This window comes from Ranitomeya imitator, chromosome 7 (genome assembly GCF_032444005.1).
Source record: "Ranitomeya imitator isolate aRanImi1 chromosome 7, aRanImi1.pri, whole genome shotgun sequence".
Taxonomy (NCBI): Eukaryota; Metazoa; Chordata; class Amphibia; order Anura; family Dendrobatidae; genus Ranitomeya; species Ranitomeya imitator.
In genome coordinates, this window is record NC_091288.1 from 45,934,325 (window position 1) to 46,078,503 (window position 144,179).

The 144,179-nt window shown below is 43.2% G+C and overlaps 1 protein-coding gene across 3 annotated transcripts; it reads right to left on the minus strand.

Moving 5' to 3' along the window:
- Positions 1 to 12,480: 12,480 nt before the first annotated feature.
- On the minus strand, positions 12,481 to 109,526 carry ATF2 (activating transcription factor 2). 3 transcript variants are annotated; one of them, XM_069733183.1, is made up of 12 exons: positions 109,299 to 109,526; positions 100,416 to 100,486; positions 98,519 to 98,615; positions 96,845 to 96,963; positions 95,391 to 95,519; positions 90,904 to 91,079; positions 89,263 to 89,377; positions 77,636 to 77,722; positions 63,767 to 63,916; positions 59,409 to 59,618; positions 36,250 to 36,355; positions 12,481 to 19,657 (listed from the first exon to the last, which is right to left on the minus strand). In XM_069733183.1, the coding sequence occupies exons 2-12, from the start codon at positions 100,461 to 100,463 to the stop codon at positions 19,431 to 19,433; spliced, it is 1,464 nt and encodes a 487-aa protein (XP_069589284.1). In that variant the 5' UTR covers positions 100,464 to 100,486; positions 109,299 to 109,526; the 3' UTR covers positions 12,481 to 19,430. The 3 variants fall into 3 exon arrangements, with proteins under 3 accessions (XP_069589284.1, XP_069589285.1, XP_069589286.1); XM_069733184.1 differs by having other exon boundaries at positions 109,174 to 109,330; XM_069733185.1 differs by having other exon boundaries at positions 19,310 to 19,654; positions 109,299 to 109,410.
- Between the last annotated feature and the right edge of the window lie 34,653 nt (positions 109,527 to 144,179).

A 144,179-nucleotide genomic window follows, 5' to 3' on the forward strand; every position in this document is an offset into this window, starting at 1 on the left:
GGCCCTGGACGCATATTTCCATGGATTTTATTTCTGATCTCCCTGTTTCTCAAAAGATGTCGGTCATTTGGGTGGTTTGTGATCACTTCTCTAAGATGGTCCATTTGGTACCCTTATCTAAACTGCCTTCCTCCTCTGATTTGGTGCCATTGTTTTTCCAGCATGTGGTTCGTTTGCATGGCATACCAGAGAACATTGTCTCGGACAGAGGTTCCCAGTTTGTTTCGAGGTTTTGGCGGTCCTTTTGCGCTAAGATGGGCATTGATTTGTCTTTTTCTTCGGCTTTCCATCCTCAGACTAATGGCCAAACCGAACAAACTAATCAGACTTTGGAGACATATCTGAGATGCTTTGTTTCTGCTGATCAGGATGATTGGGTGTCTTTCTTGCCTTTGGCTGAGTTCGCCCTTAATAATCGGGCCAGCTCGGCTACTTTAGTTTCTCCTTTTTTCTGTAATTCTGGTTTCCATCCTCGCTTCTCTTCAGGGCAGGTTGAGCCTTCGGACTGTCCTGGTGTGGATGCGGTGGTGGACAGGTTGCAGCAGATTTGGACTCAAGTGGTGGACAATTTGACATTGTCCCAGGAGAAGGCTCAACGTTTCACTAACCGCCGGCGTTGTGTTGGTCCCCGACTTCGTGTTGGGGATTTGGTTTGGTTGTCATCTCGTCACGTTCCTATGAAGGTTTCCTCTCCTAAGTTTAAGCCTTGTTTCATTGGACTATATAAGATTTCTGAAGTTCTTAATCCTGTGTCATTTCGTTTGGATCTTCCAGCTTCTTTTGCCATCCATAATGTGTTCCATAGGTCGTTGTTGCGGAGATACGTGGCGCCTATGGTTCCCTCGGTTGATCCTCCTGCCCCGGTGTTGGTCGAGGGGGAGTTGGAGTATGTGGTAGAGAAGATTTTGGATTCTCGTGTTTCGAGATGGAAACTCCAGTACCTGGTCAAGTGGAAGGGTTATGGTCAGGAAGATAATTCCTGGGTTTTTGCCTCTGATGTTCATGCTGCCGATCTTGTTTGTGCCTTTCATTTGGTTCATCCTGATCGGCCTGGGGGCTCTGGTGAGGGTTCGGTGACCCCTCCTCAAGGGGGGGTACTGTTGTGAATTCTGTTGTCGAACTCCCTCCTGTGGTCGTGAATGGTACTTCGGCGAGTTCTGTCTATGGGCTCCCTCTGGTGGCTGTGAGTGAAGCTGCTGCTTCTGAGGTTTCTTACACAGGTGACGTGGTTTATCCTTTGGTTGACTGCTCTATTTAACTCCTCTCAGATCGTTACTCTATGCCAGCTGTCAATGTTTTTGCATTGGTCAGTTCGCTCCTGGATCTCTCTGGTGACCTGCCTTCTCCTGCAGAAGCTAAGTTCCTGATAGTCATTATTTGTTCATTGTTTTCTTGTCCAGCTGGTTTTCATGATTTTGTCTTGCTAGCTGGAAGCTCTGGGATACAGAGTGGCCCCTCCGCACCGTGAGTCAGTGCGGAGGTCTTTTTTTCACACTCTGCGTGGTCTTTTGTGGGTTTTTGTGCTGATCGCAAAGTTACCTTTCCTATCCTCTGTCTGTTTGGTAGGTCTGGCCTCCCTTTGCTGAAACCTGTTTCATTTCTGCGTTTGTGACTTTCATCTTTACTCACAGTCAATATATGTGGGGGGCTTCCTTTACCTTTGGGGAATTTCTCTGAGGCAAGGTAGGCTTTATTTTCTATCTCTAGGGCTAGATAGTTCTTAGGCTGTGACGAGGCGCCTAGGTCTGGTCAGGAGCGCTCCACGGCTATTTCTAGTGTGTGTGATAGGATTAGGGCTTGCGGTCAGCAGAGCTCCCACATCCCAGAGCTCGTCCTGTATGAGGTTTAACTATCAGGTCATTCCGGGTTCTCCTAACCACCAAGTCATAACACCGCGCGTGCGCAGATGGAGTGCTCTGCTTCCCGGGGCTTCAGGAAAATGGCTGCGGGATGCCGCGCATGCGCAGATGGAGATCGCGGTGGCCATTTTCCTGAAGCCGAGTTCGCATCTCTCGGAAGAAAAGCAAGAGGTGGGGGAGAAACAGCCATTTCACCACGCCCTTTTGACCAGACCTACGTGATTGACAGCTGAAAACGACGACTTTTGTAAGGTATTTCGGCAGCATAGGTGGGGAATCAGGGGACAAAAAATGCACTATTGGAAAGCACAGCTCAGGCCCTATTTAACGGTATTTTTATCTCATACTGAAAAAACGGGGTGACAGGTTTCCTTTAAGGCGCTGGATTGGGGCCCCTACTGTAAGTTCCCTGACCCTGTATTATGCTGAGCATTTGCCGTCTTCTGCTGTTCTCGGTGCCGTTCTGGTCTCGTTCCGCCATCTTGTGACTGCAACTTTATGCCTACCAGAAGTCAGAGGCAACGATCACAAATTCTCAATGGAAGTCTATGAGAGCAGTGTTCTGGCCTCGTTCCGGCCCTCAATATCTTACATTGAACTGTGACTTGCAGATCGTCCAGCAAACAATCAGCGATCCGGCAGGTATTCCAGTTTTGATTTTTCTTATTATAAATCTGCCATTTAGAACTGTAAGCTGTTTTTTTTAACAGCGCTCAATATGCAGATTTTTTTATGGTCTTTACTAGGGGGTGGTGCTCACAGGCTAATTATGCAGCGCAACTTTTAGACATCCCCCGCCCAGAGACTTCTTTCAGCAATGTCCCCCAAAAGGCCACAAAAGTATGCATACTGGGTGCAATACATAAAAAGGCCAATATCTGTGGATCCATAATACTCAGGAGAGAAGTGGTGACATTTCCTCTTTATAGGAATCGTCTCCGCTGATACAACCGTAAACTGATATTGACTGCAGAGATGACGCCACCTCAACAGTGTGGCAGCTGATCACCGAGCTCAATGGTTGGATGCTGTGCTTTCAACATGGCCAATATCACATACCGGAAACTCGGCGGTGGACCCAGGGATGGTGAATTAAGTAAAGATTTGTTTGCTTTTTTATTTCTATGTAACAAACTACGTCCAGAGACTTGGATTTTCTGAAAGAGGACAACCCCTTTAAGCAACAACAAAAAATTGCATATCCTTTTGATATAAATTGGACCTTCATAATAAAAGCTCCAATAAACACCAAAAAGTCTGCTTAAAACCCTAATGAAATGCATGAGGATTCATTATCATATGGGGTGGATGCTCAGAACAGGCATGTCATTAGTTAGAAGGCATTAGACCATATGGGCAAGGTTCACCTCCGAAAAACTCCCCGAGGGCTGATGTTAGAAAATGTTATAGGTGGAAGCTGTGACGTGTGAAATTAATTTGATTTTACATATCTAATGTTTCCCACCCCTTGAATGTGCGGCTGGATCGCGGGGCCGCACACTGGACGCCTTTTAGGTTTTGGAGGATTCTGCAGCACCTGGGACATTTGCCAGCTCTTCTCGGAGTTCAGGAGATCTTCAATTCTTCTGTGATGCTAGGGCTTCATGGTGACTTTATAGCAGAAGAAGTGCACAGGACTCAGTAATCCTCTGCTAAAATAGTTGATACATCATGTAGCCCCAGCCTATTACTGCTCTGTTTTGTAGGCTATCATAATCCGGATTCGATGGTGGTGCATGAACCTTCCCTCCTGTTATAGCATTGCTTCTAGGCTAGAACATATATATATTTTTTAAAACTCGTTTTATTGAAGATTTTACAACACAACAAGGTTACATCATAGAACAAAATAACAAACGGTATTTCTCATTGCTCATTAATACTGTCTGGCAAATTTAACCTTGCCCTCAACATACTATGGGTCTAATACTTTAACCAAAACCATAAGAAACCCATATCAAGCACCAAATATCACTATCATGAAAGAATATTCTTCATCACCTGTTGACTAATGTGAGTCAAGGGGGAATAAAACCAAGGCTTCCATACCATATCCAATTTTTGAGTCCAATGTCTATTTTTATATACCAGTCCAACTGTCCAACCAATTCAAAAAGAAAGGGGAGTCTCCAACAACATGCCAACCAAAAAAGTAAACCTACCCCTAAAAACATCAATCTTTATTAATCACCTATTAATATACACATAATATATCAAAAATCTAGATAAAAAACATCCCTGTTAGGGACCAAATACCTGAGATAAGGGACACAGCCTATAGGCATTTATATAGAGGCCATTTTTACAAAAAAAACAACACAATAGAAAAAATCAAGAAAATATGAAAAAATACCAAAAAAGATGAAACAAATATAAAAAATTAAAAAGTTATTATGCCTCTTCTGACCCTGATAGGAAGGTTATCAGACTTCAGGGCCTATCAGGGTCAGAATTGGCATAATAACTTTTTCATTTTTTATATTTTTTTCATCTTTTTTGTTTTTTTTGGTATTTTTTCATATTTTCTTGATTTTTTTCTATTGTGTTCTTTTTTTTGGTAAAAATGGCCTCTATATAAATGCCTATAGGCTGTGTCCCTTATCTCAGGTATTTGGTCCCTAACAGGGATGTTTTTTATCTAGATTTTTGAAATATGTGTATATTAATAGGTGATTAATAAAGATTGATGTTTTTAGGGGTAGGTTTACTATTTTTATATACCACCCTTTCATAGGAAGCTGCAGTATTTACCATATTGACCCAGTGTGAAATTCGTGGGGGTCTTCTTCCATCTGTCACATGGTGATAGCCTTACAAGCCAAAGACAATGTTTCCCTGAGAAGAGTGTGAAGGTAGTGAGGCCAGATCTCCTAATCAAGGATTCCTAAGAAATACATCTTAGGGCAGATTGGTACAGGAGATTGTAAGATCTCAATGAGAATAGCTATGACCCCTTTCCAAAATTTTGCAGTATAAAATTAAAAAAACATTTTTTTCACAAAAATGATCTTTTCGCCCCCAATTTTTTATTTTCCCAAGGGTAACAGAATAAATTGGACCCCAAAAGTTGTTGTGCAATTTGTCCTGAGTATGCGGATACCCCATATGTGGGGGTAAACCACTGTTTGGGCGCATGGCAGAGCTCGGAAGGGAAGGCGCGCTGTTTGACTTTTCAATGCAAAATTGACTGGAAGTGAGATAGGATGCCATGTCGCGTTTGGAGAGCCCTTGATGTGCCTAAACAGTGAAAACCCCCCACAAGTGACCCCATATTGGAAACTAGACCCCCCAAGGAACTTATCTAGATGTGTTGTGAGAACTTTGAGCCCCCAAGTGTTTCACTACAGTTTATAACGCAGAGCTGTGAAAATGAAAAATTCTTTTTTTTTTCCCACAAAATTTATTTTTTAGCCCCCAGTTTTGTATTTTCCTAAGGGTAATAGGAGAAATTGGACCCCACAAGTTGTTGTCCAATTTGTCCTGAGTTCGCTGATACCCCATATGTTGGGGTAAACCCCTGTTTGGGGGCACGGGACAGCTCGGAAGGGAAGGAGCACTGTTTTACTTTTTCAACGCAGAATTGGCTGGAATTGAGATTGGACGCCATGTCGCGTTTGGAGAGCCCCTGATGTGTCTAAACAGTGGAAACCCCCCAATTTTAACTGAAACCCTAATCCAAACACACCCCTAACCCTAATCCCAACCCTAACCATAACCACACCCCTAACTCGAACATGCCCCTAGCCCTAATCCCAACCACACCCCTAACCCCAACATACCCCTAACCCTAACCACATCCCTAACTCCAACACACCCCTAACCCTAATCCCAGCCATAACTCTAACCACACCCCTAACCCTAATTCCAACCGTAAATGTATTCCAAACCCTAACTTTAGCCCCAACCCTAACTTTAGCCCCAACCCTAACTGTAGCCCCAACCCTAACGGGAAAATGGAAGTAAATACATTTTTTTTAATTTTATTATTTTTCTCTAATTAAGGGGGCGATGAAGAGGGATTTGAATTACTTTTATAGCAGGTTTTTTAAGCGGATTTTTATGATTGGCAGCCGTCACACACTAAAAGATGATTTTTATTGCAAAAAATAGTTTTTGCGTCTCCACATTTTGAGAGCTATAATTTTTCCATATTTTGGGCCACAGAGTCATGTGAGGTCTTTTTTTTTTTGCGGGACGAGTTGACTATTTTATTGGTACCATATTCGGGCACGTGACTTTTTAAATCACTTTTTATTCTGATTTTTGTGAGGCAGAATTACCAAAAACCAGCTATTCATGAATTTCTTTTTTTTTAATACTGTTTCACGTTTGGTAAAATTGATTTAGAATTTATTAATTAATTAATTTAGAAAAGCAGTTTTATTCTTCGGGTCAGTACAATTACAGCGACACCTTATTTATATTTTTTTTATGTTTTGGCACTTTTATACGATAAAAACTATTTCATGTAAAAAATAATTATTTTTGCATCGCTTTATTCTGAGGACTATGACTTTTTTATTTTTTCGCTGATAATGCTGTATGGTGGCTTGTTTTTTGCGGGACAAGATGACGTTTCCAGTGGTACCATGTTTATTTATATCCGTCTTTTTGATTGCGTATTATTCCACGTTTTGTTCGGCGTTATGACAATAAATTATTGTTTTTTGCATCTTTTTTTTTACGGTGTTCACTGAAGGGGTTAACTAGTGGGACAGTTTTATAGGTCGGGTTGTTACGGACGTGGCGACATTAAATATGTCACAGTATAGTGACAAATCCCTGATCTGACACTTTGCAGTGCACGGTGTCAGATCAGCGATCTGACTGGCAGTGCAGGGAGGCTTCCCGATGCCTGCTCTGAGCAGGCGCTTGGAAGCCACCTCCCTGCAAGACCCGGAAGCAGCCCCGTGGCCATTTTGGATCTGGGGCCTGCAGGGAGGAGGTAGGAGACCCTCGGAGCAACGCGATCACATCGCGTTGCTCCGAGGGTCTCAGGGAAGCACGCAGGGAGCCCCCTCCCTGCGCGATGCTTCTCTATGCCGACAACACTGCGATCATGTTTGATTGCAGTGTTCCGGGGGTTAATGTGCCGGGAGCAGTCCGTGACCGCTCCTGGCACAGTGCCGGATGTCAGCTGCGATAGTCAGCTGACACCTGGCCGCGTTCCCCCCGAGAGCGCGGCTGATCTCGCTGGACGTACTATCCCGTCACTGGGAATTAAGTCTCAGGTCACCTCGACGGGATAGTACGTCCAATGGGATTAAGGGGTTAATAACTGGGTGCATAAAAAGGAGATCAACCCCTTGAGTCCCTGGCTCCTTAGAATTCCAATCAGGGGGTATGAGGATATGAGAGAATTTCCAATGTCTGGAAATTGGGTATTTAGGACATGTCTTAGTTGCATATACCTAAACAAAGCAGGTCTGGGGACTTGATCGAGCTGTTAAAATTGATTCAAAGGAAATGAGAACACCTGGATATATTACCTGTGCCAGGTGAAAGTGTGTTGACCCCCTAAGTTGAACGAAAACTTAGCATCTTGGGAATGTAGCAATCATCAACATTAACAGAAATAAACACTTGAAATAGATTACTCTATCTAATATAGGAGTTTCACTTTTTGCATTGAAAAACTGAAATAAACTTTTTGATGATATTCTAATTTTGTGAGATACACATGTACTGCCAGACCTACGTGTCATGCTTCAACTCATGTGACCATAGAGACTGTCTTATTCTTGGCTGGGCACTCACTGCCTGCTATGACCGGCATTAGAAATAATTCCTTTTCTGAAGCTTACTCCAAAGAATTATGGAAGACTAAAATAAAGTATATGACCTCATTCAGTGCAATGGTGAAAAATAATACACAAGCTATCCTATAACACTATACTATGGTATTAAATCAGACCTCAGTATAAAGTGCTCAATTGATTTCTTCTATTAAAACAGATTACAATATAAATTCTGTACCAAAGAAAATGAACAGGAAATTGGAAATGTGAGACTTGCTTTTTCTTATTATAGCCCTGAAAGAAAAAAAAAATGAAGTCACAATAGAGAGGACCAGTGTCAGATATATGACCAATGGAGGGAAAGAAGAGGAAGGTAAGTGTGCCAAGCACATAGCGCTATGTTGGCTGCACGGCAGCGCAGGTGGCTCAGTGGTTAGCACCATCGCTTTGCAGTCCTGGGTTTAAATCCCACCAAGGACAACATCTTCAAGGAGTTTGTATGTTCGTGGATTTCCTCCCACACTCCAAAGACAAACTTATAGGAAGATTAAATTGTGACAGTGATGATGAATTAATGATATTATATAAAAATAATAGATATAAAATAATTACATGTCACTGGAGCCTGGGCAGATGATTACCCCATAGATAGTAATCAAGTATTTATCTGTTCATCAGCCATGACCCCCAGAGATGCCGGCAATGATTTTAGACCACCATGAGAACTGGCATTATATGGAATCTGTCAGTAGTTTGAAGATTCTCAAACTATGAAATAGTTTACTGCCATGAGCTTCCCTGATGCTCATGGCAGTAAACAGGGAAGATGTGCCCATTGGGTAGCTTCTCTCTGGCTTCTCCTTCCCAGCCCTCCGTGATTGACCGGCTTCTCCATGTAGGCAAAGAGAAACCTGGTAATAAAGTATAGCTGGTTGATCAGAATTTTTTTTAAAGTATGCATTGCTTATATAGCGCCATCATATTACTCAGCACTTTACAGATAATCATCACTGTCCCCATTGGGGCTCACAATCTACATTCCCTATCAGTATGTCTTTGGAATGTGGGGGGGGAAACCGGAGGAAACCCACGCAACCATAGGGAGAACGTCAGAGGCGTAGCTAGGGTTTTGGTTCAGGGGGCGCAAAACTTCTGAGTGGGCCCCTAACCAGGTAACCTTGATTACAACTCGGTGACGCGCCCTAATACTGGAGAAGAACCTCAGCAGATGACCGCGCTGTTACTGAAGATAATCTGTATATAAAGACCAATATGGATATTACCACCATATGGTCAGTGGTAGATACCAGCCCTACAGAACATATAAGAGATCCCTGCACAGTTACAGATAATGACTTACCGCTGACGATCTTTCTGGTGGAATCGTTCATTTTTCCCGTCTTTTCCATCTGGCCCAGACCGACATGGCAACTTCTTCCAGCTACAACTCGTCTGCAAGGAATACAACAAAGACACATTTAACTTCTCATATTCCAGCCCCATCACCATCTATTCCCAACCTGCACAAACTCCTCATCCTGCTGATACCCCAATACTGAGCCGCTGCTGCCGTATGTGTCCCTATTACTGCACCTGATACCCCAATACTGAGCCGCTGCTGCCGTATGTGTCCCTATTACTGCACCTGATACCCCAATACTGAGCCGCTGCTGCCGTATGTGTCCCTATTACTGCACCTGATACCCCAATACTGAGCCGCTGCTGCCATGTGTCCCTATTACTACCCCTGATACCCCAATACTGAGCCGCTGCTGCCGTATGTGTCCCTATTACTGCACCTGATACCCCAATACTGAGCCGCTGCTGCCGTATGTCCCTATTACTGCCCGATACCCCAATACTGAGCCGCTGCTGCCGTATGTGTCCCTATTACTGCACCTGATACCCCAATACTGAGCCGCTGCTGCCGTATGTGTCCCTATTACTGCACCTGATATCCCAATACTGAGCCGCTGCTGCCGTATGTCCCTATTACTGCCCGATACCCCAATACTGAGCCGCTGCTGCCCTATGTGTCCCTATTACTGCCCCTGATACCCCAATACTGAGCCACTGCTGAAGTATGTGTCCCTATTACTGTACCTGATACCCCAATACTGAGCCGCTGCTGAAGTATGTGTCCCTATTACTGCACCTGATGTCCCAATACTGAGCCGCTGCTGCCGTATGTCCCTATTACTGCACCTGATACCCCAATACTGAGCAGCTGCTGCCGTATGTGTCCCTATTACTGCCCCTGATACCCCAATACTGAGCAGCTGCTGCCTTATGTCCCTATTACTGCCCCTGATACCCCAATACTGAGCAGCTGCTGCCTTATGTCCCTATTACTGCCCCTGATACCCCAATACTGAGCCGCTGCTGCCGCATGTGTCCCTATTACTGCACCTGATGTCCCAATACTGAGCCGCTGCTGCCATATGTGTCCTTATTACTGCACCTGATACCCCAATACTGAGCCGCTGCTGCCGTATGTGTCCCTATTACTGCACCTGATGTCCCAATACTGAGCCGCTGCTGCCGTATGTGTCCCTATTACTGCACCTGATACCCCAATACTGAGCCGCTGCTGCCCTATGTGTCCCTATTACTGCCCCTGATACCCCAATACTGAGCCGCTGCTGCCGTATGTCCCTATTACTGCACCTGATACCCCAATACTGAGCCGCTGCTGCCGTTTGTGTCCCTATTACTGCACCTGATACCCCGATACTGAGCCGTTGCTGCCATATGTGTCCTTATTACTGCACCTGATGTGGTTCTCTGTGCCCTCTAAATTCTAAAGCAACCCTCTATAATATAGTAATGCTGGGTGCAAATGCCCTAGAAAACAGTGTCCATATTTTGCCCCCCTAGAAAGTAATATTGCCATGTTTGCCCCTTTGATAGCTACAGTAACCTGAGTTCCCCTATAACAATAAGTGCCCACTTTACATTTAATAATGTCCAGAGTCTCCCCTGTACAGCTCCCCTATACACAGTATAATGCCCCCTCACTGCACTGTATAGTACCACCCACACAGCACACTGACTCCTTAGTAGCCTCCAAACGGTTTGATGGCTCCAACACTGTACAATGATGCCGTCACTGTAATCCCCATATTGTATGATGGCCCCCTAGATAGCCTCCATATACAGTAGCATACTGCACCAAATAGTCCACAATATATTATAATGCACTCCCCATGGGTCTGCCTTATGCTATAGAGTCTGCCTCATAGGCAGACACTGTAATAAGGCAGCACCCCCATATAGGCAGACCCTGTAATAAGGCAGTACCCCCATAGGCAGACTCTGTGGTATAAGGCAGCACCCCCATAGGCGGCAGACCCTGCAATAAGGCGGCAGACCCTGTAATAAGGCAGCACCCCCATAGGCAGACTGTGTAATAAGGCAGCACCCCCATAGGCAGACCCTGTAATAAGGCGGCAGACCCTGTAATAAGGCAGCACCCCCATAGTCAGACTCTGTAATAAGGCAGCCCCATAGTCAAACCCTGTAATAAGGCAGCCCCCATAGTCAGACCCTGTAATAAGGCAGCCCCCATTGTCAGACCCTGTAATAAGGCAGCCCCCATAGTCAGACCCTGTAATAAGGCAGCACCCCCATAGTCAGACCCTGTAATAAGGCAGCACCCCCATAGTCAGACCCTGTAATAAGGCAGCCCCCATAGTCAGACCCTGTAATAAGGCAGCACCCCCATATCGGACCCTGTAATAAGGCAGTACCCCCATAAAAAATACTCACCTCTCTTCTTCCTGGTTCCTGAACTGCTCCCGCTGATCTGACAGCAGGCGCCGGGCAATGACGTCATCGCGCCCGCTGTCAGTGTCGTTAGACGCCGACACTGACAGGGGGATGATGGGAGGAGCGCAGCGCTCCTTCTCCCATCAATGCGATCAGCTGTATAGGCTAAATGCCGGTAAAGTTGATCTTCCGATGATGGCGGGGGGCCCACTGCTGGCACCAGGCCCCCCGCCTGCTCAGGGGCCCCATAGCGGCCGGGCGGCAGAGCAGGGAGATCGATTCTCCCTGCTCTGCCGCAGAATGTAACTGTATCGGGGTGCGCAGTGTGCCGATACAGTTACTGTAGCGTAGCTCTGGGTGGGTCCCCTCAGAGCACCCGGCCTGGGGCGCCCGCACCCTCTGCCCCCCCGGTAGCTACGCTACTGGAGAACGTACAAACTCCTTGGTGGGGTTTGACTCCAGAACCTCAGCGCTGCAAAGCAACAGTGTTAACCACTGAGCCACCGTGCTGCCCAGAAGTTGGAAGGAGCTGCTCAGTGGACACTTCTTCCTACACATGGCTCAATTTAAAATACTATAGCAAATAAAACCATAGTCCACTACAATGAGCAAGCCTGTAGTTTTACTTTCTTTATTGCTCAAATGCATCCTAAATGCAAAGTTAAGCATCTTTCTAAACAATCCTCATTAGAAATTTTCACATTTTTGCTGCTGCAGAATGTCTATAAGACCTTTATCTAGATCAGTGCTTTTGCAAAAATATTTCAGATATGGGAGAGCTCCTGCTCCCTACTTTCCTTCTCTAAGAGTTAAAGATGGCAGGAAAGAGGAGAGGATTGTACATAGATCTACAGTAGAGAGAAGATATCACGGAGGGCACAGAAAATAAGTTATTGACTAGGAGGAAAGCACATGGAGAGGAAATAAATACAGTATTGGAGCTGAAACATGAAAGCGGGATAAGACCGCAGCACTCTGGATACACACAGAGCTCAAATCCAGCCTATATTACCGGGAGAGACACTCCTACAAAAGAAACATACATTATCCTTCTCATGAAGATCAGTGCATAGAAAACCCCAACCCAATATAAAAATAAAATTCTAAGTGGTCAATTGATTTTTAAAATGTTTATTTCAATGTACATTTATGTGCTTGCCTTCTAGACAGATCATAAAGACATTTTGTAAACAATGGAAATACAGTAACTGAATAAGATTATTAAAATATAAAAAAACAATTTTAAATAATGTCTTGTTTGTTTTATACATAATTTACTCATGCAAACTGTACTAAAAAAATGATGCTGTACAGTTTGTGAAATGTTAAATCCAGAGATTAGAAATTGCTACGCATAGACTCGTCGACAAGTTGCAAAACGGACTTCAGAACAAATCATTTACTCGCTTATTTCCAGGACACAGATGCACATTGTTTTCCTAATATTGAAACTAATACCATTCACCAAATACATTTTCTCTCCACACTTACACAACGAGATCATAATTTACAGCTGCGATAATTTTATAATACAAAAAAAAAAAAAATGAAATGTATAAATAAAGTGAGAAGTGTCCGCGCTAGAGATTAAGAACCGAGAGTTCACAAATTATCCTTATATTCGACAACAAATAAAATATAAAGCTTTCCTGCAGAATTCACATTAGATGTAGCTGAGGTTAACAGGCATTAGAAGAAAAAAAAAAAAGCAAGGTGTAAGCCCCTTCAGCTGAAAAAAAATAAAAATAATAATAATCAGGAATAATAAAAAAATAGTGCATTGTCATTAACCTGGATTTCTGCAGCTTCATCCAGTGCTTAATTCGTGCTGATTTACATGTACTCCAAGACTTGATAGAAACAAATCAACTTAAAGTGTAGGTTTACGTCAAATATTACTTTAAGACACGACTCTTAGTTATAAGCTGAAACAGTCTGGTTATGTGGCCTGGACCACATCCTATAAATCCGGCGATGCATTTTGGACCTTTCTTCTACAGCAGAAGTGTGGGTATTTGGTCAGGACCGCACCCCCACCCCCAATACCAGCTGTCTAGTTGCATAATATGGACCACCTATATAACAGCAGCAATGTAACTATATGTTCTAGGCCTTCACCTACAGTATTAGTCGGTCTACTGTATGTGCCCTGGCTGTGTAGTCTGATTTTGTAGTCTGGACCGCCCCCTGTGTCATCAGTAGTCTGGCTGTGTCGTCTACACTGATGCCTTTAACAGTAGTAGTCTGGCTGTGTCGTCTAGACCAGGGGTGTCAAACTGCATTGCTCGAGGGCCGCAAACCATGCGTGTTTTCAAGATTTCCTTAGCTTTGCACAAGGTGCTGTAATCAATATGTGTTTAGGTGATTAAATTATCACCTGTGCAGTACAAGGAAATCCTGAAAACATGACCTGTTTGCAGCCCTTGAGGAATGCAGTTTGACACCCCTGGTCTAGACTCCACCTTACAACAGCTGTATTCTGTACTGCTCCCTCATAATATTTGTCTTGCTGTGTAGTCTGAACCACCCAATATAACGGCAGTATCGTGGCTGTGTAGTCTGGCTTTGTAGTCTGGACCGCCCCCTTTATCATCAGTAGTCTGGCTGTGTCTACACTGATGCCTTCAACAGTAGTAGTCTGGCTGTGTCATCTAGACTGCACCTTACAACAGCTGTACTGCTCCCTTATAATATTTGTCTCGTTATGTAGTCTGAACCACCCAATATAACAGCAGTATCGAGGCTGTGCAGTCTGGACCGCCCCCTTTATCATCAGTAGTCTGGCTGTGTCGTCTACACTGATGCCTTTAACAGTAGTAGTCTGGCTGTGTCATCTAGACTGCACCTTACAACAGCTGAATTCTGTACTGCTCCCTTATAATAGTTGTCTCGCTATGTAGTCTGAACCACCCAATATAACAGCAGTATCGTGGCTGTGTAGTCTGGCTTTGTAGTCTGGACCGCCCCCTTTATCATCAGTAGTCTGGCTGTGTCGTCTACACTGATGCCTTTAACAGTAGTAGTCTGGCTGTGTCATCTAGACTGCACCTTACAACAGCTGAATTCTGTACTGCTCCCTTATAATAGTTGTCTCGCTATGTAGTCCGAACCACCCAATATAACAGCAGTATCGTGGCTGTGTAGTCTGGCTTTGTAGTCTGGACCGCCCCCTTTATCATCAGTAGTCTGGCTGTGTCGTCTACACTGATGCCTTTAACAGTAGTAGTCTGGCTGTGTCATCTAGACTGCACCTTACAACAACTGAATTCTGTACTGCTCCCTTATAATAGTTGTCTCGCTATGTAGTCCGAACCACCCAATATAACAGCAGTATCATGGCTGTGTAGTCTGGCTTTGTAGTCTGGACCGCCCCCTTTATCATCAGTAGTCTTGATGATGCCTTTTACAGTAGTAGTCTATTAATATCATCTGGCCTTCACCCTGTAACAGCTGTCATCCAGACCTCTCCCTTATAATTTTTGTCCAACGATGTAGTCTGACCCACCCCACCATAAAGGCATTAGTAAATCTGTTTAGTTTGGCTTGTAGTCTGGACCTCCCCCTTTATCATCAGTAGTCTGGCTGATTGGTCTAGACTTATGGCTTTAACAGTAGTGGTCTGACATTGTCATCTGGACCTTCCCCTATAACAGCAGTCTGGCTGTATAATCTGGAATACCCACCTATAAAAATAGTCTGGTTGCGTAGCCTGGACCAGACTCTAAGACAGCAGCCAACTGTGTAGTCCCGAGGTCTATAAGAGCAGCCTGGCTTTGTAGTCTGGACCACCGATCAAACAGCAGTAGTATCTATGTGGTTATAGTCATACACAGTACACTTCTGTCGGCCAAAACCGATGATAATGACGGGTTTGGCTGAATGTCTAGTGTGTATGGGGGCACTGGTCAAATAATGGTTGGGAATGATGTCGATCAGGCATGTCCCAAACCTGCCTACTGACGATCATATTCTCCTAAAATAAGCCACCAGACGATGTGTCAATCGCCAGGTTTCTAATAGAGAACACAGGAGCGCTCAGCCGAATTAACAATCCTGTGTATAGGAGAGTTGGTTGAGATGGCCGTCAGTCGAATAATCTTTGGGCAGCCAGCAGTCTAATGTGTATGGCCGTCCTTTGGAGTTGCCTGAAGTCTGGATCTGTCACCTAACTTCAAAAGTCTATTACAAATAAATTTATTTTCAGACTTTCCAGCTATTCATTAGGTCAGTTTTAGTGGTAACCTACACTTTTAAGAGCGATTTTTGCATGTAAAATACAATAAATAATTTTAGGTTAAAATATTTCATTTAATGTCAGGTCCGCAACCAATCAGAGTTTAGGAAAAAAATCCTTCCATAATCCCCTATTTGTCGCAGGTATGCTGCTAAAAGTAATCATTTTATATACAGAAGAATCGTGAGAAAACTGATTTAAAGTCAAGTAAACACTTTTTTTTCCTTTTCTAGTGATCCTTGAAATATTGCATTGTGAATGAGAATACATAATGGCACATTGAAAGAGGACTCAATATCCTACAGGCAATCTCAATAATGAGAATGTGTACCTTACAATCATCTCCTCCGACACTAACTACCTTACATCGCGGAATGTTAGTTATCAATCACGCACATAAATATATAGATTTATATACATATACCTTTTTTTAAATTTTTAACCTGCAGTCTTCTAAAAAGCCAGTGTCACATTGAAGGCATCATAAAACATTCAGGCATAGATTGCTGGCAAAATCTATGGGTTCCACTCTTCCCTTCCTGCTCCCTTACACTCGTGACTCACACATTAAAGTAATATTAAAGGAGTTCTCTGACAATATACAAATAGGGGTAAATAACAAAGCACTTAATGTATTTTATGTTTAAAGGCAAACATTTACGTGTTCTCAAAGCCTTAAAACGAAAAATGAAGCAACTTTGTAACTTGTTTTGATTGAAAATTTCCTACCAGTTTGTGTTTACGGTATCTATGCTTCTCCATGGTAACAGACAACAAAAAAACACGGTGTAGTCGGATCCTGCAGTTACGCTAACTTTTTTTTCTAATTCTGTCAAGCCTACCAAATATGCGCTAGCACAAAGTAGGGGACAACTAGAGGAAAATATGACACCGCAATAGGATTACACTACGGAGAGTTTGCGCATTGCTTTTTTTTTATTTATTAGGATCTATTGCAGTGTTGTTTCACTTCTAATTTTAGACTGATTGGGTTAATGCAAAAATTCCAAACTTGTACATGGCCTCTAAAGTCAACCCCAGTATGATTAGATGTACTATCTTTCAGACGCTCTAATTAACATTGGAAAAAAGCCAACCATCTAGCATGTTCTTCCTACTGTGGATTGTGAACAGGTACCTTCATACTATTCCCAGCACCTAGAAGAACACTAGATATTGCAGACATGTGACCTGAACTTTCTGTATTTTTCAGACTATAAGATGCGCCGTACCATAAGACGCACCCCAAATTTTAAGAAGTAAAAGAGGAAAAAAAAATTACATTCAGGTTACTGGGGGGTGAATCGGCAGTGCTGGTGAAGTGTGGTCACAGGGGGTGTTCGGTGGTCCGATGATATGACTCCCATCCCAGACTGGTGCGGCAGGTTTGGCGGTGCTCTGTGGTGTGGGGTCTGCGACGGCATTTTGTGAAAGCCAGTAGGTCCCTGCACATCCATTGCTGCGATGCGGTGGCCTCCGGGAAAATGGCCGCCGGGTGCGCATGCTCAGATATCTCGGGACGAGATCTCATTGCAGAGATCTCAATCTGAGCATGTGCTGCCCCCGGCCTGGGAAGGGAGTGTGTTCATCGCCCTGCAGAGTCGGACCAGGACCGCCGCAGAATCGCTCGACTTCTGCTGTCGTCACACTACTTGTAAGTATATTCCGACTATAAGATGCACCCAAAATTTTTTTGGGAAAAAAGTGCTTCTTATAGTCTGAAAAATACAGTATATATGTATTTTTTTCATCTCTAGTTAATGTAATGTCTTCTTTACTGTTTTCACCGGGCAACAAAAATATCTCGACAGTTAGCAAATCACATACTTAGAAAAAAGCTGGTCTGCTCCTTAGTCCACTGGTGGTGCATACTAATGATGAGCCACAAGTTCTTCCACGGCCCAAGATGATGGCCATCATTCCGTAACACGGTATAAAAGAATAGATTTTTTTTTGAACTTGTAGAAAAGGGAATAAGTAGGTTGGCTAGCAAGAGATTTCAAACACCTCATTTATTTACCAAGATAAAAGCAAACTAATAGCTCCCTACTACCCCCTGAGGCATAATTTGAAGATTTTTATTCTGATGGTTATATAGGGCTGTTCCGAGACTGCCATCATAAACATCGGTCCCTGTCCCCAACTAATTTTTCCTCATATTTTAGCCACGCACAAACTAATAAAATTTTCATGGAAGCTAATTAACCCATCACTTTAATTACAAAGTGTGGCAGGAATATCGACCCTTTAACTAGCCTTGCCAAATGACTTCGGTTAAGAAGCCAAACTAAAAATTCCATTTGCAGACACGTGTTTTGGGGTGTTTCCCCTCCTCAGTGCAAAGCAAGAGACCAAATTTGGATAAGTGAGAAGCCTGTTAGTGGGGATCTATGGGGGAAACGTTTCTCTTTGCGGGGAAAGTCATAGTAGACGGAGTAAACATACTCTAAAACTGAGGAAACAGACAAACCTCAAGTTCCAAATCTAGAACCTCAGTGGTGCCAGGCAATAGAGCTAACTATCAAGACATTGTGTTGCCCCCAGATCAGCACTTAGGGGTCCAATTTCCAACATAATGTACTAGAAGATTAAAATACAATTAAGGGGTGGTCTAAACCTCTTAAGCTATTAGCTATAGAGCTTGTAAGCGCTGCTCTGAAGGTCTTCTGTACCCCTGTACTAGAAGCATCTGAGAGAGCACAATTCACACCAACAGAATGACTATGTCCGCTGGTCTAAATGGCCAGTCTGCAGTAGGCCACGACTCTCTGGCAAGCAGGAAGTCGGGAGGCTGGGGAGCGGCGTGCTCCTGAAGAAAGAACAATAGAATAATCATTTTAGTGCCTTGCTTTATATTACAAAAGGTAAATTGCCAAAGAACTCCTTCTAGCTAACCAAATGCTTGCTCTCTACAAGACATGTATCAAAAGTCTGCTACAGAACAGTGATAGTGCTTACACAAGAGATAAGTACAACTCCGCTTCCAAATACAAGGAAAAATAAGTTCCAAGTTATCCAGTGTATGAATATAGGTCTTTAGGGAGCCAGAGGATCATATACAGAGGTGTAGTGTATTTGCACTCCATGACTATGGAGTTTCTTTTCACTATTTTCAGTAGGTTTGCAAAAAAAAAAAAAAAAGGCAACTAAAAAGTTATTGCACTTAAGACTACAAATTTTGCAAATGAAAAGCAATTCATTTTTCGTTTTCTACATTTCGAATGTAAAAGTGTGTTGATTTCCGGAACGCTAAAATGTTAAGCCATTAGAAAGGGAGAAGACATAAATTATGAACAACATATAAATAATATCCTTCGCTATTCTCCCTTTCCAGCTGTGCAAATTAAAAAGAGGAAAAAAAAAAACGGCAAAAAGATTAAAAGCAAAAGCGATTTTGTCTTTCTTTCTCGCGCCTAGTGCATCATGACCTTAATAATCAAGATCAAAAGGGACTATGCAACTTTGGTATAAAGGTGACATAGTAATTCTAAAGAGCAGAAATTCTGCCCTGGGTTTCAGGAGATCTTCCCAATATTGTTTGCAAGAAAATAGGGTTAAGATTTTTTTTTTTAGCCCCTATAGGCAAACCTCTACGATAGGAAGAGGAAGGGATCACATGAATTGATTGAAAGCAACAAAAAAAAAAAATCTTTGAAAAAGTTAAGGTGATTACGAGATATTTTAACTTGTTCCATGGCGGCTACAATGTAAAACAGAAAATGAGAGTTTACATCGTTTTCACCTCTTGAGATAAAGACTGGCTTTTCGCTGTTTTTTTCAATCTGAAGTCACCAATCATTTGCTAAAACCTGGCATAGGATATGTTTCTAATCAACTTCCGGACGGCTGCGCCGGAGGAGGGGCCATGGTGGCGTGTGCGGCAGCGGGTTTTGTACTCTGATCCGCCATCTGGGTGAGGACAGAGGTCGCTATTGCTTCCGCCACCGAGGTGGAGCTCACGCCATTGGAAGTGCTGATTGAACTGTGCTGGATTGCTTCTGTCTGTGGGCTGCCAGGCATTGAAAGGTCTTCGGAGCTTTCATCTTTTTCAGCATCTACTAATAAAATAAAGATACAAAATATAGAATTAGTGCCCAAGTATACTACACATTTACACTACTTCATCTACATGATATCCCTTAGCTGCGTTTCGCCTGCTAACTACTAGAATCTAAAGCTGTTGTCTGATTTCATAGCCCATATTGTGCGCTGATACATCGGGGTCCATTATTCATAACCTTATTAAAAAGCCACCAAAGTCGCAGTAGAGAGGATCTCTGTGCATTTCCTAGGAAGCTAATTTATTTTTAAAGAAAATCTATCACCAATTTTTTTTTTCTCCTCATCTGAGAGCAGCATGATGTAGGAACAGAGACCTTGATTCCAGTGATGTGTCTCTTACTGGGCTACCTCCTGTAGTTTTTATTTATTTATTTTAATAAAATCACTTTTATCTGCTGCAGATCTAGCAGTTCTCTGAATACTGAGCTCTGTATAACCCTGCCCACACCACTGATTGGTAGCTTTCTGCCTATGCACAGTGTACACAGAGAGTTGCCATTCAGTGGTGGGGATGGTGTTATATATAGCTCATGAATATGGACTACTACATGACACCAGGATTACTAGTTCTCTAGTGATGATCTCCTGCTGATAAAATAGTGATTTCATCAAAACTACAACTAGCAGCCCAGTATGTTACACATTGCTGGAATCAGGGTCTCTGTCCGTTTATTATGCTGCTTTTAGATTAGGTGGCAAGAACCTGCTGACAAACTTCCTATTAATAAGGCACAATGTAATGCTTTATTTCTCCTGTGAAAGTGCAATAGTAGAAATGATTACTTCAAAAACAGTAAATTGTTGGCACTGAGCAGTGAGACAACTTATGAAATCATTATTTTAGGGAGTCCTTCTCTGAAAAACAGAGTACGGAGCATGTCGTGTCTCCCCCTTTGATGCAGGGCTCCGGCGCTGAGCCCACATCAAAGCTGGGACATGTCAGCTGTTTTGAACAGCGGACATGTGCGCGCAACAGCGGCAGGTGGAATCGCAATCCACCCGCCATTAACTAGTTAACCGCCGCTGTCAAACGCTGACAGCGGCATTTAACTACTGCTTCCGGCCGCACGGCCAGAAATGCTCGCATCGCCGACCCCCGTCACATGATCGGGGGTCAGCGATGCGTCAGCATGACAACCTGAGGTCTCCTTGAGACCTCTGTGGTTGTTGATGCCGGCTTGCTGTGAGCACCACCCTGTGGTCGGCACTCATAGCAATGCAGGGATTCAGCTACATAGAGGCGATCTAATGATCGCTGCTATGTAGTGAGCCGATCATGCTAGGCCAGCTTCAAGCCTCCCATTGAGGCTATTGTAGCATGGCAAAAGTTGCAAAAATTGTTTTAAAAAATATGAAAAAAAATAAAAAAAAATATAAAAGTTTAAATCACCCCCCTTTCTCCCCATTCAAAATAAAACAATAAAAATAAAATCAAACATACACATATTTGGTATCGCCGCGTTCAGAATCGCCCGATCTATTAATAAAAAAAAGGATTAACCTGATCGCTAAACGGCGTAACGAGAAAAAAAATTAAAAACGCCAGAATTACTTTTTTTTGGTTGCAGCAACATTGCATTAAAATGCAATAACGGGCGATCAATAGAGAGTACAGTTATATGAAAAAGTTTGGGCACCCCTACTAATCTTAAGCTTAATGTTTTATAAACATTGTTTTTTTGCAACAGCTCTTTCAGTTTCATATATCTAATAACTGTTGGACACAGTAATGTTTCTGCCTTGAAATGAGGTTTATTGTACTAACAGAAAATGTGCAATCTGCATTCAAACAAAATTTGACAGGTGCATAAGTATGGGCACTCTTATCATTTTCTTGTTTTAAATACTCCTACCTGCTTTTTACTGACTTACTAAAGCACTTTTTTTGGTTTTCTAACCTCATTGAGCTTTGAACTCCATAGCCAGGTGTATGCAATCATGAGAAAAGCTACTTAAAGTGGCCACTTGAAAGTTGTTCTCCTGTTTGAATCTCCTCTGAAGAGTGGCATCATGGGCTCCTCAAAACAACTGTCTAATGATCTGAAAACAAAGATTATTCAACATAGTTGTTCAGGGGAAGGATACAAAAAGCTGTCTCAGAGATTTAACCTTTCATTTTCCACTGTGAGGAACATAGTAAGGAAATGGAAGAACACAGGTACAGTTCTTGTTAAGGCCAGAAGTGTCAGGCCAAGAAAAAACAAAGGCAGAGAAGAATGGTGAGATCAGTCAAGGACAATCCTCAGACCACCTCCAGAGAGGTGCAGCATCAACTTGCTGCAGATGGTGTCACTGTGCATCGGTCAACTATACAACGCACTTTGCACAAGGAGAAGCTGTATGGGAGAGTGATGCGAAAGAAGCCGTTTCTGCAAGCACGCCACAAACAGAGTCGGCTGAGGTATGCAAAAGCACATTTGGAGAAGCCAGTTTCTTTTTGGAAGAAGGTCCTCTGGACTGATGAAACCAAGATTGAGTTGTTTGGTCATACAAAAAGGCATTATGCATGGTGGCCAAAAAACACAGCATTCCAAGAAAAACACTTGCTACCCACAGTAAAATTTGGTGGAGATTCCATCCTGCTTTGGGGCTGTGTGGCCAATGCCGGCATCGGGAATCTTGTTAAAGTTGAGGGACGCATGGATTCCTCGCAGTATCAGCAGATTCTTGACAATAATGTTCATGAATCAGTGACAAAGTTGAAGTTACGCAGGGGATGGATCTTTCAGCAAGACAATGATCCAAAACACCGCTCCAAATCTACTCAGGCATTCATGCAGAGGAACAATTACACTGTTCTGGAATGGCCATCCCAGTCCCCAGACCTGAATATCATTGAACATCTGTAGGATCATTTGAAGAGGGCTGTGCATTCTCGGCGACCATCAAACTTAACTGAACTGGAATTGTTTTGTAAAGAGGAATGGTCAAAAATACCTTCATCCAGGAACTCATTAAAAGCTACAGGACGCGACTAGAGGTTGTTATTTTTGCAAAAGGAGGATCTACTAAATATTAATGTCACTTTTCTGGTGGGGTGCCCATACTTATGCACCTGTCAAATTTTGTTTGAATGCAGATTGCACATTTTCTGTTAGTACAATAAACCTCATTTTAAGGCAGAAACATTACTGTGTCCAACAGTTATTAGATATATGAAACTGAAATAGCTGTTGCAAAAAAAACTATTTTTATAAAACATTAAGCTTAAGATTAATAGGGGTGCCCAAACTTTTTCATATAAGTGTATCTGCACAAAAGTTATATAATTAAAAACATCATCTCGGCACGCAAAAAATAAGCCCTCATCTGACCCGAGATCCCGAAAAATGGAAACGCTACGGGTATCGGAAAATGGCGCCTTTTTAACATTTTTTAGCAAAGTTTGGAATTTTTTTTCACCACTTAGATAAAAAATAACCTAGACATGTTTGGTGTCTATGAACTCGTAATGACCTGGAGAATCACAATGGCTGGTCAGTTTTAGCATTTAGTGAACGTAGCAAAAAAGCCAAACAAAAAACAGCTTTGTGGGTAGTTATGATAAATTTATGTTGTATTTTATATTGGAAGGACAACCAGTGCAATGACTGGCACAGATTGGAGGCATTAGTGCAGCGGCTGGGAAGTAAAATAAGCCTGGCTGCTGCATTCAGGTGAGATTGGAATGGGGAGAGTTAACTGAAAAGGAGACCGATTACTAGAATGTTTCAGTAGTCAACATAAGAATGAATAAGATCGACAGTAAGGAAAGGTCGGATTCTGAAGATGTCTTTGAGGTGCAGGTGCATGAAACGAGTGATTGGATATAAAAATATTTAGCATTGAGAGTCCTCAGTGGTTGCTACCTTTGATTGGATATAGAGAGAGGAGGAAAGATCTGAGTCAAATATAACCCTAAGAAGGTGAGTGTGCTCCTTGGGAGTTATGGTAGAACCACCCACAGAAATGGCAATATTGGGTTTAGGTGGTTGGTTGCGGGAGGAAACACAAGGAGTTTTGTTTTGGAATGATTCAGTTTCGGACAGACGGAGGACATGATCTTAGAAACAGCAGTCAGACAGTCACTGGTATTTCTTGGTAGTGTGGGAGTGAAGTCAGGAGATGTGTAAGATTGGGTGTCATCTGCATAGCGGTGGTAATAAGATTGGGTGTCATCTGCATAGCGGTGGTAATATCAGCCAAATCCGCTTATGGTCTGTCCAGTTGGGGTGGATTATAGCAAGAAGAGGATGGGGCCTGGTACTGAACCCTTTAAGATACAAGGGGAAGAAGAGTCGGCAATATATATAGTGAAGGAGCGGTTTCAGAGGTAGGAGGAGATCCAAGAGAGAGCGTATGTCTTTAAGATGGAGTGCCAGCAAATGAAATCATTCGCCAAGCAGCTTCATTAACATCCTCCCAGCGTCTGATATTTTCTGCTATCAAATCTAGATCAAACCCTGAAAAAGAACAAGACATGTCAACCGTGCAACCTTCAGGAGATGAACGGGCGTTGATGTTGTTTTTGAAAATTTCGACTGCAAACCGCTTTAATTGAACTAATGGCGTCTAATTATAAATGTGATGTAAACACACCTCGCAATGATTCCGTGGCAAATAAAGATTATTTTTCACATTCATGGGGATGCCTTTCCATGAAGTGCAGGCAAGTGATGATGCCGGCACCTGACTGTAATGGTGTGCACTCAGGAGAATAAGCCGTATTTAGAGTCTAAATGCCACCAGCTGTTCCAGAGATGCACAAATTAATTGGCCTCAGGGCACAGAAAACATCCACTACTCCGCTCGCCGAATCTAATAATTTAGTCCTTCTGAGCAGATCCTAAAAAGATAATTAAGAAGCCAATGAAAATACATCACTGTAAATTGTAGATGGCAAATGTGCAAATTGCTCTGCTAACCAACAAACATTTCTAAAACGGTAAGGTAATGATGATGATGTTATAACACATAAAGGAGTTAAGGCGAGCGTTGCTATGTTGTAAAGAGACCAGCAATCATGATCCGAGCCGATAGAGCTTGCTTATGTGTGAACAGATTTTACGCTAATTTTGCTGCAAGGACGCCCAAAGTAACTTTGCAAACATGTTTTGACTTAATTATTGTTTGGAACCGCAGTTCAATAGGAAATTACAGGCAAATGGAAACATTCAATTAATTCTAAACATGCAGAATATTGTTGGGACCTACGTATGGTTATTATATACACAATTGAGGTTACTGCTCTACGTAAGGTCACTATTGGTATCAACCTGTTTAGAAAAATAGTTACAAAAAATAAGAAGGAGGGGAAAAATAGCAGCAGGTGCTCTGGACTGATGAGTCAAAATGTGAAATATTCGGCAGTAACAGAAATCAGTTTCTTTGTCAAGGGGCTGAAGAGAGATACAATAATAAGTGTCTACAAGCAACAGTAAAGCATGGTGGAGGTTCCTTGCAAGTTTGGGGCTGCATTTCAGTAAATGGAGTTGGGGATTTGGTCAGGTGCAATGGTGTCCTCAATGTTGATAAATACAGGCAGATACTTATCAATCATGTAATACCATCAGGAAGGTGTCTGATTGGCTGTATGTTTTGGGTCATTGTCCTGATGCAGAACAAATTTGGAGCCAAAGTCATTAAGAAGTATCTTCAGTGTAAAGAAGAACAAAGAGTCCTAGAAGTGATCATTCGGGCCCAACAGAGCCCTGATTCTAACATTATTGCATCTGTGTGGGATAACATGAAGAGACAGAAGGATTTTCACAAGTGACATCTAGAGAAGATCTGTGGTTAGTTCTCTAAGGCTACGTTCACATTGGCGTTCCGCCAATGTGCGTCGCTGTTGCGCCGGCGACGCAGCGGCGACGCGCCCCTATGTTTAACATAGGGGACGCGTGCGTCGTTTTGGTGGCGTTTTTCGCCACGTGCGTCGTTTCCGACGCTAGCGTCGGACGCAAGGAAACGCTACATGTAGCATTTTCTGTGCGTCCGATTTTCGTCGGAAAACGACGCACGCGTCGCAAAACGCGTTTGCGTGCGTTTTAGCGTGCGTCGCGCGTTGCGTCGCCGACGCACGGCGGCGCAACGCTAATGTGAACGTAGCCTAAGAAGTTTGGAACAACCCCCCCCCACACATACACGCACTAGAAAAAATACATATTTTGCAATACATATTGTAAAGAGAACAAAAATAAATAAAAGTCACAGTACTTGGAGAAAAACAGTAAAAAAATGAAAAAATTATTGAAAAAAAGTCAAGGGGTCATTATGACCCCTTCCACAGTTTTAGTTTAAAAACCGTGTGCAAGTGTACATAGAAATGGTGATGTTTTAAGGCAATGGGCAGTCACACCAAAATAGTGATTTAATTTAGATTTCACTTTTAATCATTCACTGTGTATATTGTTAATTGATCAAAATAAACTATGAGCACTTCTACTTTGGAAGGCATTCTTACTTTGCAGCATTTTTTCCACACCTGTCTAAAACTTTTTTACAGTACTAATACATCTATATAATTAAAAAAAAAACAGATTGAGGCAGCACACCATAATAAGGTAGAAAAAAGGTGCTCATTAATGGCTCTTATGGCGGCGTTTCGATCCCAAGTGTGGATCTTTAGCCTTTATCAAGACTATATACTATACATACACATTATATATATATATATATATATATATATATATATATATATATATATATATATATATATATATATATATATATATATATACCGTATATATATATATATAGTCTGGGGGATACACAGCTGATAGTCCTACTGAATAGACTGTTAGCTGCTTTTTTCTTGCCATAATACAAATTCTAAGTAAAGAAAAACGAGTGGCCATGATTACTTTAAGAAATGAAGGTCAGCCAGTCCGAAAAATTGGGAAAACTTTCAAAGTGTCCCCTAGTGCAGTTGCAAAAACCATCAAGCGCTACAAAGACACTGGCTCACATGAGGACCGCCCCAGGAAAGGAAGACCAAGAGTCACCTCTGCTTCTGAGGATAAGTTTATCCTTGTCACCAGCCTCAGAAATCGCAGGCTAACAGCAGCTCAGATTAGAGACCAGGTCAATGCCACACAGAGTTCTAGCAGCAGACACATCTCTACAACACCTGTTAAGAGGAGACTTTGTGCAGCAGGCCTTCATGGTAATATAGCTGCTAGGAAACCACTGCTAAGGACAGGTAACAAGCAGAAGAGACTTGTTTGGGCTAAAGAACACAAGGAATGGACATTAGACCAGTGGAAATCTGTGCTTTGGTCTGATGGTCCAAATTTGAGATCTTTGGTTCCAACCACCGTGTCTTTGTGCGATGCAGAAAAGGTGAACGGATGGACTCTACATGCCTGGTTCCCACCGTGAAGCATGGAGGAGGAGGTGTGATGGTGTGGGGGTGCTTTGCTGGTGACACTGTTGGGGATTTTTTCAAAATTGAAGGCATACTGAACCAGCATGGCTACCACAGCATCTTGCAGCGGCATGCTATTCCATCCGGTTTGCGTTTAGTTGGACCATCATTTAATTTTCAAAAGGACAATGACCCCAAACACACCTCCAGGCTGTGTAAGGGCTATTTGACCTAGAAGGAGAGTGATGGGGTGCTACGCCAGGTGACCTGGCCTCCACAGTCACCAGACCTGAACCCAATCGAGATGGTTTGGGGTGAGCTGGACCGCAGAGTGAAGGCAAAAGGGCCAACAAATGCTAAGTATCTCTGGGAACTCCTTCAAGATTGTTGGAAGACCATTTCCAGTGACTACCTCTTCTCATCAAGAGAATGCCAAGAGTGTGCAAAGCAGTCATCAAAGCAAAAGGTGGCTACTTTGAAGAACCTAGAATATAAGACACATTTTCAGTTGTTTCACACTTTTTTTTGTTAAGCATATAATTTCGCATGTGTTAATTCATAGTTTTGATGCCTTCAGTGTGAATGTCATAGTCATGAAAATACAGAAAAATCTTTAATTGAGAAGGTGTGTCCAAACTTTTGGTCTGTACTGTATATATATATATATATATATATATATATATATATATATATATATATATATATATATATATATATATATATATATATATATATATTTTTTTTTTTTTTTTTTTTTTTCATTTTTTAGTACTGTAAAATTTTTTAGACAGATGTGGTATAATATATATATATATATATATATATATATATCTATATTATATATAAACATACACACTATATAGTAAATATTCAGTTCACTGCTTTCTTTTACTAAATGACAACTATGTTGAATGAGCAAATATCAGGAATGATTATATGATACGGCAGATTTTCCCAATATGACAGCGCATTTAGCCCTCATAATTGCATAGCACGAGGACCTCATTTACTGTCCGGATGAATATACATGTGGCATGTTTACAAGGATATTGGAAAGGCATCAAAGACGTACACAGCGCACAATGCCAGATATTGGGAGCGTGCATTTGACATTATGTGGGTTTATCAGATGTAAAAGGATAATAGCCTCATCCTCCCCGCAATCATTGTTAATACCGGTCTCCAACATATGCCTATGCCGATCCAATTTACTGCAAAATGTTATTCTCTAGCCCTGTCAAATGACTGTGCCTCCGTGTAGGAAGATTTATCAGCTCAGAAATGACAAAAATCAGCTCCCTAAATATATATGGCAATGGAAAGTTGCCTTTACCGCTCAATTCTTTTAAATTAAAAAATATTGCCTGTTCTGATAAAACCGCTTAAAATGACTACAAGTAAAGATGGAGGCTATTAAGTTTTATCGCGAGCACCTGAGGAACTGTTTGCATGCAATTCAAAATGTTTCTTTATCCTCCTGAATTACTGACACTGGCAAATTAAAATGAAGTGGCTGCATATGGCAGAGACAATCTTCACATTTACAAATATCCCGGAATATCATTAAATCATAAAGGAGAAAGCTGTGGGTTATATATTATGAATGTTGCCTAATGCATTCCCAGCTTTGTTATTTGTTACAAATTTGTGTACCAGGGACAAAATTGGCCATTTATTCAGCGGCAGCAGCTGGTTGGAGCGCTGTATATCATAGCCAAAAAAAAAGGAGAGAGCGGAGGCAAGGCTCAATTAACCTTCCAAATGCCAAAGGGGTGACTAGTCGCGTTCTGATGGACAGACGTTCTCCAGCATCTACTTTCCTATAATGCTCACATTAGACAGATACACATGAATAATTAGCAGCTGCCAGGATTCGCCAGAATCCAGGGGCAATTTTCACCCCCGGTACAGTGTAGTTTTTTCTCATTACGGCTCCTCATGACATATGTTTTACTTCCACCATAAAGTATGGCATCATAAATCTAGCATTAAAAGAAAATAAAAGAAAAAATATGTTCTTCACCTGTAAACTTAATAGGAAACTATGGAAATATAAATTAAATCTTAACTTTTGGGCATCAGTTACCAAATTGGGTCTCCAGTGGTTAAAAAAACAATATAAAATAAAATGGATGCCACTTGCATGTCAACATAAGATGGCCAAGAAGTAATCTAGTAAAACATATGCACATAACATACTTCCATACGGGTAAAGGAAGACTAACTATAGAGGGGAGGAAAGGAGAAGATTCTTGTCGGCACACCAACCAGGTAAAAAGCAAAAAGTTTATTTAGCCACTTGTAAAATAAAAAAACGATTAAAAACACCTAACTATAGAGGGAAGCAGAACCTATACCCAACTGGTCCGTGTACAGACAAGTCAATCCCTAGCCCCACAACTAAAAACACCACCTACGACCTGACTTCCTAAAAGGCAGTCGAGGGGTTTCTCATGCCACCTAAGGAACCAGAGGAGAACCAAAAATAAATAAAACTAGGATAACTTCCAAGAAATCTAAAAGGGGTAAAAGGATAAGGTACTGGGACGATAGACAAACAGACACACAGCAAGAATATAAGAGGTGTAAGGCTAGCAGGGAAAGTTCCTTCATTAAAGGGCTAGAAATCCTTAGCACAAATACAACTTGAAGTATAGCCAGCAAGGAAGTGCAGTGAAGGGATAATATATAAAGCTACACCCAGAACGTGATAGGACAAACCAAAACGGGAAAATGGAAAACACCTGGAAAGGAGCGAACCTAAAAGGTTGGTCAAAAACAATAGGAACAACAGGCATTTGGACAGGGAAGGAAAAGAGCAATAGATCCACAGCCAGAAGAACCGACCACAAAGCAACAGGTCACGGAATTGAATTTGCAAACCGATCCATGAAAATAAGTCTTCCATGATTAAACGGCCATTACTTACAGTATGTAAGGCTCATGCAGGAATATTATCTCCATGGTCAGGAGGTAAAATGCCTAATTTATTAACACATTCTAATAGAAACGTGTGGCTTATTGGATCAATCAAAGCTCATCTTCCATGTCTTAAAGTGCCCAGAAAAAACTGAATGTCGTAAAAACAAATTCCAAAAAACAATGTCACAATTGTGTTTGTTTTCTTACACCATTTCATTGCAGTTGTTCTCTGCTTTTCAGTTCAGTAAATTGAAAAATTAACATCGCCATTCAATACTACATCATATCCAGCAATATACAAGCCCCCATAAGGCAATGTTAACGGAAAAATAAAACAAGTTATGGCACTTGGAAGAAGAGGAGGAAAATGACAATTGTTTTTGTCCTTAGAGGGGTTGCCCGGCCTTAGGGTACATGTCTGCAAGCACTGTATGTGATTACAGACTGGGGAATCCTCACAACGCACACTGTCAGGATTCTCTGGTACAGGCAATCTGTCTACATGTAGTCACGTGCCGACTAGACGTGTGCGGTCACGCTCAATGCAAGCGAATTGAGCGATGCTGGACATGTCTAATCAGAATGTGTCTGGAAGTATGTAAAGCACATACCTGCAGTCACAGGACTGCCTGCTCCCGGCGCTGGAGAAACCTGACAGCTCGCAGCGTGGTCGCTGTGAGCATTCACAAGTCTGCAGTCACAAAGAGTAACTGCAGACTCGTATCCTAAGACCTGACAAACCCCCATAAGGGATTGAATTTATATGAGACCTCACCATTAAACTGGCTATATTTTTTAAAGGTAACCTGTCACCATCAATAACGCTGCTAACCTGCAGATATGGGGTTAATCTGCAGGTTAACAGCATTATGATGCTGTCTGGCGCCTGCACGTAGCCGAATGCAGTGGGAAAAAAATGATCTTTATTCTCCCGCCTACATTTGGTAATCAGTCACAGGGGTGGGGCAGTGCAAGTTCAGTCACCGTTGAGAATACAGAGTGGCCGCTGTAACCGCGCCCCAACCTTGACTGACACTGGCTCTACATTGTGGCCTGCTGTTAGACAAGGCCGGTGGTGCGGTTACAGCGGCCGCTCTGTATACTCAGAGTAGTGACTTATCCGGCACCGCCCCTGTGACTGAAACTGAATGATAAAGATCATTTTCTCCCAGACTGCATTAGGTATTCAGTCATAGGGGTGGGGCGATGCCGGTTCAGTCACCTCTGAGAATACAGAGTGGCCGCTGTAACCGCGCCCCAGCCTTGACTGACACTGGCTCTACATTGTGGCCTGCTGTTAGACAGGGCAGGTAGTGCGGTTACAGCGGCCGCTCTGTATACTCAGAGTGGTGACTGATCCGGCACCGCCCCTATGACTGAAACCGAATGATAAAGATCATTTTCTACCTGCTGCATTCGGCTATGTGAAGACGCTGCCAGCATATTAATGCTATTAACCAGCAAATATGAGGTTAATAAGTAGGCTAACAGCGTTATATCTGGTGACAGGTTCCCTTTAAATTTCAAGGTGAATTTTCATATCCGTGTGTACTGTCCAAGTGCTGTGTGATTTTTTTTATTTTTTATTTTTTTCGGACAGCACTTGGACCCATAGAGTTTCACTTATCCATTAACACATCCGTGAAAATCAGGAATCCGAGAGAAAACTCAGAGCATGTTCTATATTGATCTGATGCTGAGGCTGAGATTAGGACTTACTCAGTGAGTCTGTCATATGTATAATAAAAAATCAGGCAGCACACGGACATTAGCATGGTGGAGGGTCAGGAGAAAGAACTGTGACAAACAAAGGGTCGGTAGAATGTTACCTCGCGGGTATGGCCAGCTTACAGGAGTTCTCCACCCTTGGAGACATTTTATTTCTTACATAAATACATGTATTTTTGGCTAAACTTAATTTCGGTAATTAAAAAATTTGTGCTGTTTGCCTTCTCGAGCATCTGTGTTGCACTAGCTACTGCTGGCTACAGAATGTGTTAAGCGAGAATTCGTCAGTGAGCTCCTTCTGATGGTTTTCAACACTTTTATTTTTTTTCTCCGCTGATTTATGACCACAACAAAGTTGAATGTGCGGGAAAACAAATTGTCTCTTCACAGAGGAAGAGGACTAGAGTTCTAGTGCCACCTATTGGAAGTAGCAATCCTAACAGTCAATGTCGACCCTTTAACGAGCCTTGTCACATGACTTAGGATACCAATAGGTGGCACTAGAGTTCTATCCTCTTCCTCTCTGAAGAGACAATTTGCATATTTCCCAGAGGAGCATTGCGGCTTTAAGTCTCCTCACCTCGACATGCTTAACATGTCACTCTCCGCAAGGAGAAACGATACTTCTTGGATCCTAGGAAAACAAAGAGACTATAAAAAGCCAAAGGGTGCAACATTTGTATTGAAACCCACCAGCAAAAATGAATTTTAGCCTTAAATACATGTATTTAAGTAACAAAAAATATTACACACATATACATATAATATATACAGTATATACACTGTACAAAAAAATAAAGGGAACACTAAAATCCCACATCCTAGATATCACTGAATGAAATATTCCAGTTGTAAATCTTTATTCATTACATAGTGGAATGTGTTGAGAACAATAAAACCTAAAAATGATCAATGTAAATCAAAATTAGTATCCATGGAGGTCTGGATTTGAAATATGGTAATACTCAAACTCAAAGTGGAAAATCAAATTACAAGCAGTCTAACTTCAGTGAAAATGCCTCAAGACAAGGAAATGATGCTCAGTAGTGTGTGTGGCCTCCATGTGCCTGTATGATCTCCCTACAACACCTGTGCATGCTCCTGATGTGGCGGCGGATGTTCTTCTGAGGAATCTCTTCCTAGACCTGGACTAAAGCATCCGCCAACTCCTGGACAGTCTGTGGTGCAATATGACAATGGTGGATGGAACGAGACATGATGCCCCAGATGTGTTTGATTGTTTTCAGGTCTGGGGAACGAGTGGGCCAGTCCATGGCATCAATGTCTTCATCTTGCAGGAACTGCTGACACACTCCAGCCACATGAGGCCTAGCACTGTCATGCATCAGAAGGAACCCAGGTGTTGTGAATTCTGCTCTTGGGCTCACTCCGGTGGTTATGAGTGGTAGTGCTGCAGTAGTTGGATCGCAGCATTTATCAGGTGTATCTATTTTTTGCAATTTGGGCTGGGCTATATAGCCTTGCTTTATCCTTTAGTCAGTGCCAGTTGTCCATTGTTTTTGGAGGATTCACATCCCTTCTGGTCTCTCCTGTTCTGCTGTGCTTTTCTTCAAAGATAAGTCCTGGCTTTGTTTTTTGCTGTCCACCTGCTGTGGACCTTATAGTTCTGTGCATTTTCATGTTTCGTCTTGTCCAGCTTTGTCTGTGAAGGATCTTTTGCAGCCTAGCTGTGTCTCTGGAGATGCAGATATACCCTCCATGTCTTTAGTCAGATGTGGTGATTTGTATTTTCTGTGGTGGATATTTTCTAGTGTTTTAATACTGACCGCATAGTACTCTGTTCTATCCTTTCTTTTTAGCTAGTATGGCCTCCTATGCTAAATCCTGATTTCATGTCTGCGTATGTCATTTCCCTCTCCTCTCACAGTCAATATTTGTGGGGGGCTGTCTATCCTTTGGGGATTTTCTCTGAGGCAAGATAGGTTTCCTGTTTCTGTCTTTAGGGGAAGTTAGTTCTTAGGCTGTGTCAAGGGGTCTAGGGAGCGTTAGGTACCCCCCACGGCTACTTCTAGTTGCGCTGCTAGGTTCAGGGTTTGCGGTCAGTACAGGTGCCACCTTCTCCAGAGTACGTCTCATTCTGCTCCAAGGCCACCAGATCATAACACCCAGGGCCCAGTCCACCTGCACATTTTATTGTAAAACCTTGAGCTTGCATCTTTTGAGGTAGCCAATCGTGGATTTTGACGGGTGTTTAAAATCATTATCCATTTGTAGAAGCCATCCTCTATTCAACTTCAGCTTTTTTACAGCTGGCATTATGTTTGCATCAAGAATTTGTTGAAATTTTATTGAATCCATTCTTCCATCTACCCGTGAAACGTTCCCCGTGCCATTGGCTGCAACACATCCCCAAAGCATGATTGACCACCCCCATGCTTATAGGTTGGGGAGATGTTCTTTTCCTAAAATTCTGCGCCCTTTTTTCTCCACACATACCTTTGATCATTGTGGCTAAAGACTTCTATTTTAACCTCATCGGTCCACACGACTTGTTTCCAAAAAGCATCAGGCTTGTTTAAATGCTCTTTTGCATTACTTTACTTCTGACGATTAATATTATGGTGAATACACAGGAGAGGTTTTCTTCTGATGACTCTTCCATGAAGGTCATATGTGTTCAGGTGTCTCTGAATAGTAGAACAAAGTACCACAACTCCAGAGTCTGCTAAATCTTTTTGAAAGTCTTTTGCAGCCATGCGGTCATTCTGATTTGCCTCTCTATCAATCCTATGAGGAGCTCTTGCTGAAATTTTGCCTGGTCTTCCATCCCTTCACCTCCACTGTTCCTGTTAACGGCCATTTCTTAATTACATTTTGAACTGAGGAAAGGGCAACTTGAAAATGGCCTTCTTATAGACTTCTCCTGCTTTGTGGACCTCCACCATTTTCAGAGTGCTAGGCAGCTACTTAGAAGAACCCATGGCTGCTGTTTTTTAGGCACAAGGATAGAGGAGGCTGGATTTTTATAAAGCTGGGAAATTTGCATCACCGGGCCTTTCCGAACGATGAGGGTATGTGCTCATGTTGCGGAAAAGTGTGCTGATTTTTCCGCACTGATTTTGGTAAATCCGCACTGCGGATTTACTGTGGAATTACCAAGGTTTTTTTTTGTGCAGATTCCACCTGCGGATTCCTATTATGGAGCAGGTGTAAACCGCTGCGGAATCCGCACAAAGAATTGACATGCTGCGGAATAAACAACGCAGCGTTTCCGGCGTTTTTTTTCCGCAGCATGTGCACTGCGGATTTTGTTTTCCATAGGTTTATATGGTACTGTAATCTCATGGGAAACTGCTGTGAATCCGTAGCGGCCAATCTGCTGCGGATCTGCAGCAAAATCCGCAACATGTGCACATACCCTGATAGTGAACAAGCCATAACCCTAACAGGCTAATTAAGGTCTGAAACCTTGGTCAAAGATATCTGAGCACACAAATCTCCCAAAAGGTGTCTAAACTTTGGCATTGGCCCATTTTCCCTTTTTGTAGATTTTTAAATGTAAAACATATACATACGTGTATATATATATATATATATATATATATATATATATATACACACACACACACACACACACTATATATATATATATATATATATATATATATATATATATATATATATATATATATATATATATATATATATATATATATACACACACACACGAATATATATATATACACACACATATATATACATATACACACACACACACATGATATATATACACACACATATATCTATAGATTTATTTATTTAGACCTTTTAGAGATCATTTGACGTTCCACTTGCTTAACAGTTCACAATACCAGTAATTTTGACCAGGGGTGCCCATACTTTTACATGCCACTGTATCATCAGCAGAAACACACAGGAATAAAATTGCACAGATCTTCGAACGCTGCCTCAAATTCAGCAACCTGTAGAATCCCATTAGTAGCAGACTGGTCATGCTGAGCCTTTTAGTCCCACAGCAGCGCCATGTAGGACTTGCAAATCCCTGGCTGATGAATATTAACATTCCACACACAAGCCGCTGACCAGAAATATTAGACATTTAATTCAAGATGCGGAAATCAATTCTGTGTGCAACCGGAATAAATCCCATTACAATAAAATCTGTCAGACTATACATACATATCATTTTTTATGTGTTTATTTCACTCACTGGAGAAACTTACCCGAGTCTTTTGCATATGTTTATCCTACTGTATATATGAAAAACAGGAACACAATCGCTTTAGGGATTTTTTTTTTTCAGCATACAGTACTAATTAAAAACTGCTTGAAAAATGGGAAAAAAAAAATCTGCAAAATGTTTTAAAGCTTTAAGTGCCAGAGAGACTTACACTGAAGTTAATCATGTGCAGCCAGGAAATATTTTGCGGAGAGATGAATTCTATTGAAGCAACATCTCAATGTAGCGAGCGCTAACCTTGCCTTATTTTCCATATTTAATGTTAAACACTAGAAGTGCATAGGAGGCTTCCTATATTAATAGAGGCAGGGTTCATTTTGGCAGTATTTCACGACGTAGCCCAAGGCCATGGGTAATGGAACATTACTCACTATGATAGCCAGATTTCTTCTGCATGGCGGTTACAGGGCAATCTTTATGAGCCAGAAGAAGCTGTTTCAGCTGCGCCACTTCATTTCTCAGCAGGGTGACTTCATTCTAGAGGTAAAGGGGAAACTTTCTCTTTAGAACCAAATGGAAGAAGTTCTCAAAGTTCACAGCAAAGTAATAACATCCATGCGGCGCCCTGACAACTCCGGAAGGAAACTTTACACAATGCACGGAAAAATACCTGACAAAAAGGATAGGAAGACAAGAGCAGAAAGTCATAGCAAACGACTGACTACGGATATTACGCTCTACTGATCCATTACACAAAACTTGATAATCCTCTAACGTTTGGGGTTTCCTTCATTTTTAGCGACAGCAATAGTGTTGCATGCACTGTTATTCTTGCTGTCAAAGTGATGGCGATATCTCCGTAAAGCATCATGGTTCATAGTAAAGGAATCTGTCAGCAGGTTTTTGCTATGTAATTTGACAGAAGCATGATGTAGGAGCACAGACCCAGATTCCAGCGATGTACCACTTATTTGGCTACTTGATGTAGTTTTGATAGAATCCCTGTTTTCCCAACTGCAGGTCTAGCAGAGCTCAGAATGCGGAGCTGTGCATAATCCCGCCCACATCCCTTATTGACAACTTCCTGCATACACTACATTGGCAGAAAGCTGCCAATCAGAGGTGGGGGCGGGGTTACACAGATTAACCTGACGGGCCTGCACGTGAGACCTGGTCAGGCAGTGATACTCTCCTGTTGATAAAACACTGATTGTATTGAAAGCCCCCAATGTATAATAAGAGGGTATCGGACGGACACTCTTAAAATACAAGTCCTACAGAAAACATGGAGTTCATGTCCAAAACAAGTATTTAAAAATATATTTTTATTAAACAATCTTGCAAAACATGACAAACATATATCATTAAAACAGCTTATCTAGGATAGGGTGCATGGAGAGCTTCTGTGTAACAACTATGGACACACAAAAACCAAATCAGGACCAGCTGGGCAGGCTGGCATCAAAGAATTAAAGCCCATTGAAGCTGTATACTGTGGCAAGAAAGTGTATAGTGCAAAAAATGAAAGTGCAAATCCTACAAGCCAGAGATCAGACTGGGGAGAGTGTGTGACACTCTACCTGTACCCTCCAGCCCAACTACACTACCCCAACAACAGCTAACAACGAAGCTCAGACGGCAGCTGGCTTACCCATAAGGCCTGCTGGTGTGGGTCCACACAGCCCCGACGCACGTTTCAGTATTAGGCTGCCGTCACACTAGCAGTATTTGGTCAGTATTTTACATCAGTATTTGTAAGCCAAAACCAGGAGTGGAACAATTAGAGGAAGAGTATAATAGAAACATATGCACCACTTCTGCATTTATCACCCACTCCTGGTTTTGGCTTACAAATACTGATGTAAAATACTGACCAAATACTGCTAGTGTGACGGCAGCCTTAAAATGTGTCAGATATATCACAGCGCCTCATGTTTGATAAATCTGGTGTGTATGTACACTATCTAGTCCAAGTTTATACAACTTATAAGTTGGCTTACTTTGTCAAATTATGGCACATCTTTTGGGGCGCATAGGCTCATATGATAAGCCACACCCCTCCCAGCCAGACCACTCCCATTTCCAGCAAAATCATTCCCCTGAAGGGCAAGATGTCGGCAGTCTCTAAAACGCACAATAAAGTCCAAGTCCTTTAAGATGGTCTTTTGGCACAAATTAGTCCAGAATTCTAGCAGTTTCAGCTTTATAAACCATTTTTACGGCTGATACACATGAGTCCACTGGACTATTCCCTATTAACAGAGGTCAGGGGAAAGAAGGATTGGGCATGTTGGATTTCAACATGCCTTATCCTCGTTCCAATGAAAGGTATAACACTGACTGGTTATATCTGATGGTAGCAACTTTTTCCCACCTTCCAATAAAAGATGCGATTGGCAGAATGTGTGTATAAATGGGAGGAATAACTGCGGCAGACAGTTATTTAAGGTGTATGGTCACCTTTACATTATACTAAACCTGCTTGATGGCGGCCAAAAAACCATCCTGCATTTATAATTGAGGTCTAGAGGTGGCGCTGTTGCTCTCATAACAAGACATGTTCCTTCCGGTATACAACAAATGATGATGCCTTAAAATAAAAGATGAGAACGTTTTCTTCTACGGCGGATGCTTTGCTGCAGATATACTGTATGTTTCTGCACAGATTTTCTAGCTGAAGTCAATATGTAGTAATCACGGCCATTCATGCTCAGGACTTCTTTAATAAGGAGTAAGTCCAAGCAAGAATCTGAACTGAGGATCACCCATAAATTCCATGTTGGTTAACACCTTATGAACCTACACAGCACACATTGCAATGCAATTTATACAGAGGTTTTCAAAGAATAGGCATTTTTAATAGGGCAAATATGGCTCTGCTCCAATGGGTTAATTTTCCCATAAAATCTTTATGAGCTGTTGAGAACTGGCTGCAAACTGAAGGTAAATCATTAGAGAAGATGGCAAATACACGGAAAGTGGAGTAGATGGTATAGGCTGGGCAGTAAAGTCAGTGCATTGCATAATTAGACTTAATCATAGATAGAAACGCACAACCTTACAATATACATGATGGAAGAAAATGGCTGAAAATTCAGAGCGATATTATGGAAGGTGAAGAACAGTGCAGAAAATGTTCACATATGTCCCTCCTTCAAGTACTCTGTCCATACCCCTTCAATTACAATGTGAGTGGTACTCACAACTTGTCCATAAACATTGTAAATCAGATAGAGCACAACCGAAAACCTAACATGGTAAGCCATGGAGCGCCTATAACAAGTGTCCTCCAGAGGGTGCGCCCAAAAATAGTGCAACCCACAAGGGTCAGCCAAAGAGTGCACCCAAAAACAGTGATAGCAAAAACACTGTGAGCCAAAGAGTGCACACACAGTGTCAGCCAAAGAGTGCACACACAGTGTCAGCCAAAGAGTGCACAGTGTCAGCCAAAGAGTGCACAGTGTCAGCCAAAGAGTGCATAGTGTCAGCCAAAGAGTGCACACACAGTGTCAGCCAGAGTGCAGTGTCAGCCAAAGAGTGCACAGTGTCAGCCAAAGAGTGCATAGTGTCAGCCAAAGAGTGCACGCACAGTGTCAGCCAGAGTGCATAGTGTCAGCCAAAGAGTGCACAGTGTCAGCCAAAGAGTGCAAACACAGTGTCAGCCAAAGAGTGCACACACAGTGTCAGCCAAAGAGTGCACAGTGTCAGCCAAAGAGTGCACAGTGTCAGCCAAAGAGTGCACAGTGTCAGCCAAAGAGTGCACAGTGTCAGCCAAAGAGTGCAAACACAGTGTCAGCCAAAGAGTGCAAACACAGTGTCAGCCAAAGAGTGCAAACACAGTGTCAGCCAAAGAGTGCAAACACAGTGTCAGCCAAAGAGTGCAAACACAGTGTCAGCCAAAGAGTGCACACACAGTGTCAGCCAAAGAGTGCACACACAGTGTCAGCCAAAGAGTGCACACACAGTGTCAGCCAAAGAGTGCACACACAGTGTCAGCCAAAGAGTGCACACACAGTGTCAGCCAAAGAGTGCACACAGTGTCAGCCAAAGAGTGCACCCAAAAACAGTGATAGCAAAAACACTGTGAGCCAAAGAGTGAACACACAGTGTCAGCCAAAGAGTGCACACAGTGTCAGCCAAAGGGTGCACACACAATGTCAGCCAAAGAGTGCACACAGTGTCAGCCAAAGAGTGCACACACACAGTGTCAGCCAAAGAGTGCAGTGTCAGCCAAAGAGTGTACACACAGTGTCAGCCAAAGAGTGCACACACAGTGTCAGCTAAAGAGTGCGCACACAGTGTCAGCTAAAGAGTGCGCACACACAGTGCCAGCCAAAGAGTGCACACAGTGTCAGCCAAAGAGTGCACACACAGTGTCAGCCAAAGAGTGCACACACACAGTGTCAGCCAAAGAGTGCAGTGTCAGCCAAAGAGTGCACAGTGTCAGCCAAAGAGTGTACACACAGTGTCAGCCAAAGAGTGTACACACAGTGTCAGCCAAAGAGTGCAGTGTCAGCCAAAGAGTGCACAGTGTCAGCCAAAGAGTGCACAGTGTCAGCCAAAGAGTGTACACACAGTGTCAGCCAAAGAGTGCACACAGTGTCAGCTAAAGAGTGCACACAGTGTCAGCTAAAGAGTGCGCACAGTGTCAGCCAAAGAGTGCACAGTGTCAGTCAAAGAGTGCAACCAAGAATAGTGTCAGCCAGAGAGTGCACTCACAACTAGTGACAGTGAGACTACCAATTAACCATGTCAGACAGAGTGTGACTATAGCTGGCCAGAGTGCACCTATAAACATAATCAGCCAGAGAATGCAGACAATACTAGTGGCACCAGGCGAATGTGGCTACAGTGTTCACCCAAGTGACCCATAACAAGTGTCAGGTAGAAAGTGCACACATTATTAGTATCAGCCAGAAAGCACACACACAAATAGCGTCAGCCAGCATGTGTGCCCATAAACATTGCCAGTCATTGTGCACCTACAAACTGAGAGTGCTCCTATAAAGTCAGCCTGAGCGTGCGCCTATTAAAACTGTCAGACACTGGGCGTATAAACAGTTGATGCCCAAAAGATACCATTCAAAGTATACGCTAATTAAAGGGAATCTGTCACCAGGTTTTTGCTGCCCCATCTCTAAGGAAGTGACCTGCTGACGTTGATCAATCTTGAGCAAAAGGTGTTATGAAGGGGAAAAAATGAACACACTATAAATCAGCTTAGAGAAGGTTTTCTCCTGTGTGAGACATGTAATGACGGACTGCCCTGCTCTCTGAAGGGACTCTGTAGTACAGAGCAGAGCTATTACAACTACTTCCAGCTTTCATCTCAGGACAGTCAGTATTTCCCTTCCCCCCAGACTGACTGCTGTGAGATGAAAGTGTTTGTAATCACACTTAGCTCTGCTTTATGCTACACAGTAAGTGCAGATATCACTGAGGACAGCTGTCTGCCATTAAATGTCTCGCATAGGAGAAAGTCTGCACTAAGCTTACAGAGAGAGAGTTCTCTTTTTTGATCCACTGCATGACGCCTCCTAATTATGATTGATCTACCTCATATAGGGGAAAAAGTACATGACCGTTGGATTTATCATAAATTCTAATCTAAACTGTATAAGCTAAATAACTTTATAAGGTCTTCTTTAAAGGGACTGGACTGTGGCCAAGTGGTCTACTCTTGGCTAATCAGGCTACGAGGGGACTCCAATATTACATATCTTGTGTGGCTATATCTGTATGTTTTCCTATATGGTCAAAATCAGGGGACAATTAGAAGAATTCCAACATGGATGTCGCATGTCACCCCAGAGGGAAACATTAAGGGCACCTACTAGATGGAATAATGTGGCTATTTTAAATAGGCTTCGTGGACGACCCCAAGTGCGGCCCTCGCCCAACACCTACTGTGGCGGTTAATGTCAGCCATCTTTATATAATTTTAGGGAACCCTTTTATGTTCTTGGATGATGTTATTTAGCTATATTAGATATTGAGGATTACTTTTTTTTCCAGCTTAGTTTACAAGTTTACCGTCATTATCGCGGCTCTAAAATTCCACTTATAACTTGTTTCTCCAATACAACAGGTTTTTTTTTTTTTTTTTTGGGGGGGGGGGGGATAGTTATTAATTTATTAATAAGCTTTGCTTTATTATACAGATAAAGTGCTAGAATTATCTTGTTGGCTCGCGGTTATATCAGCTAGCTCTATATTAGCGGGTGATTTAGATTGAAGGTTTCAGTAAATCAATTATGTTGGCGGAGGACGCAATCATTCTTGTTCTGGTCTACTGCCCCAGTAATATAAATGTAAAAAAATATATATATAACTAATATAAATGTTGTCAAAACGAAGTGTGATAGTGGCACCATTTATCATGTGCGCGTCGTTTTTACGTAGCGCTTATTATATAACTATAAAGTAACAAATAACTAGAATAAATAGGAGTTGTTCTACCCTGCGTGTTGGGCTATCGGAGTCATAGGGATGTGTGCAGCCGGCCGCCGTCATCAACTGGAGAAACCCAATGTCTACTGTAACTCATCGGGTGCTGGGGGGCCTGTTGTGTGAAGGATCCAGAACAGAGCCTTATATATGGCAAAAATGATCTCTCCTGACACATCAGTTTTAGAAGACATTTAAAGGGGTATTATCCTTATCATAAATGGGTAAAACTGCAAATAATCCACTTTCTCAAGAAAAAAGGGATTTTTAACTCTATAATTTGCAGCTCGTTGTCTAGATTTCCTAGGAAAAGCATGCAGCATTTGTAAGCGCTTTGCTACAGAGCTTGTAAGTGCTGCTCTGAAGCCGGCAGGATCCCCGGCGATCTACCGACGTTGCAAAGGCAAATCTGTCCCTGCTTGCAGCATAGGAAAAAAAAAGCACGCAGTTCGGACCAGCAGCGCGACCATGCCGCTGGTCTGAAAGGTCAATTGTCATGGACGTACCACTCTCTGGCAAACAGCAAGCCAGAAAACTGGTGAGTGACATGCTGCTCAAGATAAAAAATGAAAAAAGCCCTTTAAAGCCCCCGGAGCACTTTTTTTTTTTAGAGTTCTGATCCTTTATTAGTCCTCCTGGAAACATATTAATACATGAACAACTGGATACTACAGTTTCCTTGTCCCAGCGTAACACAGGACACACCTTATTGACAAGGAGAACTATATATGTTGTTAAATTTTTCAATTATTTCCAGGAGGAACAACAGAGGGATGGTGCAATGCAAAATTCTAAGAAAAAGGTACCCAGAATTAACGCGCACGTCAAGAGTACTTTTTGGGTGACAACCATTGTGACTACCACCGTAGCAAGCCCTTTAATTTGCCTACCAAGAATCCTGGATGGCAAATCTGCCAGTAAATTACGCTCCACTCCAATGTACGAGCATGGGCAACTAGAGAGAAATATGCCATTCACATGTATGAAGAATAAATGTAGTAAAAAAGTAAATATCTGAGATATTAAAAAAACCCAGAATGTCCAATTGTTATTGTATTTTCTGGATGTTTGAGGCTTCTTTAGCCTAACGGACGATTGACTAAATGGCCGATTGTCGCCCGATTTCACCTGACGATCACAGGCATTTTGTTAAACATGTCTCCAGGTAAAACAGATTTTCTTAGTAACGTATGAAATCCATAAGAAAGGCTTTCCTGTTACGCCAAGCACAATCCTGGGGTGAAGTGCACCGCGTCCGAGAAGAAAACAGGTCATGGTCTAAATTGCCATGAGAAAGGCCCGAACCTCCAAACATATTACTTTTACTATTAAATGCAACGTAAAAGTAATCATGGGTCATTACTGCCCACTATGCTCATCAGCGCTGCCAGCATGTCAAGTGAAGAGTTATTAAGGGGAGCGCAGGATTGATTAATGCGCTCACATAAAGAACACTTTAATTATTTCTGTGACATTCAATTTTCTTTACAAGTCATTCTGTTCTTCACAGCCGACGGTTCTGCTGTTGGCAGACAGAAAGATTTCGTTCTCCTGAAATCACCGCCAGGGCGGGCATTTTAACCCCTTACAGCCTGGCAGGCAAAAAGCGCCTCTAGGCACGAATATATATGCATTATAATGAGTGAGGGACTCTTACTGCAGGAATGGATCAGACTTTTTCTTTTTTTTTTTATCGCATAGATAGATTTTTTTTATAACTACCGATTTTCATTTTTTTCTGATTTGATAAATGTCTAGCTGTACTAGTGGTCCATTTGAGAAAAAAGGATCGTGCATGTCAAAATCCAGCATGCCCCATCCTTCTTTCCTCAAATCGGTCTATTCACGTTTAGGGACTGAGATAAGAGGCCCATTCTAGGTTTAGTTTTGGGTATGCCTGACTATAATGCAGCTTTATCTTTTTACCACTGATTTAATTTTGTGCATTTCATTGCACCAACATACTATAGATCTGACTTTCAGAATTGTATTGTAAATAACTTAATGAATATACATATGTGTATATACGGTACATACATTTGGTGGCTACCCCTAGTATTGTTTTCTTTATTATTTTGTGTCTCTCATCGGCCTCCCCTTGCTTTTATTGCTTCTTGACTTTAAATTAACTTTTCATTTTTATTGAATACCTGTGTGCTTCAATTAAATATTTACTGTTTATATACATTAGTTTAATTTCTGTTTATTATGGAGTAACACTTATATGATATTTTATTATTGTTATTTTCATCTTCGGCATGTGCTGCAGATTGTAGAAGATACTTGATGTAAGATGCCAGGGCCTGCACAACCACAGAGAAGCAGAGGACTGGTCGACTACCTTTAAAAGTGGCTGACCACCACAAGGATATTGATGACATATCTTCAAGGTGGATCACAAATACCAGGTCGGGGTCAGTCTGACACTCGGCACTCCCACCAATCACTTTTTATGGAGTTGAGCTGGATTCTAGATACAACCCACGGACATGTTGCGTAAAAAAAACGCCAGAAGAAAGCGCCAATGTTTTTCTAATCCTCTATACTCTCACATTTTGACATAAGTCATAAGAAGTTCTAAGTTATAAATGTAAACTTTTAACAGGCAGTCATTATTTAAGCTGCAAATGACAATATGTAGTAATTTTCAGTCCATGCTAATGATTAAGAATGGAGATTTGTGCTCTAGTAGATATAGATGCTAAAAGAGTCATCTATGTACTGATCTGATGAGATTTTATAAAATATACCAGCATAGCGGACAATTACATGCATTTGTCATTTCACCCAAAAATCATGGTGTAAGGTTGCAGCAGAACGTGTCCTGCGTGGAGTGTATGTGTCACCAAGGCCTTGGTGATGTTAAACCTGGAAATAAGGCTCCAGTAAGTGCTGAGAGGTTGGTTTAATGGAGCAGCATGGGTCCAGGTTTCAGGAATGGCTCGCAGAAGATGGGTGGGACCGGTCGTTCCCATCCTCCAATCTGACAGGTGCAGCTGATTTAAAAGTGCAGGTGAGCTGTTCACAAGAGGCTGTGTGTGTAAGGGAGAAAGACCTTGTGTGTGCTGCGCAGACCCTGCAAAGGTTTGAGTGTAGAGGTGGAAACACCTTTCAGACTTTGGTCTATGGGAACCTGATTGGAGTATATGAACTATTTGTTATGTTCTTCCTTTGTGTGCTGGAGAAGGCACTTGTTAGTTTTCCTTTGGAAGACTTTTGGACTTTAACAAATATTCCTGTTTGATTAAGAAACTGCTTCCTGTTCCTACCTCACGTGCTGCCAAAGATTGGAATCCCCACAATGGTCACGCAGCTCTCACCCTCTACAACAAATTAACACTGCTTTGTATGCACATGCCATCTTTTATATCCAGGAACTGTCCCAGATTCTCATGCTCTGTAACATGTTCTTCACTCATTTACAGTGAGCAGTTGTTCTTCATCAGCATCCTGCCAGCATTAATGGTGCAGGACAACCGCCTCACTGTCCAGCATGCCCTTTTTCCGACATTGTTCAGGGACATGCCTGCCTTGAACTGAACTGAAAACCTGCCTCTCTGTGATGCTTTTGTGCAGGAAAGCAACAGCAGAGTGACAAAGACCTGTCCCCACATCTGTAAAGGGACGAAAATCTGCCCCCACTTCCCGCTGAAAGACAAAGGTCCACCCCATCGTCCTGTGGAGACAAAAAAAACACCCCCACTCCCTTTATAGAGACGTAGACCCACCCCCTTCATGTACAAAGACCCACCCCCATTTCCTTTAGAACGACAAAGACTCACCCCCTTCATGTATATAAACCCACCCCCACTTCCTGTCAAGACAAAGACTCGCCCCACTTCCTTTAGAGCGACAAAAACTCACCCCCTTCATGTAGAAAGATTCACCCCTACTTCCTGTAGAGAGACAAAGCCTCACCCCTACTTGCTGTAGAGACAAAGCCTCACCCCTACTTCCTGTAGAGACAAAGCCTCACCCCTACTTCCTGTAGAGAGACAAAGCGTCACCCCTACTTCCTGTAGAGACACAAAGCCTCACCCCTACTTCCTGTAGAGACACAAAGCCTCACCCCTATTTCCTGCAGAGACACAAAGCCTCACCCCTACTTCCTGTAGAGACACAAAGCCTCACCCCTACTTCCTGTAGAGACACAAAGCCTCACCCCTACTTCCTGTAGAGAGACAAAGCCTCACCCCTACTTGCTGTAGACACAAAGCCTCACCCCTACTTCCTGTAGAGACAAAGCCTCACCCCTACTTCCTGTAGAGACAAAGCCTCACCCCTACTTCCTGTAGAGAGACAAAGCCTCACCCCTACTTCCTGTAGAGACACAAAGCCTCACCCCTACTTCCTGTAGAGACACAAAGCCTCACCCCTATTTCCTGCAGAGACACAAAGCCTCACCCCTACTTCCTGTAGACACAAAGCCTCACCCCTACTTCCTGTAGAGACACAAAGCCTCACCCCTACTTCCTGTAGACAAAGCCTCACCCCTACTTCCTGTAGAGACACAAAGCCTCACCCCTACTTCCTGTAGACAAAGCCTCACCCCTACTTCCTGTAGAGACACAAAGCCTCACCCCTACTTCCTGTAGACAAAGCCTCACCCCTACTTCCTGTAGACAAAGCCTCACCCCTACTTCCTGGTGAAAGACATTCTGCAGTGATTTCTGGCCAACAAGATAACAGAAAATGTGAATTGGCACACAGTACATTTTGCACATTTACAGCTCTGGCAAAAATTAAGAGACGACTACATCAAAACCCTGTCATGGGCAGCCCAATCTCCAGACCAGAACCCCATTGAAAACCTCTGGAATGTAATGAAGAGGATGATGGATAGTCACAAGCCATCAAACACAGAAGAACTGCTTACATTTTTGTACCAGGAGCAGTGTGAAAGACTGGTGGAAAGCATGCCAAGACGCCTGAAAGCTGTGATTAAAGATCATGGTTATTCCACAAAATATTGATTTCTGAACTCTTCCTGAGTTAAAACATTAGTATTGTTGTTTCTAAATGATTGTGAACTTGTTTTCTTTGCATTATTTGAGGTCTGAAAGCACTGGAGTTTTTTTTTTTTTTTTTAATTTTGACCATTTTTGTTTGTCAGAAAAAAATACAAAATGTTTTTCTTGGAAATTCGGAGATGTTGTCAGAAGTTTATAGAATAAAAGAACAATTTACATTTTAATCAAAAATATACCTATAAGAGAAAAATCAGACAAACTGAACATGTTGCAGTGGTCTCTTAATTTTTGCCAGACCTGTATATCATTACAGCAGTTAGTCATTCAGGGTTAATATACATTTCATTCATATTATTGCTGAATTACAGCAATGGGATTTCTCAGCCTGTCAAATACTTCTACTTTCTCTGGGTTTTGAACCTGTGTTACGTGCCATGTTTCTTAGCGGGTCTGGCACTGTGCTGAGGAGTTCCTTGTCTTTGGGACAATGCTCTACACAAACAGCTCATCTCAAGTTGCTGACGGTGAACTCACTAAAAAATCCAAAAATAAAGGAGAATACCATTGTTCTCTAGGAATGACAGGGTTAACCCTTGTAGGGCTCTTAAGTAACCATATGGCTCTTACAAGATTTCCACATCGTGCTAGAATTTTTATTGGCAACAGCTTGTCTGTTTTACTCCTTAACGTTTGTACGACCTCAAAACCGCAAGGTTTAAATTAAAAGTTCGAGCTTCTCTGAAGAATGTAGCAGCCTCCCAAGAAGCCAGAGGGTGATGGCAGCCAAATCCTCAGCCTCTGGGTTCTTCTATTTCAATGTGCAAACAAAACAATTTCAATCCTGGCTGTATATACTAATGATTTCAGGAACAACAATCTCCACCCTTAGGCTATGTGCACACGTAGGAAATGTGGTGCAGAATTTTCTGAACTAAATCTGCATCTCCTGGCAGAATCCGCAGGTGTGCGTGTTTTATGCATTTTTAGTGCGGAAATGATGCGGATTTTGTGCAGTTTTTACCACTTCAGATTTCTATTAATGGAGGGGTGCAGAAACCCTGCAGAAACGCACAAAAGAAGTGACATGCACTTTGAAATCTGCAGCCTTTCTGCGCGGATTTTTCTGCACCATGTGCACAGCTTCTTTTTTTCACATTGATTTACATTGCACTGTAAATCACAGTGCATATCTGCAGCAGAAAAATCAGCTGCAGAACTGCACTAATTCTACACTAAATCTGCATCGTGTGCACATACCCTTAGGCTGGTTTCACACTTGCGTTTTAAAACGCATGCGTTTTTTAAAAAAACGCATGGTGGAAAAACGCATGTAAACGCGTGCAAACGCTGCATTTTTTAGACGCATGCGTTTTTGGATGTGGTGAAAACAACGCGGCGTTTTGACGCGTTTACATGCGTTTTTTCATGCGTTTGCGTTTTTTAAACGCATGATGAGAAGTGTGTGTCAGCTGCCAGTCATCAAAATCAAGTAAAAATCCCACTATAAACAGAAAAAGCTAGGGTTAGGGATCCTAACCCTAACGGGATCCTAACCCTAACCCTAAAGGGATCCTAACCCTAACCCTAGGGATCCTAACCCTAGGGATCCTAACCCTACCCCTAAAGGGATCCTAACCCTAACCTTTAGGGTTAGGATCCCTAGGGTTAGGGTTACGATCCCTAGGGTTAGGGGTAGGGTTAGGATCCCTAGGGTTAGGGGTAGGGTTAGGATCCCTTTAGGGTTAGGGTTAGGATCCCTTTATCACCTTTATGGTGGGGGGTGGCATATTAGTGTGTTTTCTGTTTTTTTTTCTATAAAAACGCATGCGTTTTTAATGCAACCAAACGCATGTGCTTAAAAACGCATGCGTTTCCATTGACTCCAATGCATTTTTTGCCGCAAAAAACCCGCATACGAACACATGCGTTTTTTTGCATAAAAAAAAAACGCCTCTGAAAATTACTACATGTTGCATTTCTGCAAAAGAACGCATGCAGCAAAAAAACGCATGCGGTCAAAAACGCGACCAAACGCGTATAAAAAAAACGCATGCGTTTTTAATGTTAAACATAGGAAAAAAAACGCATGCGTTTTTTTGCGGTACAAACGCTGCAGATAAAAACACAAGTGTGAAACCAGCCTTAGACCTTCTTCCACTGATTCGCTTTAAATCGACTTTAAACATTGAGAAGATTGGCTTTATTTATGTCATGCATTGCTTTTCTTCTCCATTAACATCCAAAGCAAGAAAATATTACGTGTTACATGATTGTTACACAATTACAGCTGCACTGAAAGCTCATCAAACTTTCAAAATCAACCAGCTAAAATACTATGTTTACTTTAGGTGTGACTGGAGGAAGAAAGTATGATATTAAGCAATATTTTTTGTGAAGACTGACAGCGCTCCGAGCGCTGCCCTACTTGAGTCGCCAGTCCTGCACGATCACACTGACATGCAGGAGACAAACAGGCTTATACACAGTGTGGATGCGTTCTCATCCCGCTCTCCTGTCTGCAGCAAGCAGGAGCTGCAGACAGGAGAGAAGGATAAGAACACCCCCACACTGTCAGTATGTGTATACGAGCTTGTTTGGCTCCTGCAATGTCAGTACATACGGGCTCTCAACCCTCTCGCCTATCTGCAGTGCACGTACGTCACTGTGAGTCTGTGTGCAGTGAGTAGATGCTGCAGACAGGAGAGAAGGATAAGAACGCCCCCACACTAAAGGTACCTTCACACTGAGCGACTTTAGAACGATAACGATAGCGATCCGTGACGTTGCAGCGTCCTGGATAGCGATATCGTTGTGTTTGACACGTAGCAGCGATGAGGATCCTGCTGTGACATCGTTGGTCGGAGCTAGAAGGCCAGAACTTTATTTCGTCGCTGGATCACCCGCTGTCATCGCTGAATCGGCGTGTGTGAAGCCGATTCAGCGATGTCTTCACCAGGGTAAACATCGGGTTACTAAGCGCAGGGCCGCGCTTAGTAACCCGATATTTACCCTGGTTACCATTGTAAATGTAAAAAAAACCAAACACTACATACTTACATTCCGGTGTCTGTCGCGTCCCCCGGCGTTCTGCTTCCCTGCACTGTGAGCGCCGGCTGGCCGTAAAGCAGAGCACAGCGGTGACGTCACCGCTCTGCTTTACGGTCGGCGCTTACACAGTGCAGGGAAGCAGAACGCCATTTTTCTGCCCAACTAAACAAGTAAAATCTATATTGCAAGTATTTTATAAGGGGCAAGTCCTTATAGTACTGTATAAGAAGTAGAAATTGTGTTTTGAGAGCTACTGACTCCCTTTAAAAAAATAAACGCAAGATGAAAACAATTTTGAACAGAAAAGTAACATTCCTTAATATGGCAGTGGAATAGTCACTTAAATCTAAAAAGAATACGTTAATCATTCCTTTATAGGAAGGACTAATAATAGAGAGGAGCGAGGACTAAAATGCTCAGGTGCTCGTTACTTGAACCAAGCAATTTCTAATGCTCGGGTGCTCGTTTCGAGTAACGAGTATAATGGGAGTCAATGGGAAATCCGAGCGTTTTTCCAGCAGACCCTACACGGAGGTCTGGCAGGGCAGTGAAAATGCTCAGATGAATGGAAAAAGTGCTGAATGGAAGGACAACAGCATGGCAGAGACCCATGGAATCATCTTTGACTCCCAGTTCGCTGCTGAGAATAAAAGTGGCACACTTTTACTCCACTTTACGGACTGACAAAAAAAATTCAAAAATCGACAAAAAGTTAGGAGTTTACAGGAAAAAAAAATTTAAGAAACATTTTTTTCTGCATCATGACTTGACTTGTAGATAAGGCTAAATTGAAAAAGGATTTAAAAAAAATAAATAAAATTTAAGTAAACCAAAATTTAATTTTTTTCATAAAAAAATTGGAAATTTCAGTGTAATTTATGAAGGAAGTGCCAAAATTAGGGATTCAGATATATTGTGTATTAAATATAATGGAGGGCGTCATACAAATTCTGTTCAAATTGTCGTGTAGTGGTACACCTAGGCTCATAAAGGCTATGCACAAAATACAAATCCTGCCCAAAATTATACCTTGAAGGGTGCCTCATAAAAAAATTTCAGAAAGTGTTCTTGTGGTACCTATAAACTCATAAAGGCTTTGCACAAACTGCAGAGACATGAAAAAAATTATAAGTAGGGTCATCCATAGACTCTGGAATGTAACACCTGGGAGCCTCATTCAACTATTGAACATTAAAAACACTTTATGTGCTGCTGTCATCGGGTGGTGTGGAAAAGTGGGGTTTAATCCAGGCTTAGTTCATTGTTATCAGAGTAAACATTTCAGCACTTTTTGTTGACCGGTGAAAGTACGTGACTGTTATGACACATTAAAAACCTGCTTAGACAAGACGCTAGCAGCAGGGCAGCACAATACCTTCAATGCATAGAGGGACAGCTCATGGTAGGTGTCCAGCTTTGAAACCCAATAGGTGAAAGTTCAGCAGAATTAGGGAGCACGCTGGTTTTGTTGACGAGGTAATGCGTGATCATCTTTAAAAAATTGTTCCCTCCTTGTTAAAAATACCCAGTTATCAGGGAATGGACGATGGGAGGGTGTCATGAAACTGGCCCAGGCATTTGACAGTGTACCCCTGCATCTGCTGTGTGCCTCCCTTGCCCCTCTTCTTTGGTTGGGCAAGGAAACGTGCCCCCTGCCGCTAAAGTTGTCTAATGGGAATTTATTCAACATATTTTCCACAATGGCCTACTGGTTTTAGAAGCCATCTCTCCCTCAGTAAGGAGAGCTGCAAAGTTCTCCATGTAGCGTGGCTCGAGCAGGGTGAACAACCACTACTCTTTTTACTGCAAAAAGAATGTGGTATGAGGGTCCCTACAGCCAACACTTCATTGCCTCCACCATGATAACTACTCTCCTTCTCTTCCTCCTCATTCCCCTTCACAGCCCGTCCGTGTAGGTTAGACGGCATGAAGCTTTTGTGGGTACTAGCCTCTTTTATGCCATCACATACCATAGAAGAGAAGCAGGACAAAAGGCACAGCTGTATGACCTCGGGTTGATGAAGCTGCACAGAGAGAGTACTGAGGGACCAAATTTGTACACCTGTAGGAGCAGGCCAATACACACACACACACACACACACACACACACACACACACACACATATATATATATATATATATAAGATTTTTTTTTTTTTATTTAAAACCAACAAAATTTCACACAAACCAAGTTCTACAGTATATGTGACAATATTCAATTTTTGAACAACCAAATTTCTAAACCTGTAGCAGCCCAATTTTTTGACTTGTTGTGAAGGTTATATACCACCAAAATGTACCCCAGAACGCGTAACACTATGGATGAACAATAGAACTCCGAAAATTTCTTGAAAATTTTTTTTGATGGCTATATACCACCGAAATGTACCCCAGAAAACATAGTACTCTATGGATGAGTAATTGAATGAAGATGATTTTTTTTGTGCTTTTTTGAGCGCTATATATCACCGAAATATACCTCAGAAGAAGTAATACACTATGGATGAGTAATTGATGTCAGAATTATTTTCCAATGCTTTTTTTTTGTTTTACATACCACCATAATGTAACAATAGCTGCATTCAACTGTGTGGATGACTAATTGAATCCAGAAAAATGTATTTAAAGTAAATATTTTTAAAGCGTAGTTGCTGTACTCCTACACTCATAAAGGCTTTGCACAAAGTATAAAGCCAGGAAAAAATTATAACAAGGGTAATACAGTAATCCTCTTCAGGTGTCCGCTTCTTCTTCTCCTTCCTCAGGAAGCTGGGGGGACTGCCTCTATCTGAATTCTGGAACCCGATTTCCAGGTGCTTGGGCTGTAAGTGACCCGGCTTCTGGTAATGCCAGAGCCCCCGACATATAAAAATGGTCGACAGCCCCCTGTGTCATCCGCACCATCGCCTGTTCCCACATAGGATATGGGGAACCCCAAGGACAGTATAATCTCCAGGGAGTGTAGTAGCCCCATCTCAAGCCCCACTGAGGAGATTCTCCCAGACCCGTTCATTCCTCAAGAAGGGTTCATTCTGCTCCCTTCCTTCTGGGAACAAAACCACCGCATACCAGTGATGTTGACCCTCCGTTTTGAGGAAGGTGACCCTGGCCCCAGCCGTCAGCTTTTGCAGCCTTTGAGGCAAGTGATCCTTCTCTACTGCCCGATGGTTGAACGAAATATGATGACGGGTCCAATCTCTTCGATGGACCCCCTTCTGTGCTGCTGGTCGTACATAACGACCACCCCCCAGGATGCCAACCATCGGTACCTTGAGGCTAGCGGGCCCGATGGCATTTCTCCAGCCCTAGTCCTGGCTTGCCTCCTTGTCTCTTCCGACCAGTCTAGACTCCGCAGTTCGCTCACCAGTTCCTGGATTCTGGCTCTCCCATCCACAGTCCGCAGGAACCCCAGCGGTGAAGGCTGCGGCCTGGGATCGGGACTTGGTGGTTCCAGGAAAACTACTGGATGAGGACCACAGGCTCCTTTGACCTCTGCTGTTGCGCAAGCTTCCTCTGGCTCCAATATTCCTCCGGTCACTATCTCAGAAGTCTTGCGTAATTCTGCCATCTTTGTCGCTCACTATGGATGACTAACTGAACACAGAAAATTATTTTAAAGCTTTTTTGAAGCGTTATATATCACGGAAATGTACCCCAGAGCACAGAATACTGCATGGGTAAATAATTTAATTGACAAAAATTTTTCAATGCTTTTTTGGTGTTATATAACAGCAAAATGTACCACAAAGCATGTCATTCTCGATGGATCACAATATATTACATTTTTTCACACACACACACACACACACACACACACACACACAAAAAACAGCAACTGCCGCAGCCATAGATATAGCAACGGACTGCAAAGCCCTAATCCCTGCCTACAGATTTCAGCCACTGTCCCTACTCCTACCTCTAGACTAAGGGTATGTGCACATGTCAGGATTTCTTGCAGAAATTTTCCTGACAAACACCGGACATTTCTGCCAGAAATCCGCATGCGCTTTTACCACGATTTTACTGCGTTTTTGACGCGTTTTTTGTGCGTTTTTTCCCAAATGCATAGAATTGCGGGAAAAACGCAGAAAATCCGCAAAAATAATGAACATGCTCATTTTTTTTACCGCAATGCGTTTTTTTTGCGGAAAAAAACGCATCCATGTGCACAAAACATGCAGAATGCATTCTAAATGATAGAGTGCATAATGTAAAAAAAACCTGAACGTGTGCACATAGCCTAAATGTAGAATGTATGTGACACAAACATCAAAGTAAAGATTAGCCCTTATAAGAGCTTTTAGTCTGATGGTTCAAATTCAGCACCAGTATCAACACTTCAGGAGTCTGATTCGTTATACTGTGCACACACAGGCATGGACAAGCACGCTCTCCCTCCAATACGAAGTGTCACAGAGTTTTGCAATGGAGTCAGTTTGCCAAGCCTCACGGCGCCTGTTTTTTTGTAAACCATGATTACGTCAATCACAGTAATGCCACTACGAAGATGGCTACAGTCTTACAGTGACTGGCAATAAACATAAGGATGAATGACCTTGGGGAATTCAAAACATCCAACACCGCGGAGACACCATCACGTGTTTCTCAACGCAAGCAATAAATAGCCAGGTCTTTCACCGGGAAGGAACAACCATGGGAAGGGCAGCATCCATAAAGGAAAACCACCTATGCCAAAACATGGTATCCATCCACAGACAGCTGTTTCGGGGTATTTGCCCCTCATGGGGGCAGTGTTCTGGATCACTGCGTTGAGAAACACGTGATGGTGTCTCTGCGGTGTTGGATGTTTTGATCTCCCCGAGGTCATTCATCCTTATGTTTATAGTCCTTTTACTAGGTACTGCTCCTAATAGCCAGTTTCCAACTCCACACTGATGAGGGGCAAATACCCCGAAACAGCTGTCTGTGGTATTCTCATTGATAGCAGCCGAGGCTGTAAGTGTTTGGATCTCTGCTCATTGAGAAATTTTGAACATTTTGCTTCCATTTTTTCATTATTTGCATATCAGTAACAAGTCTATCCATCCTGTGATTTCCCCAATTCTGCAACTTTTAGTTTTCACTGTTGCAATTTCAATGCTGAGAAGTATATTTTGGGATAGACAATTCTGCTGCAGCTGCATCCCCTTCCTTCCCCTCCTCCTCATTTACTTTTCTTCTATAGGGTGTGTTCACACCATGACTCATAACTTTTATTCTGTACTCTGCCACGCTTTCCCATACAGAAGAACACAGTGGAATAAGTATACCGCATAGGGTACATTTCTTTTACTATGGGGGTCAATATACGGTCTGCATACATCAGAGGTACAAGTTGGGCAATATTCCCAATGTAAACGTAAAAAAATACATTTTGCAGAAACTTCAGCCTTTACGTCAAAGTTCATACATAACCTGGGAAAACTTTAGTTAGAGCAGATGAACAGTACCAGATAGTGGTTAGTATTCATTCCACTTATGCATATGATAACTAACGGTCTTCTGTCCCTGGGGTAATTGTATACACAAGGTCATCACTGGAAATATTAATTATACGTATGAATGTCTATTCTGCAATATTCGGATGGTCTGCTGTCCATCATCTAGCGGCAGTGAGCTTGGCACTACCGACGTGGTGAGAGTAATGTGATAGGCAGGACCATCGCCTATGGATATTTCAGAGTCAGTGACATATAAAGCAGGACCACGTGGACCCCTAACCGTGGCTCCCATGTGCCCTGTATGTGCAACGTGACAACTCCCAGCAGAGCCTTTCACACCTCTTTAAATTCTGGGTCTGGCACCAATGTGTTCTCAGATTCTGCTACCACTGCACATATAAGAAAAAAATGTTGGGGATGTGGAAGCCTTTGGGCATAAAAAGAAAAAACCTTGGCTTTGACAAAGAAAGTAAATTACGGTGCGAGAAAAACACTGATGGAGCCAATTGGTATCGCATGACAAAAGCGACGTGAGGAAACAGGCTTTGCACTGAACACTTTCTTTACATTGAAACCATCTAAGAATTTAATAGGGTTTCACAACCATGACATTTAGGATAGGGGATATGTATATAATCAGTGGGACCCTCAGTAATCACTTTAACAGGGGTCAAGAGTCCTCTGTTCCTCCTCACACGGCCATCTTATTCCACATCATTAGGACTGACAAAGACGGCCGCACATTGTACAGAGCTGCCTTCATCACTCTCATAGACTATGATGAGCAGGAATCTGCATGCTGAGGGTCTCCAGGTGATGATACATCCATCAACTACTATACGGATAGGTGATAAATGTATTATACAACCAGAACCTGGCGCTGACAGCAGCAACTGGAGCTAGCTCCGATAGCTGCTGTTTACCATCTAAATGCCGCAGTCACTCACCAACAGGGGCCCTTAAGGGTCACGTTCTCCTCGGTGCGCCAATTTTTTGGGCCCTCATCGGCCATGATGACAATCGTACCTTGGAGAATACTGAAAGTCTCCTCAACCTCCCACACACTGAAATTGCTAAATCAATGGAATAAATTTTACGAGGTTGTTCACTACTTTTTCATTGATTACTAGTGATGAGCGAATATACTCGTTGCTCGGGTTTTCCTGAGCACGCTCGGGTGATCTCTGAGTATTTGTAAGTGTTCGGAGATTTAGTTTTCATCGCCACAGCTGAATGATTTACAGCTGCTACCCAGCCTGAGTACATGTGGGGGTTGCTTGGTTGCTAGGGAATCCCCACATGTATTCAGCCTGGCTAGTAGCTGTAAATCATGCAGCTGCGGCGATGAAAACTAAATCTCCGAGCAGTTACAAAGACCACCCGAGCGTGCTCGGGAAAACTCGAGCAACGAGTACACTCGCTCATCGCTATGATTACCTATCCATAAGGAGAGGTCATCAATGTCTGATCAGTTGGGGTCCGACACCCGGCACCTCCGTCGATCACCTGTTCTCAGTGTCCTTGGTGGCCGGCACTGCTCAACTGTGGAGCTGCTCCTTCTTATGATAGTGGCCATGGCAGGGTACAGCACATCCTCCTCATATTCATATTAATAGGATGCGGATGTGCAGTACCCTGCCGTGGCCACTATCATAAGAAGGAGCAGCTCCACAATGAAGCAGTTCCAGCCGGCGGCCGCCACCGGGACCAGCTGATCAAGGAGTGGGGGATGGGGGCCGGGTGTTGGACCCCAAACGATCAGACATTGATGACCGATCCTAAAAAAAAGTAGTGGACAATCTCTTTATGGTATTGCAGTATATGATCAACTGATCAAACTCAGGTCAAGTAACCTTATCACCCTTATTTCCCTAATTTAAAAAAAAAAAAAATGTAGAAAAAACCCAAAACATATTTGGTATCACATGTCCACAAAATTCAGATATATATATCAAAACATAATGATATTTATCCTGTACAGTAACGCCATAAAGCACACACCAAAATTGCTCTTGTATATTTGCTTCACTTCCCCCAAATAATGCAGTAAAAAGCAATCAAAATATTGTACGCAACATGCAATCATACCAATAAAAACTACAGTTTGCTATGCAAAACAACAATCCAGCAACAAAGTTCTTTGAGGAAGAAGTTTTAAAAAGTTATGGATCAAAAAAAAAATAAATAATACAAATAGTTTTTACAAATTAGTTAATTTTTTCTTAACAACTAATATATATAAATATATATATATATATATATATATATATATATATATTAAAAAAATTAACATGTTCGCTTATGCTGTAATTGTGCTGACCTGAAGAATAATGTTGCCCTGTAATTTTTGCTGCTCAATAAACAACCAAAAAAACAATAGCAGAAAAGTATTTTTTTTTTCATCATTTCACCACACTTGGAATTGCTTGGCCTATTTTTTTAGCACATTAGATAGTAAATTGAACGGTGTCTTTCAAAACTGCAACTTGTACCACAAAAAAACAAAAACGCTCTACTATGGGTGAATCAGAAGAAAAAAAGTCATATCACATGGAAAAAGGGGAAGGAAAAAAAAATAAAAAAAGTAAATGCAGAAATGAAAACTGGCTGTGGTGGGAAGGAGTTAAATGCAGTGGTGACTGAGCATGTGTTGTGCTGCCCCATTAAAGTCTATGGAACTGATGGAGCCGCTAAGCACAGCGCTATGCTGCCTCCGTTATCACCAAACGATGGCACGCATCCTCGACCGCCGTGCCAATCCAACAGCCTCTAACGGCAATCGTACAGTATGGAAGGACGGGGGGCTTGGGAACTCTGCCTTAGCCATCAGTGGGGGTCTCATTGAACATATATTTATTCCTGTTCTATGGGTCATTCAGAGACATAACTTGAAGCTTCTAGGCCTCAATGCAAAACCTGCAAAATTGGCAAAAATGGTGCATTCTCATGTGGCAGAGGAGTCTTTGAGCCCCCAGATACGACTGCATAGGGAAAAAAAATGTAGATGGAGGCAAACAAATCAATGATTGTTTTTATAGTTTGAGAACTAAGTACACAATGAATTCCGTGACAAGTGATGAAAGTGTCAGCGTTTTATGCCAGCCCTGCGAGGCATGGCTCTGTTTGCTTTCAGGACTGTAATATGTTCTTATAATGAATGGAATAAACCATGCAAAGCTTTAATTGCCTTAAAAAAATGTATTAAGGGGCTTCATTACTGTGTATGTGTGAAGATCCCGCTCCTTCACTGGCGGTGTCTCGAAAGAACTTCCAGCCGGTTATGGGTTGAATTAACATAATGATCCCCGATCCCCCCCAAAAATATGTTCTACGGAAGACAGACTGCAAATAAACGAGCAGAATGACAACTGTCATCGTCCCCGGCCGTCTAATTGTGAGATTCATCCTGCAAGGCATTTCATTACACCGCAAACCATTTCTATCCTGTCGGCTTTCCCTATAAAGCCTTCGGATTCAATGTATCGGAGCAGGAGGAATGTTAGACAGCATTCCATCATACGGACGGGAGGGAGGAACATAAAAGGCCGCTTCCGCTTCTTTGAAATGATTACCAGTTTACGAGACTGTAACCACGTTACACTGGGATGAAGATCTACGCAACGAAGAATGTTCATTTCACGATGGTTTTTTATTCCCCCCCCCGATTTTCCAGGTCATCCATACCTGTAGCTGCACATTAAATGAACCCAGATCCTCGGCTTTCTTTTCCAAGGATTGCACCCACACTTTCCTCTTCTGCCTGCACCGGGAAGCGGCAGCGCGGTTCCGTTCTAAAAACTTCCTCCTCTTTTCATCTGGGTCATCGCTCGCTGCTTTCCTCCGACGCCCCCCTCCTGTGCTTTGAGTTTGTGGTGCGGGGGGAGCTGGAGACGCCTGCGACAAAACAAGGACAAAGTAGTTTGGCGTCTGGCTCATTTGTATATACAACTTTTTCCCTTCTGCGTTCCATCAAAAAGCCCCCCGCTCCCCCCCCAAAAAAAGGAAAATGTAAGCATTAAACAACGGAGGCAACAGCTGGTGAAGCAATCTCCCAGAACGGCCTTCTGTTCAGGAGATGTCGAGGAGGTGCAGAGAGCAAAGGTGGAAAATCGCTCCTTTACTGCAGATAGACGGCATCGTAAAGCCATGATAACACATGGCACTCACATTTCTGTAGACTGTAAGCACGTGTCATGCAGGCACCATAACACAGACGGTACGGCTAACATGAGAATTAAAGGGAATATGTCAGCAGGTTTTTACCATGTAATCTGAGAGCACCATGATGTAGGGTCCGAGACTCTGATTCCAGCGATGTGTCACTTACTGGGGCTGTGTTTTGCGGGTTTAATACAATCAGTGTTTTATTAGCAGGAGATTATCACTACAGGATTAGGAGTCTCCTGCTTCCTGGTCCAACCACGCCCCCACTCCTTGATTAGCAGCTGTCAATGTACAGTGCACACAGAAAGCAGCCAATCAGTGGTGTGGGCGGGGCTATACAGAGCTCAGCATTCAGAGATCTGCTAGATCTGCAGTAGAGAATACTGTGATTCTATCACAGCTGTTGCACCCAGAGCCACATTGCCCGATGTAACCTGAAAGATGAGAAAAAGAGGCTAAATTATACTCACCCAGGGGCGGTCCTGGTACGATGGGCGTCGGGGTCCGGTCCGGGGCCTCCTATCTTCTAACGATGACGTCCTCTTCTTGTCTTCACGCTGCAGCTCCGGCATACTTTGTCTGTCTTGTTGAGGGCAGAGCAAAGTACTGCAGTGCGCAGGCACCGGGAAAGGTCAGAGAGGCCCAGCTCCTGTGCACTGCAGTACTTTGCTTTGCCCTCAACAGGGAAGACAATGTACACCTGTGCCGGAGCTGCAGCGTGAAGACAAGAAGAGGACGTCATCCTATGAAGATGGGAGGCCCCAGACCGGACCGCGACACCCATCAGACCGCACCAGGGTCGCCCCTGGGTGAGTATAATATAATCTCTTATTCTCATCTTTCAGGATACATCGGGGGCTTATCTACAGCATTACAGAATGCTGTAGATAAGCCCCTGATGCTGGTGGGCTTAGCTCATCTTCGATTTTGGGGGTGACAGGTTCCCTTTAAGAAAATCCTCGCCAAAGTCAGGACTTTAACCCCTTTCTGCCAAAGTAGGTCCAGGCCATAATTTTTTTCCAATTCCACCTTTTTTTAAAAGCCAAAATTTTAAAAATACGACTTGTGTCACATTATGTGTTAATAAGTCAAGAATGCTTCAGCCTATTCCAGGGATTCTGAGACCGTGACACATTGGACTTTATATTAGTGGAAGATGTCTGTGGCTACGAGTTGTGTTTATTTCTGAAAATATCTGAAAATTGTTAACAAAATTTTGAAAAATTTGCAATTTTCAAACTTTTAATTTTGCTGCCCTTCAAACATGGGGATTGGCTAACAAACAAGCAATCCCTGCATGTGCGGCGACTGTCGAAAAGCGTGAAACATACAGCCGCGCGGACTCAAACATATTATTCGAGCACGCCGAAGACACTCGGTCAGCACCCGAGCATGCTCAGATAACACCTTATCCCAGCACGTTTGCTCATCACATATTTGTTAACTTCAGGTTCTTCAAAAGAATTAACACAAAATGGAAGGAAAATAAAACATTTCATTTCTTTTTTAAATGCTGCTTTAGGGTATGTTCACACGTTCCTGATTTCCATCCTTTTTTTTTCGGGACTGAAACCGCAGCTCTTGGCAGAAAACGCAGGTCCTTTTTTTGGTGCTTTTTTGGTGCGTTTTTTGATGCGTTTTTTGATCCTTTTTTTTATGCAGTTTTCTATGCAGAGTCTGTGTGTTTTCTAGGAAGTTTTTTAGGGTTAAAATGGCTGAAAATACCCTAACCCTACCCCTAACCCTATTCTAACCTTAGTGGAAAAAAAAAAAAAAAAATTCTTAATTTTTTTATTGTCCCTACCTATGGGGGTGACAAAGGGGGGGGGGGGGGAGTGTCATTTACTATTTTTTTATTTTGATCACTGAGATAGGTTATATCTCAGTGATCAAAATGCACTTTGGAACGAATCTGCCGGCCGGCAGATTCGGCGGGCGCACTGCGCATGCGCCCGCCATTTTGCAAGATGGCGGCGCCCAGGGAGAAGACGGCCGGACGGACGGACACCGGGAGGCCGGGTAAGTATAAGGGGGGGAGATTAGGGCACGGGGGGGGGGCATCGGAGCACGGGGGGGGGGGGGGGGGGGAGGGCATCGGAGCACGGGGGGGGGGGGGGGCATCGGAGCACAGGGAGGGGGCATCGGATCATGGGGGGGTGGGATCGGGGCAGCCACACTCCGCCCACGCACTTCCGCCCGCTCCCCGCACTTCCTGCTGCAGCGGTTCTGCACTACAAACCGCAATAAAACCCGCAGATATATTTTTGATCTGCGGGTTTTACTGCGGGTTTGACCTCACAATGGAGGTCTATGGGTGCAGAACCGCTGCGGCTCCGAAAAAAGAAGTGACATGCTCCTTCTTTTTTACCGCGGCTATTCAGCGCGGCTTTTTTTCCCGATTCCCGCATCATGTGCACAGTGGGTCCTGTTTTCCATAGGGTACATTGTACTGTACCCTGCATGGAAAACAGCTGCGGAACCGCAGCGGCAAAAACGCTGCGGTTCCGCAGTAAAAAACGCACTGTGTGAACATGGCCTTAGCGGAATTTTTTTTTAAAAATTTCACATCGGTAAGTAGGAGAAAACAGGTCCGAACAATTTCTTATGTAACTTCTCCAGAATACGCAGATGTCCCACATGTGGTCAGAACAGAAACTACTATGGGCAACGGCAGAGCTCAGAAGGGAAGGAGCGCAATAGTGCAGATTTTGCCGGGATGGTTTGCGGGTGTCATGACAGATTAGCAGAGCCACGGAGCTACCAGGACAGCATATCTCGCCCCAAAAGGACCCCCTGTAACAAACTACTCCCCTACCCAGTGGCTAAAAGGTATTACAATTCTAAATATTTTTCTTGACTTTTTTTGTTTTTTTTTTCCTGTACCTTTCTTGCGGTGCATCAGATTTCTTGATCGCTTTTCATTCCAATTTTTCCAGAAGAATTAACAAAAAACAGCAATTCACAAATTGTTCACTGTTTGGTAAAAGTTTTAAGACCGCTTTATTCTTTGGGTCAATTTCATACACGGTGTGTTTTTATTAGCGTGCAAAAGTAGCAAAACCATAAGAACTATATTGTATAAAAAAATATATCTAATCATCGCTGTATTCCGAGAGCTATAACTTTTTTACGTTTCCGCAAAGCCAATTTTTTTCCTCTTTACGTATGACTTTTTGCTACACCACTTGTTGTGGTTAGTATGATGATGAAAAAACAATAGCGTTTTGCTGTGTTTTTTTTAAATTTTCTCTAATAGTGTTCACTCTAAGGGTTAAATAATCATAGCTCTTATCGTTCCGGACACGCCAATACCAGATATGTGTACTTTTTTTTTTTATATTTTAGTGGCAAAACATTTTTTTGTGATTTTGATGTTCTTTATTTTAGGTTTTGTTTATTTTTTTATGTTTTTAAGATTATTTTTATAGTCCCCTCTATGGGACTTGCAATTGTTACAATCTGATTGTTATAACAATTCCTGCAATTAAAAGGAAAAATCATTTGTGCAATTGGGTTTCATTAAAAATGTTGCGCGGCTTTGATTTTACAGGCTCTTTGTGTCCCTGCACATTGAACTTTGATGTGGTCTGTGGTCATAAATTACCAAAAAAAACTCAGAAAAAGACAAATAAAACCCGTTACAAATTCCTCATCAGACCATCATAGCGGCCTGACTGGTGGATTCTCAGTTAACTCATTCTGCAGCCAGTAATAGACCGTGCGTAAAAAAAAAACAAAAAACAACAAATGCCATTTAAAGTGGACAACCCCTTTAAAATAATTATAAGAATGTTGGCAAATGTTTGGTAAGATTCAGTATGTCCTTGATATTTGGAAGCTGCAGGGTTGCTAGACATATGCGGTGGCGAGGTACATACCGGGGTTTCGGTAGTTGATGTGGCAGGCTGCTGGAGTGACTGCGGTTGAGCTTCCTCCGGCTGAGTCTTCACAGTTACACTCGTCTGCCCCTTGGTGGTTTCGCCGTTTGTTACCTGAGGATGCTGCTGGGTCAGGGCAGCTTTAAGTCTCTATAAAAAAATAGGAAAAACTTATTAACCAAGCTAAAAAAGAAATGTGTCAGTAGGATCAACCCTCCTGAGCCGCCAATATGGGCATGCAGGTTATAGAAAGTTGAGTAAAATAATACCTTGGTATCTGCGATCCGATGACCTATTCCAGAGATATTTATAAGAAAAATGAGCTGTTAAGATCTACGAGCCGGACATAGATCTCCCCGAGAATCTGTCTTCAGAGTTTACTGGAGATGAAGGGAGGTGTTACCTGTGTGAGACATGTATATTAGGAGAGCAGACCGTCTGCCATTACATGTCTTGCACTGGTAACACGCCCTTCATTTACAATAAAATCTGGAGGCAGATTCTTGGGAGATCTATGTCCGGCCCATAGATCTTAACAGCTCAATACATATTAAGAAAAACATGGATTTCTCTGGAATAAGACATTGGATCACAGATATCAAGGTATCATCTTACTCTACGCCCATAAAGACGGCTTAGGAAGGTGGATCCTACTCAAAGTTTCCATTTAAACGGACTGTAGGAAAAAAACAAACATGTATAGGACATTTGATCGTAGATACGAATTACTGCCAATTGATACTGCTTTTGTCTATGGCTCTGTTCATACTTAATATTATTTCTTCTGGTTCTACCAGCACCATGACGAGTATTGTAGGTCCGTTTTCGAATGGATCCCATTGGACCTTCCATGGGATACTTTAGGTTTCTTTAGTGTTATGGTGGTTTTCCGTTGTTGATCGTACTATTTTTTGCCATCAGACACTGCAGAACAGAGTCTTAGGCCTTTCTGGCTTCTGTTTAAAGAGGTTGCCCACTACTTTATCCTTGGGATAGGTCATCAATGTCTAATTGGTTGGGGTCCGGCACCAGTCGTCCCCGCTGATCAGCTGTTATCGGTGTCGGCCGCAAGTACTCACTTTCAGAGTTGTCCATCTTCTGACAGTGGACGCCACAGGGTACAACACATAAGCCTCCTATTCAAATCAATAGGAGGTGGTGTACGGTAGCCTACGGCGCCCACTATCAGATGTAGCAGCTCCGGAAGTGAGCACTCCCGGGCGGCGGATACCTCTGCGGACACCAATAACAGCTGATCGGTGGGGGTGCCAGGTGTCGGACTCCCACTGATCAGACATTGATGACCTATCCTGAGGATAGGTCATCAATGATAAAGTAGTGGACAACCTCTTTAACTTGTGCACCAAGAACTGAGGCTGTGATGGCTGCCTGACTGGGACATGTGTCAACCATAGGGGTCAGTTTAATAACAGATACATTGTGCGCTATTTCATGAAGTATTCATTAAAAGGGATTTCCAATTTAACAAAACCATTTCCAAACATGTACTCACCCTCCCCAGGTCCAGCGATGGCTCGGGACTGATGCTCCGGTTTCTGTATATTAGCTGCAGCAGTGATGCCACAATATATCACTGCTGCAGCCAATCACTGAGCGCAGCAGCTCCACTGATGCTGATGGCATGAGCTACTGAATCCAGTAATTGGCTGCAGAACTGCCTTTTTTTAGGTTGCCTCACCACTAAAAATGCAATAAAAAGCGATCAAAACGTCATGGGTACCCCAAAATGGTACCATTAAAAATTACAGCTAAGCATGGAAAAAAAAACCCACGTGTGCACTGATGGAAAAAAAAAAAAAAAACAGTTATGGGTGTTGGAAAATGGCGACATAAACCAATATCGTTCCAAACTGGAGAATCATGGTGCCAAGTCAAAAGTCGAATAACAAAACCCATAAAACCGTGATGGCACTGCATTTCACCCCACTGTACATTATATGGTAAAATTAATGGCGCCATTCGAAAGTACAACTTGTTCAGCAAAAATAAGCCCTCATATGGGTATAATAAAGGAAAAATAAAAAAGTAGGGCTCTTGGAAGAGAAAATAAAATGCAAGAAATGAAAATTGACTGCATCCTTAAAGGAGCGCGTTTACCGTAATTTACCTGCAGTTGTCGGTAACATTTACATCTGCACATTTAAATTGCAAAGATTAAGGAAAAAAAAAAAAACCACAAAACCCCCCAGACCTGAAAATCAATATTTGTAGAGGAGGAGACCTGGCTTCCACCTGTGCTTGTACCGAGGTCCCCAAGAGGATTTGTCCCCGGTCTTCGGCCATTATTGTAGTCATGCTCTCAGGAGTTAAGCATTTGTCAGTGACCTTTCTCTCGTTATTTCCATGCGCTGACATGCAGAGTTCCCACGTTATGGGGGGTAAAAATTCATCTTTTAAATGGCCATTAAGTCTATGTGTTGTATCTAGCCATGCTCTGATGTAGGTCATCCTCATCTCCAAATTAATCTCACTATGCCAATTAAGGTGATGATTTAATAAAGTTGAAGAGAATTAATTATGGCTTTCGAAATTTTAATGCATTCACCTATATGCGTGTGTCGCATAGGGAATAGTAGTGCCAGGTGGGCACAGACTGTCCAAAACTGTCAGGACAAGAAGTACCAGAGGTCACAGCAATACACGTGGTCAAATACAAGCCAGAAGTCAGAGCCAGATGGGAGCAGATATAACCGAGACGAGAGACCGTAAAACAGGTCAGAAGACAAGCCGGGTCACATACCAAAGGCCCAAGAACAGAGAGCGAACACTAAGACAAGCGGGGAGGCAGGAAAGGGAGGTCAAGGGAACAGAGTAAATGGGCAGCGGACAAACACGGTACCAAGTGGGTCAGCTGCTCTAGCCTGGAAGCATGAACTATCACTGACATTGGTCTGCAGGCCACAGCACACTGAAATAGCCACACAGAATCCAGAACGAGGCAGAGAGGGTTAACCCCCACATGACCAGACTGGGGAGAGAACAACAAGAAAAAAACCCCGGCCTGGATCATGACACTTCAACTGTTAAAGGGGTTGTCATGGCTTGGGGTCCAAGGCACTTTATGACTGCAGACTTGTGAATCCTACCAGTGTGCGTTGTCAGTATACTCTAGTGTCGGTGCTGGCGGGTGCGTGACTGCAGATGTGCCATTTACATACATGTGGTCACATGCCTACTAGATGTGCGTAGCCTCAATCAATACAAGTGAATTCTAAGGTATATTATGGCTTGTAGGAAGAAAAATAGGAATACCCACATAAAGACAGGGAACAATGCAATACCAAAAAGGAAAGCCATCACAAATCGTAAGAACACGTGGACCTAAGTCTTGGCCCGATTTCACATCTACTAGAGAGAACTGGTAGCCCACACTGATGTTCATTACCGGACAAACAAAATATGGGTTCTGTATTATCAAAAAGTAAATTATCCAGATAGTGGGATAAATCAAAGCCAGTGTGTAATTTGTAGGCATGTTAATGGACAGGACAGAAAAGAGACCCGAAATGCAATCAGATATAGTCAGTAGGCTAAGGAAGAAACTAGAGAAATCGTGAAGAAAATAAATTCTGCTTAAAGAAACATTAGGTTAGCCACACGATTGTATTTGGTCTCATCCGAGAAAATTGGGCCAATTATGCAAATCACAATCTGATCAGAGTATGATCTGATTTTCTAAGATGAGAAGATACAAAAAAAAAAAAAAACTCTCCATCTTCCCCATTCTTTTATCCCATGGAAATTGGACAGCACTCAGATGTCATCCAAGTGCAGTCCGTTTTTCTGCACGGACTCAATGACTTCCAGTAGACGGGCATGGCACCAGGAGATGGAACAGGATCCTTGATGCAAACAACTGGCTAAGACGATGGTGCAGACAACAAGGATTTGGATTCCTGGACCACGGTGTGAATTACTGGTATGATGGACTCCTCGCCAGAGACGGACTACACCTCAACAAACCTGGGAAACACACATTCGCGAGAAGACTCGCTACACTCATCAGGAGGGCGTTAAACTAGAAGAAGAGGGGACGGGAAGAAAAACATTAGACTCGAACAAAGACGACCCAGGAAAACATACTCAGAAGGGAGGTAAGAACATTTCTAAAACAATCCACAGTGAGGAGATTGGAACAAAACAAAATCCTCTAAACTGCATGCTCGCAAACGCCAGAAGCCTGACAAACAAGATGGAAGAACTAGAAGCAGAAATATCTACAGGTAACTTTGACATAGTGGGAATAACCGAGACATGGTTAGATGAAAGCTATGACTGGGCAGTTAACTTACAGGGTTACAGTCTGTTTAGAAAGGATCGTAAAAATCGGAGAGGAGGAGGGGTTTGTCTCTATGTAAAGTCTTGTCTAAAGTCCACTTTAAGGGAGGATATTAGCGAAGGGAATGAGGATGTCGAGTCCATATGGGTCGAAATTCATGGAGGGAAAAATGGTAACAAAATTCTCATTGGGGTCTGTTACAAACCCCCAAATATAACAGAAACCATGGAAAGTCTACTTCTAAAGCAGATAGATGAAGCTGCAACCCATAATGAGGTCCTGGTTATGGGGGACTTTAACTACCCGGATATTAACTGGGAAACAGAAACCTGTGAAACCCATAAAAACAACAGGTTTCTGCTAATAACCAAGAAAAATTATCTTTCACAATTGGTGCAGAATCCAACCAGAGGAGCAGCACTTTTAGACCTAATACTATCTAATAGACCTGACAGAATAACAAATCTGCAGGTGGTTGGGCATTTAGGAAATAGCGACCACAATATTGTACAGTTTCACCTGTCTTTCACTAGGGGGACTTGTCAGGGAGTCACAAAAACATTGAACTTTAGGAAGGCAAAGTTTGAACAGCTTAGAGATGCCCTTAATCTGGTAGACTGGGACAATATCCTCAGAAATGAGAATACAGATAATAAATGGGAAATGTTTAAGAACATCCTAAATAGGCAGTGTAAGCGGTTTATACCTTGTGGGAATAAAAGGACTAGAAATAGGAAAAACCCAATGTGGCTAAACAAAGAAGTAAGACAGGCAATTAACAGTAAAAAGAAAGCATTTGCACTACTAAAGCAGGATGGCACTATTGAAGCTCTAAAAAACTATAGGGAGAAAAATACTTTATCTAAAAAACTAATTAAAGCTGCCAAAAAGGAAACAGAGAAGCACATTGCTAAGGAGAGTAAAACTAATCCCAAACTGTTCTTCAACTATATCAATAGTAAAAGAATAAAAACTGAAAATGTAGGCCCCTTAAAAAATAGTGAGGAAAGAATGGTTGTAGATGACGAGGAAAAAGCTAACATATTAAACACCTTCTTCTCCACGGTATTCACGGTGGAAAATGAAATGCTAGGTGAAATCCCAAGAAACAATGAAAACCCTATATTAAGGGTCACCAATCTAACCCAAGAAGAGGTGCGAAACCGGCTAAATAAGATTAAAATAGATAAATCTCCGGGTCCGGATGGCATACACCCACGAGTACTAAGAGAACTAAGTAATGTAATAGATAAACCATTATTTCTTATTTTTAGTGACTCTATAGCGACAGGGTCTGTTCCGCAGGACTGGCGCATAGCAAATGTGGTGCCAATATTCAAAAAGGGCTCTAAAAGTGAACCTGGAAATTATAGGCCAGTAAGTCTAACCTCTATTGTTGGTAAAATATTTGAAGGGTTTCTGAGGGATGTTATTCTGGATTATCTCAATGAGAATAACTGTTTAACTCCATATCAGCATGGGTTTATGAGAAATCGCTCCTGTCAAACCAATCTAATCAGTTTTTATGAAGAGGTAAGCTATAGACTGGACCACGGTGAGTCATTGGACGTGGTATATCTCGATTTTTCCAAAGCGTTTGATACCGTGCCGCACAAGAGGTTGGTACACAAAATGAGAATGCTTGGTCTGGGGGAAAATGTGTGTAAATGGGTTAGTAACTGGCTTAGTGATAGAAAGCAGAGGGTGGTTATAAATGGTATAGTCTCTAACTGGGTCGCTGTGACCAGTGGGGTACCGCAGGGGTCAGTATTGGGACCTGTTCTCTTCAACATATTCATTAATGATCTGGTAGAAGGTTTACACAGTAAAATATCGATATTTGCAGATGATACAAAACTATGTAAAGCAGTTAATACAAGAGAAGATAGTATTCTGCTACAGATGGATCTGGATAAGTTGGAAACTTGGGCTGAAAGGTGGCAGATGAGGTTTAACAATGATAAATGTAAGGTTATACACATGGGAAGAGGGAATCAATATCACCATTACACACTGAACGGGAAACCACTGGGTAAATCTGACAGGGAGAAGGACTTGGGGATCCTAGTTAATGATAAACTTACCTGGAGCAGCCAGTGCCAGGCAGCAGCTGCCAAGGCAAACAGGATCATGGGGTGCATTAAAAGAGGTCTGGATACACATGATGAGAGCATTATACTGCCTCTGTACAAATCCCTAGTTAGACCGCACATGGAGTACTGTGTCCAGTTTTGGGCACCGGTGCTCAGGAAGGATATAATGGAACTAGAGAGAGTACAAAGGAGGGCAACAAAATTAATAAAGGGGATGGGAGAACTACAATACCCAGATAGATTAGCGAAATTAGGATTATTTAGTCTAGAAAAAAGACGACTGAGGGGCGATCTAATAACCATGTATAAGTATATAAGGGGACAATACAAATATCTCGCTGAGGATCTGTTTATAACAAGGAAGGTGACGGGCACAAGGGGGCATTCTTTGCGTCTGGAGGAGAGAAGGTTTTTCCACCAACATAGAAGAGGATTCTTTACTGTTAGGGCAGTGAGAATCTGGAATTGCTTGCCTGAGGAGGTGGTGATGGCGAACTCAGTCGAGGGGTTCAAGAGAGGCCTGGATGTCTTCCTGGAGCAGAACAATATTGTATCATACAATTATTAGGTTCTGTAGAAGGACGTAGATCTGGGGATTTATTATGATGGAATATAGGCTGAACTGGATGGACAAATGTCTTTTTTCGGCCTTACTAACTATGTTACTATGTTACTATGTTACTTGGACTTTTTGCATGGACTCAATGACTTGCATGGCCAAATTAAATCCGATAATTGGATGCAACTCGGCCATGCTGCTACTTTTTCCACGGACAGTCTCGGTCGAAAAAAAGAAAAATCAATCGGACATGTGCACGGCCCCAAAGAATAACATCGGCCCAAGTGTGATCCAATGTTTAACCGGATTGCAACAAGACTAAAAATACAGCCGTCTGCACGAACCCTTATAACTAGCGATTGAAGGGAATCTTTCAGTAAGATCAAACCCTCCCCACACACGCACAAACAGCATCTGTGGAATTGCAGGTCTTTGAAAAGTAAATTCATCCACGCCTGTATATCTTCTATTTGTTACTGCATTGCAGAGTAATTAGTATTTTTAATTCATATGCAAATAAGGTGTGAAGTGCTCTGGGCGTGGCAGAGCACTTAGGTAGCCACTGCCCCATTGGTTGTTTCCCCGCTCAGCACCAGTCTCTCTACTGATAGCTCACTGTCTGTGTGACGTCAGGTGTCAGGGAAGGAAAGCAGACATGAAGCTAAAGAGGATAGTTTTCAATACGACGACCCCAGGCCACATGTTGCTCATTCTACTGTGCCACCACGGCCTGCAATGTCTCCAGACTTGTCTTCCATTGAGCACATCTGGGACGCCAATGATCGGCAATAACAAAGGAAGCTGCCAGCAGCGGATCTTGATGATTTGCATTCAGTGCTGCAGAACATTCCTTGGATAACCATTAATCTCACTGATATCAGCCGAGGCTGTGAGTGCCGGGATTTCTGCATGTGGCGCTCATGCCCGATACTATGTTTTTACCATGTTCCACGTTTTCATCGCTTGCAGATCAGTAACATGTCTATCCATCCTGTGATTTTCAGAGCTCCACAACTTTTCCCTCTTGGTTTTGCAATTTCACTGCTGAGACGCAGATTTTACAACACCCGAGTGAGACCTACACGCCGGCTGTGGTCTGAACACGGCCGTAGTAATTCCACCAAACCCCCCCAAATATTGCCTGAAAAACAAACCGGAGTTCAGTTACCGCGCACGTAGGCCTAGTGAAAAGACACATAAAAAATCATTATGTTGAAGAATGACTGCAGGGCGAGTCGGTGATCGCATGCAAAGGAAACAGCAGCCATGATTTCTCATCATCTCCTTGTGTGCCCGGACCGCTCGGCAGATACCGTATGGTCTCGCAGACACGAGCTATATGTCACAGTCTCGCACCGTTTAAGAGAACTGATTAGGTGTGACTTAGCACTGGAGGGCAAAACGGAGAACAGGATTTTACCCCCCTAAAGATTTGTGAAATTAAATAAATGTACACAATGAGATTTGTTTAATCCTTACACCCCTCCAGTGCAATATGTTGCTGGCCCCATTGGGAACAGTTGAGGGTTAATGGTGCTTGCAAAACTGTGTGCACCGTTTAGTACAAGCGTGACTCTAGAGGAGGGGGCTGACTCTGTATTCACAAAATGTTCTTTCCTCAACAGACCCGGCAATAAATCGTATGGATAAAATGAAGAAAAATACACGATACACAGACGGGGGGCAACCCTAGATCACATATTGTGGAACGTCGGCCCTAGATCATGCGGGAAACGATACATGACCCAAATCCAGAAGGCAGACATATATCCAACCCTAGGCGGCACTATTGTTGGTGCAGGGATTCCAGCTAGATGCACACGTTAGATAACTGTCGATGGCGTCCGACATGGAGGAAGCCACTGGCTATCACAGGGAGGAAGTTTCAGGATGATGGATCACAATATTCTTCAGGCTTTGCCTCTAGGAGATCAGCAGGAGTCTGGCTGCCGCTTCTGTAAAGCAGAGCTGCACCGATATATTCAGTCATTACAATATACAAAAGTAAAAGCAGCACTTTTCATGAAAAAATGGGTACAAAGCCCCAAATATATCACCAAAACCTCTTGAAAACAAATTAAAAAAAATAGGGGCAGCACTCCAAAGTCGGATTTTAATCAACCCATGCTTGAGAAAGGTTCTGTTATTTCGAGACGAAACATTTCATTGGTTGATTAAAGGAGTATTCTACAGTTATCAAATTGCTTTAAAATAGGTTAGACTGCATGAAAATAAGCATAGGTTTTCTATCTACTACCATTCTCCAGGAACAACAGCTTTTATCTTACATAGTGTACAGCTGGATTCCATTGCGCTCGGTCACTTGTGCCAGCTCACACCCTGGCCAAGAGTGTGCAGTAGAGGCGTTAACTCCTAATATCCCAGCCTGCAGCTATCCCAAGGTTTTTCTCATGCATATTTCGGCACGTAATACAAAATTTGTGAGACAAAACTCTGATCGCTGCAATCATATCCTTTGGGGCTTTCCAACTTATTAACCAAAACTGCGCAAACACCTTGGCATAAACCACCATGCAGTGGTTCCGGAACAGTGTTAAGGTTTCAGTTAATAGAAACCAGATTGCGGATGTGAACACAGCCTTAAAGGGATATTCCCATCTCTAAGATCCTATCCCAATATGTAGTAGGTGTAATAATAATAATATTATTAGCAAATACCTCCAATTCAAAATATAGTATAGTTTTTCTGATTCGCTATGTGACTTACCCCATGTGCAGGGCACTGCAGCAGCTTAGGTATCCATGGTTACAACCAATAACAGCTAACTAACTGTCACTATGCGAGTGGTCATAACCATGGACACCTAAGTTACTGCAGTGCCCTAAGACATAGTGAATCAGAAGTACTATACTGCATTTCTAATTGGAGGTATTTGCTAATATTAATATTATTACACCTACTGCATATTGGGATAGGATCAGTGTCCGGCAGACAGTAGATGCAGCACTTTGCGCAGATTTCTAGATCTCTGTACCCCCGGGATATTGGCCATATGGCAAACGCCATCCGGCCGACATGCCCCACCTTCCATATAGAATAATCTGGCCTGGTGCGTACATCGGGGGATGCTAGTCTGGTTTCATTTCGATGTGTATGCAGGAATGGGAACGATACAGCCAATAACACGACGCACTATATACACCGTATACTGATAAAATGCTTTTTCTCATTAGCGTTCATACAAGGAGACTTGGGTTTGCTGTGCATTAAGTACCCTTGAAAACAAACCGCTCAGGCATCTGTCAAAATTTGGTAGGATTGGGTCGCTCCATCATCAGCTTGCAGAAACCAGGTAATATTCTCCAGGAGCAGCACAGGGAAAAGTCAGATCCATATTTCATATCTGCCACACAGGCTCATCAGGGTAATAACCCTCCTTCTCCTGGGTGTTATCCGACCATCTGCTGCTCTATTACTTATCTTTATTTTGCAACTAATTAACAGCATAATCTTCTAAATTCAGCAAGTTAATTATCATTATTGTGGTCTTTGCAGCATCATCAGTCCTCATGAAGTCTTGTCTCTCCTCCCCCAGAGGACACGGGGAAAATGAAGTAGGCTGGGAGCGGGGTCTGTTTCGAGGGGGGTTCATTAGGTGTTTGCTGATGAGCTTGGCATGCAGAGAGGCAGGTCAGGAGAATTCTGCTGAACACGAGCTTCCATGCCGGGCTCAACCAACTTCATACGGCTTTCTGAATCGTTGCCAGCCTGCCCTCTGTCATCTCGCCTCCTGCCGTAACCCTACCGGCATCATACTGTGTGGAACCATAACTCATCGATTGTCACAGAAGTCTTTACATGGCGGATCCCACAGGGTCGAGCTTCATTTACTGCGCTTCTGATTGTTCTTCCCTCCCCTCCAGCGCCTTCAGTTAAGTAGAGAGCTCCAATATAAAAAGTCAAGATGTGCACTTACCGGCCCTAACCGGAAAATGACAAGCATGACGCACGGGGGTATAGCAGTGGTTTCTTCTCCTTACTGATGCTCTGATGGGTTGTCGTGAACAATAGAGTCCCTACTGAAGACCTGACCTTAGAACGACGCTCACCATCACTTCCATCATAGCTTACAGCTAATAGGATCAACAGAGCGAAGCCTCAGAGGACCGGAGCCCACGGCAGCCTAACCACAAGAACATGTAGTAATAATTCACAAAAACCTAAGAACATCCAGGGGCAACACACTGATATACATATATAGGAAACAGAAACAGTGAAATTGCTTAAAAAAATAAATAAAATGTAATATGTACATACAGTACAGACCAAAAGTTTGGACACACCTTCTCATTTAAAGATATTTCTGTATTTTCATGACTCTGAAAATTGTACATTCACACTGAAGGCATCAAAACTATGAATTAACACGTGTGGAATTGTATACTTAACGAAAAAGTGTGAAACAACTGAAATTATGTCTTATATTCTAGGTTCTGCAAAGTAGCCACCTTTTGCTTTGATGACTGCTTTGCACACTCTTGGCATTCTCTTGATGAGCTTCAAGAGGTAGTCACCGGGAATGGTCTTCCAACAATCTTGAAGGAGTTCCCAGAGATGCTTAGCACTTGTTGGCCCTTTTGCCTTCACTCTGCGTTCCAGTTCACCCCAAACCATCTTGATTGGGTTCAGGTCTGGTGACTGTGGAGGCCAGGTCATCTGGTGTAGCACCCCATCACTCTCCTTCTTGGTCAAATAGCCCTTACACAGCCTGGAGGTGTGTTTGGGGTCATTGTCCTGTTGAAAAATAAATGATGGTCCACCTAAACGCAAACCAGATGGAATAGCATGCCGCTGCAAGATGCTGTGGTAGCCATGCTGGTTCAGTATGCCTTCAATTTTGAATAAATCCCCAACAGTGTCACCAGCAAAGCACCTCCACACCATCACACCTCCTCCTCCATGCTTCACGGTGGGAACCAGGCATGTAGAGTCCATCCGTTCACCTTTTCTGCATCGCACAAAGACACGGTGGTTGGAACCAAAGATCTCAAATTTGGACTCATCAGACCAAAGCACAGATTTCCACTGGTCTAATGTCCATTCCTTGTGTTCTTTAGCCTAAACAAGTCTCTTCTGCTTGTTGCCTTTCCTTAGCAGTGGTTTCCTAGCAGCTATTTTACCATGAAGGCCTGCTGCACAAAGTCTCCTCTTAACAGTTGTTGTAGAGATGTGTCTGCTGCTAGAACTCTGTGTGGCATTGACCTGGTCTCTAATCTGAGCTGCTGTTAACCTGCAATTTCTGAGGCTGGTGACTCGGATAAACTTATCCTCAGAAGCAGAGGTGACTCTTGGTCTTCCTTCCCTGGGGTGGTCCTCATGCGAGCCAGTTTCTTTGTAGCGCTTGATGGTTTTTGCCACTGCACTTGAGGACACTTTCAAAGTTTTCCCAATTTTTCAGACTGACTGACCTTCATTTTTTAAAGTAATGATGGCCACTCGCTTTTTTTTTACTTAGCTGCTTTTTTCTTGCCATAATACAAATTTTAACAGTCTATTCAGTAGGACTATCAGCTGTGTATCCACCAGACTTCGGCACAACACAACTGATGGTCCCAACCCCATTTATACGGCAAGAAATCACACTTATTAAACATGACAGGGCAAACCTGTGAAATGAAAACCATTCCCGGTGACTGCCTCTTGAAGCTCATCAAGAGAATGCCAAGAGTGTGCAAAGCAGTCATCAAAGCAAAAGATGGCTACTTTGAAGAACCTAGAATATAAGACATAATTTCAGTTGTTTCACACTTTTTTGTTAAGTATATAATTCCACATGTGTTAATTCATAGTTTTGATGCCTTCAGTGTGAATGTACAATTTTCATAGTCATGAAAATACAGAAAAATCTTTAAATGAGAAGGTGTGTCCAAACTTTTGGTCTGTACTGTACATACACACACATACATATGTTTCTATTTACCAGCACTATAGGAGCTAGAACACCCTTTACTTCCCAGCATGCATTGTGCCAGTCACTGTCCAATAGTTGGCCTGCCTCAATCTGAAATCCCGTCCTCTCTGTTATACCTACAGGCAGTTCAACAGACATGAAAGTCATAACATAAAGACAAAAAACGCCCTTCTGCCCCTATCATTCCATGATCAATTTGATAGTCATAAGAACTCAATGTTTCTCTATGGCAGAAGAAAAAGTCAGATTAAAATGGTTTTCTGCTTTCGGGAAACCCCTCTACTCCAGCACAGTTTGTTGTAAGAAAAAAAAAAAAAAAAAAAAAACATTATGTGCTTTACTTGTCCTCCCCAGGTCCAGTGTGGACACTGCACTACTGCTACCAGTCACTTTGACAGTGCTGCCGCTTATAACAAAGCTCAGCAGTTCTGCTAAGCTGGTGGCACGAGCAGCTGAAGTCACTCATTGGTTGCAGAGCTGTCGATGTGACGCCAGCGTTGCAGACAGTAACCCACATCGGGAGCAGAGGAGCAGCCTGTTTGTCTAAAAACAAACTGCAGCAGAAATTAAAGGACTTTTCTGAAACTGGAAAACCCCTTTAATATAATAAGTATTCTGACATGACCACATTCAGATTAGAGAAGTAATTATGGATCCCTAGCCTAAGGTAAAAAAAGTTCTTGTGCCTGTCTGAAAAGATAGTCACTGCCGGAAAGGAGAGCAAACAGAGCCCAAAGTTTCTAATTTTGGACTCCGTTTCGCCTTATTCAATTCAGCGGCTTCTTCAGGGGCACATATGAATCACATTTGTACTCTGTTTTTCCTTATTTAATTCCATGGCTCCATAAAAGGCACATATGAGTCACTTTATTTTTGGGGGGGATTCAGAAGGAAGCCCTGTACAGAGACATGGATGCACTTCAAGTCCCAGCATGACCAGGCCCTCAGATAATGTAAGAACAATACAGACAGTTGAGCAGTTACCAGTTTTGCCTCTGACTGAACAGGTGATGGAGATGGAGGGCCCGGAATCCCTGGGATGGTAGGCACCACGGTGACTGGTCGGACAATCTAGGAAAGAGCACAGAGGAAAATTAATAACTTATAACATTTATAACAGCTACGATCAGCAGCTTCCACTCAAAATGCCGCCCACTAGAAACTAGCGCATGCGTAGAGCTTTCAATAAAGGTGGCTAATGGATGAGCCTGGGCACATGCCCATCTTGCAGTAGCCATGTTCAGACTGGGACGCAAGAAATGTATACCATCTTAATGAGACGGGCACAGAAGCTTTCCCCACCTCATCACCCACAAGAAGACGACGGTTGGCAATCATATCGATATTTGCAGAGTAAAATATCGATATTTGCAGATGATACAAAACTATGTAAAGCAGTTAATACAAGAGAAGATAGTATTCTGCTACAGATGGATCTGGATAAGTTGGAAACTTGGGCTGAAAGGTGGCAGATGAGGTTTAACAATGATAAATGTAAGGTTATACACATGGGAAGAGGGAATCAATATCACCATTACACACTGAACGGGAAACCACTGGGTAAATCTGACAGGGAGAAGGACTTGGGGATCCTAGTTAATGATAAACTTACCTGGAGCAGCCAGTGCCAGGCAGCAGCTGCCAAGGCAAACAGGATCATGGGGTGCATTAAAAGAGGTCTGGATACACATGATGAGAGCATTATACTGCCTCTGTACAAATCCCTAGTTAGACCGCACATGGAGTACTGTGTCCAGTTTTGGGCACCGGTGCTTAGGAAGGATATAATGGAACTAGAGAGAGTACAAAGGAGGGCAACAAAATTAATAAAGGGGATGGGAGAACTACAATACCCAGATAGATTAGCGAAATTAGGATTATTTAGTCTAGAAAAAAGACGACTGAGGGGCGATCTAATAACCATGTATAAGTATATAAGGGGACAATACAAATATCTCGCTGAGGATCTGTTTATACCAAGGAAGGTGACGGGCACAAGGGGGAATTCTTTGCGTCTGGAGGAGAGAAGGTTTTTCCACCAACATAGAAGAGGATTCTTTACTGTTAGGGCAGTGAGAATCTGGAATTGCTTGCCTGAGGAGGTGGTGATGGCGAACTCAGTCGAGGGGTTCAAGAGAGGCCTGGATGTCTTCCTGGAGCAGAACAATATTGTATCATACAATTAGGTTCTGTAGAAGGACGTAGATCTGGGGATTTATTATGATGGAATATAGGCTGAACTGGATGGACAAATGTCTTTTTTCGGCCTTACTAACTATGTTACTATGTTACTATGTTTCCAGGAGAACGGCCGAGATCAGAGATATGTCAGATCTTGGACGTTCAACCAAAACCAACAGAAGGCGATTGCTTTGTTCTCCTAGCACCAGTCACAGCCAGCAAAATGGAAATACAATGGTAGAGTCACTTTTTGTTTTGCATTACTTTTCTGCAAAAACCAAATGAGATGAATGCTCTATGTACCCCATAATGGTGCTATTAAATCATGCAGCTCCTCTGCCTCGTCGTACACAATAATGACCCATCCATGATGACCCGGGGTGTAGGGTGTCAACTGGCTAAGTTCTTTGTGGCGCTGATACGATGGATGAAGCACATAGGGTCATAGCACATAGTAACCTGGTGAATGCGGCTATGCTAGGACACTGCAAAGTATTATTTAAATGTATATATCGATTTACAAAGCGATGCTGTGTGTTTAATTGTGGATAAAGATAGGGAGAAAAAAATTAAAAAAAATTGATTACACTTCATTTCCAAGAAAAGTAAATTAAGAGATTATAAAAGTTTATCTAAAGAATTTGTTAAAAATATATTAATTTTTATTTTAAGGATATTTAAATGTGCAAAAACACAATCTGGCCACTAGGGGGCGAGCTTTACAAACGAAAATGGAAAGCAAATAGGAACTGGAAGGCAATGTACAGAAAGGAAGATTTGTGGAAGGACTGGTGTCAGCGAAGCATCAGCGCATGCACTCGGTATAAGAAAAAAAAACAACACATATTTCTCTATCGCGCTGTGTCCCCCAATGGAGGCTCCGAGAAACAGATTTTACGGTAAGCAACCAAAAATCCTATTATTGTGGCATTAGACTCACTAGGATATGCACTGCGAAATAGGGGCGGAACAACTTCTCGTCACGTATGTGGCATAAAAATGATCTGCACATTGCCTCTTCAGGGAGGAAGAGAACAGGAACTCTAGCGCCACCTATTGGAAGTAATCTTAAAAGTCAATATCGACCCTTTAACGAGCTTTGTCTTATGATTAAGGATAAAAGCTAAACCAGAATCTCCATTTGCAGACACAGTGTTTCAGGATGTTTACACCTCCTCAGGACAAAGTATGAGATCTGGTTTGGCTGGGTGAGAGGCCTCTGACTGAGGTCTAAGGGGTAATGTTTCTCCTTGTGACATATCACTCTCCACTTCATATTATTTTAACTCTTTTTCTTTTTCCAAGAAAACCTGCTAGTTTTATTTCCACCCCCATTTGATGCAGAGATTTTAACGTTAACCTACAGAAACCAATGTACTCCCACCGAGCTATTTCAGATGTTGCAGGGGTTTGTCAGGGATCTAGAAAAAAAAAAGTGCAGGGAAGTTGACTTACTCAGTACTTACGTGGTCACACTCCTACAGCTCCAATGACACTTCAGTGGACCCTGCCGGCGCTGTACAGACACATGACCGCTGCAGCGATGAGGCGCTGTACAGACACATGACCGCTGCAGTGAAGAGGCGCTGTGCAGACACATGACCGCTGCAGCGATGAGGCGCTGTACAGACACATGACCGCTGCAGTGAAGAGGCGCTGTACAGACACATGACCGCCGCAGCAATGAGGCGCTGTACAGACACATGACCGCTGCAGCGATGAGGCGCTGTACAGACACATGACCGCTGCAGTGAAGAGGCGCTGTGCAGACACATGACCGCTGCAGCGATGAGGCGCTGTACAGACACATGACCGCTGCAGCGATGAGGCGCTGTACAGATACATGACCGCTGCAGTGAAGAGGCGCTGTACAGACACATGACCGCTGCAGCGATGAGGCGCTGTACAGAGACATGACCGCTGCAGTGAAGAGGCGCTGTACAGACACATGACCGCTGCAGCGATGAGGCGCTGTACAGAGACATGACGTCTGCAGTGATGAGGCGCTGTACAGACACATGACCGCTGCAGCGATGAGGCGCTATCCAGAAACTTGACCGCTGCAGCGATGAGGCGCTGTACAGACACATGACCGCTGCTATGATGAGGCCATACAGTTATGGGTGCGGTTTAAGAGGGGCTTGGGAGCTGTCAGGTTTCCTTTAAATTATATAGATATTATACGTGCGACAGGGATTCAAGCTTCAGGAGGCTAATTTGCATATTCCAGGTGCCTTCTGGGAGAAGCGAAGTCTCCCTAAGCTAGAAGATCGTTGGGTACAGCCGGGACCAGCTGCTTCGAAAGCATCACCAAACCAGGGATTCAAGCTTCAGGAGGCTAATTTGCATATTCCAGGTGCCTTCTGGGAGAAGCGAAGTCTCCCTAAGCTAGAAGATCGTTGGGTACAGCCGGGACCAGCTGCTTCGAAAGCATCACCAAACCAGGGATTCAAGCTTCAGGAGGCTAATTTGCATATTCCAGGTGCCTTCTGGGAGAAGCGAAGTCTCCCTAAGCTAGAAGATCGTTGGGTACAGCCGGGACCAGCTGCTTCGAAAGCATCACCAAACCGCGCGCCTTACGGCGCGCGAATTTTTGCCTGTAGGACATTATTGCAAGAGAGCTTGGCTGAGTAGATTACACAAGGAGGAAAACACACAGCAAGTCAGCAGGATCTAGGAGCAACATGGCAGATGTGACAACCTACATGGTGAGCTGCAGCATGTGCTACATGTTCACAGATCGACCAGAAGAAGAATCCAATTTCACCTGTCAGAAGTGTAGACTAGTGGCCCTTTTAGAAGAAAAGGTGCGGGGTCTGGAAGAAAGAATAGCAACTTTGAAACTCATCAAAGAGAATGAAGACTTTCTAGACAGAACAGAAGCATCTCTACTGGTCACAGAAGGTGCAAAAAGTGTCAGAGAACCTCCAAAAGCAGATGAGTGGAAGCATGTGACCAAAAGAAGCAAGAAGACCATGGAGAAATCACCAACCACACAACTGAAGAACCGATATCAAATCTTTGTAGAGGATGAAGATGGCACACCTAAGAATGAAGCAATACCAGCAAGCAAAAAAGAAAAGGGCACACAGCAACAAGTGACAGCAAAAAGTACAGCCAAGAAGCAACGAAGAGTGGTGGTGGTGGGAGACTCACTACTGAGAGGCACAGAAGCAGCCATCTGCAGACCGGACATAACTGCAAGAGAAGTATGCTGCCTTCCAGGTGCGATGATCAAGGATGTGACCGATAGGATACCAAAGCTCTTCAGCTCCAAGGACGTCCACCCATTTCTTCTGATACATGTTGGCACCAATGACACGGCAAGGAAGGACCTACCGACAATCTGCAAGGACTTTGAAGAGTTGGGGAAGAAAGTAAAGGAACTGGATGCACAGGTAGTTTTTTCTTCTATCCTTCCAGTAGACGGGCATGGCACCAGGAGATGGAACAGGATCCTTGATGCAAACAACTGGCTAAGACGATGGTGCAGACAACAAGGATTCGGATTCCTGGACCACGGTGTGAATTACTGGTATGATGGACTCCTCGCCAGAGACGGACTACACCTCAACAAACCTGGGAAACACACATTCGCCAGAAGACTCGCTACACTCATCAGGAGGGCGTTAAACTAGAAGAAGAGGGGACGGGAAGAAAAACATTAGACTCAAACAAAGACGACCCAGGAAAACATACTCAGAAGGGAGGTAAGAACATTTCCAAAACAATCCACAGTGAGGAGATTGGAACAAAACAAAATCCTCTAAACTGCATGCTCGCAAACGCCAGAAGCCTGACAAACAAGATGGAAGAACTAGAAGCAGAAATATCTACAGGTAACTTTGACATAGTGGGAATAACCGAGACATGGTTAGATGAAAGCTATGACTGGGCAGTTAACTTACAGGGTTACAGTCTGTTTAGAAAGGATCGTAAAAATCGGAGAGGAGGAGGGGTTTGTCTCTATGTAAAGTCTTGTCTAAAGTCCACTTTAAGGGAGGATATTAGCGAAGGGAATGAGGATGTCGAGTCCATATGGGTTGAAATTCATGGAGGGAAAAATGGTAACAAAATTCTCATTGGGGTCTGTTACAAACCCCCAAATATAACAGAAAGCATGGAAAGTCTACTTCTAAAGCAGATAGATGAAGCTGCAACCCATAATGAGGTCCTGGTTATGGGGGACTTTAACTACCCGGATATTAACTGGGAAACAGAAACCTGTGAAACCCATAAAGGCAACAGGTTTCTGCTAATAACCAAGAAAAATTATCTTTCACAATTGGTGCAGAATCCAACCAGAGGAGCAGCACTTTTAGACCTAATACTATCTAATAGACCTGACAGAATAACAAATCTGCAGGTGGTTGGGCATTTAGGAAATAGCGACCACAATATTGTGCAGTTTCACCTGTCTTTCACTAGGGGGACTTGTCAGGGAGTCACAAAAACATTGAACTTTAGGAAGGCAAAGTTTGAACAGCTTAGAGATGCCCTTAATCTGGTAGACTGGGACAATATCCTCAGAAATGAGAATACAGATAATAAATGGGAAATGTTTAAGAACATCCTAAATAGGCAGTGTAAGCGGTTTATACCTTGTGGGAATAAAAGGACTAGAAATAGGAAAAACCCAATGTGGCTAAACAAAGAAGTAAGACAGGCAATTAACAGTAAAAAGAAAGCATTTGCACTACTAAAGCAGGATGGCACCATTGAAGCTCTAAAAAACTATAGGGAGAAAAATACTTTATCTAAAAAACTAATTAAAGCTGCCAAAAAGGAAACAGAGAAGCACATTGCTAAGGAGAGTAAAACTAATCCCAAACTGTTCTTCAACTATATCAATAGTAAAAGAATAAAAACTGAGAATGTAGGCCCCTTAAAAAATAGTGAGGAAAGAATGGTTGTAGATGACGAGGAAAAAGCTAACATATTAAACACCTTCTTCTCCACGGTATTCACGGTGGAAAATGAAATGCTAGGTGAAATCCCAAGAAACAATGAAAACCCTATATTAAGGGTCACCAATCTAACCCAAGAAGAGGTGCGAAACCGGCTAAATAAGATTAAAATAGATAAATCTCCGGGTCCGGATGGCATACACCCACGAGTACTAAGAGAACTAAGTAATGTAATAGATAAACCATTATTTCTTATTTTTAGTGACTCTATAGCGACAGGGTCTGTTCCGCAGGACTGGCGCATAGCAAATGTGGTGCCAATATTCAAAAAGGGCTCTAAAAGTGAACCTGGAAATTATAGGCCAGTAAGTCTAACCTCTATTGTTGGTAAAATATTTGAAGGGTTTCTGAGGGAGGTTATTCTGGATTATCTCAATGAGAATAACTGTTTAACTCCATATCAGCATGGGTTTATGAGAAATCGCTCCTGTCAAACCAATCTAATCAGTTTTTATGAAGAGGTAAGCTATAGGCTGGACCACGGTGAGTCATTGGACGTGGTATATCTCGATTTTTCCAAAGCGTTTGATACCGTGCCGCACAAGAGGTTGGTACACAAAATGAGAATGCTTGGTCTGGGGGAAAATGTGTGTAAATGGGTTAGTAACTGGCTTAGTGATAGAAAGCAGAGGGTGGTTATAAATGGTATAGTCTCTAACTGGGTCGCTGTGACCAGTGGGGTACCGCAGGGGTCAGTATTGGGACCTGTTCTCTTCAACATATTCATTAATGATCTGGTAGAAGGTTTACACAGTAAAATATCGATATTTGCAGATGATACAAAACTATGTAAAGCAGTTAATACAAGAGAAGATAGTATTCTGCTACAGATGGATCTGGATAAGTTGGAAACTTGGGCTGAAAGGTGGCAGATGAGGTTTAACAATGATAAATGTAAGGTTATACACATGGGAAGAGGGAATCAATATCACCATTACACACTGAACGGGAAACCACTGGGTAAATCTGACAGGGAGAAGGACTTGGGGATCCTAGTTAATGATAAACTTACCTGGAGCAGCCAGTGCCAGGCAGCAGCTGCCAAGGCAAACAGGATCATGGGGTGCATTAAAAGAGGTCTGGATACACATGATGAGAGCATTATACTGCCTCTGTACAAATCCCTAGTTAGACCGCACATGGAGTACTGTGTCCAGTTTTGGGCACCGGTGCTCAGGAAGGATATAATGGAACTAGAGAGAGTACAAAGGAGGGCAACAAAATTAATAAAGGGGATGGGAGAACTACAATACCCAGATAGATTAGCGAAATTAGGATTATTTAGTCTAGAAAAAAGACGACTGAGGGGCGATCTAATAACCATGTATAAGTATATAAGGGGACAATACAAATATCTCGCTGAGGATCTGTTTATACCAAGGAAGGTGACGGGCACAAGGGGGCATTCTTTGCGTCTGGAGGAGAGAAGGTTTTTCCACCAACATAGAAGAGGATTCTTTACTGTTAGGGCAGTGAGAATCTGGAATTGCTTGCCTGAGGAGGTGGTGATGGCGAACTCAGTCGAGGGGTTCAAGAGAGGCCTGGATGTCTTCCTGGAGCAGAACAATATTGTATCATACAATTATTAGGTTCTGTAGAAGGACGTAGATCTGGGTATTTATTTATTATGATGGAATATAGGCTGAACTGGATGGACAAATGTCTTTTTTCGGCCTTACTAACTATGTTACTATATGTTACTATGATATATATTTAAAAGGTAACCTGACAGCCTCCCAGCCCCTCCTAAATCGCACCCATAACACACACATTATATATATATATATATATATATATATATATATATATATATATATATATATATATATATATATATATATATATATATACACACACACACACGCACATTCTAGATGGCCCGATTCTAACGCATTGGGTATTCTAGAATATGTCCCGGTATGTAGTATATAGCACAGTCCACGCAGTATATAACACAGCCCACGTAATATATTGCAGAGCGACGTAGTATATAGCACAGCGATGTACTATATAGCACAGCGACGTACTATATAACACAGCCAACGTAGTATATAACACATGCCACGCAGTATATAACACAGCCCACGCAGTATATAACACAGCCCACGCAGTATATAACACAGCTCACGCAGTATATAACACAGCCCACGCAGTATATAACACAGCCCACGCAGTATATAACACAGCCCACGCAGTATATAACACAGCCCATGTAGTATATAACACAGCTCACGCAGTATATAACACAGGGCATGTAGTATATAACACAGCCCACGTAGTATATAGCACAGCGACGTCGTATATAACACAGGCCACACAGTATATAACACATCCCACGTAGTATATAACACAGGGCACGTAGTATATAACACAGCCCACGTAGTATATAGGACAGCGACGTAGTATATAACACAGCCACGTAGTATATAACACAGCCACGTAGTATATAACACAGTCCACGCAGTATATAGCAATGTGGGCACCATAAAAAAAAAAAACAAATAAAATAAAAAACAGTTATATACTCGCCTTCCGGCGGCCCCCGAATCTAGCCCAGGACTTTAGTGACGCTCCGTTCCCGGTAATGCCTTTCGACACTAACTCGTGATCATGTAGCGGTCTCGTGAGACTGCTACGTCATCATCTCGCAAGACCTCTACGTGATCTCGAGTCATTGCCGCAATGCATTCTTGGGACCGGAGTGTCGCGAGGAGCGAGAAAGAGTGCCGCGGACGCCAGAGGGTGAGAATATAATGTTTGTTTTTTTTATTATTATTTTTAAAATTATCTGTTTTTATTATCGAAGCTGCATAGTCAGCATCAATAGTAAAAAAAGAAGCGGTGTTTAACTCCCGCCCCAATATCGCGACCCGGTATTGGGGCGGGAGTTAAACACCAAATGTGAGTATTTCCGTTACGGAAGTTACAGACAAACAGACGGAAGTACCCCCTAGACAAATATATATATAATTTGTCTAGGGGGTACTTCCGTCTGTTTGTCTGTAACTTCCGTAACGGAAATACCGGGTCGCGATATTGGGGCGGGAGTTAAACACCGCTTCTTTTTTTACTATTGATGCTGACTGATATATATATATATATACAGTACAGACCAAAAGTTTGGACACACCTTCTCATTTAAAGATTTTTCTGTATTTTCATGACTATGAAAATCGTACATTCACACTGAAGGCATCAAAGCTATGAATTAACATATGTGGAATTATATGTTTTACAAAAAAGAGTTTAAACAACCGAAAATATGTCTTATATTGTAGGTTCTTAAAAGTAGCCACCTTTTGCCTTGATGACTGCTTTGCACACTCTTGGCATTCTCTTTATGAGCTTCAAGAGGTAGTCATCAGGAATGGTTTTCACTTCACAGGTGTGCCCTGTCAGGTTTAATAAGTGGGATTTCTTGCCTTATAAATGGGGTTGGGACCATCAGTTGTGTTGTGCAGAAGTCTGGTGGATACACAGATAATAGTCCTACTGAATAGACTGTTAGAGTTTGTATTATGGCAAGAAAAAAGCAGCTAAGTAAAGAAAAACGAGTGGCCATCATTACTTTAAGAAATGAAGGTCAGTCAGTCCAAAAAATTGGGAAAACTTTGAAAGTGACCCCAAGTCCAGTGGCAAAAACCATCAAGTGCTACAAAGAAACTGGCTCACATGAGGACCGCCCCAGGAAAGGAAGACCAAGAGTCACCTCTGCTTCTGAGGATACGTTTATCCGAGTCACCAGCCTCAGAAATCGCAGGTTAACAGCAGCTCAGATTAGAGACCAGGTCAATGCCACACAGAGTTCTAGCAGCAGACACATCTCTACAACAGCTGTTAAGAGGAGACTTTGTGCAGCAGGCCTTCATGGTAAAATAGCTGCTAGGAAACCACTGCTAAGGACAGGCAACAAGCAGAAGAGACTTGTTTGGGCTAAAGAACACAAGGAATGGACATTAGACCAGTGGAAATCTGTGCTTTGGTCTGATGAGTCCAAATGTGAGATCTTTGGTTCCAACCACCGTGTCTTTGTGCTGCGCCTGGTTCCCACCATGAACCATGGAGGAGGAGGTGTGATGGTGCTTTGCTGGTGACACTGTTGGGGGTTCTTTCAAAATTGAAGGCATACTGAACCAGCATGGCTACCACAGCATCTTGCAGCGGCATGCTATTCCATCTGGTTTGCGTTTAGTTGGACCATCATTTATTTTTCAACAGGAAAATGACCCCAAACACACCTCCAGGCTGTGTAAGGGCTATTTGACCAAGAAGGAGAGTGATGGGGTGCTACTCCAGATGACCTGGCCTCCACAGTCACCAGAACCCAATCGAGATGGTTTGGGGTGAGCTGGACCGCAGAGTGAAGGCAAAAGGGCCAACAAGTGCTAAGCATCTCTAGGAACTCCTTCAAGATTGTTGGAAGACCATTCCCGGTGACTACCTCTTGAAGCTCATCAAGAGAATGCCAAGAGTGTGCAAAGCAGTCATCAAAGCAAAAGGTGGCTACTTTGAAGAACCTAGAATATATAAGACATAATTTCAGTTGTCTCACACTTTTTTGTTAAGTATATAATTCCACATGTGCTCCAACAAAGTGTTAATCAGCACAGCGGGGAAGCCCACTCAGTGCACAGGTAATTGCATGAACTGATGCTGCAAGCATGTATACAGCAGTAAGTGCTCCGTGAGCCGGGGTGCCACTCCAAAGAAAATAGCCACAATGGATACAAAAATTGAAAGGAACGGATGGCACTCACCGGTTAAAAAACGTCTTTATTCCAATACTTTAAAACATCGGCGTCGGGAAGATGGGAGCAGGAGTGGAATGGACGACAGCCGTTTCGCGCTGCAGTGGCGCTTCTATTGGTGACCAGTAGCAGCGCCACTGCAGCGTGAAACGGCTATCATTCATTCCACTCCTGCTCCCATCCTCCCGACGTCGATATTTTAAAGTATTGGAATAAAGACGTTTTTTAACCGGTGAGTGCCATCCGTTCCTTTCAATTTTTGTATAATTCCACATGTGTTAATTCATAGTTTTGATGCCTTCAGTGTGAATGTACAATTTTCATAGTCATGAAAATACAGAAAAATCTTTAGATGAGAAGGTGTGTCCAAACTTTTATTCTGTACTGCATATATAATGCTGAGCCATCTACAATCACCACTCAGGCTCAATTATTATTAAACTGATTTCTACGACAATTTCCACATAGCAATTACTGCTACAAATTGGACATTGCGATTAATGAAAATCATCCCATGTAATGGCAGTGATGGCGCTATGTACATGTTCACACCAATGCAGCAAGTAAGAAGCATAAGAAGCATTTCCATTAGAGTTCCTAATCTTCCACAAGTCAGAAGTGAGAATGGTACGATGTGATGGACACAAGGGAGATGAGAGAATACAGAGACGCTCTAGCTACACACCAAGGAGAACTCACACACATACAGACTTACTGGGACTGGAGCAGGTATGTGGACATTGGAATTTGTGATTGAGGCAGGAATAGCAACAGGCATGGTTTGTCCATTAGGTAGATGTAACAAGAGAGGAAAAGGAGCTGGAACTGGTCTGAGGATAGAAAAAAGCATGGATCCAACCTTAAAAATTCATGTCGACCACAGACTTGGCAATTGAGAAAGCTTGGGTGCAATAGCCATTAGCAAGAGAAATAAAAGTGAACATTTGTGAAGTTAAAAGCTGGAGAAAAACTTAAAAATCTGCTTTTGTCCTGAGTTTCGGATCTTTACTGACAACACCCCGTGCAATATTTATGTCTATAGTTGGTGCCGATGTGGAGACCCAACGTTGCCATCATACAGACATCTCTGTATCCTGCTCCATTGTTTCATTCCTGATATCAGAATGTTGACCTGTGACATCTCGTGTATGGGAGAAAACAGAAGTGGGAATCAGGGGCTGCCAGGGTCCCCGTTCAGGAGCACCAACTAGTGACGTGTAAAGGCCCCAGCCCCCCCAGACCCCTTGTATGGGCACCTTAGTTCCCGCGTATGGGCACCTTAGTTCCAGAGTATGGGCACCTTAGTTCCCGTGTATGGGCACCTTAGTTCCAGAGTATGGGCACCTTAGTTCCCGCGTATGGGCACCTTAGTTCCCGCGTATGGGCACCTTAGTTCCCGCGTATGGGCACCTTAATACCCTTGTATGGGCACCTTAATACCCTTGTATGTGCAGCTTAATACCCTTGTATGGGCACTTTAGTTCCAGTGTATGGGCACCTTAATACCCTTGTATAGGCACCTTGGTTCCAGAGTATGGGCACCTTAGTTCCCGTGTACGGGCACCTTAATACCCTTGTATGGGCACCTTAGTTACAGAGTATGGGCACCTTAGTTACAGAGTATGGGCACCTTAGTTCCCGCGTATGGGCACCTTAATAACCTTGTATGGGCAGCTTAATACCCTTGTATGGGCACCTTAGTTCCAGAGTATGGGCACTTTAGTTCCAGAGTATGGGCACCTTAGTTCCAGTGTATGGGCACCTTAATACCCTTGTATGGGCACCTTGGTTCCAGAGTATGGGCACCTTAGTTCCCGTGTATGGGCACCTTAATACCCTTGTATGGGCACCTTAGTTCAAGAGTATGGGCACCTTGGTTCCAGAGTATGGGCACCTTAGTTCCCGTGTATGGGCACCTTAATACCCTTGTATGGGCACCTTAGTTCAAGAGTATGGGCACCTTGGTTCCAGAGTATGGGCACCGTAGTTCCCGTGTATGGGCACCTTAATACCCTTGTATGGGCACCTTCGTTCCAGAGTATGGGCACCTTAGTTCCCACGTAAGGGGCACCTTAAAAAATAAAATAGTCTTGGAAAACCCCTTTAAAAAAGATTTTTAAACTCACACGGTGGGAATAAATCCAGTCATCTAGAGGCCTATATCCAGTGCAATGTTTAGAAGGACTATAAGGTGTATAATTGACCATTTAATAAAAAATAACATGTCCTCACCTATTACTGACGACATCACAGCCACAATGCAAAGCAGACAGAGTCTGACGTCTCCTGGAGATCTAAACAGTCTACAAAACATGCAGGCAGTGCGGGGGCAAACAGCATGGCGCAGGGTACTCACACTATGGGTCTGTTAGACGGTGGCGCTTGGGTTATTACAGTGCTAGATGTAGGTGAAGGTACCGTTGGTTGAATAATAACACTTGAGTCCGAATTTGTAAGCAGCACGTTAGGAACTTGGAGGGATGGAGGCCGAACGATGGTAGATGTGGGCTGTGCGGTTGGCAATGGCACTTCCTAGGAGACAGAAAGAGCACGATTCAATATGCAGCAGATTTAGCACAAATTTACAGCCTCACAAATACAGAATTAGATTTACTTACTATTATAAAAAACTTCAAAGAATGGAGATGATGAAAAGGTCCATATCTAAATTTATCTTTAAAAGTAAGTAATAAAAAAGGGATGACCATATAAAACAATTCTTTTTACTTGAAGAGGATATCCGGGACTTTAGGAAACAATACATGTACAGGAGCTTCTCACAAAATTAGAATATCATCAAAAAGTTAATTTACTTCAGTTCTTCAAACCAAAAAGTGAATCTCATATAGTGTATAGAGTCATCACAGAGTGATCTATTTCACGTGTTGATTTCTGACAATGAGAAGCAAATTTGCGCTCGAAGGGACAGGCTGTGGAGGGAGAAAAATGTAAGTATCTGGATAACACCACAGAGAAGAGGATTATGCCAGTGCTTCGGTTAGTGGTTACAAAACCCAACCAGGGAGGCAGTTCCCTGTATATGGTTATCACATCCTCCTAAGTGGCTGTGGTACCGCAACCCGATGAGTTAAATACGCATTTAAAAAAAATGGTCAAATCAATGAGGTTGAATTACCTCATCTCTGGTAAAGCCATGCATAATGATGGAGATTCCGCAAGAGTCGACGAGGTATGCAGTGGAGTAGAGAAATTGCGTGTTAAATCCTTCCGCACCTGCGGTGGTGAGCGATGTGTCGGCGTTGTCGATGAGGGTTGAACGCTGTCCCGGCCGGTGGCAGGCAGCCTGGTTCCGTCCTGTAGTGCAGGCGCGTCCTCAGTGGTTTGTGAATCCTTTCAGTGTAGTGTTTATTTCTGTTAATGTTGATGATTATGGCTTACAGCCAATAAAAACCCAAAAGTAATTATCTCAGTGTATTAGAATACTTTATAACACCAGCTTAAAAATGATTCTAAAATCCGCAATGTTGGCCTACTGAAATGTATGTTCAGTAAATGCACTCAATACTTGGTCGGGGCTCCTTTTGCATCAATTACTGCATCAATGCGGCGTGGTATGGAGGCGATCAGCCTGTGGCACTGCTGAGGGGTTATGGAAGCCCAGGTTGCTTTGATAGCAGCCTTCAGCTCGTCTGCATTGTTGGGTCTGGTGTCTCATCTTCCTCTTGACAATACCCTATAGATTCTCTATGGGATTAAGGTCAGGTGAGTTTGCTGGCCAATCAAGCATAGTAATACTGTTGTAAACCAGGTATCGGCACTTTTGGCAGTGTGGACAGGTGCCAAATCCTGCTGGAAAATGACATTTCCATCTCCAAAAAGCTTGTTGGCAGAAGGAAGCATTAAGTGCTCTAACATTTCCTGGTAGACGGCTGCGCTGACTTTGGTCTTGATAAAACACAGTGGACCTACGCCAGCAGATGACATGGCTCCCCAAACATCACTGATTGTGGAAACTTCACACTAGACCTCCAGCAGCTTGGATTGTGGCCTCTCCACTCTTCCTCCAGACTCTGGGACCTTGATTTCCAAATAAAATGCAAAATGTATTTTCATCTGAAAACAACACCTTGGACCACTGAGCAACAGTCCAGTTCTTTTCCTCCTTGGCCCAGGTAAGATGCTTCTGGCGTTGTCTATTGGTCATGAGTGGCTGACACAGGGAATGTGACACTTGTAGCCCATGTCCTGGATGCGTCTGTGTGTGGTGGCTCTTGAAGCAAAGACTCCAGCAGCCGTCCACTCCTTGTGAATCTCCCCAATATTTGAATGGCCTTTTCTTAACAATCCTTTAAAGGCTGCGGTTATCCCGGTTGCTTGTGCACCTTTTTCTACCATACTATTTTCCTTCCACTCAACTTTCCATTAATATGCTTGGATACAGCACTCTGTGAACAGCCGGCTTCTTTAGCAATGACCTTTTGTGGCTTACCCTCCTTGTGGATTGTGTCAATGACTGCCTTCTGGACATCTGTCAAGTCAGCAGTCTTCCCCATGATTGTGGAGCTACTGAAACAGACTAAGGGACCTTTTTAAACGTTAGGAAGCCTTTGCAGGTGTTTTTTTCTTTATTATTTTAATTTACTGAGATAATGACTTTTAGGTTTTCATTGGCTGTAAGCCATAATCATCAACATTAACAGAAATAAACACTTGAAATAGATCACTCTGTTTGTAATGACTCTATATAATATATGAGCTTCACTTTTTGTATTGAAGAACTGAAATAAATTAACTTTTTGATGATATTCTAATTTTGTGAGAAGCACCTCTAGTTTCTAACAGAGACAACTCCTTGTCTGTTGTAACTGCCCGCGATTACTGACAGCTCCTGCCAGAGATTCCGCTGCTCCCTGTCAACAGAGCAGCAGCTTCTCTTCCTGTTGACAGGGTGGGACAATTGGTATCATGATGATTTACAGCAGAATCCCGCTTCCTAGTTGAGGGAGATGTTTGTAAAATGGCATGTCATCAGTAGTCCTACCCTGTCAACAGGAAGAGAAACTGCTGCTCTTTTGACAGGGAGCAGCGGAATCTCTAGCAGGAGCAGTCAATGACCGACTGCTACAGTCACGGATATCCTCTTTAAAGGCTCCCTGAAGTTTTTTCACTGGCTCCATTTGAAATATAACCCCGGAAAAGCTCTCTACATTTTTTTACATGATAAAAGGAGACCTTTGACTGATGCCACACAAGAGTCTACTGTAAAAAGCATAGACTGTGAGAAACAGTCTACTATACTACTCCATACCTTCATTTACAGTATACCAGCAGCCTCAGTGACGTCATCGAGGTTACCGCTGGTCACTGAGGCTGTGCTCCCAGCTGAGCTGAACTGCGGTGAGCTCAGTACAATGAGAAAAAGGCAGCGAGTTCACCGCAGGCCAGAACTCACTGAAATCCGGTGAACTCACTAGCTTTTTCACACAGTGCTGAGCTCACCGTAGTTCAACCCGGCTGGCAACGCAGCCTCACTGACCGGCGATAACCTCAGTGACGTCAGTGCTAGTCACTGACGCTGTGCTTGCAGCAGCTCATTCCTCAGTGGTTCTCAGCCTGGAAGGTCACATCTTGGCACCGTCCAAGGTTGAAAACTATTTATCCCCAGGCATGGATTACGGCGTAGGACAGAATGACAGACAGGTGAGGGATATGGTTGTTTTTTATTTTCTATTTATTACAGGAGACGAGGACTTCAATGGAATGAGTGTTAGGTGAGTATATCTGTGTCTGTTATTTTTAAATAAAAATTGAAAACTGTGTTTTATTGTATTTCAGACAAAATACTTTATACTTGCTGTGTGCTAATTAACAATACAACTATATGGGTGGACTCCATGCCCTTTTTTAAATTATTTATTTAAATAATTAAAAAAAACAACATCAAAACAAAAAACAGCGTGAGGACCCCTCTATTCTTGATAACCAGCCTTGCTAACACTGACAGCTGGTGTATTCAGCCCGCAGCTGTCAGTTTTGCCTGGCTGGCTATCAAAAATATAGGGAAACCCACGTAATTTCGTAAATTTTTTTTTTTATTTATTATTTATTTAGAGCCCATCAGCAGCTCTTGCTCTCGCTGTTATTAGCAGCAGCAGCCGTCGGCTGATGGAGTAGTAGTACCATCAGCTGACGCCAGTGACCGAATGTAAACTTTTTACCTCCGATCACTGCTTTAGGCTCACGTGGTCATTTGACAGCGTGGGAACCGCGGATATCTGACCCGTGGTAATGATGTTACTGCCGATCAGAGGAAGTGTTTGCCATGCTGTCATGTACATGCAAATACTGGAAGTTCTGCCCCTCCATTCAAATGAATGTTGTCCAGGTTTGGGTACTCTTCTGGTACCCGAACCGAACCTTTGTTTAATTTTTCGTCGAACCCAAACATCCACCCATCTCTAGTCTTGAGGCCACGTTCACACGTTCTGAACATCAGTATTTGTAAGCCAAATCCAGGAGTGGAACAATCAGAGGAAAAGTATAATAGAAACATATGCACCACTTCTGGATTTCTCACCCACTCCTGGTTTTGGCTTACATGTAAAATACTGACCAAATACTGAACGTGTGAACATTGTGTAATGGAAAATATCACGTCTATTACGAGATGAAAGGGCAGTGAAGTCATGAAAAGTATATAAATTAATCCGCAGCGCTACAAAAAGTTGCAGTATAGTCCAGGCCTACAGCATATACAGACCTTGCCCTTGTTTTTCTAAAACCGACTCCTAAAAGTATGATTTTCACAGAACTTTGAGGACTCTTAAAAGAAAACTCCATATATTCCACTCAAATCCTGACATCTATCCCAGGCTCACTAACCTTTTCGTCACTTGTGGTAGACTCCGGATGAGGTAATGGGCTGTTCTGATGTGTCGTCTCTACAATAGCTGGTTCCTCAATCTTGCTTCTTATAACTGGGGTGGCAAGAGGGGACAGATCCAAGGGCATCTGCAACACATTATTACATTGCACATGTAACAAAAAAGTGACCAAGTAAAGAAAAAACCTGGGCCAGATCATACAATCTCCTTTGTTCCCCTTAAAACAAGCTTTGTTATACAAGTCACCCTGGTATAGGCAAGTGCTCTCGTCATCTCCTTTGCATGTGTAGAACATTTGATGGACAGCTTTAACCTCGCTCGCCTGTCACTGTTCCATGGGTCTTTGATTTGCTCTACTCCTGCATTATGATTTAGCAATTGTAATGTGAAGCTATATCACATTGCACCAGGTTATGCTACTTTAAAACTCTTAAAGGGAATATGTCAGCAGATTTTGCTATATAATCCAAGAATAGCATGATGTAGGGATGACCCTGATTCCAGTGATATCTCACTTACTAGGCTGTGATTACCTGTTTCAATAAAATCAGTGTTTAATCAGCAGAACATTATCACTAAAGGACTAGGCGTTGCGTGGCTCCTAGTCAACTGCTGTATAACCCGACCCCCACCACTGATTGGCGCTTTCTTTGTACACTGTGCTGCCAATGAGTGTTGTGGACAGGGTTATACACAGCTCAAAATTCTGAGCACTGCTAGATCTGGAGCAGATAATTGTACCAAAATGACAGCAAGCAGCCCAGCAAGTGACACATCACTGGGATCAGTGCTGCTCTAAGATTACATTGCAAAAACATGGTGACAAATTCCCTTTAAACGGAACAAGATAGAATGTTTTTACATCTGGAAGTACTGATATGGCTGCGTAGGTGTTGCTCCAACAATAACACGGATACTGTTTATGTAGAGATCCGATGTACCAATCATGACAAATTTAGCGTAAAGGTTATATGCAAATCAGGCTGGAAGTGTACAGGGGCGTGTAAATACACTTGGTGCAAACAGTTCAGAAACACGCCCCCAGTGCACTTCCACTATGAATTGTATGTGACTGGCCAATCGGATCTCTTCAGAAATTGAACTTTTAATGTGTGACAACGAATAATCAGCCATACCGCTACTTAAAATGTAAAAACGTACCGACAGGTTCTCTTTAAAGCATCCCTTTAATTTTCTTGCTTTATATGTTTTGTATACAGGGTCATATTAATGAATAGGACACTTGTATGAAAAAAAAAAAAGCGATAAAAAAAAATGAACAAAAAGATAAAACACACGATTCCTAGATTTAGTATCATAGCAAATGTGCTGTTATTTTCCTCTATAAGGTACATCTACGGGTAGGGAGATGTGCACAGAACGGACGCACGAGAGGACAATGCGTTGTTTTCTCGCAGATGTCCTCGCATTCTCGAGTAATCATTTATGTACCTTCTTAATGTCATCGTCTGACCCCTTCTTAAAATCATGTTCAAATGGACTTGCAAGCTCATTGAACAGACCAACTTCTTCACAGTTCTTCAGGAACCGAGTCGGGGTCGGGGTTTGATCTATAAATTCAATATAAAGAAAATAAATAATAATACATAACAAAAGAAGAAAACAAAAGAATTGTCATTTTGGTCTAATACATTCTGTAAACCATTAATGAGTTACTTTGGAAAAAAACACCGCAAGTGCCAAAATCCTCATTATCAGAGTCAAGTTCTAACCTCGGGGTACAATTGCTATGGTCACACCCCAATTTTTCAAAGCCCCAACATTTTAGGGTTACTATCCTTCATGTTTTTTTAAGTCATTGGAGCTTCAATGAAAAATGTGTACCCTGTGAGATATGCAAAAACGGCAGAAAATCACTCGGGCAAGGGGTAAGAAATGCGTGATCACTAACTAAAGCAAACTTTGTGGCACTCGCTCATTTTCTTTTCAAGTCTTTATTGTCAAAAGTACAAAATACAGGAGTGGCGCTTCCATCAGGAAAACCGCTGTTTCACGCACCCATATACTTCTTGAAGGCCTTAAAGGTAAATCATGTACCCGGATTTTATATTGCAGACAATAAAAATTTGAAAAGAAGATGACAAGTGCCGCAAACTTTGCTTTGTAGAGCAATTCTAAGAGAATTTTTGCGCCGACCAGGAGTGGCAAGAAGGTCAGAGAAGGTTGTATCCTCCAATTTCAGGATCCTGAATGGCTCCGGCCAGATAAAGAGAGGGAGGTGCCAGTGATACACTTCGTTATATGGAATATTTATAAAAGGGTGAATTCCTTATTACAGAACTTATAAGACAATAGAGGCCCTCACATTATATGGAGGATGATCGCTGCTGACAATATTTTACAGGAGGCCAAAGAAACTTCTCCAATTTGTAATTAGTAATTAAAGCCATGGAGACCTTTAAACAAAAAAAAAATAATATTTTTATATAAGTTAGTGATAAAAAAAAGTGGTATGAAGATTGAGGCTGCAATTTTCAATCATTTTTAATCTCCTTGACAAGTACTTTGCAACGTACTTCTAATTTCAGACTTTTCTTATATGCACCTGTCACTGCCAGTAATACATACAGGATGCTGATGTCTTCACTTGCTCTCATGTGTCAGCACAGCTTCATTCCTGGACTGATTTCCCCTTTTTCAGCCCCTGAGAGATTTTGCCTCCCTTGTGCTGTTATACATAGATATTGGAGTGTGTGATCTCCCCTTTCTCACCTTAGCTAAGTCTCCTGTGAAAACTCTCCTTAATGTGCTTTCCCCCAATCTATGCTGTGTTGCCTGCCCTCCCTCAATACTTAGAAAGGACAGTTTTCAAGATGACACTTTGCTTACATGATACCCATTAAATAAAATAAAAAAAGATGATATCTAGTCTCTTCCTAAAATGTACAACAGATCAGTGGGGGAGGGGGAGTCTAGATCTTTAGACCCTCAACGACTGTTCCAAAAATGCTCTGCAGGTTATAAAAAAAAAAAAAAAAATAATAATAATACAAGGTGCACATAGACGTTAACTACAGAACTGGGAGTAAACTGAGTCCAAGTCTATTTGGGTTGGGAAGTCAAGGACGGTCAATCAAACTACCAACCTATTTAGGGCACACTCACCTGCAACAATCACGCTTTCGTTTCGGGCAGGGCCGAACTTCAATGTCATCTCATGTTTATGCTTGTGAACGGCCAAATGATCTTCATTGGTAAAACGCTGTGAATTAAATTAAAAAAAAACCCAATTCCACAAAATATCATTCAATTTATTACGTGAAATTAACATTTCTAAGGTCACTTAAAAATATCACAAACTCATTGAAAAGTTTTTCTTTTACATAGAAACCAATCGTGTGAAACAAAATGGAACTAAAAAAAAAACAAACAAAAAAAATGTTAATATTATGAATGTGCTGACTTTTCACCATACTAAACCTGACCCACTCACATGAGAGAAAAGTATGCAGAATTCATCAGTATCAGCATCAGTATCAGCTAACTATCTCATATATATGGTGGCCTGCTAACTGTCGGCTGATGGGAAAAGATCATGCATGTTGGACATCAATATGCCCGATCCTTTGTGGAAGATAAGTTGGCTGTCTGGTGGTGGCTAATTCCTCTGTCCCCCACTGAAATAAATATTCACACTCACCAAGGGCAAGGTTGCATGACAGTCGACAGGAATAGCTTTCGTATGATCTCTCAAGTATATTCATTAATTGTATTCCTGGCAGAATAGATCGGCAGAGCAAATGCTCAACTGCTCCTCTATTAATTCTATATGTGGCTGTCGAGTGCTGCTCTAGGCTTTTTCCGGCAGCCCCATAGAGAATGAATGCATCGTGGCCGGGTACTTAGTTGCCCTGGCTGTGTGTTTTGGGTCATTCTCATGCTGGAAGACCCAGCCAAGACCCATCTTCACTGCTATTACTGAGGAAAGGAGGCTGTTGGCTAAAATCTCACAATACATGACCCCGTCCATCCTTCCTTCAATACGGTGCAGTCGTCCTGTCCACTTTGCAGAAAAGCACCCTCAAAGTATGATGTTTCCCCACCATGCTTCACGGTTGGTACGGTGTTTTTGGGGTTGTACTCACCCTTCTTCTTCGTCACAACACGGCGAGTGGAGTGGATACCAAAAAGTTCCATTTTGGTCTAATCTGACCAGATGACCTTCTCCCATGCCTCCTCTGGATCATCCAGATGGTAACTGGCAAACTTCAAATGGGCCTGGACATGTGCTGATGTGAACAGGGGGACCTTGCGTGCTCTGCAGGATTTTAATCCATGATGGTGTAGTGTTACTAACAGTAATGTTTGAGAATGTGGTCCCAACTTTCTTCAGTCCATTGACCAGGTCCTCTCGTACAGTTCTGGGCTGATTCCTGACCTTTTTCAGAATCACCCTTACCCCATGAGGCGAGATCTTGCATGGAGCCACAGACTGAGGAAGATTCAGTCATCTTGTGTCTCTTCCATTTTCTAATAATTGTGCCAGCAGTTGTTGCCTTCTCACCGAGCTGCTTGCCTATTGTCCTGTAGCCCATCCCAGCCTTGTACAGGTCTACAACTCTGTCCCTGGTGTCCTTAGACAGCTCTTTGGTCTTGGCCATTGTGGAGAGGTTGGAGTCTGATTGAGTGTGTGGAACGGTGTGTTCTATACAAGTAAGGATTTCAAACAGGTGCAATTAATACAGGTAATGAGTGCAGAGTAGGAGGGCTTCTTCAAGAAAAACTAACAGGTTGTAGGTGAGAAAATTTGCAAAATTGGCGGTGTATCAAATACTTATTTTCCCCACTGTACTGCCACCACACGGCGTATATATAATTCACTTTCCAGAGGGATTCAGCAAGAATATTGCAAACAATTTTAACGCTAACTATATTGCGAATTTTATTATTTTTTTTATTTCAGCTAATTTCAATTTAATCCTTTAAAAGATATTTTGGATAGAATTTCCAGGTTTGTGGATTTTTTTAATGTAAATTATCCCATCCATTGATGGTGTCTTACCTGGCCACATCCAGGGGCAGTGCATACAAATGGTCTGTCATCACTCATATTCTATAGGTCCTTGTGATTACCTATGTGAGACAGAAGGATATAAGATGAGCACATATGAGGTCACACTTTTATATATTAAAAAAACAACAACAAAAACTTGAATCTATGTCTATATTACAACTTTAATATGTTGAGTTTCTGATCAGTGGGGGTCTGGTCTGATCTCTTGCCTACTATCTCTAAGAATAAAGGGGCAGCATCACGGCCCCTTCACGGTTTTCTGTGCCCCTGGCCACCCTGAATGAAGGCTGTCATTTTCGGAACTGATGAGAGTCACAGATTTCAGACCCCACTGATCATAAACTACTGGCATATCCTCCCCATATCCTATCCTAAGGATATGCCATCACTTTATGAGAAGGGAGCGCAGTTTAAGTATTCTCAATTGCTGAGGCGGGTAAGGAAAGAGAAGACGACACATATGTACTATGTTTGGTCTACTGATTTAATGCATAAAGTTCCACCAGGTTCTGTGCACCGTACAAACAATTATAGGATGTTCTTTTTCAGAACTTTGTATTGTGCCGTTATTCTGTTCTTATGAAAATGTTCATATCAATTAACAAGTAGGTGATATCATCTTTGCATCCCCTTGCATCCTCTCAACACTGTCCAATTGGTGCTGACCCCGTAAGTGTACGCGCACACCACGTCTTAAAGATGCTGGCGTACCCGGATAGTTTTTGAATAAGAAGATGCTTCAGGAAAACGATGGCAACGGTTTTCCTGAAAAATCTCTTTTGGTCATTTTTGCGGTGGCTTTGCCATCATAATGTTTTATTTTTTTTTCTACATGATATAGTGGTAACTTCCAAGCGGGGTCAAGTCACATCTTCTAGCCGCGCCATTGCTTTCTGGCTAGGTTCACATTGCGTTAGGGCAATCCGTTTAGCGCATACGCTAGCGGATTGCGCTAACGCAATGTCCCAAAAGGGATCGTGTTTGGCGATCCCGCTAGCGCAGATACCCGATCGGCTGCAACCGTCCAAAACTAACGGGACATCCCTAGCGCATGCAAAAAATGGCATGCGCTAGAGATCCGTTAGCACATTGCAGTCAATGGGTGCGCTAACGGATCCGTTACATAGCGTTAATTGCGCCATGTAACGGAGTCCGCTAGCGGACACCCATTAACGCAATGTGAACCTAGCCTAAGCCTGAGGCAGTTAAAAGAAGTTACAAGACGGCGGAACATGTGCACTGCAAGTCGTTTTTTTCCATTGGAATGCATATGTTCATTATTATTAACTTTTATTGATCGCGTTTCCAGGTGGGTTTCAGACAGAATCCTCCTGAAAAAGACGCTATGTGCACATATCCAAAGACTGCAAATATTGACAAGCGGAGAGGTAACGCCCAGTTGTCTATTTATTACATTCCAAGTTGACTAATGAAAGGAAATCACAATGCTAAGGCTATGTTCACATGTTGCATTTTTTTCTGCAAGCAAAACATGCTTCCTTGGAAGTAAAGAAGCTACTTACAAAAAGCTGGTTTGGCTGCATTTTTGGTTCAAATTATGTGCGATTTGTCTACAGTACATGTTTAATAAAATTAGTTGTATTCAACAAAAGAGCAGCAAAAATGCACGGTTTGCATTTTGCATGGAAATGGAGGAAGGAGAAATAAACTAATCCTTGAAGATACTATAAGATTGAAAAAAAATGATTTTTTCCTCTTCCCGAATCCATTTAGAATGCTGGCATAACCAGAAAGATGTAAAGATCACATTGGTTTGAATGGATTTTCAGTAAACGTTTACAATTTCCCATGTTTAGGAAACAACATCCTAAGAATGTATGTCCTGTTGGCACTGTCAATGGCTCAGAGCAGCAAATTTGGATAAAATGTGCAAATCAGAAAATGCAAATGGCCACTGGAAAAATGCAGATACCTTTGCTTCTGCCTATCTGCCTTTGCTTCTGCCTAGGACATGATATATTTTAGAACTAACAAGGTTCGAAGTTATAAATCTTCTACACCTCGGTGTTACAAGCCATGTCCTTTGCAACCAATATAGTTTTTATTAATACAAAGTTCAAGATTTAAAAAAAGGCTGCTTTCTTATTCTTGAAAATCTCCAGCTGTGTCTCCATGGTAACAGACTACAAACAAATCATATGTAGTCTGATCCTGCAGTTCTGCTTCCTATCATTGGTGCAAGTAGGAAAATGGAAATGGTCACCAGAAAAATCCAGAAATCAGGAAAGTTCTTTGCTTCTGCCTTTCTCACTTTACAAACACATGATATATTTTAGCCTACGTTCACATTTGCGCTGTTGGGCGCAGCGTCGGCGACGCAACCCACAACGCAGCGTTTTGTGACGCATGCGTTGTCATAAAATAGTAAAGATCAGGAAATTCGGCGCAGGGAAAACGCTACAAGTAGCGTCATCTGCGCCCTGTCTTGTGCGTCAAAATGACGCATGCGTCGTCAAACACATTACAACACATACCGGCGCATGTCCATGCGCCCCCCCCCATGTTAAAGATAGGGGCGCATGATGCATGCGTCGGTATCCGTCGACGACACTGCGCCGAACAACGCAAATGTGAACGTAGCCTTAGAGGAAATACAGAGAAGGAAGAAGAGAGATTTTTTTTATATTTTACCAAACACAAAAAGGTTTTCTCTTTTCATATTAATATTGATGGGGTTTACTCTTCCTTAAAGCCCACCATAACTCGCTCTTTATTCACCATCATTAAAACATTTTTTTTTAATCATTTGCAATCCCTGCAACGCATTGTCTTTTAGGTGCAATTTAATAAACTAAATGTTAAAAATCCCCGGATGAAGCAGGGTCGAAATGCACGTCAGGGTCTGAGGTGGACGACGATGTGGTGACATATTGAATTTATATTTTTGGGGTATGTCTGACTATAATGCATCTTTATCTCTTTAACATTGATTTAATGTTATGTATTATATTGCACCAGATTTCTATAGATCTAACTTTCAGAATTGCATTGTAATTCTCTTTGAGGATATACGTGCATGTACATACCTGTTATCATCATTCATTAGTGGTATTCTGCGGTCTGGTGGCTAACCCTTGTTGTCATTATTTAGTGGCTCTCATCGCCCTACCCTTGCTTTCATTGCTCCTTGATTTTAATTATCAACGTTTAATTTTTATTGTGTAGTTGTATACCTCAATAAAATATTTAGTGTTTATATACATTTGTCTGATTTCTGATTATTATGGAGTAGCACATGATATTTTAAATGTTAAAAACTCTATTAGTTTGCTATACATGATCATTTCATGTTTGTTCCCTGACTGCAGGATTGTGCGTGTTGGTTTATACACAAAGCCAGTATGGACCCACTGGATGGCGTTGAATGGATAAAGGATAGAGGTCAGAGAGTAACAAACGCTCTGCACTGTACCCCGAAGAGGATGTGTGACCCCAGTAGTGTCCCTACAGTAGTAGAGACAAATCAACAGAAATCATGGCAATGGCCACACTCACTAATAAAGAACAAGCATATCAACTGTACCCCCTCTGCCAAAACTATATTAAAGCAATGCCCCATCCCTAAAATAATAACTTTGTCCCTTTCATTTGTTAAAAACCACAGCTTCATACATTTTGTTATGAATGTGCTTGAAATTAAAATATTAAGCTACACCCTATCCATAGAATGAGAGATAACGTACTGATCACTGGAGGTCCGACAGATGGGAACCCCAGTGATTCTGACAATATACAGAAAAGGGTTCTGCAGGGCCCATCTTGAACGATGTAGATATGCACATGCTCAACAGTCTTCTAGACAATGAATGGAGTAAGAGGTTGAGCATGCGCATATCCACCACATTCAAGGTAAGTTCCAGAGCTCATGTTCTCACACTCGCTGGGCGACCCAGCAATTAGTAAGGTATCCTGCACCTCGGCTCAGACAATCTTCTCTTTCCCTGCTGCCTAAAAACATCCCAAAGCATGATGCTGTCACCACGCTTCACTGTGGGGATGATGTTTTTAGGGGTGATGAGCTTGATGGTTTGGCGCCAGACATAGCGTTTATCTTGGTGGCCAAAAGGTTCCATTTTGGTCTCATCTGACCACAGTAGTAAGGATTTTGTATTTATTTATTTATTTATTTTTTACAACCCAACCATGACTTGTATTTTTTCCACTTCAGCAACTTAGACTATTTAGTGCTGAAGCATCACACACAAATCAGATTACAAAAATTATTTAAACACAGGCTGTAATGTAACAAGATAGGAAGACAAGGAGGGGGGTGAATACTTTCGCAAGCCACTGAAGCCTGGACACAAATCGAAGCAAACTCTCAGCAGAATGATAACTCAACTTTTAAGTTTTCCATTCACAACATATTTTCCCATTCTTGAAACTAGCAAGGAAGTGAATAAGAAGAACAGATTAGAAAATAAAACTTTTCATGATGTGATGATTCAGCTTTAGAATCAGAATCCCCCCCAGAGAGGAACGTTTCGCCGGAATTTAGGTTTCGCTTAGAAAGGGAGGCACTGTGAAAACAGACTCAATCCTCAATCAACTGAGCACAACCTACAGTCATTCAGCTGTGATGTGCTAATATGTCAGGTCAATATTTGCAGGGAGCAGCATAATACACACCGACACGAAGGAACAGAAGCTCAGCACAGGTACAGTGACCATGGTAGTGCAAAAGTCAGGCATCGGCATTGTCTGGATGTCGGCACTCACCGCAAAACTGAATAAAGTCTTGGATCATCCATAAGACATCTGATTCTTACATACACATTGCAATAAATAACATAGGAAACCGGGTTTGATCCTGGACACTTTGTGTTAAACGTTGATGTATAAAAACAGAAAGTCACCGGATGGAATATGGATGACAATACGGATGAAAATGGGACGATTTTTTTTTTTTTTTTAAACTCAAATGTTTTTTATTAAATATAAGAGTACAATAAAACATTTCACATTAAGGTATACATTTCCATTTTTCCCCACTCTTAACCCTCTCCCTTACCCATCCGGGATGATTTTTTTAATGCTTTCGTATAACCCGGGCCAAAGCTTTTTTCACGTCTATTTTTTTCCCCAGTAAATAGAAAGGTATCAACCACTGAGGACTCTCAATTCTAAATATTTTTCTATTTTTTCCACGTATGTGAAAATTTGAATGATTTCCATCAGTGTGCAGGATCAGACTGTAATCAAAGTTTGCTCCGGGTATCAGTTTTTACCATCATTTACCACTAGACAGCACCAGGATGCAACGAAGATGCCAACTTGTGCGCTGCCCGAGATTTTCATGGACCCCCAGACTTGAATGTGCGAGTCTGAGCTATGACTCTGATCAAAAACGGATGTCTCCGTTATTTTTTGGGAAGGTAAATGACACTTAGCCCCATACACTACAACAGATACATGTTCTATTACTAAAAAAATAGGTAGAGGAAGTAGAAGAAAGTCACATGCATAAAGGGGGCCTAAATAGAACATGTAGGCTCCAGATGATGTCTCATTTAACCCCTTAACGATCGCCAATATGCCTTTTTATGGCTATATCTTTAGAATATGGTGCTGCACGAGTTTCCCATGGCGCACAGGGACAGGTGATTGACTACTGACAGTCCAGGTCCTGCTCTAACGGCAGAGATCAGCGAGACCTCTGATCCTAACCAAATAACCCATTAATTGCATTGAGCGTAATCCCTTCACAATTAAATTAAAGGGGGCTTTCCTCCCTTCAATCTGGTCACAGGCAACACAATCAGGGTCTGGGGAATTCTTTTACAGTCAGTCTTAAGGACCTTATATTAATAGCCTGGGAAACTCCATGTTTATTAAATCCTTCCCAGGCTATAAACAAGAGCCCCCAGCTGTCGGTTTTCCCTCAGCTGGTTAAGAAAAATAAGCGGGGCGCAACGCCATTTTTAAAAAAGTTTATTTAATTATTCGCTAAATACATGAACAGTAAGCGGCACTGCACTGACTATAGATCTCAATGACATCTCTCTATCTATATTTGTATACAAAATGGTTTTATTAGTTAGGCTTGGTTCCCATTGCGTTAATGGGAACGCGCTAACGGACAGCGTTGCACGGCGAAATTAACGCCGTGCAACGCGTCCGTTAGCGCACCCATTCACGGCAATGGGAACGCGCAGCACTAGCGCGTGCCATGTTCGGCACGCGCTAGCGACGCGCCGGTGTTTCCTGGCGCGCCGCGGACGCTGCTTGCAGCGTCCGAGGCGCGCCCGCGGTCCGTTCCCCGCTCTCGCAGATCGGGGATCTGCGAGAGCGGGGACGTTACCGCGACCCCGGGACGCGGCCACATTAAAAACATTGCGTTAGCGCAACCTGCTAGCGCTAAACGGGTTGCACTAACGCAATGTGACCCTAGCCTTAGAAACTCTTTTAATGACAGAATTACTATATGTAAAAGCTGATGTTAAATACGCATTGTATATGGATGTTAGGTGAGAAAAATCACATTGTACTCGCATGACACTCATCCTACTTTTCAAGAACAACATTGGACTGATTTTTTTTTTTACACTGCTGAGTGAGAGTCCTAACACTGAAGGAAATATTATTAAATGAGCAGGCATTACATTCATTTTAGGGCAGCACAGTGGCTCAGTGGTTAACACAGCAGCCTTGCAGCGCTGGAGTCCTGGGTTCAAATCCCACCTTGGACAACATCTGCAAAGAGTTTGTATGTTCTCTCCGTGTTTGCGTGGGTTTCCTCCGGGTTCTCCGGTTTCCTCCCACATTCCAAAGACATACTGATAGGGAATTTAGATTGTGAGCCCCATCGGGGACAGCGATGATAATGTGTGCAAAGCGCTGTGGAATATGTTAGTGCTATATAAAAATAAAGATTATTATTATTTTAATGTAAGATGTGGAATAATAATCCCATAATGGGTTATTTCCCAGACTGTGGATAATGTACTGACTGCTCTAGCTCCTAGCGATCCCGAGATTTGGGGCTCTGGATCCTGAATGGAGCAAAGCTGCCCCATGTTCCTCCTCCGCATCGCTCCTTCTCCATGGAGCTGTCTGGAAATAGCGGAGCTCTGTACTCGGCCTACTCTGGCAGTCCCATAGCCAATGAACAGAGCGGAGGTCAATCATGTGCATTTTTGCTCCATTACAATGGAGCTCTGCAGAGCCTGGTACTCGGGATCGCTGGCAACACTCTAGTCCCAATGACCAGTAAGTAAAGTTCTCCTATCCTATAGTTAGTGGATAACTATTTAAAGGGGTGGTCCAGGACTATTGGTAGTTGCTAACATAGGACACGACCTGCTTGTTCTATCCGGCGCCTGCTAACTATTCAGCTGCTCCAGATCAAGAGGTCAGCTCTTCTTCTTCTGGGCGGCTATGTTAAGGTGTGACAGCCGACGTCATGCTAATTGACAGCCAGCATCGGGAAACCAGCTGTCAATCAGCACAACATTGGCAGTCACGCCCCGTCGACAGAGCAGAGGGAAAAAGGAAGAGATGATCTGTCATCGTGAGGATCGGTGCTGGCAGAGATCGGCGCCGGGCACAACAGGAAGGTAGTTAGCGACTATCTGCCGGTTAGTAGTGATGAGCGAACATACTCGTTGCTCGGGTGGTCTCAGAGTATTTGTGACTGCTTGGAGATTTAGTTTTCCTTGCCGCAGCAGCATGATTTACAGCCATTAGCCAGCTTGATTACATGTGGGGATTCCCTAGCAACCAGGCAACCCTCACATGTACTCAGCCTGGCTAGTAGCTGTAAATCATGAAGCTGGGGCCATGAAAACTAAATCTCCGAGCACTAACAAATACTCTGAGACCACCCGAGCAACGAGTATATTCGCTCATCACTACCGGTTAGTCCTTAGGCACAAAGTAAAATATATTATATATATATATATATATATATATATATATATATATATATATATATATATATATATATATATATATATATATGTTATATTATATTCCTGGAAAACTGCTTTAATAGGTTAAAAAGTCTACAAATGTAACATTACATTTAACAAAAATGGGTAAAAAAAGTGAGAAAAATGCCATCACTTACTAAATGCTACATTTTCTTGTGCAGACATTCCAAAAGCAGCGACACTTTTTGGTAACTACAGGACCGTAATCGTCTGAAGAATGTTTTGGGGGCATCTAAGAAAAATTAATAATATTGCTGAACAGTATTTATATTCCCGCAGAAAAAAAACCCCAAAAAGTCTCCTGAATAAAAACATAAGAGTACGTCTAGAGACGTACTCGGGAATAAGTACGAGTTTTCGTGGCTGAAACGCTGAGAAACAAACACTGAGGACACAATCACAGGACGCCCCATAATATTAGGGGCGTCCATGACGGATGACAGTGGGAGGACGCAGCGTGACGGCGACTCCACAGTGGAAATAGCGGAGCAGCGGGAGACATTGTTTTCAAAGACAGATCAATAAACGTTATCGCGGAGACCACAGAGGCCACGACGGCGTGATCGGGAAGCCATTGTCGTGTCGCCATGGAAACATCGTTGATCACCAGTCACAACAACCTGGTCGCCATCACCTGGCAGGGAACATTCTAGACAAGTCACTGGTGGGACTGGTCCTGGGGGGCGAGGGAGAAGAAGGATGCTGTTACCATGGTAACCAGACATCATGGCAGACGGCGCACAAAGCTGCAGCCCAGGCCCCCGCTCCTCGGCATCAGTCCTCCATCCTCCTACCTGACAGTATAGGGGGGAGGTCACCGTCCGGACAGCTCCGATCACTGATGACCACCAATATGCTCCGCCATGTCACCGTGCAGGTTATGTCGCGACAGCTGCAGCCTCCGTGTTTACAAACTTACCCCTTTACAAGGGCTGAACCTTGCTCAAGGCCAAATCCCACCAGCTCCCTGTCAGGATATCGCGATATCTCACTTGACAGTAGGCCGGTGGGGAGGGGGAGTGTGATCGCTGCCTGCTGCTCCGGCTGTGGGAAGAGGAGCCAGCACAAGGGATTACGTCATGGTAACCAGCGCGGGCCTGCCAGCAGTAGTAATGGCGGCTGCACGGCCGTGTGTGGGCGGAGCCACAGCAGGATAGTAATGCTTTCACTTCCTATTCGAGCGCATGCGTGTTGGAGGAAACTCCGTTACCATAGCAAGTGGAGGACTGAGGATACCGGCCGGATGTTGTCGTCAATGAATGTAATCCCTCATACTAGGAGGGTTGTGGCTAAATCCAAGTCGGCTAAGGACCTGGTCCCTCTGCCGACTTGGATTTAGCCGGCTCAGTATAGAGAAAGCTAAATCCCAGTCGGCAGAGGGACCAGGTCCTTTAGCCGACTTGGATTTATCCTGCTCTATATAAGAATGCTAAATCCCAGTAGATAGAAGGACCCTGACTGTATATAGATATATATGAATACTGTCATGTGATTTTTTTGAGCAGCAGACTAGATATGACATCTGATCACACATTTATTTATATGTGACGATTATACGCAAGAATTTTCCCCTTAATCCCAGTGTGTACAATATTCTGCGCCAATCTCATCTGCGTCCCGTTTTATTTTCTGGTGATCATTTTTGTAGATTACACAACCACAGATTTTTTTCCATTCATGCACCTAGGAGTGTTTTAACCCTCGGGCGATTTTCCGTTTTTTAACATTTTTTTTCCTTCCCATAACTTATTTTTCCATCCACATCGCCGTTGGGATTTTTTTTTTATTTTGGCGGGATGTTATTAATGATACCATTTTGGCGCGGATACCATGTTTTGATCACCTCTTATTTCATTTTATTGCAATGTTTGCGGCGACAAAAAAAAACGTAATTATGGCGTTTCGAGTTTACTTCTCGTTATGCCGTTTACCAATCAGATTATTTTATATTTTCATGGGTCAGACATTTCTGAACACATCAATTCCCAATTTATTTTTTTTAATGGAGCAAAAGCGATATTTTTTTTTCTTATATTTTTATGATATATGACGTAACTTGTAGATCACACAACCACAGATTTTTTTCCATGCATGCACCTAGGAGTGATTTAACTCTCTGGCGATTTTCATTTTTTTAATATTTTTTTTCCTGCCCATCACTTATTTTTCCATCCACATCGCCTTTGGGATTTTTTTTATTTTGGCGGGACGTTCTTATTGATACCATTTTGGCACGGATACCATGTTTTGATCACCTCTTATTTTATTGCAATGTTGCGGCAACCAAAAAAAAGTCATTATGGCGTTTCGAGTTTTTTTCTCTTTGTGCCGTTTACTGATCAGATTATTTTACATTTTGATTGGTCAGACCTTTCTGAACACGTCAATTCCAAATTTCCAATTTTTTTTTTTTTTTTTTAAATGGAGCAAAAGTGATATTTTTTTTTTATATATTTTTATGATATATGATGCAACTACATCATGCGTTGTGAAGGGGTCAATTCTATAACTATTGGCCAAATGGACCAGGTCCTTCTGCCAACTTGGATTTAGCCTGCCCTCTGTGAGAAAGCTAAATCCCGGTCGGCTAAAGGACCAGGTCCCTGTGAGTGTTTTAACACTAAAGGCCCCTTCACATTTAGCGACGCTGCAGCGATACCAACAACGATCCGGATCGCTGCAGCGTCGCTGTTTGGTCGCTGGAGAGCTGTCACACAGACCGCTCTCCAGCGACCAACGATGCCGGTAACCAGGGTAAACATCGGGTAACTAAGCGCAGGGCCGCGCTTAGTAACCCGATGTTTACCCTGGTTACCATGCTAAAAGTAAAAAAAAACAAACACTAGGTACTTACCTACAGCCGTCTGTCCTCCAGCGCTGCGCTCTGCTTCTCTGCTCTCCTCCTGTACTGTCTGGGAGCCGGAAAGCAGAGCGGTGACGTCACCGCTCTGCTTTCCGGCTCACAGCCAGTACAGGAGGAGTGCAGAGCGCAGCGCTGGAGGACAGACAGCGGTAGGTAAGTACCTAGTGTTTGTTTTTTTTACTTTTAGGATGGTAACCAGGGTAAACATCGGGTTACTAAGCGCGGCCCTGCGCTTAGTTACCCGATGTTTACCCTGGTTACCAGTGAAGACATCGCTGGATCGGTGTCACACACGCCGATCCAGCGATGTCTCCAGGGAGTCCAGCGACGAAATAAAGTTCTGGACTTTATTCAGCGACCAACGCTCTCCCAGCAGGGGCCTGATCGTTGGTCGCTGTCACACATAACGATTTCATTAATGATATCGTTGCTACGTCACAAATAGCAACGATATCGTTAACAATATCGTTATGTGTGAAGGTACCTTAAATCTAGCAGGCTAAGGGACCAGGTCCTTCTGCCAACTTGGATTTAGCCTGCTCTCTGTGAGAAAGCTAAATCCCAGTTGGCTAAAGGACCAGGTCCCTGTGAGTGTTTTAATACTAGATCTAGTAGGTTAAAGGACCAGGTCCTTCTGCCAACTTGGATTTAGCCTGCTCTCTGTGAGAAAACTAAATCCCAGTCGGCTAAAGGACCAGGTCCCTGTGAGTGTTTTAACACTAGATCTAGCAGGCTAAGGGACCAGGTCCTTCTGCCAACTTGGATTTAGCCTGCTCTCTGTGAGAAAGCTAAATCACGGTCGGCTAAAGGACCAGGTCCCTGTGAGTGTGTGAGTGTTTTAATACTAGACCTAGCAGGCTAAAGGACCAGGTCCTTCTTTCAACTTGGATTTATCCTGGTCTCTGTGAGAAAACTAAATCCCAGTTGGCTAAAGGACCAGGTGCCTGTGAGTGTTTTAATACTATAGGAGGCTAAAGGACCAGGTCCTTCTGCCAGCTTGAATTTAGCCTGCTCTCTGTGAGAAAGCTAAATCCCATTCGGCTAAGGCCTCTTTCTCACTTCCTTTTCTTGCAATCTGTCGCAATCCGTCATTTTGGGCAAAAACGGATCCTGCAAATGTTCTCGCAGGATGCGTTTTTTTTACCATAAACTTGTATTAGCGACGGATCGCAACGGATTGCCACACGTCGCGTCCGTCGTGCTACGGATCTGTCGTGTTTTGGCGGACCGTCGTCACAAAAAAATGTTCAATGTAACGTGTTTTTGTACATCGTGTCCGCCATTTTCGACCGCGCATGCGCGGCCGAAACTCCGCCCCCTCCTCCCCAGACTGCAGAATGGACAGCGGATGCGTCGAAAAACTGTATCCGCTGCCCACGTCGTGCAAAACTTTCACAACGTCCGTCGGTACGTTGGCCCAACGCATTGCGACGAAAGATGATCTACTAGTTCTAGCAGGCTAAAGGACCAGGTCCTTCTGCCAACTTGAATTTAGCCTGCTCACTGTGAGAAAGCTAAATCCAAGTGGGATAAAGGACCAGGTCCCTTGAAGTGGTTTAATACCAGACTTAGGCTAGGGTCACATTGCGTTATGTGACCGCGATTAATTGACTATGTTACACCACGGCATAACGCGGTGTAACGTAGTCCGTTAACGCCGCCATAGCCTGTAATGGCGAACGCATCGCTAGCGCACGCCCACATTGGGCGTGCGCTAGCGATGTGCCGTCATTTGAGTGTCGGACCACGAACACTGCTTGCAGCGTTCGCGGTCCGTTCATTGCTAGCGCAGATCGGGGATCTGCGCTAGCGGGATCGGCTAATGCGATCCCTTTTGGGACATTGCGTTAGCGCAGTCCATAGCGCTATGCGCTAAACGGACTGCCCTAACGCAATGTGACTCTAGCCTTAGTAAGCTAAGCTTAGTAAGCTAAAACACCAGATCCTTCTGCCCACTTAGATTTAGCTTGCTGTATGTAACAAATTCTAGTGGGCAACGCAGTCCAACAGTGATTCACCATCTGATGCACTGTAATGATTCCACTGGTTCACTGTCGGACTTCCGTACTGTAGTGCCCCTGTGTCACGCAGGGGGCAGTCCGGCAATCCAACCTACTACAATGTTTCCGCCAGGTTATGCATATTGCCGGTCACTGTGCTCCTTGAGTTCACCTCAAGTGACAGTTGACAGCTCAGAGGGTTCTGTGATAACCGCAAACTGTAATCTCCAGTGACCTCACAGGTGGTGGCTTCCATGCCACCCTTAGGCCGGGGTCACACTCGGCGTAAGACAATACGGTCCGTAATTTACGGCCGTAATACGCAGAAAAGTCCCCAAAATAGTGGTCCGTATCTCCTCCGTAGGCAGAGTGTATCAGCGTATTTTGCGCATGGCATCCTCCGTATGTAATCCGTATGGCATCCGTACTGCGAGATTTTCTCGCAGGCTTGCAAAACCGACCTATGGACATACAATGGATCCATGTGCTCAAAAAATCGTAACAACATATATACTGTCTATATATATATATATATATGTATATATATATATATATATATATATATGTCAGTAGACACATATATGTATATATATTAATATTTCATCCAGCGCGAGATCGCAAAAGCTGGCAATTGAATTATCGGCTTTAAAGCTATCTCCTTCCTAAGCCCGACATGATATGAGACATGGTTTACATACAATGAATGAACAAAACGCACCAACCCATTTCCTCAGGTTACCAATGGGCCACATTCCAAGCTCAATATAAACATATTGACCATAAGGTAATAAACCCTAGTCACGAAGTGTATTCTTTAAGACAAAATCTTTATTTAACACACATAAAACAACATATAAATATTAAAACAGTGCCTCACAATCAGATGAAATACTACACCAAGGTGAACAGCGAACATCACAGGTATATAATCTTAAGTGTATTTTATAGTTACCTAGAAATCATCGGATAGATATTTCCTATTTCATATCTCCACCAGAGTAGTAAAGCCAGTGACTGAGGGCAGATAGTCCATGGTTATTCGCCCCCTCCCTGGCTAAAAACATCTGCCCCCAGAAAAGGCACATCTGGAAGATGCGCCTATTCTGGCACTTGGCCACTCTCTTCCCATTCCCGTGTAGCAGTGGGATATGGGGTAATGAAGGGTTAATGTCACCTTGCTATTGTAAGGTGACATTAAGCCAGATTAATAATGGAGAGGCGTCAATTATGACACCTATCCATTATTAATCCAATTGTATGAAATGGTTAAAAAAAAACACACACACACACACATTATTACAAAGTCTTTTAATGAAATACAAACACAGGTTGTTGGAATATTTTATTATCCTGGTAATCCACCTGAAGACCCTCGCTCTGTAACAAAGGAAAAATAAAAAAACAACAATATCTCATACCTTCCAATGATCTGTCACGTCCCACGATGTAAATCCATCTGAAGGGGTTAAAATATTTTACAGGCAGGAGCTCTGCTATAATGCAGCTGTGCTCCTGCCTGTAAAACCCCAGCGAATGAATGGAAAGTAGGTCAATGACCTGTAGTTACCTTCATTCGCGGTGATGCGCCCTCTGCTGGTTGTCCTCATATGACCTCGAGGCTGGGAGAATATTCTGAAAAGTTCCCACGCTCGAGGTCATATGAGGACAACCAGCAGAAGTGTCTATCAGCCATAGGCCGGCGTCACACTCAGCGTAAGACAATGCGGTCCGTATATTATGGCCGTAATACGCTGAAAAGTCCCCAAAATAGTGGTCCATAGCTCCTCCGTAGGCAGGGTGTTTCAGCGTTTTTTGCGCATGGCATCCTCCGTATGTAATCCGTATGGCATCTGTACTGCGTGTTTTTCTCACAGGCTTGCAAAACCGACATACGGCTATACAAGGGATCCATGTTTAAAAAAAAAACAAAAAACATATATACTGTCATATATATAAATATATATATATATATGTCAGTAGACACATACAGTATATATATATATTAATATTTCATACAGCGCGAGATAGCTTTAAAGCCGGTAATTCAATTACCGGCTTTTGCTATCTCCTTCCTAAACCCGACATGATGAGACATGGTTTACATACAATAAACCATCTCATATCCCCATTTTTTTGCATATTCCACACTACTAATGTTAGTAGTGTGTATATGCAAAATTTGGTCGTTCTAGCCATTAAATTAAAGGGTCAAATGGCGGAAAAAATTGGCGTGGGCTCCCGCGCAATTTTCTCCGCCAGAGTAGTAAAGCCAGTGACTGAGGGCAGACATTAATAGCCTGGAGAGGGTCCATGGTTATTGCCCCCCCCCCCCCCCCCGGCTAAAAACATCTGCCCCCAGCCACCCCAGAAAAGGCACATCTGGAAGATGCGCCTATTCTGGCACTTGGCCACTCTCTTCCCATTCCCGTGTAGCGGTGGGATATGGGGTAATGAAGGGTTAATGCCACCTTGCTATTGTAAGGTGACATTATGCCAAATTAATAATGGAGAGGCATCAATTATGACACCTATCCATTATTAATCCAATACTAGTAAAGGGTTAAAAAAAACACACACACATTATTAAAAATTATTTTATTGAAATAAAAACAAAGGTTGTTGTAATAATTTATTCTACGCTCAATCCTTCTGAAGACCCTCGCTCTGTAACAAAGTAAAAATAATAAACCAACAATATACATACCTTCCGAAGATCTGTAACGTCCCACGATGTAAATCCATCTGAAGGGGTTAAAACATTTTGTAGCCAGGAGCTCTGCTAATGCAGCGCTGCTCCTGCCTGCAAAACCCCGGGGAATGAAGGTAAAGTAGGTAATTGACCTATATTTACCTTCATTTGCGGTGAGGCGCCCTCTGCTGGCTGTTCCTGGAGCGTGGGAACTTTCCTAGAAAGCTCCCTGGCTCGAGTTCATATGAGGGCGCCCTCTGCTGGTTGTCCTCATATGAACTCGAGCCTGGGAGCTTTCTAGGAAAGTTCCCACGATCTAGGAACAGCCAGCAGAGGGCGCCTCACCGCAAATGAAGGTAAATATAGGTCAATGACCTACTTTACCTTCATTCCCCGGGGTTTTGCAGGCAGGAGCAGCGCTGCATTAGCAGAGCTCCTGGCTGCAAAATGTTTTAACCCCTTCAGATGGATTTACATCGTGGGACGTTACAGATCTTCGGAAGGTATGTATATTGTTGGTTTATTATTTTTACTTTGTTACAGAGCGAGGGTCTTCAGATGGATTGAGCGTAGAATAAATTATTACAACCTTTGTTTTTATTTCAATAAAATAATTTTTAATAATGTGTGTGTTTTTTTAACCCTTTACTAGTATTTGATTAATAATGGATAGGTGTCATAATTGACGCCTCTCCATTATTCATTTGGCTTAATGTCACCTTACAATAGCAAGGTGACATTAACCTTCCATTACCCCATATCCCACCGCTACACGGGAATGGGAAGAGAGTGGCCAAGTGCCAGAATAGGCGCATTTTCCAGATGTGCCTTTTCTGGGGTGGCTGGGGTCAGATGTTTTTAGCTAGGGGGGGGGGGGGGGGGCAATAACCATGGTCCCTCTCCAGGCTATTAATATCTGCCCTCAGTCACTGGCTTTCCCACTCTGGCGGAGAAAATTGCGTGGGGGCCCACGACAATTTTTTCCGCAATTTTACCCTTTAATTTAATAGATAGAGCCCCCAAATTTTACACCAAGACACTTCTTACATTACTAAAGAGGAATATGTAATAAAAGAAGAGATTTGAGATGGTTTACTGTATGTAACCATGTCTCATATCATGTCGGGTTGGAGAAGGAGATAGGAAAAGCCGGCAATTGAATTACCGGCTTTTCTGCTATCTAGCGCTGCATGAAATATATATATATATATATATATATATATGTGTCTCACTGACATATATATATATATCCCTATACTATGTATAGACATTTATTTTAGCAATTCTATTCTAACCTGTCAGTGTGATTTAACTGTACACCGCACTGAATTGCCGGCTTTTCTATAGAACACCGCTGCGTCTTTCTCGCAAGACACACTGTTGGTCCGTGTGTAATCCGTATTTTTCTCGCCCCCATAGACTTTCATTGGCGATTTTTTTTTTGCGCAATACGCTGACAAACGCAGCATGCTGCGATTTTCTACGGCCGTAAAAGACCGTATAATACGGATCTATAAAATACGGCAGATAGGAGCTGGGCCATAGAGAATCATTGTACCGTGTGCAATCCGTATTTTCTACACCTCTCATACATCCGTAAAACTCGCTAGTGTGACGCCGGCCTAACTCTCGACTCTGCCCTGTCCATCAAACCGCACGTCCAAACTCTTGCCACCTCCTGTCGCCTCCAACTCAAACATATTGCCAGAATCCGTCCCTTCCTCTGCCCTCAATCTACTAAAACGCTTGTGCATGCCCTCATCATCTCTCGCCTCGACTACTGCAACACCCTCATCTGTGGCCTCCCCGCTAACTCTCTTGCACCACTCCAGTCTGTCCTCAACTCTGCTGCCCGGCTAATCCACCTCTCTCCTCCCCTCTGCAAATCCCTCCACTGGCTCCCAATTCCCCAACGAATCCAGTTCAAACTACTAACACTGACCTACAAAGCCATCCACAACCTGTCCCCTCCCTATATCTCTGAACTATTCTCCCAATATCTTCCCTCACGTAATCTTCGATCCTCCCAAGACCTCCTACTCTCCTCCACACTTATTCATTCCTCAGACAACCGCCTCCAAGATTTCTCCCCAATATCCCCCATCCTCTGGAATTCAACACCTCAACTCGTCTGATTAGCCACTAGTGCCACCACCCTCGGATCCTTCAGACAGAACCTGAAAACCCATCTCTTCAGGAAAGCCTACAGCCTGCAATAACCATTCTGCCGCCTCCCCACCACCAGAGCTGCTGCACCCCCGACCTTCTGTCTCTTTCCCATTATCCCATAGAACATAAATCCGCAAGGACAGGGTCCTCTCCCCTCTGTACCCGTCTGTCATTGTAAATTTGTTCACTGTAAATGATATCTATAACCCTGTATGTAACCCCTTTCTCATTGACAGCACCATTGAATTAATGATGCTATATAAATAATAATTCATGCCAGGCTGCCCAGAGGCAAAGACAAACTGTCCTCTGTGGGAGGTGTATGGTCTATGTCCTCCCTGCCATGCTCCAGTGATGCCTGTGAGCTACTTTGAGTGCCACCCTGTTGTGTTCACGACATGGTGAAGTGTTGTTCCACAGAACTACTCGCCCGTGCGTGCTGCAGCTGAAACTCCAGTATTGCTTCTGCTCGCACAGCCTCTACAGCGTATGCAACTTTTGAGTTCCACCTTGTTGATATGTCGCATATGAGGCGCTGAGCGAGAAGGCAGAAGTGACGCTGCAGTGCAGACCGTCGAGCAGCTGCAGGGTGTGAACGCCATAATCGTGCACAGACGACCTCTCACATATGGGTAATTTTTAAGAAAGATTTGCAACACTAAACTTGACACATGTGCCAGGCAAGGGATGTGGTCAAACCAGCTACGCCTAGAGGTGCTACCAGATTTCGCCCGTTATTGCACACCACCAGGCCTGGATTTAGGTCCAGCAGCACCAACCACTCATCAGTCTCGTTTATTCCTTGTCCACAGCTCTTGAGCAGTATGGAACTTGTCCCCCAAAATGATGAGTTTGAGAACAGCCTACTGTCTTTTCCCCCTGGCTGTGTTAAAGTTGCTGGTGCAAGTCTTACTGCTAGGTGATGGAGTAAGTGGAGTAGGCCACATGGGCAGAGGAATGTCCAACAATAGATGTAGGACATGCGCTAGAACGCCTTCCTCCTCTGTCCCAGCTGCAACATTTACCCAGTGTGCAGATAGGGAGATATAACGTCCCTGCCAATACTTACTGGTCCACGTATCGGTAGTTATCTGGACTGTGCCACTGATGGCGTTGCACAGTACACACCTGATTTTGGTTGCAACATGTGTGTGCTGGGCAGGGATGGCCAACTTGAAACATTAGTGGTGGATGGGAACCATGTACTTAGCAACAGCCACCACCATCATTTATTTAATATGTTTTTTCTCCATCAGCTGGAATGGCAGTGTTTCAAAGGCCAGGAATTGGTAAATGCTGTTATTCAGGACCAGGGCCTGTGGGCGGGTAGTGGGGTATTTCCTCTTTCTCTATGGGGTTTGGGTGATGGAGAGATGAACACTTCAATGGGACAGGGTGGAGATGCTTGGTGACACTGCTGGTGCTGTCACATCCTGTCTTTGCGGGTAGGCTGTTGTTCGTGAGCTGGATGAAGAGGTCAAGACAGCAGCAGAAGAGGGAGCAGGAGGAAAGCTCACATCTGTCATGTTTTTTTTTTAAGGTGTCTACTCTACTGCTGCTCGTACTTAGAACTCAGATGCAGGTGGTGCTCAGGTTAAGAAAATGTTAAAAAAAAAAAAAAAAATCAGAAGAGACTGCTTCATGACTTTGGGCTGATACTGCTTGGCCGATTTGCAAAGGGGTGAGGTGGTAGAAAGATGCCCACGGTCCTCAGGTGAAAACTGCGCTTTCAGCAGTGGGCCCAGTGGAAGGAACTAGAGGCGCTCTCAGCCATCATAGATGAGGAGGGTGAGGTTTTATTGTCCTGTGATTTAGGTCTGATCCAGGGTTGTGAAGTCTCCAGGAGGTCTGAGGGAAACATTCCTTAATTGATGGAGCAAGATAAATACATGCGACACATTCATTCCAGCTGTGTCACAGGTCGTCAGAATTTTGTAAACCATTAGTACAAAAAAAAATAAAAAAGTATGTAAATATTGCCTAACATTCCAGAGATACATTATTCCTCTGGAAAATATGTCACAGCCTGTCCCATCAGTGGTGGCAGCAGCACCCTCAGAGGAAGCCAGCTTATGTCTTTTACAGAAAAAAACAATTATGGATTTAAAAAAAACACCCAAGTGCGGGTCCGGTCTACTGGTGAGGACGTCCCTACAGATAGTTTCCCCAATAACCTGCAATGTGTAAACTCAGCCTGATACAGATCCAACTCCGTACTCTCCACTAATGTCACCCCGCGCTTAAGAATTATAGAAATGAAAATTCAACTCATAGCTGTCAAACAATTTTATTACAAGTCAAATAGTTAGAAATAAAAGAGATATATAAATATATGCACAAATACAAATGAATAAGTTGTGTTTTAGAAATCAAAACAATAAATTAAACATTAAAGACAGATTAATGATAAAAAAGCAAAACACATTTTGTACCAAAGTCCCCTGTGCTTTAGCTGCAAAAATTGTATTGTGGTGCTTAAAGGGAACCTGTCACCCCCAAAATCAAGGGTGAGCTAAGCCCACCAGCATCAGGGGCTTATCTACAGCATTCTGTAATGCATTCTGTAATGCTGTAGATAAGCCCCCGATGTATCCTAAACAAATGAGAAAAAGAGGTTAGATTATACTCACCCAGGGACAGTCCCAGTCCTGTCCAATGGGCATCGCGGTCCGGTCCAGCACCTCCCATCTTCATCAGATGACGTCCTCTTCTTGTCTTCTCACTGCGGCTCCAGCACAAACTACTGCAGTGCGCAGGCCCCAGGCATCTCTGACCTTTCCCGTCACCTGCGCACCGCAGCGTGAAGACAAGAAGAGAACGTCATCCTAACAAGATGTGAGGCCCCGGACCGCGACGCCCATCAGATCGGACTGCCTGCGTGAGTATATTATAACCTCTTTTTCTCATCTTTTAGGATACATCGGGGGCTTATCTACAGCAACAGCATTACAGAATGCTGTAGATAAGCCCCTGATGCTGGTTGGCTTAGCTCAACTTGAATTTTGGGGGGAGGCGGAGGGACCCGACGGGGCCGGGGAGGCGGAGGGACCCGACGGGGCCGGGGAGGCGGAGGGACCCGACGGGGCCGGGGAGGCGGAGGGACCCGACGGGGCCGGGGAGGCGGAGGGACCCGACGGGGCCGGGGAGGCGGAGGGACCCGACGGGGCCGGGGAGGCGGAGGGACCCGACGGGGCCGGGGAGGCGGAGGGACCCGACGGGGCCGGGGAGGCGGAGGGACCCGACGGGGCCGGGGAGGCGAAGGGACCCGACGGGGCCGGGGAGGCGGAGGGACCCGACGGGGCCGGGGAGGCGTAACGTTTTTTGCTGCAGGCGGTCCGCCACAACACGGCGCAACTGTCACACGATGGTTGCGACGTGTGTCAATGCATCGCTAATGTTAGTCTATGGGGAAAAAACGCATCCTGCAGACAACTTTGCAGGATGCGTTTTTTTCCCCTAAACGACGCATTGAAAACAACGCTAGTGTGAAAATAGCCTAAGCTGCTTTCCTATTTGAGGAGACTAAGGATGAGCGAATAGCAGCACTTACCGAATAGCTGCATCGGGATCCCGGGTACCTGGAGCGCTCCGATAATCAGCTGTTTGGCACCACAGCTCCATGTGACAGTCACAACACATGTATGGAGAGCCTGTGTGTTGGGCTGATCATCCGGAGCGCTCCAGGTATCCGGGTTCCCAATGCAACTATTCAGTAAGCGCTATAGCTATTCGGATAAGGAGTTATCTGAAGATACTCGCTCATTCCTAGAGGAGACTGATGGACAGGTCTGGTCACATGCTCCTCCTCCACAACCTGCCACTACTGTATGGACTCGAGAACTGCAGGAGAACGCGTCCTACCTGTATAATAGTAAGGCCGGGGTCACACTTGCGTGTGTAATGCGAGAAATTCGCACGAGTCTCCGCATCAATTCCTGGCAATGCCACCAGCAGCTCGGATTGGAGCGTTTAGCTGCATAGAAATACATGTAGCCGCACGCTCCGGTCCCGAGTGCCGACGTCAGTGCCGGGTATTGATGCGAGAGACTCGTGCGAGTTTCTCTCATTACACACGCAATTGTGACCCCGGCCTAGGTGCCACAAAATCATGTACCCAACAAATCTGATAAAATAAAGATGACGTGGCCGACCCCTTTAATTCTGCAGCCAGCAATAGACACTGTAATATAGCGGCTATAGGAGGCAAGCGCTGCTACATTTTTAATGAAACCCTATAATGATTTTGAGGCCCAAATGGCATGAATTAAACTTAAAGGAACCTGACAGGTCCCACATTTGTATCTTTTTTTCCAGACACCCTGCCTAACATGCCCTTTATTACATTTGACAAATTACCAGATTTGTAAAAAGTATTTCTAAACTCTTGTCTTTCTTACGCTATTCGATGAGGCTTTTCTTTCTCCAAACTGTTCGTCCCATTCAACATGTTATCACACCCCTGCGGGCGTGAAAACATGATTTACAAGAGCTGTCCACATCACCTGCTATCTGTAAATCTTGCGCATGCGCGCGACTTGCTTTCATTCACGTCATTGCTCCTCTGAATCCGGGTGTACTCTTCGTGGCTTCAGAGGCGGACTGCAAATGTCCAGACACAAAGAAACTTCTTCAGTTCCTCCTTTGATCTCAGGCTTGTCTGTTTCTGGACATTTGCAGTCCGTCTCTACGGCCGGGGTCACACTTGCGAATACAATGCGAGAAACTTGCGCATCAATACCCGGCACTCTGGACCAGAGTGTGTGGCTGTATAGAAATACATGCAGCCGCACGCTCCGGTCCCGAGTGCCGGCAGCAGTGCCGGGTATTGATGTGTGAGACTCGTGCGAGTTTCTCGCATTGTACTCGCAATAGTGACCCCGGCCTAAAGCTAAGAAACATACACCCGGCTTCAGAGGAGCAATGACGTGAATGAAAGCAAGTCACATGCATGCACAAAATCTGCAGAAAGCAGCTGATGACCCATAGGGTTGTGATAACATTAAGTGGGACAAACGAATCTGCAGAAACCAACCCCACATTAACTAGTCAAAAGGTGAGTGGCGTATTAAAAATGGACTTTAAAAATACTCTTTATAAAGATCTGTTAATGTGTCAAATATAATAAAGGGACTGTAGACAGAGAATTTATACCGGAAGATACAAATGCTGGAGGACCTGTGAGGTTACCTTTTAGAAAAAATTGTGGACAACTCCTTTTAAATGGTGGGGGGAAAAAAAACGTCAGAAGCTAGGGAAAAACAATTACATTTTGGTTTGTGTCACCATTTTCTGAAACTTGTAATATTTCTTTTTTACTTTTCCATAAATGGAGCTGCGTTTGGAACTGGTATCTGTAACTGGCTGATGTTTCGATTGCTATAATTTCGGAGTACATAAGACATTTTTATTGTACTTTTTTAGGGGTGTGACGACTATAAAAAACAATTTTGGTGTCTTGATTATTCTCGCTATGGCTACTGATTGGTCTAATTAATTTTATATTTATAGTTCAGCCTGTTAAGGACGTTGTCCAACGATACAAAATATGTATTTTTTAATTTCTTTATTTTAATGGAGGGAAAAGGGAGTGATGTTTTTTTACGAAACTATATTTTTCACTTTATTTTTTAGTCCCATTAGGTGACTTGAATCTGCAATACTTTTAATACCATGTTATTGTACTACAGTGTAAATTGGTTCACTTTAAAGCTCGACATATAGCGGAGTTTTAGAGTTACATGTTCATATGTGTTTTTTTAATTTTATGAACTATGTGTCTGTGCAAAATCATGTTGACGTCCATTTTTTTCAGGTATGACAAAAACAATACAAGTATATGGGTCTGTGAAAATGACTTACAGCACATGAATGGTGTAAGCATGCAGTCCATGATTGACATTTTAATGTATAGAAGCTTTGTAATTTTATTTATCTATACGTAAAAAACACTGATGGTAAAAACTGACACACGGACCAAATACGGATGAAACTCAGATCCAAAACACTGATGACACTCAGACCATTTTTTTGCTACAGCAATAAGCATGATGTCTGAATAAGGCCTTAGGGACATTGAAAAGGGGTTGTGCAGTAGTGGACAACCCTTTTAAAGAAAACCTGTTACCAGTAGTGATGAGCGAGTGTACTCGTTGCTCGGGTGACCTCCGAGTATTTGTTAGTGTTTGGAGATTAAGTTTTCATCACGGCAGCTGAATGATTTACAGCTACTAGACAGGCTGAGTACATGTGAGGATTCCCTAGCAACCCCTGCATGTACTCAGCCTGGCTAGTAGCTGTAAATCATTCAGCTGTGACGATGAAAACTGAGGCTATGTGCACACGTTGCGGATTCGGGTGCAGAATTTTCAGCACAAAATCCGCATCTCCTGGCAGAAACCGCAGGTGCGGATTTTCTGCGGTTTTTACCCCTGCGGATTTCTATAAATGGAAGGGGTCAGAAACGTTGCAGTTTCGCACAAAAGAAGTAGCATGCTATTTCTTTTGATCCGCAGCGGATCTCATGCGGATTACCATTAGCACAGCTTTTTTTTTCTCCAATTGATTTACATTGTACTGTAAATCACTGTGCGGAACTGCAGCATTTCTGCGTGGAAAAATCTGCTGTGGATCCGCACAAATTCCGCATCGTGTGCACACAGCCTGAATCTCCGAACACTAACAACCCGAGCAACGAGTATACTCGCTCATCACTAGTTACCAGGTCAAAAGTGGACACTTTTTGTTGTTATCTTATTGCTTCCCTCCTGTTTCTTTATTTTTTTAAAATCCAGCCTATAATTCCAGGAGTATGAGCCTTATTAATGCACCCAATATGCTATATTTTATGGTCTATACAAAGAGGGTGTTGCTCACAGGAATCTCTGGGGGCGTGTCTTCAGGCTGTTCTGCACCACCCTCTTAGTAAAGACCATAAATATTAACATTGAGCACATTAAATTAAAAGGGCGATCTTTCTGGAACCATATCAAGGATTTAAAGGGACACTGTCACCTGAATTTGGAGGGAACAATCTTCAGCCATGGAGGCGGGGTTTTTGATTCACCCTTTCCTTACCCGCTAGCTGCATACTGGCTGCAATATTGGATTGAAGTTCATTCTCTGTCCTCCGTAGTACATGCCTGCACAAGGTAATCTTGCCTTGTGCAGGCATGTACTATGGAGGACAGAGAATGAACTTCAATCCAATATTTCAGCCAGCATGCAGCCAGCGGGTAAGGAAAGGGTGAATCAAAAACCCCAAAACCCCGCCTCCATGGCTGAAGATTGTTCCCTCCAAATTCAGGTGACAGTGTCCCTTTAAAAATAAAATGGGAGAAGCAGAATAAAATAAGAGCAAAAACTGCCCACTTTTAACCTGGTGGCGGTGCTGCAAAAATCACTGCACTGAACTCCCTCTAGTGGTGCGGCAGGCAGACATAATTGTACCATTAACCCCTTAGCGACCGCCGATACGCCTTTTAACGGCGGCCGCTAAGGGTACTTAAACCACAGCGCCGTTAATTAACGGCGCTGTGAAAAAAGTACATAGCGCCCCCCAGAGGCCGATTTTCTCCGGGGTCTCGGCTGCCGGGGGTAGCCGAGACCCCAGAGAACATGATTCGGGGTTTTTTTAACCCACCCCGCATTTGCGATCGCCGGTAATTAACCGTTTACCGGCGATCGCAAAAAAAACAAAAAAAAAATCGCGATCTCTTTTTAATTTCTCTGTCCTCCGATGTGATCGCACATCGGAGGACAGAGAAAAGGGGTCCCAGGTGGCCCCCCAATACTCACCTAGCTCCCCCGATGCTCCTCGTGGCTCCCGGTGGGCGCCGCCATCTTAAAAATGGCGGGCGCATGCGCAGTGCGCCCGCCGGCCGGCCCCGCGAGAATCTTTGGGGTCTCGGCTGCCGGGGGTAGCCGAGACCCCAAAGAGCATGATCGCCTGTTTTGCGATCGCCGGTAATTAACTGTTTACCGGCGACCGCAAAAAAAAAAAAAAGTAAAGTGTAATTCTGTCTTCTGATGTGATCGCACATCAGAGGACAGAGAAATAGGGGGATTCGGGGACCCTACAATACTCACCTGTGTCCCTGGATCCTCTTGCTGCTCCTCCTGGTCGCCGGCAGAAGAAAATGGCGGGCGCATGCGCAGTGCGCCCGCCATCTGTCTCCATCTGCCGGCCGGCAGGAGAACAGCAGTTGGGGCTAAAATTAGGGTTAGGGTTAGGGCTAGGGTTAGGGCTAAATTTAGGGTTAGGATTGGGGCTAAATTTAGGGTTAGGGTTGGGGCTAAATTTAGGGTTAGGCTTCTTTCACACTTACGTCGGTACGGGGCCGTCGCAATGCGTCGGCCCGACATACCGACGCACGTTGTGAAAATTGCACAACGTAGGCAGCAGCTGTAGTTTTTCAACGCATCTGCTGCCCAATCTATGTCCTGGGGAGGAGGGGGCGGAGTTACAGCCACGCATGCGCGGTCAGAAATGGTGGAGGCGGACGTACAAAAAAACGTTTCATTGAACGTTTTTTTGTGCCGACGGTCCGCCAAAACACAACTGATCCAGTGCACGACAGACGCGACGTGTGGCCATCCGTCACGAGCCGTCGGCAATACAAGTCTATGGGCAAAAAACGCATCCTGAGGGCACATTTGCAGGATCCGTTTCTTGTCCAAAACGACGGATTGCGACGGATGCCAAACGACGCAAGTGTGAAAGTAGCCTTAGGGCTAGGGTTAGGGTTGGGGCTAAAGTTAGGGCTAGGGTTGGGGCTAAAGTTAGGGTTAGAGCTGGGATTAGGGTTAGGGTTTGGATTAGGGTTGGTATTAGGGTTAGGGTTGGCATTAGGGTTACGCTTGGGATTAGGGTTAGGTTTGGGATTAGGGTTAAGGTTAGGGTTGTGCTTAGGGGTGTATTGGGATTAGGGTTAGGTTTGAGGTTAGGGTTGAGATTAGGATTAGGGGTGTGTTGGATTTAGGGTTTTGATTAGGGTTATGGTTAGGGTTGACATTAGGGTTGTTTTGGGGTAAGGGTTGTGATTATGGTTAGGGTTAGTGATTAGGATTATGGATCAGGTTGGGATTAGGGTTAGGGGTGTGTTGGGGTTAGGGTTGGAGCTAGAATTGGGGGGTTTCCACTGTTTAGTTACATCAGGGGGTCTCCAAACACGACAGCCAATTTTGCGCTCAAAAAGTCAAATGGTGCTCCCTCCCTTCTGAGCTCTGCCGTGCGCCCAAACAGTGGGTTACCCCCACATATGGGGCATCAGCGTACTCGGGATAAATTGACAACAACTTCTGGGGTCCAATTTCTCTTGTTACCCTTGTGAAAATAAAAACTTGGGGGCTACAATATCTTTTTTGTGAAAAAAAAAATATTTTTTATTTTCACGACTCTGCATTCTAAACTTCTGTGAAGCACTTGGGCATTCAAAGTTCTCACCACACATCTAGATAAGTTCCTTGGGGCGTCTAGTTTCCAAAATGGGGTCACTTGTGGGGGGTTACTACAGTTTAGGTACATCAGGGGCTCTGCAATCGCAACATAATGCCCACAGACCATTCTATCAAAGTCTGCATTCCAAAAAGGCGCTCCTTCCCTTCCGAGCTCTGCCGTGCGCCCAAACAGTGGTTTACCCCCACATATGGCGCATCAGCGTACTCGGGATAAATTGGACAACAACTATTGCAGTCCAATTTCTCCTGTTACCCTTGTGAAAATAAAAACTTGGGGGCTACAATATCTTTTTTGTGGAAAAAAAATATATTTTTTATTTTCACGACTCTGCATTCTAAACTTCTGTGAAGCACTTGGGCATTCAAAGTTCTCACCACACATCTAGATAAGTTCCTTGGGGGGTCTAGTTTCCAAAATGGGGTCACTTGTGGGGGGTTACTACAGTTTAGGTACATCAGGGGCTCTGCAATCGCAACATAATGCCCACAGACCATTCTATCAACGTCTGCATTCCAAAAGGGCGCTCCTTCCCTTCCGAGCTCTGCCGTGCGCCCAAACAGTGGTTTACCCCCACATATAGCACATCAGCGTACTCGGGATAAATTGGACAACAACTATTGCAGTCCAATTTCTCCTGTTACCCTTGTGAAAATAAAAACTTGGGGGCTACAATATCTTTTTTGTGGAAAAAAAATATATTTTTTATTTTCACGACTCTGCATTCTAAACTTCTGTGAAGCACTTGGGCATTCAAAGTTCTCACCACACATCTAGATAAGTTCCTTGGGGGGTCTAGTTTCCAAAATGGGGTCACTTGTGGGGGGTTACTACAGTTTAGGTACATCAGGGGCTCTGCAATCGCAACATAATGCCCACAGACCATTCTATCAAAGTCTGCATTCCAAAAAGGCGCTCCTTCCCTTCCGAGCTCTGCCGTGCGCCCAAACAGTGGTTTACCCCCACATATGGCGCATCAGCGTACTCGGGATAAATTGGACAACAACTATTGCAGTCCAATTTCTCCTGTTACCCTTGTGAAAATAAAAACTTGGGGGCTACAATATCTTTTTTGTGGAAAAAAAAAAATTTTTTATTTTCACGACTCTGCATTCTAAACTTCTGTGAAGCACTTGGGCATTCAAAGTTCTCACCACACATCTAGATAAGTTCCTTGGGGGGTCTAGTTTCCAAAATGGGGTCACTTGTGGAGGGTTTCTACTGGTTAGGTACATCAGGGGCTCTGCAAACGCAACATAATACCCACAGACCATTCTATCAAAGTCTGCATTCCAAAACGGCGCTCCTTCCCTTCCGAGCTCTGCCGTGCGCCCAAACAGTGGTTTACCCCCACATATGGGGTACCATCATACTCAGGACAAATTGGACAACAACTTTTGGGGTCCAATTTCTCTTGTTACCCTTGTGAAAATAAAAACTTGGGGGCTAAAAAAATTTTTTTGTGGAAAAAAAAATATTTTTTATTTTCACGGCTCTGCATTATAAACTTCTGTGAAGCACTTGGGCATTCAAGGTTCTCACCACACATCTAGATAAGTTCCATGGGGGGTCTAGTTTCCAAAATGGGGTCACTTGTGGGGGATTTCTACTGTTTAGGCACATCAGGGCCTCTCCAAACGCGACATGGCGTCCGATCTCAATTCCAGCCAATTCTACATTGAAAAAGTAAAATGGCACTCTTTCTCTTCCAAGCTCTGCGGTGCGCCAAAACAGTGGTTTACCCCCACATATTGGGTATCGACGTACTCAGGAGAAATTGCACAACAACTTTTGTGGTCTAATTTCTCCTGTTACCCTTGTGAAAATAAAAATTTGTGTGCAAAAAGATCATTTTTGTAGAAAAAATGCAATTTTTTTTTTTTCACGGCTCTACGTTATAAACTTCTGTGAAGCACATGGGGGTTCAAAGTGCTCGCCACACATCTAGATAAGTTCCTTAAGGGGTTTAGTTTCCAAAATGGTGTCACTTGTGGGGGGTTTCCACTGTTTAGGCACATCAGGGGCTCTCCAAACGCGACATGGCGTCCAATCTCAATTCCAGCCAATTCTACATTGAAAAAGTAAAACGGCACTCCTTCTCTTCCAAGCTCTGCGGTGCGCCCTAACAGTGGTTTACCCCCACATATTGGGTATCAGCGTACTCAGGAGAAATTGCACAACAACTTTTGTGGTCTAATTTCTCCTGTTACCCTTGTGAAAATAAAAATTTGTGGGCAAAAAGATCATTTTTGTAGAAAAAATGTGATTTTTTTTTTCACGGCTCTACATTATAAACTTCTGTGAAGCACATGGGGGTTCAAAGTGCTCACCACACATCTAGATAAGTTCCTTAAGGGGTCTAGTTTCCAAAATGGGGTCACTTGTGGGGAGTTTCCACTGTTTAGGCACATCAGGGGCTCTCTAAACGTGACATGGCGTCCGATCTCAATTCCAGCCAATTCTGCATTGAAAAAGTCAAACGGCGCTCCTTCACTTCTAAGTTCTGCGGTGCGCCCAAAAAGTGGTTTACCCCCACATATGGGGTATTGGCGTATTCAGGAGAAATTGCATAACAAAATTTATGGTTACATTTCTGTTTTTACACTTGTGAAAATAAAAAAAATGGTTCTGAATTAAGATGTTTGCAAAAAAAAGTTAAATGTTAATTTTTTCCTTCCACATTGTTTCAGTTCCTGTGAAGCACGTAAAGGGTTAATAAACTTCTTGAATGTGGTTTTGAGAACCTTGAGGGGTATAGTTTTTAGAATGGTGTCACACTTCATTATTTTCTATCATATAGACCCCTCAAAATGACTTCAAATGTGATGTGGTCCCTAAAAAAAAATGGTGTTGTAAAAATGAGAAATTGCTGGTCAACTTTTAACCCTTATAACTCCCTAACAAAAAAAAAATTTGTTTCCAAAATTGTGCTGATGTAAAGTAGACATGTGGGAAATGTTATTTATTAACTATTTTTCGTGACATATCTCTCTGATTTAAGGGCATAAAAATACAAAGTTTTAAAATTGCAAAATGTTAAAAATTTTCGCCATATTTCCGTTTTTTTTCATAAATAATCGCAAGTAATATCGAAGAAATGTAACCACTAACATGAAGTACAATATGTCACGAAAAAACAATCTCAGAATCAGTGGGATCCGTTGAAGCGTTCCAGAGTTATAACCTCATAAAGTGACAGTGGTCAGAATTGCAAAAATTGGCCTGATCATTAAGTACCAAATTGGCTCTGTCACTAAGGGGTTAAACGGCACCTGTCACAGATTCATACTGCCCAAACCGTGGGCCGCAGGAATCAGAGTTTGGCTGAGCAATTGCAGACCAGCATAGTCCCTGAAACGATGTACCTAGTTAGAAAATCTGGCTGGGGACCATTGTCGGAGATTAGACTAGGCCGGTGCCACCCCAGTCAGCTTCTCCAAGTGCCGGTCAAGGAGATTGATAGCTATGGGAAAAGCTGTCAATAACCTGGAGCGGCGCTGGGAGAAACTAGCCAAAGGCTGTGCAAGACTAGTCTCGTATCCTGCGAGAATCTGCTTAATCTCCACCCCCATCTTTTTTTTTTTTTAAATGATTGGCCATGATCACAGAGTGCATGTACGGGGTTTGAATAGTCATTCTATGTTGACAGAGTCCCTTTAACTGTAACAGTAGAGCTGCTGAGCTCAGTGATTGGCTACAGCGGTGGTGGACACTTCCCTACAGCCAAAACACAACCATCAGAGCAGCAGCGGGGAGTCAGTGATGGACAGAGAGGGCTAGTACTAGCATTTGTTTTTTTACTACTAAGTGATCAGTTGGGGTACACTTTTCTAATGGATGGTTCTTGAGTTTTTGGAGCAGAAATGCTCGAGTTTTTAAATTAAAGGAAGATGTGAAGTTTTTGCTCCAAACATTTAATATGAACATACTCTGGAAAGGTGGAAAACGCCTTTATTGGCTCTTCTTAGCAGTACACAATTAAAACACTGTATACTTACCTCCCAGATTGAGTTTGAGCTCAGTGCTTTGTCCCCCCCCGGTGGCCGCTGCAGCCAATCTGGCCACTGTTCGGCTGCAGCCTTCAGTATTTCTTCAGCGTGGACTTCCATATAGAAAAGTGGCATCTGTAGAATGTAAGTCCGCAAGGGCAGGGTCCTTGCCCCTCTGTATACGTCTGTCATTGTTAGTTTGTTTACTGTAAGTGATATCCGTAACTTGTATGTAACCCACCATGGAATCAATGGTGCTATATAAATAATAATGTAAGAATTCTGGCGGCTTGGAACTTTTAAGAGGTGAGGTGTATCTCAAGCTCTACTTTTTATCAGACTTTTTGCCCAAAACATTTTATGGTTTCTCAATGACCATTGCCCTTTCATATAAATCTGCATTATCGCTCCCATGAGTGGACCATGCTGGGCATTTGTACAATATGTCCAAATTCACATCAGTAGGGTAGTTGGAGGAACTTTTGTGTGTCGTGAAAATTGTCCGACCTCCATAGTAGCTTATCTGGACAAATGACTGATGGGAAGGGTCTAAAGTGTGAGCAACTAGGCACCATGAGGAGCAGAGAAAAACAATTTTTTCCTATTATTTCAAGTTTATATCCACATCTGCTCAGTGGTTTCCACCATTTTACTGTTGTGCTAGTTTAGGTTCCAGCTTTATACTAGGACGCTTGCAGAGAGGCCCTGCTGACTACTCATTACGTCTGTACAGTAGCCCTGAGCAGTCACTGGGATTATATGTCCAGCAGGTTCCTCTTGGATGCAGATAAATGTTCTGTGGGATCCAGGTCATTTGCCTCATTTACTGCACATCATGTGTGCACGCTGCTAGTTCTGCCTGTGAATGCAATTAGCATGGTTTTCCCAGCAAATAACCCAGACCCCTTGGTTTCCCTAATACTTTTCTCTTCTCCAAAAATAACTTTAGTACTAGAGTTCAAAACACTTCTCACACCAAGCTTTCCATGTTCTACTCCATTAACCACTCTGGGACCAGACTATTTTTCTCTGAAAAGCAAAAACTTTTTTCTATTTATCTACATAGCCATATCAATATATATTTTTTTTTGGGCAGGACAAGTTGTGCTGCATGGCACTATTCTTTTTAAGATACTAAAAAAGAAAATCCAAGTGAGGTGAAAAACAATCCCTCCATTTTTTTTTAGCTTCAGTTAGACAAGTCATTGAATAGGAAAAATAACCTGGTAATGTGATTTTACAGGTCAGTACAATAAGAGCAATATCAAGCTTTGTATAGGGTGTTTATTTATATATTTTAGCCACTATCATGCCAGAACTCATGAAAAAAGTTGTCACCATTTTGGGCCCAAGTACAAATGTGGCAGTGACTAGAGTCTTCAGCAGGCCTCTGGCTAACTATTACCTCCCCACACTCAGGCTGTGGGGTGTTAAAACATGTGCATACTGGCAAAAAAAAATCCTTTTGAATTATACAGACCGTGAATACCAGCAATCGGAGCTGACTCCGGTTGCTGCTGTTATACAGCTGGTACCTACTTTGTAGTAAGGGTCTTTGATCCTCAGCCCACTACTCCCACACTGGGACACACGCACGTCAAAGTGCACAAAAGATGTTAAATATCCAAAAAGTTATTCCAGTACAACTATTAAATGGGTTTCTCAGATAAGAAACTTCTAAGATCTTAATGCTAAACATCTGTGCATAGACAATGATGCATGAACTCACTGCAGGTCTCCTTTACCCAAAATTGGCAGCATTATATAAGCTTAGGGGTGGGTAAAGTTCAGCCTGTAAGACCTATGGCCAGTCTGTACTCAAACCATGTTTCACAGACTTCTGAATTTTTTCAGAGTGTTTCCAGGAATCAGGACTTTGGATTTAAGTAGCAGTTGTAACTAAAAGCCCTGTTTTATGTTGCTGAGAATACTTGTACACCAAGTATATGTTCTCACTGTGTAAAATACTTCCATCAGCCATTAGGATGGAAGACCACTGAATCACTTTGGCAAACGAAAACTGTCTACATAAATATTTTCCAGCCCTCAAGAGCCACCACTATGTTGTGTATTGAATTTTTTTTTTTTTTTAATACTGCCATCAGTTGTTCAATGCTAAGGAAATCCTAAAATTATGGTCTGTTGGTGGGTATTGAGGAACACTGGCCTACAGCATACTGAGGTCAATGGAGAGCAGTGCGAGAAGAGGTAGATTATGCTGCAGTTGTTTGGCCTATCTAGAGCTGGATTCACAGCTACAGTGCTTAGTAATACTGTATAATTTTTTTATGTTGCTAATACTAAACCCCTGACGAAGGAAGAATACACGTTCCGAAACGCGCGTCGGGTAGCGCGAACACTGGCAGAACCACCTCAAGTATATAGCGATTACAATTGTGGCACCATTTATTTATAATTCTTTGATCATGGGTACTTTGTTAGGCTAATTATCATTTGCACAGGTGCACCTTATCTCTACTACCACCATCAGTCACTATTATCGTCAGTAATTACTCCGGTTGGAGTCTTTTCCACCTGCATAACTCTCCTTGTTAGTTTATTCATAAACCCTCTGTATTGATACAGATTTATCTTAGTTGGAGTGGTGGTATCTAATTATATATATTTTTTATTCTGGCTCGCCCCCCCATTTTTTTCGTTTTGCACTTTGTCACTTTAGTTTGCACACTGGAGTGTGTGATATATTTAATAATTTTGCTTTTTATTATTATATTTTTTTCACTTTTGCTCACTCCAATATTGTTTTTTTAGTCTGTGGGACATTATAGCGAGATTGATACTAGCCAGTAATTTGATTAAATTATTCAAAACTCCTTTTTGCACCTGTCACTTTATTTAGTATTATTGCACATGAATATAGTTGTATAAACAACATTTTTGTTCAGAGATCAATATACAGAGTGATATTGATGCAAGCCATAAAATCTGATTTAGTACTCTTCTTCTACCTCTCGCTGTTGCACCAGCCACTTTATTTAGCAATTTTTACAATTCAGGTGTGTGTATAATTTTTAACACAACCCCCCCCCCCCCCCGTAGATTCTTAGTACTATATATAATACTTTGTCCTTTTTATTTTTTCTCCTTTTATATTTTTGGTGCAGCTATATAAAATATTTATGTAATCTTTCAAGACATATATTATATCCTGTTGGTTGGTTCTTTTGCTAAAAAGATACACATATAGCCCCCTTTTTTATATAATCTGTCAGTGTTCGTATTTTATTATTTATTAAAAAAATTATTTTGCTTGTATTTTTTTTTTTATATCTATTATACAAAATTTGATTGATATGTAATCATTGGCACCCTGTCAATAAAGCCATAATTTTCCATATCCCTTGCCTTGGTATAAATTTTGTATACTTTGTTCCATGGTACATTACGTTGGTTGTTAGCCAATACTAAACATGCAAAACAAAGCAAGAATCTGTGGCTATAGGAGACATCTCTAGTCTCCAAGTGATGCCAAGAACTGAAGACTAGACCGCCTGAAATGACAAAGGTACCGTCACACTGAACGATATCGCTAGCGATCCGTGACGTTGCAGCGTCCTGGCTAGCGATATCGTTCAGTTTGACACGCAGCAGCGATCAGAATCCTGCTGTGACATCGTTGGTCGCTGCAGGAAGTCCAGCACTTTATTTCGTCACAGGACTCCCTGCAGACATCGCTGAATCGGCATGTGTGACGCCGATTCAGAGATGTCTTCGCTGGTAACCAGGGTAAACATCGGGTTACTAAGTGCAGGGCCATGCTTAGTAACCCGTTGTTTACCCTGGTTACCATCCTAAATGTAAAAAAGACAAACACTACATACTTGCCTTCCGCTGTCTGTCTCCGGCGCTCTGCTTCTCTGCCCTGTGTAAGCACAGCGGCCGGAAAGCAGAGCGGTGACGTCACCGCTCTGCTTTCCGGCCGCTGTGCTCACAGCCAGTACAGAGAAGCAGAGCGCCGGGGACAGACAGCGGAAGGTAAGTATGAAGCGTCTGTTTTTTTTACTGTTAGGATGGTAACCAGGGTAAACATCAGGTTACTAAGCGCAGCCCTGCGCTTAGTAACCCGATGTTTACCCTGGTTACCAGCATAGTTGGTCGCTGGAGAGCTGTCTGTGTGACAGCTCTCCAGCGACCAAACAGCGACGCTGCAGCGATCCGGATAGTTGTCGGTATCGCTGCAGCGTTGCTTAGTGTGACTGTACCTCAAGTTCAATGTAGACTTGTGTGTATGTACTGATAATTATCCTTTATTCAGTCGCCATGACAGCACAACGGGAGAGAGGGGATCCGCCCTTCAGGGACAGGAAACCTACAGACATAAAAGGGCGGTACCTCTCTCCCACGTCAGTTGGTTTCCTGTCCCTGACAGCGGAACCTCTTCAGACAGGCCTGTGAAGAAGGTCGAAGGTATGACACGTCCCCACCCCTGGCAGGCTGATACTGGTAGCGGAGGCCCCCTACCTCGGCCTGATCAGGGGGCAGGAAGCACCACACGGCAGGGGGACTGTTGGTGTAGGTGGTAGCAGGAGGAAGCAGCCTCACACAAATAGGCTGGCTTCTATGGTGTCCGCAGTAAATGGGTACCTGTGGAGGATCTGGAGGAGGGAGTCTACGCTTGGTGCGGCTGCTGGGTCCTTGGAGTCCGTCTGTGCCTAGCGGGGGTCGGTCCGGTGAGGTGTCTGCTGCCGTCCCGGTCCGCGTGTCTGCTTGGCGCCGCTGCCGCGTCCGGAAGGGGCGTGTCCGGATGACGCGGCGAGCGGCGCGGCCGAATGACGTGGCCGGGCATGCGCAGTAGCGCTGGTTTCTTCCGGCCAATGGCGGCGCCCAGCTGGGGGCAATCCGGGCTTCGGGGATGGTCTGACGGAGGTTTTTTCTGTCGGGCGGGGGCGGCGCAGCACGGAGCGGTGGCGGTCCCTCATCGATTAAGGCGGCACCTTGGATTCCCTGCTAACCCCCATCGGGGGCGGTACCCTGGGGACCTTTTTTAAACGCTGCACACATGGTGGCTGGTGTTCCTGTTCCATTCCGTAATGGAGTCGCCAGAAGGAACACAGAGCAGCCAGCAGCAGCAGCAGCAGGAGCTTCAGCAGTTAGAGAAGCCTCGGAGGAGCTCCCAGCGTCGGTCTAGTGGCAGTAGCCGCGCTGGTGGAGCTAAGGAGGCTCAAACTTTAAGACCAAAGTCCTCAAGCCGTAAGGAATTGCCGGCTGCGAAGGACCCCCCATCTACGGTACCACTCATTACTGGCAGGGTAAGTGATCTTCGTGAAAGTTCACTTAGTGATTATTTGTTCCCCTTATTTTCCCTCTCTCCTTATTAGGGGAGGAAAAGTTTAACTAAGGCCAAACATAGGCAGTGTGCCGAATGTGCAGAGCCACTTCCAGACGGGCATTTAAGGAAATTGTGCAAAACATGTATACAACGTTTACTGGAGGAAGAGGCTCCTGATCTGACCTCCACAATTAGAGAGATGGTTAGGCACGAAGTGAGAAGTTCTGTAAAGTCCAAGTCTCGGGTGACGGAAGTTGAAAGGTCATCCCCTTTATCTGATGAAAATTCGGACTCGGGTGAGCTGAGCTCTGGGTCCCTCCCGTCTTCCTCCTCCTCTGAAGATCTGGAGTCTAGTCGGGCCTGTTTGTCCTTGGATAGGGTTAACCATCTTGTTAAAGCAGTTAACAGTACAATGGGGATAGAGGACGCCCAATCAGAATGCTCTATTCAGGATGTAATGTTCAAAGGTATTGAGCGGAAGTCCCGTAGAGCCTTTCCAGTGGTGGACAAGATAAAATCACTAATTTCAAAAGAATGGAAGAAGCCCGAGAGAAAGGGGTCACTTCCGCCTGCATTTAAGAGAAGATATCCCTTTGAGGAGGAGGCTTCATCCTCATGGGATAAGGTTCCGAAGCTGGATGCGGCAGTCGCCAAAGCATGCAAAAAAACATCTCTCCCCTTTGACGACTTGGGGAACCTAAAGGACCCATTAGATAGGAAAGCTGATACTTTTCTTAAAGGAGCTTGGGAGACTTCGGCTGGGTCCTTGAGACCAGCTATAGCAGCCACCTGTACAGCCCGGTCCTTGATGGTATGGTTAGGACACCTCGAAGATCAGCTCAAGGATAAGGTTCCCAGAACTGAAATATTATCCTCTATGCCTATAATCCAGGATGCCGCAGCTTTCCTTTCGGACGCATCCGCAGACTCGGTCAGGTTGGCCGCCAGGTCCTCAGCGTTATCTAACGCAGTCCGGAGAGCGCTATGGATAAAATGCTGGCCAGGGGACTTACAGGCCAGAACAAAGTTATGTAGCATCCCCTGTGAAGGAGCTCACTTATTCGGACCGGTCCTAGATGAATTATTGGAAAAAGCAGGGGATAATAAAAAACGCTTCCCTTTCCTAGGAAGACCCTTTTACAGACGGGACTACAATAGAGGATGGTCTAGCCGTAGAAGGCCGTATAGAGATTCTAACAGGGAATCTACCAGATACGACAGCAACAGAAGAAGGGGTAAAGGATTTATGTTTAATCCTTCACGAGAATTTAAGAAACCGCAATGACTGGCGGACCAGGTGGGGGGTAGGCTTTCGGCCTTCTACCTGGCCTGGGTACGGATCACGAGTAGCCCATGGATTCTAGGCATCGTGGAAAAAGGCCTAAAGTTTGACTTCCACCATATTCCTCGAGACAAGTTTATGTTGACACCTGTTCGTTCCTCCTCTACAGAGCAGTTGGCGCTGGAGTCTGAGGTCCGGGAACTTCAACAAAAGAAAGTTTTGGTCAGAGTCCCTACGGGAGAGGAAGGTAGGGGGTTTTATTCCCCTCTATTCCTGATCAAAAAACCTGACGGTTCATATCGCACTATTATTAATTTGAAAGGCCTGAACAATTTTTTGTTGGTTCCCTCCTTCAAGATGGAGTCGGTTAAAACAGCAATAAAGTTACTCTTTAACCATTGTTTTATGGTTGTCTTAGATCTCAAAGACGCCTACTACCATGTTCCAATACATGTAGATCATCAAAAGTTTCTTAGGGTGGCGGTTTCACTAGCTGGCACGATAGAACATTTTCAATATCAGGCACTTCCCTTCGGAGTCGCAGTTGCACCCAGGGTGTTCACTAAAATCATGGTGGAGGTTATGGCACACTTACATGAACAAGACATATTAGTAATCCCATACCTAGATGATTTACTAATTGTAGGTCACTCAGATTCACATTGCAAGGACCAGCTAGAGAAAGTGATGAGAGCTTTGAACGACTTGGGCTGGATAATCAATCTCAAAAAGTCACGTCTTCAGCCCCTAAAAATATAAGAGTTTCTGGGATTTATTGTAGACTCTAGTCGGCAGGAGTGTCGCCTGCCGGACGCAAAGGTAGCTAAGGTTCAACAGCTGGTCACCAGGGCGATTGGCAATCCCTTAGTGTCAGTTAGAAGTGCAATGTCTCTCTTGGGCACTCTTACGTCTTGCATCCCGGCGGTCCTCTGGGCCCAGTTCCACACAAGGACACTACAATGGGACGTTTTACACAATTTCCGTCGTCTAGGGGCTCACCTCTATAGTAAATTTACACTTTCTGCGGAGACTACACATTCACTTGTTTGGTGGACTCACACTTCAAATCTACATAGGGGGGTCCCTTGGATAAATCATGTTTCTAGAGTTCTGACTACGGATGCTAGCCCTAAGGGATGGGGGGCTCACTTAGGGGAGGATTGGGTTCAGGGGCTATGGCCTCAGTCTGAAGAGGACTCCTCCTCCAATCTAAAAGAGCTGTTGGCTGTAAAACATGCCTTAAATAAATTCCTTGTACCCCTACAGGGTCGACACGTCAGACTATTATCGGACAATCGGGTAACTGTGGCCTACATTAATCGTCAAGGTGGTACACGATCCAGTTCATTGATGAAGGTCGCAAATCATATTTTTCAGGTGGCCGAAGAACATCTTCTCTCTCTGACGGCACTTCATATAAGAGGAAGTATCAATACCAAAGCCGACTACTTAAGCCGCAACAGACTCAGACAGGGAGAGTGGTCGCTAAATCCAGCCGTCTTCAAGCAGATCATTCAGTTATGGGGTTGTCCAGAGATAGACCTTTTTGCCAGCAGGGGGAACAAAAAATTGCACCAGTTCTGCTCCCTAAATCCAAAAGACAACCCATATGCGGTGGACGCTCTACTAATATCTTGGCGCTTCAGTCTCGCATATGCCTTTCCCCCTCTAAACCTAATACCATTAGTTCTGAGGAAGATTCGGGAGGACAGGGCTCAGGTAATCTTGATAGCCCCATTCTGGCCCAAGAGGCCATGGTTTCCTTGGCTGAGGAAGATGTCTGTCTGCCAACCATGGATTCTCCCAGAACTGCCAGATCTACTCTCCCAAGGCCCAATCCTCCATCCACGAGTAGCCAACTTACACCTAGCGGCATGGAACTTGAAAGGTCTTTACTGAGGGGGAAGGGATTCTCTCAGAATTTAGTAAATACACTCCTTAAAAGTAGGAAACCCTCTACAACAAGCATCTATGTTAGAGTGTGGAGAAAATTTCTGTCATGTTCAGGGGCTCAAATTGACCAGAAACCATGTATAAACCAGATTCTTGAATTTTTACAGAAAGGACTAGAGATGGGCTTGGCCACAAGTACTCTCAGAGTACAAGTGTCAGCTCTGGAGGCACTATACAATCTTAACTTAGCCAGTAATCACTGGATATCCAGATTTTTCAAAGCAGTCACTAGGTCCAGACCAATCATCAAACAAAGGTTAGTCCCATGGGATCTGAATCTGGTTCTCTCAGCCCTAACGCAAGCCCCATTCGAGCCTATCGATACCATTCCTATAAAAATCCTTTCAATCAAAACAGCCCTCTTGGTTGCACTCACATCTGCTAGAAGGGTTAGTGATCTGCAGGCACTTTCCAGACATCCACCATACATACAGTTCAGGGAGGATAGAGTAATCTTGAAACCCGATCCCCTCTATCTTCCGAAAGTTGCGTCAAAATTCCACAGAGTACAGGAGGTAGTCCTACCCTCATTTTGCTCCAACCCTGCTAACGATAAAGAACGTAAATATCATTGCTTAGATGTAAGAAGATGCCTCCTTAGATATATTACAGTTTCAGATGCCTGGAAAAAAGATAACTCTCTGTTTGTAGCCTATCAAGGGGTGAGGAAAGGTCTTAGAGTATCTAAAAACTCTCTAGCTAGATGGATCAGGGAGGCAATCTCTCTCGCTTATACAGCAGGTGGCAACGAAGTTCCAGATGGTATAAAGGCACACTCCACGCGGGCTGTAGCATCTTCCTGGGCGGAGAGGTCAGAAGTATCGATCGAAGACATATGTAAGGCGGCCACATGGTCTTCTCCTTCTACCTTTCTTAGACACTACAGATTAGATCTGGGTAGTTAGTCAGACCTTACGTTTGGGAGAAGGGTGCTGGAGGCTATTATCCCCCCCCTAGTCTTCCTTGTTTTCTCTGAAAGTCTCTCGTTGTGCTGTCATGGCGACTGAATAAATACGTACGCTACTCACCTGGTAGCAGTGTTTTTTCAGGAGCCATGACAGCACCCTTAGATCCCCTACCCTATTTTCTGGATGATTCAATACCCTTTCGGTTTTCCTTATAATTGCTTGTTCACTTACATAATAAAATGTATTGGTTTATATGCTGCATCTGTGTTATTAACCTTGGTGGTCCTCTCATGCTCTGGAACCAACTGACGTGGGAGAGAGGTACCGCCCTTTTATGTCTGTAGGTTTCCTGTCCCTGAAGGGCGGATCCCCTCTCTCCCGTTGTGCTGTCATGGCTCCTGAAAAAACACTGCTACCAGGTGAGTAGCGTACGTATATTGATATTAGGACTGCAGGGAGCAAGCAGCTGATAACATACATCCTATAATAGAGTTGTGCCTGGTATTTGTACAGCTAACCAGGGTGAGCATACTACCTGGTATTCTGCATTCTCTGAAAGTTGTGCAAGATCCCCACACAGTAGAACACCTGTTTGCCATCTTAGTTCATAGACTATGCAGCATGTCTGCAGCTTTACTCAACTGTCTCACAGCACAACAGATCAAGGACTAAAGACCCACACATTCTAGTGATCAGTGGAGCTCCACAACACTGGTGGCCATTTTCCACCTAAACTATGTCTAGAGAAGATTAAATTGTAGGCAACAGTAACATGTCAGTCTTTGCTGACCCAAAACCATGTAGAATAAAAACCAAGCTTGACTATATACTCTAGAACAATCTGCATAAGATGTCTGCATGGGCAAACAGATTTAGATGAGGTTGATAAATGTAGAATACATTACAGCTGGAGTAATTCTAATGCTGCATATACATTAAATGGAATTCCTCAGGGCCTACAGAACTGAAGGACTTGGGTAGTAGTTACATGTAAGCTGCGAAGCTGTTCTCAGTCAGGCAGCAGCAGCAAAAGCTAAGATTTTAAGGTGTACAAAATAAAATCTTTGGGATTTTAATATATATTTACTACTTTCTAACTCACTTTAATGCCACATCAAAAATATGCATTTAGTTTCAGGCTCCACATTTAACCCCTTCAAGACCCAGCCTATTTTGACCTTAAAGACCTTGCCGTTTTTTGCAATTCTGACCAGTGTCCCTTTATGAGGTAATAACTCAGGAACGCTTCAACGGATCCTAGCGGTTCTGAGATTGTTTTTTCGTGACATATTGGGCTTCATGTTAGTGGTAAATTTAGGTCAATAAATTCTGCATTTATTTGTGATAAACACGGAAATTTGGCGAAAATTTTGAAAATTTCGCAATTTTCACATTTTGAATTTTTATTCTGTTAAACCAGAGAGATATGTGACACAAAATAGTTAATAAATAACATTTCCCACATGTTTACTTTACATCAGCACAATTTTGGAAACAAAATTTTTTTTTGTTAGGAAGTTATAAGGGTTAAAATTCGACCAGCGATTTGTCATTTTTACAACGAAATTTACAAAACCATTTTTTTTAGGGACCACCTCACATTTGAAGTCAGTTTGAGGGGTCTATATGGCTGAAAATACCCAAAAGTGACACCATTCTAAAAACTGCACCCCTCAAGGTACTCAAAACCACATTCAAGAAGTTTATTAACCCTTCAGGTGCTTCACAGCAGCAGAAGCAACATGGAAGGAAAAAATGAACATTTAACTTTTTAGTCACAAAAATTATCTTTTAGCAACAATTTTTTTATTTTCCCAATGGTAAAAGGAGAAACTGAACCACGAAAGTTGTTGTCCAATTTGTCCTGAGTACGCTGATACCTCATATGTGGGGGTAAACCACTGTTTTGGCGCACGGCAGGGCTTGGAAGGGAAGGAGCGCCATTTGACTTTTTGAATCAAAAATTGGCTCCACTCTTTAGCGGACACCATGTCACGTTTGGAGAGCCCCCGTGTGCCTAAAAATTGGAGCTCCCCCACAAGTGACCCCATTTTGGAAACTAGACGCCCCAAGGAACTTATCTAGATGCATAGTGAGCACTTTGAACCCCCAGGTGCTTCACAAATTGATCCGTAAAAATGAAAAAGTACTTTTTTTTCACAAAAAAATTCTTTTAGCCTCAATTTTTTCATTTTCACATGGGCAACAGGATAAAATGGATCCTAAAATGTGTTGGGCAATTTCTCCTGAGTACACCAATACCTCACATGTGGAGGTAAACCACTGTTTGGGCACATGGTAAGGCTCGGAAGGGAAGGAGCGCCATTTGACTTTTTGAATGGAAAATTAGCTCCAATTGTTAGCGGACACCATGTCGCGTTTGGAGAGCCCCTGTGTGCCTAAACATTGGAGCTCCCGCACAAGTGACCCCATTTTGGAAACTAGACCCCCCAAGGAACTTATCTAGATGCATATTGAGCACTTTAAACCCCCAGGTGCTTCACAGAAGTTTATAACGCAGAGCCATGAAAATAAAAAATAATTTTTCTTTCCTCAAAAATGATTTTTTAGCCTGGAATTTCCTATTTTGCCAAGGATAATAGGAGAAATTGGACCCCAAATATTGTTGTCCAGTTTGTCCTGAGTACGCTGATACCCCATATGTGGGGGTAAACCACTGTTTGGGCGCACGGCAGGGCTCGGAAGGGATGGCACGCCATTTGGCTTTTTAAATGGAAAATTAGCTCCAATCATTAGCGGACACCATGTCACGTTTGGAGAGCCCCTGTGTGCCTAAACATTGGAGATCCCCCAGAAATGACACCATTTTAGAAACTAGACCCCCAAAGGAACTAATCTAGATGTGTGGTGAGGACTTTGAACCCCCAAGTGCTTCACAGAAGTTTATAACGCAGAGCCATGAAAAAAAAAAAAAAAATTATTTTCTCAAAAATGATCTTTTAGCCTGCAATTTTTTATTTTCCCAAGGGTAACAGGAGAAATTTGACCCCAAAAGTTGTTGTCCAGTTTCTCCTGAGTACGCTGATACCCCATATGTGGGGGTAAATCACTGTTTGGGCACATGCCGGGGCTCGGAAGTGAAGTAGTGACGTTTTGAAATGCAGACTTTGATGGAATGCTCTGTGGGCGTCACGTTGCGTTTGCAGAGCCCCTGATGTGGCTTAACAGTAGAAACCCCCCAC

Bases quoted from the DNA above. Each gene is read 5' to 3' on its own strand.
- ATF2 (XM_069733183.1), bottom strand. From the start codon at position 100,463: ATGAGTGATGACAGACCATTTGTATGCACTGCCCCTGGATGTGGCCAG. The intron at 98,616-100,415 runs GTAAGACACCAT...TTTAATTCACAG, and splicing joins CTGCCCCTGGATGTGGCCAG to CGTTTTACCAATGAAGATCA. The intron at 95,520-96,844 runs GTACATAAATGA...AATGTGTTGCAG, and splicing joins CAGACGATGACATTAAGAAG to ATGCCCTTGGATCTGTCCCC.